This window comes from Peromyscus eremicus, chromosome 1 (assembly GCF_949786415.1).
Source record: "Peromyscus eremicus chromosome 1, PerEre_H2_v1, whole genome shotgun sequence".
Lineage (NCBI taxonomy): Eukaryota > Metazoa > Chordata > Mammalia > Rodentia > Cricetidae > Peromyscus > Peromyscus eremicus.
In genome coordinates, this window is record NC_081416.1 from 27,424,569 (window position 1) to 27,568,747 (window position 144,179).

A 144,179-nucleotide genomic window follows, 5' to 3' on the forward strand; every position below is an offset into this window, starting at 1 on the left:
CATATCTCGTGTAGATGGTAGAAAGAAGTGATGCTGTTCATTGTCTATCATAAGGGTCACAGATAACACACCCATAGTGGAAGGCAGGTGGAGAAGAGAAAAGCATTATACATTTTTTATTCAATGTATTATTTGACACTGGAGCCCAGTGACCCACAGAAAACCATTGTTATGCTTTGATTTAAAGAACAAACAGCCAATGTAGCAATGTGGTTGTACAGAAACACATGACCTTATGCAATAGACTGGAAGGAGGCATCAGAAGAAGGCATCTTAAGGGCGCCTGCTAGCTTCCCTTTGCCCTGTGCGTCATTCCTTCTTCCCGGTGCCCAGGATCCTTTCTGGAATGTGGGACTCGTGACCTACGAGTCAGACAAATTAGCTCAGAGAATTTATTTGCAACAGGGAAGTGGGGGAGGTTCGGACAACAGCTGTAGGTTTCATGACAATCCAGTTCTGGTTTCTATATTTGTCTAAGAGGAGAGAGAAGCAGGAGAAAAACAAGGGTTTCTGGTATTTTGTTGAAGATTTTTGTTTCTGTTGTTCTTCAAGGATATTGGTCTGTAATTTTTTTCTATTGTTTTTCTGATCTGTTTCATTTCTTTCTTCTCTAAACTTTACTGTTCCCTTCTTTCTGTTAGTTTTGGACTCCTTTTGCCTTTTTTTCCCTTGAGCTGTAAAGTTAGGGTTTTTTTATATTTTAGTATAGACACTTATTACTATAAAATTCCCTCTCAGAACTATTTCTGTCAGTCCTATCCATTATGGTCTGTTGTGTATTAATTTTTGTCTTTAGAATTTTTAAGTTTCTCTTCTAACTTGAATCACTCAGGAGTATATTACTTGCTTCCATATATTTGCAAATTTTTCACTTCCTCCCTGTTACTAAGTTCTGGGTATCTGCTTTTGTGACAGGAAAAGATGTTTGTAATATTTTCCTTTCCTTAAGTTGGTTAAAACTTGTTTTGCAATGTAACATATGATAGGTTCTGGAGGATATTCTGCGTGTGCCTGAGAAGAGTGTGCATTCTACTGGACAGACTGTTCCGTGTGTGTCTGTTAACTGTATACTGACTAAAGTACACTTCAAGTACTGTGGTTACTTTTAACACTTTTGTCTTTTGACTTTAGTGGTAGAGTCTAAAGAACTGCAGTATCAGGATACTGTGAACATTACTGCATCCTTACCTCTGTTCATGATTTTCATATTCTCGTGTGTTTTCCTACCACTAACTCATGTACTGTCATCTGAAAGGAGGGATCCCTTTAGTAGTTTTTGTAAGATGTGTCTAGCGATGATTAAAAAAAAAAAAAAAAAAAAAAAAAAAAAACTCAAACTTTGTCTAGGGAAGTTTTTAAACTTTCGTTTCTTGAGTGGTTTTTTATTTTTTTCAACTTTTTAATAAATTATCCTGCCCTGTGAAGTAGGAAATTATGATAGCAAGTAGAGGAGAAAACATGACCAACTCCTGGCAGGATCAAGCAGAGAAGGGGCAAGAGACAGGACAACACTTGAGCCCATTTCATCCTACAAGGCTGCAACTCTTAAGTCTGCATGACTTCCTGATAGTCCATTAAGTTATCAGCCCATAAATGGACCAAGCTGCTCGTGAGTTCCGAGCCATCATGATGTAGTAATCTCCAAAAGGCCTCTGTCTCTGATCATGGCTATGTTAGGGACTGGGCCTTCAATACACAAGCTGTGGGCGATATTTAAATGCAGCGAGATAAGATGGCGACTAACCATCAGGAAGTCCACCACTGTGACCAGAGCAGGGCACACCCACTCCTTCCCATCCTCCTGCAGAAAAGGACTGAACTCTGTCTTTTCTCAGTTGTGCAAGGCTGGTCTGGCTGTGAGGGGACGAAATGGCAACCTCTTTTCTCTGTCCCAGGAGACAGAGCACTCTTGATTATTCCAGGCTTATCATGAGGTAAAACAAACCAGTTCACAGAGACACCCTGAAATGTGCACAGTGAAACACCTTATAATTTCTTCCGTCCCCTGTGGAAGAGCGATGTTAGTTTTCTCGTTGTTCTCAATCTACAGTGACACCAGCTGTACAGGGCTCACTCTCCTCTTCCCTTTACTCCTAGCTGTCCCAGGGGACCAGGTTCTCCAGGCATTCAGGCAAGATAGAAGTTCATGCTGCAAAGCATACCGTGCATACCAAAACATACCATGCATACCAAAGCATGCATACCATGCTGCCATGTGCGCTCTGTAACCTCCCAGACCACCCAATAACTCACAAGAGTCACAGGCTGAGGTCATCGTCTCCATACAGAGCTAAGCCAGGTGGGAAAGTAATTAATGTTGGTAATATAAAACGTTCTTTTCCATAGCTGTTTCTGGTCTATACCTTTCTAGGGTGGCTCTACTTCTTAGCTGAATTCTGGATTCCTTTTCAAGGTATATTTGTGCTAATATCATTATTTGATTTTTTCATTTTTTGAGACAAGGTCTCACTCTGTTAAGTAGGATGGTCTGGTACCCAATATATGTACCCTATGTGGCCCAGACTGACTTTGAACTCATGGCAATCTTTCTGCCTTAGTCTTCTGAGTACTAGGAATACAGACATGAGCCACCAAACCTGGTATGATCCTTGTATTGTGGACAAATGAGAGGTTGGTCTTCCAACACTGCCATCTTACTGCCACAATAACAACAAGCACCAAATAATAATAATAATAATAATAACGAAAAAGGACTGGCCATTGTAAGTTGTCAATGTTGGCTCCCCCCACCCCACCCCCAAGTGGTTACCTGGGAATTGTCAGTGTCTGAAACACAAGGAAAATGTGACAAGTTGTAAAAAGCTTTGTCATGAATCCAGGGTGTCTAAAAGGAACTTTTGCTGAGTCTTTCAAAATATTAAGGGAAGAGGGAAACGGGCTTGATAAAAGAAGATAGCAATGGAGGGGCTATAAGATAATGCTTGAATGGCCTGGGAGGGGTAAGTAGGGGAGGGAGAGAGAGAGGGAGGGAGGGAGGAAGAAGAGAGAAGATGAGGAAGAGAGGGAAGGAGGGAAGGAAGGAGGGACCAAAAGAGGGAAAGACCAAGAGAAGAAGAGAGGAAGAATAATTAGGAGAATCCCATAGAATAAGAAATGGCAAGATTTTGATGGGTAAATAAGAATAATGACCAAAGTGGCATGTGGACTTTAGACCTACAAACACATCACACTGGTAGAAGTTTGACCTTAAGAATGCTGTTTTTGAAAGAAGGCTTGAGAGAGTAAGTGCCAGCATGTGTATGTGAGGGGGGAAGGGATGGTGTCTGTGCATTCACAGAGGCCAAAAGAAGGTGTCCAGTGTCCTGTCTATCACTCTCCACCTATTCCCACGAGGCAGGGTCTCTCCCTCCACCTGAGTCTGTGGTTTTTCAGGGATGCTAGAAGCTATCATGTCCCAGCAATCCTACTCTCTATGCCTCCCCTAGAGCTAGGGTTACAGGTATTCACAGGACCGTGTCTGCCTTGTTACCTGAGTGCTGGGCTCCGAACTCTGGTCCTCGTGATTGTACAGAAAGTGCTCTTAGCCACCAAGTCATCTTCCCAGCCCCAAAGAATGCCTTCTTAGGACAAATATTTACTGAGTTAATCATCCCAAAGTTGAGCAAAGGTGGGGTATTTTTATAGAAAAACAAACCCAACGTTTTTAACCAACCACATAAAAACACAGATTTAAAATAAGCAAAGGTGTAGTGGGTAGCTGTTCTAGATTTGACCTGGAAGTACTACCCCCATTGAGGCTTCCAGTAACTGTCACACCTACAAGGTGGAGCTGAGAGAGGAGTCCTTAAGACCCAAGATCCAGATGTACCTCTCTCTTGGTTCCTGGATCCTGGACACTGGAGGTAGACTGAGCAGAGTTCTCCAGAGAACACCGCTGGACTAAGCTACACCTCTCCAGGACCCTGTAACCTATTCCTTTACTTGTAAGTTACCCCACAAAATAAACCTCCCTTTTAACTACATGGAGTTGCCTTAATACTTCCACCAATACAAAGGAATTATCTGCTGATAAATGTTAGAAAAGAAATTTAAAAGAAAACATGGTTTTGTGTAAAAGAACAAAAATTATGAGCTGGTCCAGTGCTCACACAACTATTTTTAAGCTGTAGGCAGTAAAATTCTAATACAAAGTAAATCTAAACAAATAGTAGACATAATTGCCTCCACACAAAAGTTAGCTCACTGTAATTGGACTTTTTCTTTGGACTGTAAGCTCCCCAATAAGGACATGGAGACTTATTATTAATTATGAAATCTTTGTCAATAGCTTAGGCTTATTTCTAACTAGCTCTTATAACTTAAATTAACCCATATCTTTTAATCTACGTTCTTTTGCCTGGCTCAGTTATCTTTACTCTGTACTGCCCATGTTGCTTCCTCTCCATCTGGCTGGCAATTTCACCTTGAAGAAGAAGTTCCCAGGGTCCTCTGTGCCTGGAAATCATGCCTATCTATTTGCCATTCACCTTTTTATTAAACCAATCAGAATAACACATCTTCACAGTGTACAAAAAGTTTATTCCATAACAACTTACCTACCAAGTTCAGAGGTGTTTGTACAATTGTTTCTTAGTAACCAACCCCCTTCAAACTGTGTAGTATATTGTTCCACTTACAATAAGCACTCAAAAAATGTGTGTCAAGCAAATAAATGAAGATACTTAACACTTCCATTTTGTCCTTCTTAAATATCACAAATAATTTATTTCTTCTCTTTTAAGCTTTTTCTGATGCAAAAGAGGAAAGACATTGTGATTAACCACAGACTTTATGATTTATCACTTTGACTCACAGATCACCTTGCAAAGAAGAAATTTTAGAAATCACCAATTGTAGTTGTTTCCAAACAGTGCTACAGTCTTCAGTTTTGGTACAGGGAGTGATATGCTCAGGGTCAATAAGAGTAACAGTTCTGTTTTGTTGTTTATCATGTGTATGTGTGTGTGGTGTATGTGCATGTATGTTCATATGTGTAAGCATGTTTGTGCAGGTCCACATGTAGAGTCAGAGGTTGACATCAGGTACCTTCTTGATCACTCTCTACCTTATATATTGAGATAGGGTCTCTTACTTGAACCCAGAGCTTACCAATCCACCTAGTCTAGCTGGCCAGCTTGCTTCAGGATCCCATCTCTGCCTCCCAGGCCCTGGAATTCCAGGTGGGCCACCAACTCACCCAGCATTTCCTGGGTGCTGGGGATCCAAGGTCCAATGCTTATGCTTAGGAGACAAGTACTCTGCCCACTGAGCAATCTCCTCAGTCTGAAGAACAGTTCTTGCTTGTTTTACATATTGAGCTTTCATTTCAGAAATAAGGAGACAGTACCTAAGAGAGACAAGGCAGGATGAAAGATGAAACAGCTCTTCTGACATTTTCCCCAAAGATCTTCCCAATACATCAATCAGCTCCTGTTGGGATAATGTTTTTGTACACTGTGTGAAAATGTGTCTGTTTAACCTCACATGTCTAAGCCCACCTTTTGATTGGTTTAATAAATAGCTGAACAGCCAATAGTGAGGCAGGATAGGATGGGTGGAACTTCCAAGGAGAGACAGGAACTCTGGGGAAAAAATCAGGGGCACAGGGTATTAGCCAGCCAGATATGGAGGAAGTCAGACATATGGTACTGAGGAGGGGTAACAAGCCATGAGGCAAAATGCAAATTAATATAAACAGGTTCAATTAAGTTTTAAAACCTAAGCTAAGGCCAAGCTTTCATAATTAATAAAAAGTCTCTGTGTCATTATTCAGGAGCTTGCAGTCCAAAGAAAGACTGGTTCAAAGCTCTTAATATGGGGTATGGTTTTTTTTTCAATCACTCCCATGTGCATTTTCCAGTTAAAAACACTGACTGAATGTCCAGTTGAATTTCAGTTTCAGATAAGCAATGAAAAATGATTATACGTATCTCATGTGCTTGTTCAGTTATCTAAATAGCTGGTTCTATAAAGCCTCCTAGAATTTGCTGTGCCTACAATTTCCATGTCTGATTCTAAGAGAGCAAGCCTTGAATGCTAGAGTGAACTTAACAGGCCAGCCCATAAATCATATTCTGCAGCAAGCTGTCCTAGGTTGATCCAAACTTGGACAGCCATTGTCATAACAACCCTAAGCATGCAGTAGGGTACAATGAGGACTTCTTTCTGAAGGAGACAGACCTGCCAGTGTTCCTTCACACATAAGTCCCTGCATATATTGACAATTTAGTAGACTAAGGAGATATGCCCATTTAGAGCTGATGAGATTACACATCTCTTAGGGAGTAATAACATTTGTGCTATCAACACTTGGGGCCAATTGGATAGTCAAAGCATTAATCAATCTTCCTTGACTTGGGCATCAAATTGCTTTACTTTCAAGAAAAACTCTTTATTTCCATTTCTATTCAGTAATGAGCTGTTACAAATTTCATTTACAAAGCATAGTTCTGTACATAGAGATGCACAAAACAAAACTCCCTTCCTGAAATACCCACATTCAGAAAGGAAAGTATGAAATACATAAGCTCTTTTGGCCTTCTCTAAGTATGTCAGCACCATCCCCTTGGTCACTCGTGGGGCTAGCATCTCATAGAGCCCCAGGGGATACATTTCTATATTTTATTCCAGAGAGATCCCACCTTTTCCTTCATGGCTTTTCAAGGTGACATCATATGCTGACTTTCTCCCTCTCCCATTGAGAAACTTAGTTTTCCCCAGTTCTCTGAGCAGTCCATGAATTTGGTGAAATACTCCTGAGGTGGACCAGGGAGCAGCTATTATCCTAACTATTCTGTTCATTGGATAGAAAATACCACTCTGCTTAATCAAAATATGAAAATCTGTCTGTGTGCCATGGCCCATGCCCATAATCCCAGTACTCAGGGAGCTGAGGTATGAGGGTCTCAAATTAGAAGCCAACCTAGATGACTTAGCAAGACCCTGTCTCAAAATGAAAATTTTAAAAGGGCTGGAGATATAGCTCACTGGTGGAACCCTTGCCCCAGGACTGAGTTTGATCTTTCATGCTGAACTCTTAATCTTTTTTTGAACTGAGCCTCTCTTGTCAACACTTCACTACCTGTTGTCAGGTATGTCACTTGTTTTTACTCCATTGTCTGTGCATTTGGCAACAGCAGTGATCTGTGAGCCTTGACTTGTCCACCATGAAGAATCCCAGGCTGTGTCAAGTACAGTTTGAATGGGACAGCTTGAACTTTCAAGTGCAATTCTGTTAAAACAACAGCAAAAATTCTCCCTATAAATAGGGTGAAATGTCAAAATGTACATTTTGGCCCAGGAGTGTCAATAGGGCAGAAGCATTTGGCAGATGGTCTCGTATTTGCAATCAGGCGTTTAAATCATGCTTTTTAGGAATAGCAACAACAGTAAACAAGGATCTTCAGCCTCTAAGGTCTAAGCATAATGTAAAGCCTGAGAGGCATGCTTAGCTGGAGAGGCCAGCACAGAAATTCAACATTACAAACACATTCACAGTCTGTATGCCACAGCAGTAACTCTCCAATGATGGACTCACTAGGAATTCATTTATCCCCAAACAACAAGACTAATTAACAGTGGCTTTCTTGCTTCACAAGTTCAGACCTAGACAGTCTCTCGCTGCTCAGAGTGCTCACAAAGAAGTGACCCCTGTACTTCCTGCCTGTCCTTTCTGCAATCCTTAGTTACAGTGGCCTTTGTCCCCACAATTGTCACCTCAGGGACAATGATGGCTACTGCACCTCCAAGGTTCGTGTTCCCAGGGGGATGGGGCAGGACAGGGAGGCAAGGTAGAAAAGGTTCTGCTGTGAAAGCTTTGCCATTTTATACGATGATTTGTTTTTCACCCACATAGTGTTAGCCATCTCTCCCTGCAAAAGGGGGCAGGCCTGGGGTTTGTGGCTTTTACTTTTATGCTAGAGTTAGGCAAGAGAGACGGGAAATTGCCTATCACAATCAGGTACTTCAGATCAAAACTGACCCACATTATTAGCCCTGTATGCTTCTTATATTTGTAAGGAAAAGTCATTTACTTGTACTAATGCTGGATGCTAACTTCAGAATTCTTGACGTGATTGTATTTCCAAATTTTCCATCAAATAATACATGAACAATATTATTTTTTATTCTTATATGCTCTATTTCATTAAAATTAGCTAAAAAGAAACTTGATTGTTTCTAGATTCGAGTCCAGGTAATTGGGTAAAACTTACTTTAGCCACACTATTTTAAAAATTAATTCCTGGAATAGTCCTCAGTAGTGAAAAAAATTACCCTGGGTGGAAAGAAACAATATTGAAGATAATCTCACCTGCCTTCCCATATTTTTGCCCTATTTGGTATGTTACATAAATTAGAATTGGTACAGATGGAGAGTCAGAAAACAAGGGCTGGAGAAACTATTCCAATATAAAACGTGCTTTGTCTCCATCTGGTGGATGATGCTAATATTACAATGACAACCAACAGCTTGCTCCTCCCAGGCCCACTCAATGAGGAAGGCTAAGACAGAACCCATGGCTAGATTGTCTATATTTTTATTCCTTCCGTCCTTTCTTTTTTCTGTTTCTTTTCCCTCTCTTTCTCTCTCTCTCTAAGATTCACCAATGGGGTAGAAGAAACTCAGTCATTTAGGAACTCTTAAGTATCAACTCCCCCTGTGAAATAACCACAAGGTAGAAAGTGGTCTGATGTAGATAACTTACACAATCTTCTAGAGGCCCCGTTATATCCAGAGTTAAAATCATCAAGCTGTGGCTAGCAACACAAGAAGTCTGATCCGTTGTGCCTTCGATGAGGCAACACAAAGATGCAAATACACAGTCAGACTTGCCCATGAGCAAAAGTCTCAAGCAGTTTCAATTTGATTTTGTTTCTCACATGCGCACAAACAACTGATAATATTTTTCACAGACATCTTAGGCTCTTGTCAAGGTGAGTGTTCTTTCTTTCTGTAAGTGCCCACATTCTCTTAGGTATGAAGCCCTGGAGTTGTACACATGCCATTCAGACCCTGCTTTTCCCTCTATCCTGTAGTTTATTAAAACCTGCTTTCTGGGGTCAACAAGAGGGCTCAATGAATAAAAATCCCGCTGCAGAAGCTTGACAAGGTGGGTTTTATATCCAGATCCCACAGGGAAGGGAAAGCATCAACTCCCAGAAGTCTCTCTGACCCGTGTACTCACACACATACGTACACAGTAATAAAACAGTTCTTATACTCGGTTTATGTAACCTGCTTCTTCCTCACCCTGCTTTTTGCCAGTTGATATATTTTATATTGGTGTGTCAGACACACAGATGATAAAAATACACCCAAGATACATAAACCAATATTGTTTATGTAGTGTGAGCATTAATCCTATTCTTTTTTATATTCTAGAAGATGTTTCAAATGAAGCTACATTCAAACTAGTCACTATCATCAAAACAATTTTGATCAATAATGACTATCTTCATCATGACATATGCATTACTGATATAAAGTTTATATGTAACCATATATATGATTTTATATTTTAAAAAGGTAACAAAGTTTTACTTCTGGCATTATTACATAGTTCTGAATCCTCTGAGGACCTGAAAAAAATTCAACATATACCATTAAATTAGATCTGATTTGTATTTACAACATCCGTAAATGCTAGAGAACTCATATCCAGAATGCAGGGAAACAGGAGATACAAATGGATTGTAAGGGGGCTGGAGAGATGGCTCAGCAGGTAAGGGCACTGGCTCCTCTTCCAGAGGACCAGGGTTTGATTCCCAGCACACAGATGACAGTTAACAGCCGTCTGTAACTCTATTCCCAGAGGATCAGACAATCTCTTCTAGCCCCTAAAGGCACTGCACACATGTGGTAACACAGACAGACATACAGGAAAAATATCCAGACACATAACAATAAATACTAATTTTTTTAAGCTAGTAAGAGTTTCCAAAGGCTGGCTGTCATGAGGCTGGCAAGATGGGTCAGTGTGCAAGAGCACTTGCCAGGCAAGCCTGGCACCCTAACCATATAAACATGGAAAGAGAAAACTGACTCCACAAAATCATCCTTTCACCTCCACATGTGTGCCATGGCACACGTGCCTCTCTCTCACACACACACATTAATTAAATGCCATCAGTTGTATCAGTAATCAAAGCACTGTAAATCAAAACCACAATGTAGGGGGCTGGAGAGATGGCTCAGAGGTTAAGAGCACTGGCTGCTCTTCCAAAGGTTCTGAGTTCAATTCCCAGCACCCACATGGTGGCGCACGACCATCTATAATGAGATCTGGTGCCCTCTTCTGGCCTGCAGGCACACATGCAGGCAGAACACTGTATACATAATAAATAAATAAATAAATAAATAAATAAATAAATAAATCTTTAAATAAATTTAAACACACACACACACCACAATGTATACACTCAAAACATCTTCCAGCATATCTAAAACCAAAAGGACAATACTAACTCATGCTGAGCAAATGCCATTCCCATATGTTGTTTTTTTGTTTTGGTTTGTTTTTTTTTTTTTTGTTTTTTTTTTTAGTTTGGATTTTTATTGCTGTGAAGAGACACCATGACCATGGCAAGTCTTATAAAGAAAACATTAAATTGAGATGGCTTGCTTATACTTTCAGAGGTTCTGTCCATTATCTTCATGGTGGTATGCAGGCAGACATGGTGCTGGAGCTGAGAGTGCTACATTTTGCAGGCAAAAGGAAGTCAACTGACAGTCACATTGAGGGAAGCTTGAACCAAAGAGACCTCAAAGTCCACCCCCACAGTGACACACTTCCTCCAACAAGGCCATACCTCCTTATAGTGCAACATGTTCTCTTAAGGGGCCATTTTCTTTCAGACCACCACAAGATTCTATTAATTACCTAGGATATAAAATAGGTTTACAAGAAAATTCAACCACAGAAAGTACAAATCAGGAGAGATCAATTATAAACTCTTTTTTTTTTATTTTGCAATACAATTCAGTTCTACATATCAGCCACAGATTCCCTTGTTCTCCCCCCTCCACACACACACACCCGCCGCCCCCGCCCCCCCCCCCATTCCCACCTCCTCCAGGGCAAAGCCTCCCCCGCAGACTGAGATCAACCTGGTAGACTCAGTCCAGGCAGGTCCAGTCCCCTCCTCCCAGGCCGAGCCAAGCGATCCTGCATAGGCCCCAGGCTTCAAACAGCCAACTCATGCAATGAGCACAGGACCCGGTCCCACTGCCTGGATGCCTCCCAAACAGATCAAGCCAATCAACTGTCTCACCCATTCAGAGGGCCTGATCCAGTTGGGGGCCCCTCAGCCATTGGTTCATAGTTCATGTGCTTCCATTCGTTTGGCTATTTGTTCTTATGCTTTATCCAACCTTGGTCTCAGCAATTCTCGCTCATATAAACCCTCCTCATTCTCGCTAATTGGACTCCCAGAGATCCACCCGGGGCCTAGCCATGGACCTCTGCATCCAGATCCCTCAGTAGTTAGATGGGGCTTCTAGCACAACAATTAAGGTGTTTGGCCATCCCATCACCAGAATAGGTCAGTTCGGGCTGTCTCTCCACCATTGCCAGCAGTCTGTTGTGGGGGTATCTTTGTGGATTTCTGTGGGCCTCTCTAGCACTTTGCCTCTTCCTATTCTCATGTGGTCTTCATCTACGATACCACCTTACGCCTGTCAGAATGGCTAAGATCAAAAACACTGAAGACACCTTATGCTAGAGAGGATGTGGAGCTAGGGGAACTCTCCTCCACTGCTGGTGGGAATGCAAGCTTGTACAACCACTACACCACTCTTGGGCATATACCCAAGGAATGCTCAATCACACCACAAGACCACTTGTTCAGCTATGTTCATATCAGCATTGTTTGTAATAGCCAGAACATGGAAACAACCTAGATGCCCTTCAACTGAAGAATGGATAAATAAAATGTGGTAAATATTCACAATGGAATACTACTCAGCAGAGAAAAACAATGACATCATGAGGTTTGCAGACAAATGGATGGATCTAGAAAAAATTGTCCTGAGTGAGGTAACCCAGACTCAGAAAGACAAACATGGTATGTACTCACTCATAGGAGGATACTAGATGTGGAACAAGGATGACTGGACTGCTACTCACATCACCAGGGAGGCTACCTGGAAAACAGGTCCCCAAGAAGGACACGGGGATCGCCCAATGACGGAGAAATGGAGGAGATCTACATGGACAGCCCGGACATGAGTGGGGGTGATGAGGGGCGAGGGGTGAGGGAGGGAGAGCTTGGGGGAGCGGGAGATCCCAGCTGGATCAACAACAGAGAGGGAGGGCGGGGAATAGGAGACCATGGAAGATGAAGACCATATGTTGTTTTTAACAAAACCTCAATTGTTCGTTTTTTTTTTTTTCAATAAAGACTCAGGAGCCAGATGCTGGGGTCAAAGCCTGCTAGCTCAGAGAGAAAGAGAAACCACCAAGCTGATCTTCCTCCTCAGCCTTCATCCCAGAAGTCCCTTTTCCCATGCTGTCTCTAACAACCAAAAAAAAAAAAAAAAAAAAACTTAATGTCCCTCCCTTCTTCCTGTGCTTCTCTCTATCCATCCTCCTGACTCCCTCTTACTCTCTATGATTTTTTTCTTAATAATCCTATGTTCACTTCCTGTCAACTGGTTGCTTGCTCCACCTCTTGACCTATGGTTGACTTTATTTAATCCTGTTTACAATAGTCAAGCAGAAAGCTCTTGGATTAAAGGTGTGTGCTAAATCTGAGCCACACCAAAACTAGAAACAGGTTTTCTAGTAAATAACACAATCTTGGGTTTCACAGTGTGATCAAAAATCCTGCAACACTTATATTCCACTGGTGAATATGAAATTTGGTACAATCAGCCTGGGAAAATATTTAGTGGTATTTTTTAAATTTGAGCAATGTTATGACTTAGCAATTTCAACTTTTATAGATATGTAGAGTGTTTATTTGACAGCACTGTTTATAAATAGTCAAAAACTGGATACCTAAATGCCTATTCATGGTAAGATGGATAAATCATGCTATAAGTTCATATGATACAATACTTTAATGAAACAACAAAAGGTATAGCTTGTCAGAACAGTAGTAAACCTCACAAATGTAGTTTTACATAAAGTCTGACAGTGAATGCAAACCATTGTAGGCGTTCATGGTATCAGAAATCAAGATAGTTTTTATCTTTAGAAGAGAGGAGAGAGGGAAGGAGGGAGGGAAGGACAGAGGGAGGGAAGAGGTGGGCAGGAGCAAGAAATTTGTATTTTTGTAATTTTGTACATTTTACTTTTTAAACCAATGTTGATACTCAGAGAGATTTATAATAAAAAATAGTATTCTTCACATTTTCACCTTATGTAGGGCAGCTTTAATCCTTGAGCTATGCACCTCCAAACTGTACCTGTCACTCACTGAAGGATCTAGTTAGGAAGCAGATTTTTATCAAGTAGTCTAAGAGAAGATACACAATTCTGTATTTCTTGAAAACTCCAAGATGGGCCATTGAGATGGCTCAGCCAGAAGAGCCACTTGGTCCCAATCCTGATGACATGACTCTCAGCTCTATATCCTACACGGAGAGAAGCTACAAGCAACTCCCCAGTGTAGCTGGAGTTATCTCCAGTCCCACCCGGGTCCACAGCCAATCAGACCCAAATAAACACATAGACGCTTATATTATTTAAACTGTTGGGCCTAATGGCTCAAGCTTCTTGATATCTAGTTCTTGTATCTTAAATTAACCCATTTCTATTAATCTGTAAGTTACCATGTGGCTTGTGGCTTACTAGTACCTTATATCTTACTTTTCATGGCAGCGGCAGCTGGCAGCATCTCCTGACTCAGCCTTCCACTTCTCAGAATTCTTCTCTCTCTTTGTCCTGCCTATACTTCCTGCCTGGCTACTGGCCAATCAGCATTTTATTTATCAATCAATCATAGTAACACATTCACAGCATACAGATATCCACAGCACCCTAGAGCTGTCCTCAGAGAGGACATGTACATTTACACTCACACACATGCCAGATGCACGCATGTGAACATACACACACACACACACAAAAAAAAAAAAAAAATACTGCAAGGTGATGCTGATGCTGGTCCATCACCATAATTTGAGTACCAAAGCCCTAGGGCAGAGCTTTTCAACTATGTTTTATGAAAAGTAAGGTTTTGCAAATTACCAAGTATTAGTAATGGCCATTAAAATTTCAATATTTTAGTTTAAAAAATACTGTTGGGCCCTTTCCCTTGCTTTGTGAGAATTTGCTCTTAAATATAAGTACCAAACACTTATGTTAAATAAAATAAATAGTAAATATACAGTATACAAGTTATATATCATGGGCACAGTCAACACTACTTAATTCAGAAGGCGATGTCAAAACATGGCAAGAAAGACTGCTTGGTAATGAACACAAGATGTTTGGCACTGTCCTGGATAAGCAGCACTTAGCAACTGGCATCTCTGCTGGATTGTCAATTGCAAGGGCTGGCAACCTTTCTCCATAGGGCCAGATGGCAAATATTTTAAGCCTTGCAGACCATAGGGTTTCTATCATCACTACTCAGTTCTGCCAGTACAACACAAAAGCTACTACAGACAGCATGTAAATGACTGGGCCTAGAAGGGGGCCTAATAGGTCACCTAGTCTCCTATATATCATCAGTTAACAACATGTAATTTGTCTGAAATTTTCCATGTAGTTTTAAGAAACTGTCCTAGCCAGGTATAGTGATACAAGTCTATAATTACATCCTTTGGGAAGCTGAGACAGGACAGGCAGGAGGATGGCGTATTCCAATCTATGATGGCTGGGCTACATAGTGAGATGCTGCCTCAAGAAGAGGAAAGGAGAGGAGAGGAGAGTGGGGGAGAGCAGAGCTGAGTGGAAAGGGGGCATCGCAGGAACAGGGATGAAGAAAAATGAGATTAAGTTGTACCTCAACAATGACTTTTTTGATGTCTTCATGGTTATTCACTGTCAAGTACTTTCATAAATGACTTTTTTGGTGTCTTCATGGTTATTCACTTTCAAATAATTTCATAAATGGTGATCAATGGATGAGAATTCTAAAATAAATGATATATGAAGTGACAACACAGGGAGCATCTGAGTGTATAATTTGTATTCTTTAGCCACATACTACTGGGATGCTGGCCTGTCTGCCCTATCATTTCACAGGATTAGCAACCATCAATCATCATATTGCCAAACTAGCACAGAAATTATGTACATGAATTTAAATTCCACATAGAGTTTAATCATGCTGAATCTGTGCCACAAAATGCATTTATTTTACAGGGATTTATATTTTTGATATGCATAGAAAGTATGACCAAAACCTGCCAATGTGGTTTAGAATTAAAAAATAAAACATAGCCAGGTGTAATGGTGCATGCCTTTAGTCTCAGCAGGAGGCAGAGGCTGGTGGATCTCTGAGTTGGGGGCCAGCCTGGTCTACATAGTGAGTTCAAGGACAGACAGGTCTATGTAGAGAGACTCTGTCTCAAAAAATAAAGATAAAGATAAAGATAAAACTTCAGCTATAACCCAAAAGCAACCCATTTATTGGTTATATTACTTTATTATACATACAAAATTAGCTCTGCTAGCTTAGCCTCAGGTTCAGAAACCCACAATGAAAGCTCACACTCATGAAAGCTTAACTTACCTGACTATCTAAATTTCTTTAATGAGATGTATATTTTGAAAAACTAGAGATTTTAGTATGTGTGAAACACTAACATGGAGTTTAGATTTGTTCAAAAGTGTTGGTCACCTATGCTTTTAGAAATAATAGTTATACAATAAAAGGCTTGGGAAAAATCAAATTAACTAGTAAGAAAAATTCCACTCTAATGGCCAGGATGATCACTCCTTGGGATTTGATCAAGAAAATACATTGCAACCTCCATATCTACTAAGAGAAGGGAACCAGGAACTTCCAAGACAAAGTGCCTCAGTGACAAATGTGGTCCACAAGCCCGATGGACCAAACACAGAAAGTTTGGTCACTATGCCCAACATAGGATCTATTACTTCTTTTTTGGAGTTAGTACCTTAAGCTATTGAAGGGAGGACTGATTTCTAGCTTGTCTTCTCCATTTTGGTCAAATTGCAAACAGCAGCTGTGTTTTATTTTTTTGTTGGTGGTGGGTTTTTTGGTTGTTGTTGTTGTTGTTGTTGTTGTTGTTTAAATTGAAGAGATTCTTCTCTCATACAATACAACCCGACTACATTTCCCCTCCCTCCACTTCTCCTAACTTCTCCCTCCCCCCAGATCCCCTACCCCTCTGTTTCCCTTCAGAAAAGAGACCTCCAAGAGACAAAAAACAAACATGAAAAAATAAGATATGATAAAACAAGGCGAAAACTCTCATATCCAGGCTGGACAAGGCAACCCAATTGGAGGAAAGGAGTCTCAAGAGCAGGCAAGGAGTCAACGACACACCCGATCCCACTGTTAGGAGTCCCACAAAAGCACCAAGGGAAACAACCACAGCATATATGCAGAGGACCTGGTACAGGCCCATGCAGACCCTGTGCTGGCTGATTCTGTCTCTGTGAGCCCATATGTGGCCTGCTTAGTTGATTCAGTGGGGTGTGTTCTCTGGCCATCCTCCATCCTCTCTGATTCCTACAGTCTTTCCTTCCTGTCTTCCCCTCGGTCCTGAAGAGAGGGACTCAATGGAGTGTTCTTAAAAGAACAGAATTGATCGGCTCTATCTTCTTTCCATTTTCTTGATATATAACTTTTTCTTCTCTTGTACTTTAAAATGTTAACTTCCAGGCATGATGGCTTATGCCTGTAATCCAGGAATTTCAGCATGTTTCATGTCAGTCCATTTACATAGCAACTTCCAGGCCCGTCTGGGGTACATAGCAAGACTGTCTCAAAAGAAAAAAGAAAGTTTTTGAGAGTCTCATTATATTGTCCAGGCTGGCCTCAAAATCACAACCCACCTGTTTCAGCCTCCTAAGTAGCTATAATTATAGGTATGTGTCCCTATGTCTATCTTACTAGGTTGATATAAGTGTTTACTAAATGTTCTATCATCATAAGCAGGTGTAAATTTTTTTTTAGATCATCCATAGAATTTCATTGTTATTTATTTCGAAACAGGGTCTCACTATTTAGCACTAGCTGACCTGGAATTCCCTACGTAGACCAGGCTGGCCTCCAACTACAGAGATCCTCCTACCTCCCAATGCTGGGACTAAAGGGATGTACCACACCACACCAGTCCTCATCCATAAAACTTTAAACTGCCTCAAAAATCTGCTCCTATCAACCAGTTCATCAAGTAGAATAAATAGTTGCACTTAAGCTAAGTTTTAACTGGACGTGGTAGCAGCTATTCAGAAGGCTGAGGCAGAAACATAACAACACTTCCAGGAGTTCAAGACCTACATGGGCAACATACAAATAAATTCATGTCCATTATAAAAATAATAAAGTAGGGAGGGGGATGGAAAGATGGCTCAGTAGTTAAGAGCACTGGCTGCTCTTCCAGAACCCCCACAGAGACTTAACAACTGTCTTTAATTCTGGTGCCAGGGGATCAGATGCCATCTTCTAGCCTCCTTGGGCACTAGGGACACGTGGTGTGTCATATACACATGCAGGCAAAACCCCCATACACATAAAATAATAAAACATAAAAATATAATAAAGTGTTTTAATCAAATGCTTCAAATTCTATTGTACTAATTCAGTGTACCTTACAGGAACATCAAAAGATGCCTCTCAAAATGTGTTTGATGTAAATCACATCACACACAGATTCAAACAGAAAAAAGAATTTCATCTGAAATACGAAGAGCTGCATGGAATCATGGAATCACCATTTCCTCTCAAAGTATGGAGCTAAATGAGTTATGCACTTACGCACTTTCAAACGTGTTTTACCCAGTTCCCTCACTGCTGAGTGTTGACTGCTTCCACAGAATAGAGAAGAGGGAAAGTGTTATCGGTGGCAGTGGAGAAACTGTAAACATTGCCTTGACCAGGTGGCACAACTTATAACACATAATCCTGTAATGAATGCTATGGGAGGAAAACATTACAACATTTGCCTGCCATTGTTCCTTACAGTCTATAATCCCTAGCCAAACCCCAAATGAAAGACATCATCTAAATGGCCTTCCTGGCGCCCAGAAAAAGAAAAAAAAAAAAACTGTCACATCAGGAGAAATAAAGAAATCTGAGAAACTCTCACAAACCAGAGACAACAAAAGCAACAGCATGACTAGTTACAACACGGTATCCTGGATGGAGGCTGAAACAGAGGAAGAAGGCAAGTGGAAGTTAATGAAATCCTAAAATACCAATGTGGGACTTTTAGGTATCTCAGATGGACCTCAGTAGTGCAAGATGTTACAAGAAGGGAAACCGAGAAAGGGTTAAAGAGGAACTATGTTTCCAACTTATCTGAAAACTGAAAAGTAACGTTTAAAACTTAGTTTTCACTTAATTACATTTTAGCTGTTCCAACAAAAAGATACCTATATTTTTTTTTCACAAAATGTTACAATCAAGTGGGTACACTTAGGTAGAAAGGAAGAAAAAGAATGCATTAACACACACTAAATGCTATAAGCTTTCACATGGTATTGTCAGTTGTAATTTTAGCTGTTTTGATCTCATGATCTGCTTGTGTGTGTGTGCCTGTGTGTGTGTGTGTGTGTGTGTGTGTGTGTGTGTCCATGTGCACACACTTGCAATGCAATAACTTTTTCCAGCTTTCTAAGGTAAATTTATACAATTCATGTTGACAATTCTTTCCAATTGCATACAGAATATACAATAATCAGGATAGAGAACATCTTCCTATTTTCTTCAAGTCCATCAACCCCATTTCCAACTCCCATCCTCCAATAGTTCTCAACCTGTGGATCTGACTCCTTCGGAAGTCAAAGGAGCCTTGCACAAAGGAGTCACCTAAGACCATTGGAAAACAGACATTTACATTATGATTAATAACAGTAGCAAAATTAGTTATGAAATACCAACAAAAATAACTTTATGGTTGGGGGTTACCACAACATGAGGAACGGTTTAAAGGGTTGCAGCATGAGGATGGTTGAGAACCACACTGCTCTAAACCATCGACATTTTCCGTCTTACCTCTCCTTACTTTACTTCTCCCTATGACATTGCTTTCCATGATAATGACCTTGATTATCTTCTCATAAAACCTCACCACTGCATCGAATGACAAGCATCACCTAATGGTGCATTTCTCTGAATGGATTCAGTCAAAGGGCACGACTTACAAGTCCTTTGTCTAATTAATGCATTGTAAATAAGTACTTCCAGTTAGCATCTGAGATGCAATATGTTCTTTTTCTTGGGCTGCTAAATGTATTAGATTCTTTATCTCATTTATTTTACCTTTCTGTTTTCAAATTCACAAGAGTACTTGTTCAACCTCAGCTCCAAGCATGGAGTGACTTTCTGGCCACTCTGCTCTTTTCTAAAAATGACAAGTGTGCAGTATTCATTTAGGATACACAACTAGGCCTTATCAAGTAAGCAGATTTGCAAGCCTGGAGTCTGTGAATAAGGAGAAGCAACCATCTTTTTCTAGAAAGAAGAATGAACATACTTTAATGCTAACAGCATTTAGGCTTTGAATATAACTATTTTGATAGACATCATCCCTAAAGATAGTATTTCTCCTAAATAGAACACCAAAAATATGTTTTCTTACTGGCATGGTTAAAACAATCAATTAAGCAACGCTAAAAAACAAAGAAATCTTTAAGATCTCAGATGTTTAAATGTAGTTTTACATTTAAAAAGCCCCAGTAAGCAACAATTTTTGAGGTTTCCGTGCATTTATATAGCTTTAGCTTAATACACATTAGCTACATCACAAGGAAACGTGACAGATTTTCATTTTTTCATTTGTAAAATGAAGAAAATGTTATTTCCAGGTCCAAATTTTAAAAAAGCAAGTTTGGACTTCTGAGATGTTCTCTTACAATTTCCTACTTCTAATATTTTCTATTTCAAGAAAAAAAATCCAATTCTTACATTATAAGAAACATAAAGCTACTCTAATTCAAGTCCAAGGATCTTTTCTAAACAACGTGAGCACACAATTCAGCAAATAAAGCATCTGTGCATGCCTACTTCCCAAATCCTAGCTACAGGTGAAGCAAACATGTAAAATTAGTAGTACCTCACAACACAGTAAAAATGATAAAAGGCTAGGGCTAAATAGGTGGCTCAGAGGTTAAGAGCATTTGCTACTCTTCTAGAGGACCTGGGTTCAATTCCCAGAACCCACATGGTGTCTCACATCTCCAGTTCCAGAGAATTTGATACCACTTTTTTGGCCTCTAAGGGCACACACATGGTACAGACATGTATGCAGGCAAAACATCTACACACATTTTTGTTTGTTTGTTTTTTGAGACAGAGTTTCCTTGTGTAACAGCCCTAGCTGTCCTGGACTAGCTCTGTAGATCAGGCTGGACTCAAACTCACAGAGATCCACCTGTCTCTGCCTCCCAAGTGCTGGGATTAAAGGCATGCACCACCACAGCCCAGCTCATAAATTTTTTTAATGTGGATTTTTAAATTCACGTTATAAATAACTAAATACATGTATAGAAAAAAGAAGAGTAGCTAATTTTCTTCTTTTTTTCCCTTTGTGTCCATGTGTGTGTATTTGCTAAGGATAGAACAGAGCCTTGTACATAAAAGTATTATACTTCTGAGAAACAAACACCCTCAACTACTAATTCTAGTTTTTCATTTAAAAAACTTTCTAATACAATAAATTTTGATCATACTGTTTTGCCTCCCCAACTCCTCCCAGATCCTCCCCATCTCTCTACCTACCAAACTAAAAAAACACAATTTAAGACAAAAAAAAATTGCACACACAAAGAAAAAAAAGAAAAAAATATGAAATTCACATTTTTCATGGGGGAGTTCATGGGGCCTGCCCTAGAGTGTAGTTGAAATTGATTTTCCATTTCCCAGCAGGTATTAATTGCACAGCTTCCCGGTTAGGGGTGGGACTTTATGTCCACCTCCCCTTCTCAGTGCTGGGGTTTTGTCTGGTTTGAACCTGTGCAGGTCCTGTGCATGCTGTTGGTCTCTATCATTCCTGCTGTGTCTGAAAGCTGCTTTCTTTGAAGTCATCCACATGGGTCCTTGAGCCTGGAGGGGAGGGATTTCATAAAGACATCCCATTACGGCTGAGTGCTCCAAAGTTTCTCACACACATTGTTCAGTTGTGGATCTGTGTCAATTACCACCTACTGCAAGAAAAAACTTCTCTGCCTAATTATGTCTAATATTCTTTCACAGGATTATTATTTTTTTTTGTCCTCTGTATGTCATGGTATTCTAAATTTCTTTATGTAAGTCTACAAGTTTATATCAAATAGCACTCACAATATGCTCCTCACCCCAGGCCCCATCTCTGCATCCTGCTTGTGGATCAGGATTTAAGTTCTCAGCTACTGCTCCAGCGCCATGCCTGTCTGCTGCCATGCTCCCAACCGTGACAATCAGGGACTAACACTCAGAAACTGAAAGCCAGTCTGCATTTAAATACTTCCATTTATGAGTTGCCTTCTTCGTCATTTCTCTTCCAGCAATACAAAAGTAAGACATGTAAAAATGACTTAAGAACACTTCTCTTGCTATTGTTAGAAAATGCTATATGTATATTTCTAATTGTACTGTTCATTTAACAATGTAATGCAATTTTCTGATACTTGAATGTTCTTATTACCAACTATTAGGATATAAAGAAATGAAAGTTAGTAGTTAGACATTATAATAGAACTTGTAGTTATATTAGGTATGTTTTCAAGATTGAGTAGATATATTTTAGACAGACAGGTTATCTTCAAACCCTTCAGAGATCTACAGAATATGGCATTTAAAATGTTTTAATAACTTAGAAAATTTTTCTTTTTTGTTATGACTATGAGACATGGTACAATCTACTTCGGAGAAAATATGGGCATTGAAAAAAACTGCAATTGGAGTTAACTTTCATTGTGGCAAAAGTTAGCCACTGGACAACAAAGTATCCTCGAATCAACTGCTGACAAACAGGAGAGGACACGAAACAAAGGACTACTGATTCTTGTCAAAACAAGTGTGGTTATGGCTTTATCAAAAGGCATCTTCTGAGGCCAGGACAATATGGCATCATCCCTGAAGTGGCCTTCGCAATCCGGGAAAGGTACAGTGCCCTTTTCTTCGAAGGCAGCTTAACAGGCAGTGGGCCGATGGCTTCTGATGTGCAATGGGAAGGTAGTTGAAACAGTTACTCTTGAAGAGTAATTAAGCTCACACCTCTCAACAGTAGAATGGCATTTAATAGAGGGATGTGGAGAAGAACGGGATGTTGAAATGAAGCCACATACACACATAGCCAAGAAGAATGGACAGCTGAATTCAAAAAACATCAACAATTTCCAGAATTTAAAATCCTGAATCATGACATGACACTAGTAGAATTCAGGTGTTTCTGGTATATAGACTGCTCTCACCCAATGTGAGGTTGAACTGTTGACCTTGTGTACATCCTACTTCACAAATGAGTCTGTCAGATACACTAAGCCTATAGGCTGAAGATGATGCCCCAACACTGCGGAGAAACCTCAGATGATTGTCCAGGCAGCTGGCTGTTTCTGTGAACTCACAATTTTTTGGAAGTTGCTTGCATATACTTCCTGTTTTTATTTTTTTGTTAGCTAATATTATTTCCTTCTTGGGTCTCTGAGGGAACTGAAGATTAGTTAGTTATAGTTGAAGATTAATTAGGATAGAAAGTGAATTAGATACAATAGAATAGATAATGGAATTATTTTCTCTGAATTTGTCAAATACAAATGAACTAGACATTGTTTAGGTATTTATTACTTGTATATATTGTATATAGTTATTGTACTTTTGTATATAGTTTTTCTTATGTTAGTTATAAGCTTTTTCTTTTTTTCCTTTTTATTAAAATAGAAAAGGGGAAATACGGTGATATTTTATTTGTATTAAAATGTTATTTGTATGTTAATAAATAAATAAAGTTGCCCGGAGATCAGAGCTATTAGCAAGCCATCAGAAAGCAAGGCAGTGGTAATCCCAGCACTTGGTAGGCAGAGCTAGGTAGATCTCTGTGTGTTCAAGGATACAGCCAGTATTGGATATACATGCCTTTAATCTCAATACCAATCATGGAAAACCTGGAGTCCTATACAGACAGGCCGTGATGAGGCGGTCATGTGGTTGGGTTTACAACCAATGAGAAGGCAGAACAGGAACTCTATATAAAGACTTTAACACAGGGGTAGCTCTGGTTCAGAAAGGTAGGACCACTGCAGGAGGAAGGGTAAGGTTTTAGCTCTTAGCTCTGACCTCTTGGCTTTCTTCTTTGCATTGGTTCTGTGTTTCTTATTTAATAAGAAGGTTGGTTACATCTACAATTTCAAATTTTCAGTTACTCATCTGAGACTGACTAGTCTCAGCTCTGATTCCATCCTGTACCCTGGTTCATCTGCCCTCTACTTTGGTTTGCCTTGGGCACCCTTCCTAATGCCAGTGGCAACATTCTTAGAAGCAGCACTGCTCAACTTGAATTTAAAGGGGAATGCTGCTTTTGTTTGCTTCAGAATGTTTGTTATTTTCCTGAATCAAAAAGTATAATCAGATTCCTTTCTGGCACCGAGTGGCTGCTATGGTCGCTGCTTCTTACTAGGCTCTTCCAGTTCCCATTTCTCTGCTATGCCTGGAGTCCACAGCCAAACGCTAGTAGAGGACTCAGTTGTGGGGCACACCCTGACCTGCTGGTCATGACGGGGGAGGGTATGCCTCAGAGTCTGCCCAGTCTGCTGTCTAGCAGGCTCCTATCTGCCTCACCTCACACCCGACAGATGGGGCAGGCCCTGCTCCTATGACATTAAGCAGGCTCTGTCACTCAGAGAGACCTGTCCCTGTACAGGTGCTTCATCGAGGCCCTGAAGCAATGCAAATACAACCATGAGCAGGGGCCCTGCCCTGAAGAGTTCTAGGCCGAGGCTTTGCTCTTACGTCAACCCCTCACTGACAGCCAGACATGAAGAGAGTACCTGGCACAGGGAGTAAGGAGAGGACCTCTCACCCTACACATTAACATGACATAAACATCTAATTAAAGAGATTATCTTAGACCAGTGTGTGTGTCTCTGTGTGTGTGTGTGTGTGTGTGTGTGTGTGTGTGTGTGTGTGTGTTTGTATTCCACCTGCCACCAAGTGGAACTCAATGCCCAGGACCCACAGGGCAGGAGAGAATCAACTTCTATCTAGATTCTAGATCCTACTAGTTGCCCTCTGACCTCTACATGTGTGCTGTGGCAAGCACACAAGCCAAGCAAGCACACACACAATAAAGAAAAATTTAAGAGCCTTATAAAGTACACAAGTGTACTGTTGATATATTTATTGAGTTACAATTACATATAAAACACCAATCTATACAGAGGCATTTGATGCATAATATATACAATTAACTTTTAAAATTTACAATTTACAATGATTGTGAATATAAAATTGACATTGAAACAGTTTCCCAAAGTGATTTATTTGGCTGTTCTTGTTCGAAGCCGTCGTTTGAGAATCTGATGATCACTTTCTTTTACTTTCTGTTCCATTAAAATCTGAAATTAAAAGTTTTTCAAATATAGTTAAAAATAATGTCCTTATGAATGATGTGCTTTTTGCTTAATCACTGACTATAGTATGTGCATTAGAATTTCATTTTTCATCTTCTGAACAAGTACTTGTGAAAGAACATAGATTTTGTAAAGATTCATTCAACATTACCTAATTCAAGAATTAAAATCTATAGTCTACTGAATCCAAGGCAGACCTAAGCTTGAAATAATTACTAAAATATTTGGACACAAAATGCCTCAAAGCAATTTAGGAAATCACCATTCACAGCAATGAGGGTCTAACATGATGGGGAAGCACACTATGCTCTAACTCAGCAAAAACTATCTGTAGATGTAGGTATCTTTCTTCAGCCAAGAGGAGAAATCGTGCACTATCAGATAGTAAAATGTGACTAATAGAACAGTACACGAAATAGCATGTTCTAACTGACCCGAATTCTTTCCAGCTGCCTTTGATAACATATTTGTTAGCTACTATTACAAAACCAGTCTCTCTTATTTTTCTTGGCCACTTCCTGTCGAAATCCTTTAATTATGTTTCTATTTACACGTTCATCCACTGAGCCAATGAGAACTTCCTGTAACAGCTCTCATGAGAACAATGAATCAGAGTGATAACAACCTCTTTTTCTTAAAAAGGCCCAAAGGAAGCCAGGCGTGTGAGCACACACCAATAAGCCCAGCAACAAGGAGGCTGAGGCAGAAGGAACACTACAAGTTTGAAGCCATCACGGACTGCATAGTGAGAATCTTTCTCTAAAGCACAAACAGGACTAGAGAGCCGGCTCAGTGGTTAAGAACAGGAGCTGCTCTTGCAGACTTCGGTTCAGTTTCTAACACCACATGGTGACTCACTATCCTCCAATTCCAGGGGTTCCAGTACTCTCTTCTGGTATCCAAGGGTACTGTAGACATGGTACATATTTATACAGACAGACAAAATACTCATACACATAAAATAAATTTTAAATAAGAAGAAAACAAAGACCTGGAAGGCTTATAGAGGAAAGGTGAGAGAAAAATGGTGAAATATCAATTTTTTTATTTCTCATAGGTCCATGGACCCAGATTTATACAACTCTTGTAATAATGATAACACAAGGAAGAATAGCTCATAGAAATAAATGAATTATTAACTGTGGTAGATCTATTGATAGAAATATATTACTCTGTTGAAACTTCAAATGCCACTGCATGATATGTGTGTGTATATTATTGTAATATTTATATTAAGTTAATTTAAGACTAATATATACCTGAGATCAAAAGTATACATCTGTCTTAAGAGAGCTAAAGAAAACAAATTAAAATCCTAAGAGAGTTGGATGGCACAGCCATGTCTAATGGGAATGGCAAAAGTCATGAAGCCAGCACAGCTGCTTGACAAAGACTCAGAAAAGCTGAACCACATGATGACCAGCATGCCACTTTTGATAACCTGTTGCACACTTGAAGGACTTTCAATATTTGTACAATTGGGGGGATACTGGATTGATGGAAATTTTTTTATGAATCATTTATTGCTGCTTCTAAACTTCCCCAGGACAGTCCTGAGCATAATACCCCTCCCACTTTTAGGAAGATATCCTCATCTACTTGAAGGTCTTTCTTATACCTTGGAGGTTGTGACACATAAAGAAGCCAGAGGTCTCTTTATGAGGCTGTGAGACAATCTTGAAACATATGTCCTTGTACTTACTCAGGAACAAGATAACCAAAATAAACTTTAAAAGGTCAACAAGATTTGGTAGGCTAGAGGAGTTGGCCACAGATCAGATTGCAAGCCTCTTCCCACTATATACTCAGGCATTCATGTGGCATATATAGAGAGCAACAAAGTTAGATTAGCTGAAGTTACCACTGCCCTACACAGAGACTTATACTGATGGACAAAGAATGATGATAAAAGAATGAGATGTTGGGACCTCCCTTTCTTAGAAAAGTTAGCTCATGCAGAGCCACTGTGATGTCATATGACCAAAGAACAACAGAATGCCAGGATTGGACATAAATTCTATAAAGCTATAAAATGTAAGCACTGTATTATGCCAGAATTTGAATACTAATTGCAGCAGCATTGGCCTGAGGATTATTCTTGGGTACTCTGGCCATTAAGTGTTAATAATATATTGCTTGGGACATTGCAATCTGCGTGGGCTGGCTTGGGGATTTTTGTTTTGGTCTAGCATCCTTGTAGCCACAAAAGCTACTAGCCTGAGAACAGGCTGTCATATGCCTCTAGATTCTTAAAAATCAGGTTATGGGGTTAATGAATGAAAGTAGTTATAAAAAGATAACTGTATATCAAGATAACTCTGCCACAGTTTATCAATAATGACTAAAATAGATGCAAGAGGAAGTGAAACACATGTGCAAAAACAAAAATGATATGATCCATGTTTTGGAGCATCATGAATCTATCCTTGCTTACTGAATTCTGTGTAAAGAAACAGTCTGGCTGCTAGTCAAGTCAGTCAGGCAGCAAGATTCTCCCGACCACCTTGCCTGACTCACTTCTTCCCTTGCCAAAACCTTACATCCTCTCGGAACCTGCCCACCGCTGGGGCTGGCTCCTGGCAGTTGGAAAGATGGCTCAGAGGTGAAAAGCACTTGTTGCTCTTTCACAGGACCTGGGTTCAATTCCCAGCACCCGCACAGCAGCTCACAAACATCTGTAACTCCAGTTTCACAGGATCCAATACCCTCTTATGACTTCCACAGGTACCAGGCATGCATATGGTGCATAGATATACTATAACCAAAACATCCATACATGTTAAAAATAAAATGATTTTTAAAAAGAAATTAAAATCATAAAATTCAAATTGTTACAAATATTTCACAAGTAAATAGAAAATTATAGTTTTACACTGGTGAAAACTAAAATATTAGCTTACCACTTGGCCAGATATGTTGATGGGAGATGAAATTTCATTTCTGTATAATTTTCGTTTGGCTTTTTTTGGCTGAGATACATTTTCTTTACTTACTTCTACAGTTGAGAACTTTGGAGAACTCATTGTTTCAATTATCTTTTTTGCTGTAAAGTAAAAAAAAAAAAAAAAAGTTCTTGTGTTAATTTTCTAACTGCAAAGGTTTGAAATTCTTTTTTTTTTTTTTTTTTTTTTAGAGACCAGTGTGATATATCCTTTATTTAGCAAAATAATGGTAGTAGGCTCACCCTAGAGCCTATGGATTTAAGATAATATATTTTGACCATATTAACACCTCCCTACATTACATTCTCCTAAATCCATTCCTTTTCCCCTAACAGCCCAACTTTGTGTCCTCTTTTTTTTTTTTTTTTTTTTTTATTCACCAGGCAGGCTACCTGGAAAACAGGACCCCAAGAAAGACACAGGGATCGCCCAACGACAGAGAAATGGAATGAGATCTACATGAACAGCCTGGACAGGAGTGGGGGTAGTGAAGGGCGAGGGTCGAGGGAAAGAGAGCTTGGGTGAGTGGGAGATCCCAGCTGGATCAAAAACAGAGAGGGAGAACAAGGAATAGGAGACCATGGTAAATGAAGACCACATGAGAATAGGAAGAAACAAAGTGCTAGAGAGGCCCACAGAAATCCACAAAGATACCCCCACAACAGACTGCTGGCAATGGTCGAGAGACAATCCGAACTGACCTACTCTGGTGATGGGATGGCCAAACACCCTAATTGTCGTGCTAGAAACCTCATCCAACTACTGATGGATCTGGAGGCAGAGATCCATGACTAGGCCCCAGGTGGATCTCTGGGAGTCCAATTAGCGAGAATGAGGAGGGTTTATATGAGAGAGAATTGTTGAGACCAAGGTCGGATAAAGCACAGAGACAAATAGCCAAACAAACGGAAACACATGAAATATGAACCAATGGCTGAGGGGTCACCAACTGGATCAGGCCCTCTGAGTGGGTGAGACAGTTGATTGGCCTGATCTGTTTGGGAGGCATCCAGGCAGTGGGACCGGGTCCTGTGCTCATTGCATGAGTTGGCTGTTTGAAACCTGGGGCCTATGCAGGGTCCCTTGGCTCAGCATGGGAGGAGGGGACTGGACCTACCTGGACTGAGTCCACCAGGTTGATCTCAGTCTGTGGGGAAGGCTTTGCCCTGGAGGAGATTGGAATGGGGGGCGGGCTGGGGGGAAGGTGAGGGGGGCGGGAGGGGGGAGAACAAGGGAATCTGTGGCTGATATGTAGAACTGAATGGTTTGAAATTCTTAATGAGTTTCAGGCTAGCCTGTGCTATATGGGAAGACACTGTCTCAATATGGGAAGACACTGTCTCAAATACCCAAAACACTAAATAAACCAAATAAGTGAATAGAGAAATGTAATGGTAGATTTACTTTGATATGCATATATCAGGGTGCCATAATGAATATTCAATAACAATGTAAACAACCCTTTATATGTGCACATGCACGTGCGTGCACACACAAATTGTTAACAGTGGACAGATTCTAATTAGTAGACCAGACATTTTAAATCTCCTGCTCAAACACTGACAACCTGCAGACAGCCTTCACAAAGCCCTTTCTGTTTCGATTCAACTCTAACTCTAGCCTTTCCTTCCCCATGCCCCCCACTTCACTGCTCCCACTCAGATAATCCCACAAAACCTCTTCACACACTCTCCTTACCTCAAATTACATGTACATTTTATACTGTTCTATAGTCTACCAGCATTGAGACCATTCCCTGCAGTGAATATGCACATATGTATGTATACAGATATACAGAATATATATTTGAACAAAGATGTATTATAGAACATGTCCACATTATAGGTCACTGTTCCTCTATGGTCTCTGCATGAGTTCCTGCCCTAATATCCTTCAATGATGGACTGTGATGTGAAATTTTAAGTCAATAAACCCTTTCCTCCCCCAAGTTGGTATGGTATATATATATATGGATAGTTAATATTTACAGATATGTAAGACAAAAATAAAACCATTGCAAAGACACACAATACTAGCAGTGATTACCTCCAATAGGTCAAAGAGCACAATCCCACATTTCTATGCCCACATCCCATTTCCTTCCTAAAGTTTCCCAAATTTCCCTCATTATTATGATTGGCTTTCTCTCTCCCCCAATAGTATCCAACCACTTTATTTTACATCTACTATATTAAACAGCCTACTCTATCTAAATAATCACTTAAATGCGAGCCCTTCTAGTCCAATACATAGTGAACATCTAGGAACATCATCTTTTCATCTGATTTTTCCCACAGTACCCTAGATAGTATCTAGGACAAGACAAAGTCTGCCCACTCCAGGCATTAGATTTACTAAACTGTTAAATGTATATGCAACTAGGCAATAGAAAGCACTCTACATGTATTAAAAAAAAAAAAAAAAAAAGTCATTTAACTTTTCCACAAACCTTTTGATTGAAGAATTGTTGGAGAATGGTGCAAGAAGTCTCCAAATTTCTGTAGTGTTCCCTCTCTTTTTTTAGAGGTTATGTTTGCACTAGCTGTAGATGCCTGGCTCCGTAAAGAGTATGTTTTCTTAGATGATGGACATAAGGAAACCTAAGAAACAAACACTTTCTGTCACGTATAATGAAAATGTTACATGGAAATAATGGAAATAGTTATGGCCACAGTTAATTGAAGGAAGTTGGAATTAAGTTTGTGTATTAAGATCACAGGACTAAACAAGGCATACTGAGTGTGACAGCTAGTATAAGGAGGAGTGACCACATGAAGAAATGCCTGCTAATGGGCAAATGCTAAAGGTATATTCAAATATGAACTACATGTGTAGGAATGGAGGATAAATTGAATTTTAATTGGACATGACTGAATTTTAGAAAACTACTACTCAAAATTTGATATCTTACATCTAAGCTGCCACTTTATCATGTAAACTACAGAAACAGTCATCTAGAGCAAGGACAAACCTTTTGATCCTTTTTGACAGAGGAATCTCTATGTTCCAAAGCAGGGAACTGCACATTATTTCTGGGTGTAGAATTCTTCTTATTTTCACATTTCACCAAGTCCTAGAAGTAATAAATTATAGCACTGGTTACTTTCTTGATGATAATTTCTTTAGACTCAAAAAGAATATCTGTAAATGCTAAGAACAACTATCCTAATTAGTAAACAAAGACAGTTTGAGATAAAAAAAAAAAAAATCAATAGCAATGTTGAATATATTTGATTGCTTTTGCTAGAGATATAAAAGCCCAAACTATAAATCACAAGGCCTCATGACAATGAGGCCTCCAGCTTGGAACACAGTTGTGCTGAGGTTGAGAAACCATAGGTCAAAGTGCGAACTTAGCAATGGGATGGTCTGAGCTCAAAGGAGAACCTACAAGAACATGTTTCACCTGAACTTTACCTAAGTGCAGTCCTACATAATCATTTCCCATCTCCAAAAACATATATGCCTAAGATCTATCATTAAAATCTGGCAGCATCAAAAGAAAAATAAAACATCACGAAGGTAAAATGGAGAAATAAGAAATGGTACAATCCCAGTTAATCTCAGCAGTTAAGAACAATGGGATCAGGGGCTGTCCCTAACACTTTGGCTAGCTTTTGGGAAGCTATCCCTCATACTGGACTGCCTTGCCCAGCTTAAATACAAGGAAACATGCTTTATTGATAACCATGAGAGACCTGCTCCTTTCTGAACAGAAACAGAGGAGGGGAAACTGTTGCCAGGATACAAAACAAACAAATAAAAATATTTAAAAAAAGAAATGGCCCTAATTGTTCTATAGCTGAGTGTGGTGCACACACCTTTAATTCTAGCACTTAGAAGGCAGAGGCAGGCAGATCTCTGTAAGATCAAGGCTAGCCTGACCTACACAGTGAATTCCAACAGCCAAGGATATGTAAAGAGAGCCCTGTCACAAAAACAAACAAACAAACAAAAAAACAACAAAAATAAACAACACTAGGTACTTTTGCAAAGGACTCAGGTTCAATTCCTAGCACCCACATGGCAGCTCATTACTGTCTATAGTTTCAGGAGATCCAATACCCTCTTCTCGCCTCCCTAGGTACTAAATGCATGTGGTGCACAAACATGCAGGCAAAACACCCATCCACATAAAATGAGAATAAATAGATCTTTTTTAAAAGAAAAAAAAAAAGAAATCTTACAATATTTCATCTTTCCTAAATGTGCATAGCATCTTACTTTTCACTTTTCCACATAACCTTACAGAGGATGAAGCCTTTTGTGGGGTGTATTTACTGAATTTAACTATTAGAATCTTAGCTGTAAACAAAAGAATACAAGTATGCTAGAAGTGAGCAAAGTACAAGTAGAGAAGCACAGGAGACATCGCAGCCCAGAAGAGAAGGCCCAGGGTCACAAGCGGACTGCATGAAAAGCTAAGTCAGTTAAAGAGTAATCAAGGGAAGCAAATGAAAAAAGACGGCAAGGCTGAACCAGCTCATTTGGAGTGCTCAACCAAGAGCTTCTGGGTGTATTTACTGGAACAGAATAGAGCACTGTATAGCACTGCTGAACAGATTTTCACAAGTACCAAAGGGCTGATTTATTACAACAATGGAGATGTGACAAAATCAGATAAAATTTTACATTTCAACTTTATAAAACTACAACAATCAGAAAATCTTTTCTGAGATGCATATGAAGAAAACATACCAGGAAAATAAATTGTATTTCAACTTTTCCTTCTTAATACTAGGGGGGAAATGTAACAAGGAAAAAAATGAATGTAGCTTAGAAGATGATGAAATTCAAATATTTTAGTCATATTTAAAATGTGCCTATAAATAAATAAATGCTTCTGAAGATCTAACCACTAAGATTCAAGGCATTGCACGGACCACAGAGAAGCTATGCTCACTAATGCCTACTCGGGGAATGTATTACCTGACAACCAGGTACGGTGACTACTATTTTTGTTCTTCCACCAGCTTGAAAATACACTACTCTTTAAAGAAGTAAAGGGAAGTTGGAGAACTTTCTTTTGCCAAACATTTTAGGCTTCAAACAAGTAATTTTAAAAGCAAATATTATCAACTATTACATACCTCCCACAGAAAGAGAAAAACTTTAATATACTACTTCAGAGAGAACTAAGGATCAGAAGGCTACTACGTATGACTCACCAATCAATGTGGCTCAGGTGCAGTACAAAGTCCAGCAGCCCTACCACCAAGAAGCTGCACTACCAAGTGATAAAAGCTTCTACCCACCACTACATGGAAGGTCCAAGTCCTAATATTGGCTGACGGAAAAAGAATTTATTTTCCAAAACTTCCCATGATCATAGAGACTTAAGATTTTAGTTAAATGACAAAGACACTGATCAAGTATGTTTGCCATTTCAATTTCTCCGATTCCTTTATCAAACATTTCCCATCCCACTGGGGGTGACGGAACTGGGATACTAAAATAAGTGTCTAGTAAAATTCACCTTTATCTGACCTACTACAGATGAAATGAAGTAACGAATGAACTTCAATAAGCACAGCTTTCTGAGGACTATGAAGCTCCTGTATCATTCCATAAGTTGTGATAATGGGTCTCTAGAATGAGTTCTTCTGAACAGAGCAGTGCAGCATACTTAACTAAACTACAACTGAGCCTAATAACAGTATCTACTTGCTAAGTTTACTCATCAGGTAACTATACCTCCTCCATTTCATTACTCTTCCTCTTCCGTGCCTTGGGAATCTTAATTGTGACCGGGGTAGCACAACCAGGGTGCTTCACTGCCATTTTGTTTGGCTGCAAAGGTGTAAACTGAATCTCTAATTCAGGTTTTGGAAATCGGGTGCTTTGCACATTTTCTGTTGACACTTCACAAGAGTCCAGAACTACAGATCCATCCTACAACAAAAATAAAAATGGAAGAAAGGGTCATTCATTTTTGTAACATAGATTTATAAATGACAAAGAATTAATTTTCTCAAATGATGTTCAAGACAATGACTTAAGAAAGATAAAGGACTGAGCTGGACATCAGCAACGACAGAAGACTGACATATCTACACTCTCCAGGTTATACATGGTGTATTAAAACAGGGAAAAATAGGGTCAAGGTATAGACCAAGGACCTGGGTTCACTCCCTAGTACCAACAAATAGGATGGAGGCAACTTAATAGATCAGTATGACCCAGATTTTTATGATCCTAAGAGCTTTACATTTAAAGGATGACTGGACCCCATCACAAAACCTGCCAAGTCGGAAACCTCCAAGGAAGAATTTGATATTTTAAACAAGCACCACAATTACAACAGATTTAACTCTACCAACAGCTTCTTCGTGACACTTTCCCTTTAGGAAAGGAGTCTTTCACCTCCTGCCCTTTGATGGTTGCCATGGCTACTAGAGGTGACAGGAGAACACCAGTGTCCTCAAGTGCAATCACAGGAAACACTGCCACTGACATCCTGCCCCCTTCCCCCTTGGGAAGCTTTCAGGGCACTTTCCCTATTGAAAATGTCCCAAACCCAAAACCAGCCACTACACTGTGAGAAGTTCAGGCCACAGGCAGAGGTCACTATGCAAAATGAGTCACCCGGCCTTTCAGCCTCATTGATGATGTAGATTTCACACAAACAGTAAAAATACACCAAAAAGAAAGCCAAATTTGATTCCTCCAAAACCATGAAATAGACAATAACTACTAGAATTGTCAATAGGAACAGGAACCAAGAGATTTTAGGACAAAGTATATAAATTTATGGGGAAAGTAACATTCTATCATGCATGACCAGAAAAAGATCAGGAAGAAGGGAAGAAAGTTGTAAGGGAGGGTGAGTAAGAACAAAGTATAATGATGTCTGTATAGAAATGCCACCACAAAAACAAGTTTAAAAAAAAAAAAACGAAAACTTTCTGTATGGGGCTGGATAGGTAGCTCAGCGGTTAAGGGCACTTGTTCTTTCAGGGGGCTCGGGTTTGATCTCCAGCACCCACATGGTGCCTCACAACTCTAACTACCATGCCAGGAGATCTTCTAACCTCTGTGGGTACCAGGCATGCACATGGTACACAGATATATGTGCAGACAAAACAGTCATACACATAAAATAAAAAAACTTTCTGTATGGATCAAGTTTAAACTGTTAGACAAACTATTATTTGTATTAGTCACTAAAATCAAGACTAGAATACAAAAGAAAAACAGCTCATGTATTTTTCCTAGAATTAAAATGCCTTTCTCTCCCATTCTTTACTTACTAAGTTTCTGTTCACCTGTAAGCACAGCATGATATCATAATCATTAATCCACCACTACAACACCCCAGGCAAAACACAATGTATCTTGGGGTTCCTTCTAAGGCTCCCCTCATGAGTAACATTACTCTATAATAGGGACTTGTCTCCAACATTCCTAACTCCATGAAGATGGCAATCATGTCTCATTATGTTTGTGCCCTCAGTGTTTTGCAAAATTCCCAATGCTATGTAACCACAATAAATGTTTAAAAAAAGAAATTTCAAAATAATTAAAATATTTAAGTATTGAGTAATCCTATCTGAGGAATTCTGTCTTAAACACAAAACCCTAAACCCAATACAAATGTAGTGAGCTCATGTGGCTACTAGAGGTTGGTGGTAGTTATTATAATAGATACAAATTCAAAAGAAAGTAACGAAAACAAATATTGACCTTTATTTTATCTTTTATGGGATATTCTATTTGTGACTATCAATAACACTTTAAAGAGGAAGTAGAAGCCAGTGAGATGATCTGAGCTTGGTCACCATGGCCTATATAAAGGTGGAAGAAGAGAATCAACTTCACCAAGCTGTTCTCTGACCTCCACGTGTGCTGTGTGGCGAGCATACTGCCCACCCAAAAACAGACTTTAAGAAACTAAACCAAAAATAATTAAGTAACTAAGATAAATGAAATTTGGGGGTCTAATTTCTCAAGTCTCTAAATTCCCTTCACATATCTGAGTATACATAGCTAATTATGTAGCAAGGCCCTGTAAAACTCGATTACATCATACATACCTCTGCTGTATCCCTAGAAATTTCAAAACTTGTTGACTGAGGTTCAGTTTCAACTCCACCAACATCAAGTGAACCACTATGTTCAGGCTTGAGATTCATGGTTTGGTTTTCCTGAAATAAGAAAATCATTTGTAATCTGAAAATAAACATTTAACATAGAATTTTAAAAATTAAGACTTGCACAGACTAATTATTAGAAATGCAGACTTTAATAAACCACTTTTCAGTCCCTCATCATTTTCATCTTTAGACTAGGAAAATGCTGGGCAACTTACCAAATTCTTCTGAATCAGACACAGATGAGATCTGAAAGTCTGAACCCACTTGCCACTTTGTTATAGTTGTCTAGTTGAGTGTGAAAGAATCACTTTTAGCTGGGCATAGTGGTGAATGGTTATTATCAGCTTTCAGGAGGCTGGGGCAGGAGGACCACTGGTAGGGTGGTTCAGCAGGTAAAAACTACTGCATCTCAAGTCGCACAGCCTGAATTCAATCTTTGGAAGGCATGATGGAAGGAAAGACCTGAGACCCCAAGGATATCTTCTGACCTGTGCAGTGAGTGTGGACACGGCTGCATGTCCTCTATTTTCTAAACAGAGTGACACATCTAGCTATGTTAAATGGCAGAGTCAGAGCTTAGCTAAAACTTGAATCTCAATTTTGATAAAATAATTCTTGAAAGATTATAGGTGGGTTAGCAGGATGGCTTAGCTAGTGAAGACTCATGCCACCAAGCCACGGCAGACTGACACTGAGTTGGATCCCATAACCTACACGGTCGAGGGCAAATGACCACCATTCCCTATGGTTATCCTCTGACCTCCACAATCATGCTGTGGTCTTGTATGTACACCCACACACACACAAAATAAATAAATATAAAACAAGAAAAAGTAAGAAACCTACAGGCTGCTCAGTAATGCAAACACGGCCTTAAGAATTGAAAGAGAAAATAGTAACTAAATCATTCTTACAACCTACTCTTCATGCTATTTTCCTTTAAGATAGGACATGTTCCCAAACCTTATTTATGTGACTCAAAGAAATATTACATGTTTTAACTTAAATTCCAACGTTTATCTGAGCACAGCCATCACCAAAACGTACCCATGTCACCTCTTTAGCACTGGTAAGTCACAGACTCTACTGCATTCATAATGGGGAAAGCGGCTTGCAGCATTGGCTTTCCCTGGGCTAAGAACTAACCTTATGATGCTAAGAAGACAGTGTTCCCTATTTTATTTATTTTGAGACACAGTATCACTATGCAGCCCCACCAGGCCTGGAACTTGCTATGTAGACCAGGCCAGCCTCAAACTCACACAAAGTCCCCTCTCCCTATCCCCCATGCTCCAGGATGAAATACATGTTCACCATACCTGGCATGTTACCTATTTTAGATAGTTTAGAAATGCTCAGTATTTCCCACAAGGATCCTGCAATCATAGTGACAGCAGTCAATACCTAGTTTTTCTAACTTCCTGTTCTTTGTTATTTATACAGCATACAGTATACAGTCTCTATAGGAAGGTGTTCTTACCTAAGAGCAGTAAGTGTTCTGATGTGTGACACACATAAACACACTCCGCATGCACGGAATCTGATTCTATAACCAGGCCAGCCTTGCTCTTGCAATCCTTCCACCTCAGTTTCTAAAATGCTGAGGACTGACTCTAGCTATGCATGTCCATGCCTGACCAGAGCAGCACATTTGTATGGTTTGTGCTACTATGGACTGAATCCAGAACTTTGCACATACCAGTCAAGCCTTCCACCACTGAGCTACCCATCCCCCAGCCTTAGAGCAATCAACTTTTAAGTATAGACTGATTATTCATTCCAGAAAGTTTAGCTTCAAATATGCCCTGACTCTGTTTATCAGGATGTCGCTATCCACAAAAAATAAGCTCCCCATTTAGGATTTTCAATCCAACTCATGATGCCTCTCCATCACTATACTTACTTTAAAAATATTTTGTATCTTCACATACTAAAATTAAGGGTAGACTAGAATGGGTGCATTGGTGGTGCATGCCTTTAATCCCAGCAGGGACAGGTATATCTCTATGAGTTCCAGGACAAGTAGAGCTAAAATGAGACCACCTCAAATTTTTTTAATCAATTAATTAAATTTAATTAAGGGTGGATCCAATTATTCAAGTGCCACCAAAACCTCAAGCTAAAACACATTTTTACAATTCCAAGATAGATTAAGATAATCCTAAATTGTAGACTTTCTAATTACTTTAATCTGGGAAGTATGAACAAGCTACTAAGAAGAAGTGTTACGTTTGGCCATTGACGAATCAACTATAATAGTAAACACTGAAAATTCAAAAACCATGAAAATATGGAAAATGTTCAAGCTTTTGCTTCTTCTCTGATGTCCTGAGTAACTGCAGTTGGGAAGTAATTTGGAAGCAGTCCGTGCTCAACAGGAAGGTAGAGGAAGTGAGAGTGCACTGACCTGTCCCGCGCTTTCTTCTACAGCCCTTCTCAGTTGCAGGATTTCCTTCTCCTTCTGCTGGATGCTGGAGAGCAGCGCCTTCATCTGCACCTCTAAAGCTGTCACCAGCTGGTCCCGCTCCTCTCTCCACTTTTGAAGGTCAGCAGTTTTCTCTGCCAGCTGTGCTGTTAGTGTTTCCTAGTCAACAAGCACCAAAGTCACCGAAGCATAATGACACAAGTATAAATATGCCAAAATGGAACCCATCACCTTGTTTCCTAACTTAAAAAAATTAATTTAAAAATTTAACATAAATCATTATAATGAACCTAAGAATGTTTTTAAATTTTTATTAAATATAACATGGTGAATATAATACAGAACATACTATTCATTCATGTGTGGATAAAATGCTTATAAAATACAAAAACCACATTTTATATATTAAATACTCATGCCAGGAGTGGTGGCCCACACCTTTAATCCTAACACTGAGGAAGCATAAGCAGGTGGATCTCTGTGAATCCCTGGCCAGCCTGGTCTATATAGTGAGTTCTAGGCTAGCCAAGGCTACATGAGATCCTGACTCAAAATAAATGAATATCCACATATCTTATTTGTCCTTAGTCCACCTTCAAAAGAACCAGATTACTGGTAATTTCTTTCAATAAAATAATTATAGCTATAGCATTTTATATAACATTATTTCCAACAATATTCAAATAATAAAAGAATAAAATTACAGTACAACAAATGACACACCTCGTAGTTACTGAACATAGAAAAATGATGTAAGGGAGCTGACAGCTCAGCAGTTAAGAGCACTGGGTGCTCTTCTACAGGACATGGGTTCAATTTCCAGCACTCACAGGGTAATTCTAGTTCCAGGGGATCCAACATATTCTCTGGCCTCTGCAGGTACCAGATGCACACACACACACACACACACACACACACACACACACACACACAGTATACAGACATACAAGAAGAACACCCATAAAATGAAAATAACAAAAAAAATCTAAATATAAGAAAAATGAATATTTAAGTCATTTGTAGTGGGTTCAAACAAGCGTGAAATACTGTGTCAAATTAAAGAAAACATAGAAAATTTAAACATGGAAACTGCTAGCACCTCCAAGGACGAACCTGAAAACAGTGGAAACAGCTACCATTAGGAGGTGAGTTAACACTGAAGGTTTCTAGTTTCAATTGCAGAGGAAGTAGAAATCTTTGCAGAACAGAACAAGGGCCAGAGCCCATTACAAGGTCTTTCCTTCCAATGAGAGGGAATGAAGGCAGAGGGCCAGAGTCCCAGCTTAAAACAGCCTCGAAAACTTTGCACTGTACTTTCTGTGGCAGGCACTTCACAGAACAGAAAAAGGAGTCAAAGTCTTGTGAAGTACATCAGTGAAATCGGCAAAGGAAAGGAAGCAGTGGTGAACTTTTTCCTCTTGGCACACCACCAAAGCAATAACAAAAAAAAACAGTTTTAAAAGCCCCGTGAAAGTGCACAGCTTGGCCACTCTAGGCCCTCTCTAAACTACATTCTGGGAACCCAGAGCAAGTGTCAAAAGCTACGCACTGAACATGGCTTACAAGTATACCGTTAGCCAGAAGAAAAGAAACTTTAAACCAAAAATAAATAAATTAAAAAAAAAGAAACTTTAAATCAGAAAAACACAATATTCAGCAAGATAGAAATGCCGTCTGAACCATCATCTGCCCTTGAATACAGACAGTGGTCCAGGGGACTCCAACCATCAAGGACCACTTGGGAGTGTGACCAGTATCAACCAACACTACCATTGAAGGGCTTATCCAAAGGTAGGAGGAGATTAGGAACTTGGCCAGTGAAGGATCATCAAGGAGGCTAATAGAAGATCACCTAGAGGCATGAACAGGATCTGCTGTAGTCTACGAAAGACAGCTCAGCAGTAAAACTGTCATCTGCAAGCCAGGGAAGGAATACCTGCAGTTCAGACTAGAATTAGTATCAGGCACTTGAGGAAATGCAAATTAAACTACTTTGAGACTTTATCTTATCCTAGTCAGAATGGCATATATAAGGTCCTATGGTCAATTACCAGCACAAAAACAAATAAATGAGAGAAATCTCAAAACTCAATGATACACCTTGAGGTCTTTGAAAACTAATGCCATGAGATGAATCAGCAGGTCTGCCAAGCTGAGTTCAAACTCCAGAATCTACATCATAGAAATAGGGAGCTGACACCCTCAAGATGTTCTGACTTCCATACAGGAGCTGTGGCATATGTATATGTGCATGTACACACACACACACATACACAGTGGATGTAAGTGCACATCTTCACTAAATAAATAAAATATAATTTAAAAATAAAAGAAGTCATTTGCTAGTTGGAAAGAAAGGTGGAGGGAAGGAGAGAGGGAGGGAAGGGAGGGGTGCCAAATCCAGCCTAAGTAGACAACATAAACAAGATTGACAAACCCTTAGCTAACTAACCAAAACAGAGGAAAAAACACAAATTCAAGAGAAAATTAAGATGAAAAGGTAGACAATACAATAGACATCAATGAAATAGAAAATATAAACAATTCAGATAAAATAAACATAAGAAATACATAATAAGAAATAAGAGTTAAGCAATAATAAAAGTTTCCCAACTGAAAACATCCTAAGCCCAGATGGATTCACAGCTGAATTCTACCAGACCTTTAAATGAGAACTTGCATTAAGGGACTGGAGAGGCGCTCAGTAAGACACTTGCAGATCTTGCAGAGGACCCAGATTTCATTCCCAGGACAGACATAGTGGTTCACTAGGGTTCACTCCTGTCATTGTGATTCTAGGGGACCTGTTTTGAGCACATATAGACATGCAGGTAAAACACACATACACACATACAAGAAAAATAAATATTTTTTTAATTACATGTATGTATGTGTACAGGTACATGAGGAGACATCAGAAGCATCAGATACCCTTGGAACGAGTTACAGGAGGGAATTTTGAGCTGCCATGTGGATACTGGGACTTGAACTCACATCCTCTGCAAGAGCACTATGTGCCCTAATTGCTAAGCCATCTCTCTAGCCTTCATAAACCTCTAAAGAAAACCTATAAAGAGAGACGGGCAGACAGACAGACCATATGTATGTACTAATGCTCCTTAAACTATCCATAGAACAGAAAGAAGAAGAATGCTGTCAAGCTCATTTACAAAGCCAGCATTTCATTCATACCAAACAAGGGCATGAAACAAAATTATAACACAACATCCCTGGTGAATACAGATGAAGAAATTCTAAGTAAATTATTTATAATCCAAATTCTACTACACATCAAAAAGATTGTTCACCATTACAAAATAGGATCAATTCCAGGGATATGAGTAGGTTATCATACAAAAATCAAAAAATGCAATAAATCACACTAACAAACTCACAGAGATCACATGACTATCTCAACAGATCCAGAAAAAAAAACTTCTGACAAAGTTCAACCCTTCATGTTAACAGCCAGGAACAAAAGGTTCAGACCTCAACATAACAAGTCACATGATTAACCTATAGCCAACACTATACTAAATGGAGGAAAGGAAGGCAAAACATTTCTGATACAACAAAGAAAGAGACAATGGTATCCACTTTTCCACTCTTATTCAATATAAGACTAGACATTGTAGTGCAATAAGTCAAGATAAATAAGATAAAAATAGGAAAGGAAGACGTCAAACTATTCCTATTAACAAACAACATGATTCTGTATATAGAAACTATACAGAAAAATCTTAGGACTGATCAACATCTTAAGCAAAGTAGCAGCATACAAAATGAACAGAATTCAGTAGCTTCTGCATACACCAATGATAAACATAATAAAAAGAGAAACCAGAAAAACAATTCCATTCCCAATGGCTTTAATGAAAAACAAAATACCTAAAAATAAACCAAAGCAAGAAGTGAAAGCCCTCTGCAATGAAAATTTTAAAACACCAATGAAACTGAAGAAGACACTAGAACACAAAGACTTCTGTGTTCAAGTATCGGCAGAATTAATATAGTAAAATGCCCACATCACCAAAAATAATCTACAGTTTCAAATTCTAATGGCAATCTTCACAAACAGGGGGAAAAAAAAATCAATCCAAAAATTCACTTTGAACTACAAAAGATTCGAGATAACCAAAGCAATCCTAAGCAAAAAGAACAATACTGGAATACTGGAGACATCACAATCTCAGGTCATACTTCAAAGCCACCATAACAAACCAGCATGACACTAGCGTAGCAACAGATGTGTTTCCACAGGGAACAGAGAAGACGACTCGAGCTAAAACTCGCACAGCTACAAACACCTTAATTTTTGCCAAAGACACCAAAACACAATGGACAAAGCCCCTTTAGCACGCGGTGCTGGCAAATCTGGACAGCGAAATGCAGAATAAAAATGCCAAGATCCTATCTCTCTCACCCTGCACAAAAATAAATTCAAAGTGGACCAAAAGGCTAGAAGCTCTGAAACTGTTGGAGGAAAACACTCTGAGACACAAGCATTGGCAAAGTCTTTCTTTATTAGCTCAGGAAGTAATCTCTAGAACTGACAAAAGGGATTACAAAAAAGTCAAAAGCTTCTACACGGTAAAGGAAATAATAAAGTGAAGACAGAACATATAGAATCTTTGCTAGCCATACATCTGACAAGAGGATTACTATCTAGATATTTAAAAAAAAAACAAAAACAAAAAAAAAAAAAACCCTCAAAATATTAAACACCAAAAAAATCAAACAAACCCAATTTGGGCTCACGAGAACACACAGTTCACTAAAGATGAAATACAGATGGGCAGTAAACATGACAATTGTTAAATATCCTTAACAATCAAGGAAATACAATCAGGTATTTTCCAAGTGTCTAAATGAAGTGAGAAAAGCTAGGAAAACACAAGACTGAATGTCATGGTAAGACAATGGGGAATTATCTTACAAAAAGACAACCTGCTCACAACAAGAATTGGAGTAACTTTAACAAAGCAAGAGGAAATATACTGAAGAACCGCTGCTACCAACCACTTCGTTCTGTAGCTTTAAACAGCGCTCCCTGTCTTCAGCGTATTTTTTCATCTCTCTGTTCCGTAGATTCTCAGCTTCTTTTGCTTGAGTGGTAAGGGCTGCTTTTTCCTCTAACCACTTTTTTCTATCAGCTTTATATTTCTCTTCAGATTCCTGAGCAGATGATAAAAGTTATTTTCACATGGCTAAGTAGTAAGTCTCAATAATATTTTCATGCAATTCATCCATTTTTACCTTTTCAAAAAACATCAAATAAATGTTTTTGTTAAATAACAGTATCAATTTATTTCAGATTTTAAACAAGAACATTAACTGGTTTGCATCGCTTAAAAACAATATTTTCCTATGAAGTTCCTTCATCAATGAGCTTAAGATAAACTAAACAATTGACATTTCTGTAAGTGTTACAGTGACTCCAATAAATATACCTAAAAGGGGGGGGGGGGGAGTTGCACTGACATCTGGTCTGTAACAGTCACTTGAAATTGTATTGCTCCAAAAATAAAAAAAATAAAACACAGAATGACAAATAACCTGTATAATTTATTAAAGAATCATTTAGGAGAAATGGTCAGAGAACAGAGATAAGTGATTTTCAAACTGAATTCCGGAGATCTTTGCACTCACAGCAATCTAATTTCAGACACTGAAAATCCAAAGAAAACTCTAAAACCAAAACAGCAGCACTCCATATCAGAAATAAAGTTTGCAAGACAGGAGATTACAGTATCTCGGAGAAATGCAAACACAGCAACAATCTTAATATGGCAGATGTATTACAGTTTGTCACAACCAATGGATCATTTGCTCTAGCTGCTTTTGCATTTTTTAAATGGAAAGGACACACTCTAAAATCTATAATTAGTCATTACAAAGAAAAAGTAATTTTCCCTGTTATTTTCAGTAAATAACTCAGGGCACATGCCTTTAATCCCAGCACTTAGAAGGCAGAGGCAGGTAAATCTCTATGAGTTCAAGGCCAGTCTGGTCTATATAGTTAGTTCCAGGAAAGCCAGGGCTACATAGTGAGAACGTTTCAAAGACAAAAAATAAAAAACAAAACAGAGAAAAAAAAATCAGATGCAGAACTAGGCATGGGGCACATACACTTCCATAATTCCGAAGCATCTTGGGGGTAGAGGCAGGAGGATCAAAGTTCAAGGTCACCTCAAATATATATTGAGTTTCATGCTAGTCTCTAGTAGGTGCTAAATCCAATGGAAAAAGCATTTATTTACTCCAATACTGTATTCTATATCTCCTACATATAATACATTAAACCTGAACAAGAATATATATAAATATAAAATAAGATTTCCTTTATGTAGCGTATGTTCATGTTTCAATGTTCAGATATACAACTCTATTCCAAACGATAATCAAACATGGAAAAAGTTACCAACAATCAAAATAAGTCTCTCAATGACTGTCTTCTCCAGAGCAATATTTGCTAGGTAAAAAATGGAGTAGAAAAATAGATACAAAGACAACAAAAGCAGTAATTTAAATATTACATATACATGGGTCAGGTGGGCTTAGCAGGTAAACGTACTGGCTGCAAAAGCCTGTCCCCTCAAAGCCAGACCTAGAACCCATGCTTTAAAATATACATGGTGGTGTACATCTGCAACACATATAAAACATAAAATTGAGGACACAATCACTGTGATTTCATTGGCTCATAATAAATTATGTCTTGGGAATTTTCCCCAGGATATTTTCAAACTGTGTTGAAAGTTTCTTCTCTATATTAATCACTATGCATTATTTCACCCACAAAACTAGCTATAAAATAGAAAATGCTGAGTTCTCTTCTCAGAAACCCAATGGACAGAAAGGAGGGAGAGAGAGAGAAATGATACCTGCAGCTCGTCCTGAAGATTAGTGAGCTTCTTCCTAAGTACGTCTGTGTCATCCACAGGTTCTTTATTTGACCGTTGATTACTTCTAGCTTCCAGATCTTTGAACTTTTCTTTCCATTTATCCAATTCTAATTTAAAGTACAAATAATGTTATGACATGTAGCAGTATGTAAGGCTGGCCATAAATAAATAAATAAATAAATAAATAAATAAATAAATAAATAAATAAATAAATAAATAAATAAATAAGGAAAGAAAGAAAGAAAGAAAGAAAGAAGGAAGGAAGGAAGGAAGGAAGGAAGGAAGGAAGGAAGGAAGGAAGGAAGGAAGGATTGAGAAGAAAAAAAGTAGCAGAGCCCAAAATATACACCAAAATGGTACTAAAATTATCCTAACAGCTGACCTTTAAGCACTCACCAAATTCTTTCAGATTACCTTATTTGTTTGTACGTATGTATGTACATGTTTGTATGTGTGTGTAATTTTTCTAACAGCTGGTTTTTAAGCAGTCTCAACAAATTCTTTCAGATCACCTTATTTGTTTGTACACATGAATGTATGTATGTGTATCACACATATGCCTGGTACACAAGGAAGTCAGAAGAGGGCATCAGATCCCCTGGACCTAGAGTTACTGATGGTTGTAAGCCACCACAGGGGTGTTGAGAACCAAACCCCGGTCCTCTACAAGGTCAAAAACTGCTCTTAATCTCTGAGACATCTCTTCAGCCGCCCTCACCAAATCCTAGTGAAAAGAAACTACAGGGACTTCTCATGTGCTCAAAGATAATCGTTCTAAGTATTGAGTAAAAATTTATTTTAATCTGAAATTACATGATACAATTATTGAAGTGCTCAAGAAAGGAAAAAGTCTATGAAAATAAGAACTTCATCCACCAATACACAGTTCAAGAGTTTACTGAGTACTCTCACATTATCATAATACTAATGTGCGATCAAAAATGTGCCACATGCCATAAGTCATCACCAAGCACACTTCACAGATGCAGATAATAGGCTAACACAGCAAATGTACAAAATTACATGTTAAAAAAGTCATAAAAATAAGTACATACAAAAAAAAAATAAGTACATACATTTCTTTCCTTTTGTATCAGACTATAAATAGCTTAATTAATAGTAAGTGTTGTAATTTTCTCTACATGCTAGAAAAATGGATGATGCTGACAGCAATGGAATCAGTACTTAATAAGATAAACAAATTAATGCTAAAAGCTTACAGATACAAATCAATCAAATTGCTTTTTCTTCATAGATTTCTTATTTTATGTGGATGAGTGTTTTGTCTACATATGTGCTCTGTGTACATGCCTGGCATCTGCTGAGATCAAAAGAGGTACTGGATCTCCTGGACTGAAGGTATACATGGTTGATTGTAAGCCACCATGTCGGTGTAGGGAACTGGACCAGATTCCCTGAAAGAGCTACAAGTGCTCTTAATCACTGAGTCTTCTCTCCAGCTCCATCATGGAGCATTCTTATTTCTTTATGATACACAACTTTACTCAGAAAACAATCATTTTTTTCACAGTGGAAAAGACAAGTGTCAAGGCAGTCAAAAATTATGAATTATTATAAACTTTATACCATTTTGAAAAGGAAAGTTAAAGCAAAAAAAGTAAGTTTTGAGATGCAGTTTCACTTTACCTCTGGCTAGCCAATCAGCTTCCTCTAGCTTGGCCTCAAGCACTTGGTCTTGTTCTACCTGAGTTTGTTCTTGCTCTTCTAGTGTCAATCTCATGTCTTCAATCACCTTCTCTTTAACACTTAGATCTAAATGTGTGAGAAAAACTGTTGTTAATAGTTCAATTCAAAATATACAAAGAACTCACATAATTTTAATAACAACCTGGACGTGAGTGGGGGTAATGAAGGGCAAGTTTCGAGGGAAAGAGAGCTTAGGGGAGCGGGAGATCCCAGCTGGATCAAGAACAGAGGGGGAGAATAAGGAATAAGAGACCATGATAAATAAAGACCACATGAGAATAGGAAGAAACAAAGTGCTAGAGAGGTCCACAGAAATCCACAAAGATACCTCCACAATAGACTACCGGCAATGGTTGAGAGAAAGCCCGAACTGACCTACTCTGGTGATAGGATGGCCAAACACCCTAATTGTCGTGCTAGAAATCTCATCCAATGACTGGGGGAATCAGATGCAGAGATCCACGGCTAAGCCCCAGGTGGAGCTCCAGGAGTCCAATTGACAAGAAAGAGGAGGATTTGTATGAGCGAGAATTGTTGAGACCAAGATTGGAAAAAGCACAGGGACAAATAGCCAAACGAATGGAAACACATAAACTATGAACAAATAGCTGAGGAGCCCCCAACTGGATCAGGCCCTCTGGATAAGTGAGACAGTTGATTAGCTTGAACTGTTTGGGAGGCATCCAGGCAGTGAAACCAGGACCTGTCCTCAGTGCATGAGCTGGCTGTTTGGAACCTGGGGCTTATGCAGGGACACATCGCTCAGCCTGGGAGGAGGGGACTGGACCTGCCTGGACTGAATCTACCAGGTTGAACTCAATCCCCAGGGAAGTCTTTGCCCTGGAGGAGATGGGAATGAGGGGTGGACTGGGGGGAAGGCGGGGGGGGGGGGGGGGAGGACAAAGGAATCAGTGGCTGATATGTAAAATTAAATTAAATTATAAAATAAAAAAAATTATAAAAAAAATTCAGAAAATATGTAACTGAAAATAATACAGAAATAACCACTGAAACTTAAGACCTAAATAAATACAAAGGTATATCCAGCATTAATGAAAGATTTTGTTGAACAGCAATCTTCCCAATTAGAACAGATTTAATACAATCACTACTATTAGAATTACACATGTCTTTTATGTAGAAGTGAACAGACTGGTCCTAAAATTCATGTGGCAATGCACAGCACCTAAAAAAGGCAAAACATTTTTACAAATGAAACAAAAATGGGTGTACTCACACTTCCCAATCTTAAAACACATCACAATGTTTCCATAATAGTGACATGCTAGCATGAAGACAAACAGATCAAAAATTAGAAATGAAAGAATAGAAAATAAATTATCACATTTATAGTTAATTTATTTTTCAACAAAGGGACAAAGATAATGTCGTAAGGTAAGAACAGGAAGCATACTGCACCTCCCCCAACTCCCCAAAAGCTCAGGGATCACTGCAGAAGCAGCAGAGTGACATTATGTAAAAGACCTGTACAAAACCAAGTCAGACCAAATCCCAGCGCAGAGAAGGAAACTGGGCACAGAGTCCCACCCACGGCTGACAAGCTATTGGCAACTGTTAACTGCTGGGAAAGGAAAGGTCAGGACAGCCCCTAGTAAGTGAGTATAGGCCCTGGTAAGTAGACCTTGCTGCAGTGGAAAGCCACACATCCAAACATAAAATGGTAGCACAAAATGGCCTTAGAAATAGAGACAGAGACAGAGACATACACAAAGTTGGGTCTGGTGATATATTGTATACCCCCAATAAAGCTTGCCTAGGGATCAGAAGACAAAGCCAGCCACTACATTAAACATAGAGGTCATGCAGTGGTAGCATATGCCTTTAATCCCAGCACTCAGGAGGCAGAGGCAAGCAGATCTCTGAGAGCTCAAGGCCAGCCTGGTCTACAGAGCAAGTTGAGTTCCAGGACAGGCTCCAAAGCTACACAGAGAAACCTTGTCTTGAAAAAAAAAAAGAAAGAAAAGAAAAGAAAAAAGGAGGATATAGATAGGTAGATTATTGAATCTACTCTGAAAAAAAAGATAGAGAAATAATGGATAAAGGGTAGATTATAGAATCTACTCTGAAAAGAAAAAAGGGATATAGATTATTGAATCTACTTTTAAAGGCAACTACTAGTTTTAAATATGTTACACTGGATTGGATTTTTGTATATTATATACAAATTATGTATATTGATACAAAGTTGAGATTGACTTTGTTAGAAAACACTGTACACATATTTCTAATCTTGTTCAAGGTATTGTACCTATACAGTGCATTTAACAATATAATGCACATTGCTAGTCCTTGAAAGTTATTATTACCAACTAATTAGGATATAAGAAATACAAGTAAATAGTTATTATAATCAAACTTGTAGTTATACCAGATATGTTTCTAAGGTTAAACAGAAATATATTTTAGATTGACAGGTCATCCTCAAACACTTCAGAGATCTATAGAATATGGCACTTACAATGTTTTAATAACACAGATTTTATTTCTTTTTTTTTTTTTTTTTTATGACTATCAGTTATGTCTGCTCCTGGCAGCACCAATCTACTTCAGAGAAGATAATGGGCACTGAAGAAACTCCATATGGAGTTTACTTTCTTTGTAGCAAAAGTTAGTAACTGGGCAAGAAAGTGCCCTTGCCTCAACTGCTGACAGTATGCTGTCCAAAATTGACAAGCAGGACACAAAAGAAAGGACTGCTGATCCTTGCCAAGACAAGGCAGGAAGGCTCTTTAAAAACTCCTGCTTCACAGATGAGTCTATCAGATATGCTAGGCCTGTAGGCTGAAGTTGGATGCCCCAACGTTACAGAGGAACCTTGGGTTAGGACTATCCAGGCAGCCAGCTGTTTCTATCAATTCTCATATTTTTTGGAAGTCTTGTTTGCATTTCTTCCTTACTCACTTAATATTATTTCATTCTTGGGTCTCTGAGGGAGTTGAAGATTAGATAGTTATAGTTTTCCTTGTTGACAAATTCAGAACAGAATCTCACTAAAGAGGCATAAAATGTATAAGTTTGAAAGACATCAAAAGATAAGTTTTTGGCTGATAATACAAGTTAAGATAGAAAGTGAATTAGATACATTTTGGACTCACCAAAATAGGATACATAATGAAGTATTTTTGCTGAATTTGTCAAATGCAAAAGGACTAGACATTATTGATATATTTATTGCCTGTATATATTGTATAGAGTTATTGTACTTATTGTATATAGTTTTTCTTGTATTAATTATAACCTTCTTTTATTATTTTAAATAAAAAAAAGGAAATATGTTGATATATTGTGTACCCCAGTTAAACACAGAGGTCAGGCAGTGGTAGCACAATCCTTTAATCCTAGCATTCAGGAGGCAGAGATCCATCCAGATCTCTGTGAGTTCAAGGCCACACTGGAAACAGAGCCAGGCATGGTGGCACAGGCCTTTAATCCCAGCACAAGGAAGTAAGTAAGATGGCGGGGAACAGAAAGGTATCTAAGGTGTGAGTAAACAGGATCTCTCTCAAGGCTGAAGATTTCATAGCGGTAAGAACGAGGTTGGCTTGTTCTCTTTCTCTGATGTTTCAGCTTTTACCCCAATACCTGGTTCCGTGTTTTCTATTAATAAGATCATTTAGCAATTTGTGTTACAGTTGGGAGGGACAGGAAAGGTAGGGTGGAGTGGATCTGAGAATTGGGAGAACAGTGAACACGATCAAAACATATGGTATGAAATTCTCAAAAAACCAGTAAAAATATTTTTAAAAGGTACTGGCCATCACCAAGAAATCAGTGTTGCACTGAATGAATATTACCTATTGCTTTTCTAATAATCAATTTTAAGTTTAAAAGTTATTTAGCAGAATTAATGCCTTTTATTTTTGATAACATATCTTTAGCTACCATCATTTCAACATTTTTAAAGAAAATGTTAACTGTTATTGCAACTATTTACCAGTCAATTTTATTCTAGAAAGAGGAACTTGGTTCTGACCTTTGCATACTCTCTCATACTGTTGTACAGCTTCTTCCATTTTGTGATTATTTAACTGCTCCTAAAAATTTAAAGAATACAATTAAAGGCACATGTAAACCAATACTTAATAGTTAATAGTGGGTGTTGGAACACGGTCCAGAAATGGAGTCCTGTGAGGAGAACGTCAAGTGCTTAAGAAAACCATCCAAGAAAACAAGACAAGATTCTTGAGACCTGTTTCTTCAAAACACAGAATTGTTCTTGGAATGTGTTTTTTTGCACCTTGCAGGTGGGTTTACTTCAGATTACTCATTATTGCCTTCTGTTGTTATTTAATTAAATGTTTAAATTATCCTTTATATATCTCTATGGAAAAAAAAACATGGTTTTGCCAAATGTGGCTTGTCCTTGTGATTATATTCAGCTTGAACTCATGAGAATTTTCTCATGTGACCTTTCTTAACCCTCAGAGTATAAACTGTCTGAGGCTCTGAATAAAGTTGACTAATGCATGAGACTTTGGTCCACCTCATTCACTGGCTCCATTCTTCCAGGAACCATAGCTTCTAGAGCAGTGAACAAGTAGGTATTAATAGGACCTAGGTGTGGTGGGACATGTATTTAATCTCTGTGAGTTCAAGGCCAGCCAGCCAAGGCCATATAGCGAGACATAGTGAAGCCCGGTCTGAGAAAACAAAACAAAACAAAACAAAAACCCATAAAACAAAACTAGTAAGATGGGTCAGTGAGTAGGGTGCTTGCCAAGCCCAGGGAGGCTGAGTTCTAGCCCTAGCACCCACAGAATGAAAGAAAAGTCTCACAAGCTGTCCTCTGACCTCCACATATGCAGTGGGGTATACAAGTGCCATGGCACATGTGCATCCATACATTTAGTCATATAAACACGTGCACACATACATAAATAAACAAGTGTAAATTGTTTTGATTAAATATAGAATGATTAAATATAGACAACAATAATCTTATACTTTTAGTATCAGTTATGATTGTTATAACTTTTAATATGTTATACCTACTGAGTATTTTAAAGAAATGTGTTCTCACATATCATAAGATGTAAAAACCAAGGGACAATGAAAGTATAATGTATACTAATTATAGAAAAAAAATGTTAAAGTCCCCATTATGAAACACAAAATGTAGAAAATATAAAAACTCTATCTAAAAAGCAGTTGTAAGGTCTGAGAACTATCAGGAGTCTTAAGGGAAAAAGCTCAATTACAATTCTAACTTTAACCTGTCAGGTCACCAAGACTACACTCTCCAATCTCCCATCAGCTCATCATAGTCTCTACAATCTATTTTAGGATTGATCATTACAGATCAGGCTAAACTGTCTGAACAAAACAAACAATCATATGGTAGTAGGGTCTGGTGGCTTGTGCCTATAATCCTGACACTTGAGAAGTGATGATGGAATAACTTGCGATGAGGTCATGGTCTATCCAGGTACAAAGTGACACCCTATCTCAAAGCAACAAAACAAGACAAAATGTTAGTACTGTAAAAAATAAATAAAGACACACATTTTACCAGGCAATAAAATCTACCAGCAGAATGGACTTCAAGCATCATTAACAACATAAATACTACCTTGAGCTGCTGGATGGTCCGCTGTTTCATCTCTATTTCCTGAGAATACTGGTTTTTCTTTTTCTCCAGCTCATTAATTTTAATCCTCAATAATTTCTCTTCATCACGCATTACAGATACCTACAAAGCAAAATTTATAAAGCAAATTGAACATTTTTCAACTTTTTGCAGTTGTTTAAAATTTATGGCCGTATCTTCAGGTAACATGCCCTTTAATCACAACAGAAAAGTACAGATACTACTAAAGGTAAATACATTACTAAGTGGCAAAAGTTCAGCACCTTTTTTTCTATTTCTAGTCTAAACATGCTTTCCCTAACACTTTGCTCTTCCTTACTGTTTCTTTAGAGTCCCTTGTACCCAGCAAGTGGCTTCCTCCTCCTTTCAGGCATAACTCAAGTAGTAGTATTTTTTTCCCCTCTTCTCTTCTCTAAAGCTAACTGTCAAGATGTACAGCTTGCCTGCTGAGGAAAGGAAAGGGAAGCATAAGGGAGGAGAAAGGAGGGGAGGGGAGAAGGTTCTTAAGATGTTTTCAATTTTCTTTTTCCTTTTTTTTTTTTTTTCAAAACAGTGTTCCTCTGTGCTGTCCTGGAACTCACTCTGCAGACCAGGCTGGCCTTGAACTCAGAGATCCACCCGCCTCTGTCTCCCAAGTGCTGGGATTAAAGGCATGTACGTGTCACCATACCCAGCAAAATATTTTCAATTTCCATAGGAAGATCCAGGGGGAAAAATACAGAGCAAAGGGAAATTAGACAACAAGAAGATAACTGGATACATGTACTACCTTCAAGGAAAATGGCTAGGAGAAATGGAATGGGTTTCTCCCTCCCTAATTATCTCTTTGTATGTTACACCTTTGAACTGGGTAACTAAATTCCCTGTTTTGAAATTATGTTAGTCTATTACCATAACACACTGAAGGTGCCAAATTCTATTTAAATTATAGTGAAAATTTGTTATGTTACTCTGTATACCCTAAATATTACGTACAAACAAAATTACTTTTTTTTTAGAGAAACATGAATTTTATGCTTTTTAAAGAAAAGATTCTATGCTTATATCTAAAGCATATATATTTTACACGCATGCACGCAAACCTTGGAGTGGAGAAAGGTTTATTACCTGCAGCAGGTGAGGATCATGTCCAAAGCCATGATATCCATATATTTTCTTCATATTAACCTTCAGTTTATTTGTTAGCTGCATTTTCTTTTGTAAATTAATGGCATTCATCATTTTAAGAAAAATTCAAGTTCACAGATTTCAGTTTAATCCTAAAATCTACACCTAAACTTGAAACCTAAGAGAAAAAAATCTCTACCACATCAAACTGCCCACAGGGCTTCCATATAACCTACCTCCTTCTGTACCTGATCAATCTGCTTTTTGGCATCAGTGAGTTTCTCTTTCAGCTCAGCATAATCTTCTTCCTTCCTCTGAAGAGCTGCTTGGAGATTCTGAGTAAGAATAGAGTTAGCAGCAAGCTCCTCTTTCAATCTGAAAAGAAAAATGGATCACAAAATATCTGTGTTGTGGCGCCACTGGCTGCTGAGGATCACTGTGTGAAATGGTAACAAGTGTTACAGAACTACATCTTTTCACAACATAGAATGTGTAAACTAGCAACGAGTGCTCCAGAGGGTGTCATGGGGGGGGGAGGGGGGAGGCGTAGATCTTAGGAGTATCATTTTTTACATACAATTTTTGTTTCTAAAGGTTTATGAAACTTTACTCATCATATATACCATACTCTACCAAACTAAATGATGTCCATCTAACTGTTCAAAAATTATGTAGAAAACTGAATGCTTGGAACCCACAAGATGACTTAGTGAATAGAGGCACTTACTGCCAAGCCTCATGACCTCAGCTCAATTTCTGGGGCCCACATGTTACAGGAAGGGACTATCTTCCACAGTTGTTCTTTGACCTCTGCAAACGTGCACATGCAACAGACACACACAAACACACAAACAATGTGAAGTATTTTACAAAGTTGAGATAGTTTAAATAAAACTTAGCTCACTTTTCTGTTTCTCGTCTGCTAGCTTCTCTTTCTTCTTCCTTTAACTGAAGTGACTGTTTCATATTATGCAAGTTATTTGCCAACTGTGAGATTTCTTCTTTCAACTTGGTTTCCTTTTCATTTAAATCTTTGGTGTTTTTGATGTGATCCTGGTGATTTGCTTCAAATTCCTTCAGACTTGCTTCTAGATTTAAGATGGCAGATTCCTTCTCTAAAACGACTTGCTCTAATTCGGCTAAGCGTCTACACTCATCCTTTTTGGTCTCTACCATCATTTCAAGTTCCTTTATTTTTGCCTTAGAGCACGCAACATCCCGGGTAAGCTCTGAAAGAGCTTGCTCTCTTTCGGCCACAAGCTGTACTTGAACCCCAAGACTAACACTCTTTTCTTGCAGTTCTTCTCTGAGTTGCTGTATAAGACTTTCTTTTTCTTTCAGTTGGTGATCTTGATGCTTACCCTCACTCTCCTTTGCTCGTAGCTCATTGTTCTCATCCCTGTAGCCTTTTACTTCCACCTGTAATTTTTCAATTTGCTCTTCCAGGCCCTGAATCTGATGAGACTTTTCAGAAGAGGTCTTCACAATCTCTTTACATACTCCCCAGATGGTTTCAATAACAGAGTGGAAGGACATTTCCCTATTGTGCTCTTGAATATGATATTCCTTAACCCATTTGCTTGACAAACCATTATCTGGAAGCTGTAGGGATGTGTTCAGCAAATTATCCCCTTTAGAACCATGTGACAGATCCTGGAGATTAAGTAAATCTATTTTTGAAATATGAGAAGGTGAATCAAGTGACCGCAGTTCATCTATTTTTGTTTGCATTAGTTTAATCTGTGAAACATTGCTTGTGATGCTTCTTGTAGCAGTTTCCAACTCCTGTGACAATTTCAGGATCCTCTCCTCCTGCTCTTGGTTCACAGCTTTCTGTGTATGTAACTCAGCAACTGCACTGTCATAACTGGCCTGGATTTGCTCCACCTTTGTCCTCAGAGACAAGTTCTTTTCTTCAGCAACACAAAGCTGCTGCTGCAAACTTACAAGCTGTTCATTTAATTCTGCTTTTTCCACCTTTTCACTTTTGAGTTCATTCTCGCCAATAATTAAAAGCCTTTTTAGTTCTTCATTCTTTTCTTGTAAAACTCTAATGCCTTCCCCACCTTCTGAAATAGATTGCTGCATTTCTTCACTTTTCTTTTGATCTTCAGTGATAGGTGGACTGATAAGCATAAGTCCTTTAAGAGAACATTGGTACTATTTTTATTAATCTAGCAAAACATAACAAAGCAACAGTTACAGATAAACCAGCATTTGCAACACTAGAAACATCAAACTTCTAAAGAAAAACTGAAAAGAACTTTTAAAAGAAAACATGCACAACTTAATCTATTTATATAAAAAGTGTAGCTCCAGGTCTGAGATGACAAAAGAGGTCTAACAAAATAATGGTTGTTACTTCTGAGTACTTACTTTATCACTTCCAGTATTATTTAACTTTATTCCACAGACCTTTATCTAACATTATGAGACAGGACAGAGGAGAGGGAATTAGTCACATTTTAGCAACCAACTATATCCTAAAGGACAGTTTCAAATTATCCATTAATATCAACAGAATAGTGTACAATTTTGATTTTTGAATGAGATTATAAGGACTTTGAACCATTTTACTTAAATTTTTTGATTTGTAACCTGTTTTTTTTTTTTTGTCTATGCATAAAATGTATGAGCTCTAGATACGGGTGTTCTTTGTACAATGTGACGCAAAATCTAATCAGTTTTCTTTATAAGTTTAATTTTATCACTTTTGGGGTATTTGTTGTTAATCTTTCCCAAAAAATTATTGTAAGCTCTTTGTCAAGGTTTACTTTTTGTCCATAATTTCTCAATGTCCTCCTTAGTTAAAGGTATGACAATTGTTGTTGGGTCAATTTTTGTCAATTGACGAAGTTTGAATTTTTTTTTTTTTTAAATCAAGTTAGATCTTTTTTACATAAGATTTTAACTTATTAGTCTGTTTATTTGGTAGAAATATCTATATTAATATATTTTTGTATTAAAATTTTTGTAGAAGAATGTCTAGAGGATAAGATAACCAAAGTATAATCGAGCTTTGGATTTACATGATCTACATGTCTTTTTTGTACTTTTTTTTTTTAACCAAGGCCAGTTTTTTGGGTTTTTTTTAGTTTTAGGTGATAATTTTTGTTGGACTATTTAAGTTTTTGTCACCTTTTAAGGTTTTGAACAAATTACTTAGTTTATCAATTTTTACCCCAACAACAGTTTGTAGATGGGAAATGTTTTTGAATAATCTTTGAAAGTCATTAAGAGACCGTAACTGATCTCTTTTAATTTGTACCTTTTGAGGTCTAATTTTTTGTAGACCTATTTTATATCCAAAATAATTAATAGAATCTCTTTTTTGTATCTTTTTAGGAGCAATTTGTAATCCCTGACAAGGCAAAATTTTTTTATCTTTTTAAATTTTTTTTAATATCTGTATTTGAGTTAACTAGTAAAATATTGTCCATGTAATGATAAATTATAGATTTAAGAAATGATTTTACTTCCAAAGACTGTTGTACAAAATATTTGCACAGGGTTGGGTTATTCAACATTCCCTGTGGGAGAACCCTCTATTAATATCTCTTAACCAGTTGAGAATTATTATAAGTAGGCACCTTGAATGCAAATCTTTTTTTGTCTTTTTTTTCCTAGGGTATTGAAAAGAAACAGTCTTTTAAATCGAAAACTATAAGAGGCCATCCTTTAGGTAACATAGTATGCAAAGGAATTTTAGATTGTAGAGAGCCCACTGGCTGAATTATTTTGTTTATTTTTCTTAGGTCTGTTACTACTTTTAATTTACTAGTTTTTTTAAATAACCAATACAGGAGAATTTTAAGGGCTGGTTGACTCTTTAATATGTTGAGTATTCAGTGTTCTTGTATCAGCTTTTTTAAAGCCTGTAGTTTTTCTGTTGTTAAAAACCATTGTTGAACCCATATAGGATTGTCTGTTAACCATTTTAAAGGTACAGCTATTGGTGTCTTTGGAAGGTCAGCAGTTGTTGTGCCCTGTTTTATCTGGATAGCTGGTGGTTGTTCTTTAGAATTGTATCTCCTAATATTTTTCTCAGAAACAAGTGTTAGTTTATGATTTGTTTTTGAAGTTAGAGGAATGTTAATCTGAGCATTTTATTGTTGTAATAGATCATGGCCCCATAAGTTTATAGTTATATTAGTCACATATGGCTTTAATTTTCCCCTCTGTCCTTCTGGACCTATACATTTGAGCCACCATGTATTCTGTTTCACTTGTGATAATGTTTTAATTCCTAACAGCTGAACATTTATTTCCTGAAGAGGCCAATTTGGATGTCAAAATTTTGATGCAATTATTGTCACATCTACATCTGTGTCCACTAAACCTTTCAAGAAAACATCATTTATTTGTATTTTTTAAAAGATTTATTTATTTATTATGTATACAATGTTCTGCCTGTATGTATGTCTGCACACCAGAAGAGGGCACCAGATCTCATTCTAGATGGTTGTGAGCCACCATGTGGTTGCTGGGAATTGAACTCAGGATCTCTGGAAGAATAGCCATTGCTCTTAACCTCTGAGCCCTTATTTGAATTTTTAATTTTGGTCTTTATTTATAGAAGTTTGTCCAAAAAAACTGTTTTATGGTTTTTCTTAAATTTTTGGTTTTCTGTTACAGCTGTTTTGTCATCCCAAGCAGCCTGGTTTATTTTAATAGGTATTTGGTTATTTAATTGTTCTGAGAAGTTTTTTTTATGATTACAGGAAAGGTCTGAACTGAATTTGCTGTGGGAGCCTGCATGAGGTCCTTTTGGGAGTTTTTTGAGGATAGAGGCAAAGGATTACCTTGTCTGTCCCTTGTTGATCTGCATTTGTTGGTCCAATGTTTACCCTAATCACACTTTTTGTAATCCAGAAGGGAGGAGCATTCTGTTGTCATTGTTCCTTGAATAAACTTTTTTTTTTTTTGTAGGAACACCATGCTCAACACTCTCTTTTTAATGACCTTGTTTGTCACAACCAAACATCTGACATTTTTTTCTCAAAGCTTTGGAAATTACCTTTTTTACCCATATAGCATCATGGTCATGAGACTTAATATTAATTGTGTCCCTGATCTAATCCTCTAAGGGTGCCAGTCTTGTCTTTAACAGCCTGATTATTTTTTTGTATGTTGTATTTGCATTTTTAAAAGCCAAAGATTTAATTATTATCTCTCTAGCTTTTGAATTAGGTATCATTTTATTTACTGGTGAAGACAGCCTTTGTAAGAAATCCGTAAAGGATTTTCTGGGGCCCTGTATAACTTTTGTGAATGATTTAATCTTTTTTTTTCCCCCAATTTTGTCCCATGCATTTATGGCTGCCATGTGTCATAGAATTAAGGTTAGATTATCATAGATTATCATATAAACATTGTCTTTGTATATCAGAGTATTTGCCTTCTCCAAAAAGTTGATCCTGGGAAATTTTTACATATCTAGTTCTACATTGTTTTTTTATTGTCTTAGTCTCTTTCTTAAGCCACTTTAATTTTGCTCCAGATTCTAGGACAGCTGCCACCAATTTTTTCAGTCCTGAGGAATAATCTTACTACAAGTTGACCACGAGTTTAACATTTGCTTTACAAATGGACAATGTATGTCATATGATACTATAGTTTTCTTAAATCTCCTTAAATCTAATATTTTCACTGGAATTCAATTAGCTTGTACACACCCTGAGCATGGAGTTCTTGTAAGGCTACCGGATAAATTAAGTTTGATTGTTTGAAAACAGGCTATCTCTCTGAAACCATTTAATTTAATCTTGAAATAATTTTACCTTTAAAATTTTGTTTGAATCTGAATATTTTGTTTGTTTGTTTGTTTGTTTTTTGTTTTGTTTTTTTAAGACAGGGTTTCTCTGTGTAGTTTTGGTGCCTTTTCTGGATCTCACCCTGTATACCAGGCTGGCCTCGAACTCACAGAGATCCACCTGGCTCTGCCTCCCGATGGCTGGGATTAAAGGCGTGCGCCACCACCACCGGCCTGGCTTGAATTTTTTTACAATTTATTTTAACAGGTTTTTAAAGCTTTTATCTTGGCACTTAAATTGACCAAATTTTTTAATACTAAAATAAGGATAATTAAACAAATAATATTTATAATTAATGTTATATATATCCCCATCAACATTAATTATCCTCTCATTTAATTGTTTTATTTTTAGACTGCCTAATGTGTTATTAAACGAAGACCAATATTTTTTTCATTTGAAAAATATTTTTCAGCCGGGCAGTGGTGGCGCACGCCTTTAATCCCAGCACTCGGGAGGCAGAGCCAGGCGGATCTCTGTGAGTTCGAGGCCAGCCTGGGCTACCAAGTGAGTTCCAGGAAAGGCGCAAAGCTACACAGAGAAACCCTGTCTCGAAAAACAAAAAAAAAAAAAAAAAAAAAAAAAAATTTCATTTTTTAATGTGGAAAAATTTTTCCTTTTAACTAGTTTCTCCCTTTACGATATCTGATATCTTAATTGACTTACCAAGTCTGTGTAGAACAGTAGAAGTTCAAAGGAATTGCAGCTACCTAGTGTGGTTGCAGTCTGAAATGGAAATGGAGGGGGGGGGGCAGGCCCCCTACTGGCCACCAGGAGAAAAAAAAGCTAAAGAAAGTCCAGCCATATAGGGCCTGAGCCAGAGGCTCTGTATCCCCACAAGCAGTCCTGCCACTTGCAGCTCCGGCCGAGTGAAGCTCTGGCCAAGTGCTCTGGCCGAACTGGAGGCCGCAAGGCCACAGCCAAGTGGCTTTTTTATGAATTCCTGCCCCACAGTTGGATGCCAAATGTAGCCAAATTTCTAAACAGTCTTATTAAATAAGAAACACAGAGCCAAATATAGGGGTGAAAGCCTTAGAGATCAGGGAAATAGTGATAGCCACCAACCTTACCTCTCCAGTTCTGCAGCTATCAAAAGGTGAGTTACTTTCTGTCTACCCGTGCCTTTATTGCCTTGCTGTTCTGCCCTCTCATTGGCTCTTAGCCCAGCTACCTCACTTCCTTGACACTGCCTGTCTGTACAGACCTCCAGGTCTCTATGTTTGGTACTGGAATTAAAGGTGTGTGTCACCAAGCTTGGCTGTTCCCTAGTGTCCTTGAATACACAGAGACCCTGCCTGCCACATGATCGGATTAAAGGCATGTGCTACCACAGCCTGACTTCTATGTTTACTTAAAAATGGCTAGCCTTTTTCCCCTTGATCTCCAGGCATGCTTTATTTATTAACATACAAATAAAGTATCACCACATTTCAGCACAAATAAAACATCACAACAAGTTACTATTAGTGATTTACAAATTGAGCAACTTATTAAATTTTTTCATAGATAAAAATAGGAGGGGGTTGAAATTCTCAGAAGTCACACAACACCATAAGTTAGGACATATGGCCTCACCTTTCACTAACTCATGAGTAAACTGCTAAATCCTGATTATTTCCTCAGATGGAAAAAGGAACCAGTGCTAATGGCTCCTGTGATGTAGGTATAAAGATCAGGGTAAGTATTGTGCTTTATAAAGATAAGACAGCTACTAATAGAATCTGGAAAAATGCAGAGGGCTCAACTAATTAAACATGAATGCAAGGTTTGTTTGCAGGCTCAATGTCTACATTTCTAGGGTAAGGATAACTCTGCTGGCCCTTACTCTAAGACTAGTATCTAACAAGCTCAAATGAGAGACTCAGTTGGTCAAGTGTTTGCCATGTAAGGAAGAGGGTCCAAGATCAATCCCTAGAACCAAGGGAAAAAGCTGGGCTTGATGGCACACACATGAAAACACAGCATCGGGGAAGGCTTAGAAAAGTGAGTATCTGGGGCTCACTGCTAGTTAGTCTACCCTAATCAATGATGTTGTAGAATAATCCTTCTGACATGCTACTCTCATTGTTGAAAAAAGCTGATTGGCGGATAGCTAGGCAGGATTTTCAGGGCAGAGAGAATGTTGAGAAGAAGGGCAGTCTGAGGAGTTTCGAGCTAGACACAGAAGAAGCAACATAGTTCATAGATAAGGTTCATGAGCCTAGGGGCAGCACATAGATTAATAGAAATGGGTAAATTTAAGTTGTAAGAGCTAGTTAGTAGCAAGCCTAAGCTATTGGCTAAGCATTTATAAATATTACGTCTCTATGCGGTTATTTGGGAGCCGGCTAACAGAACAAAGCTGGATGGCAGTCCCAACTAAAAAGTCCACCTACACAATGAGCTACAGGGTCCAGTGAGAGATCTTGTATCAGTCAATATGTTAAAGAGCTAGAGAGGTAACTCAATCTACAAACTGCTTGTGTCAGGCAAGCATGAGGATCAGAGTTTGATCCAGAGCACTCACATAAAAAGTCAGGCCTGGCAGCTTGTTCTTGCAATCCCACCACTGGGAAGGCAAAAGAAAGAGTTCAATTTCAGGTATGATATTAAGGTTTTCTATTCATTTGGAGTTGCTTTTTGTGCAAGGTGAGAGATCTACCTTCATTCTATGCATGAACATAGACAATTTCCCCAATACCATTTGTTAATTAAGCTGTCTTTTCTCCAATGAATATTTTTATCATCTCTGTCAAAACTCTGGTGGCTGGAACTGTGTAGTTAGGCACTTGTCACAGCAGTAAGTAACTAATATGGGTCAATATGCTCTTATACCATTACAGTAGACCAAGATCTATTTCATTTAACATGGTCTAATTTAAAAGCTCATGGGACACAGTTTTCATTATTTATATAATCTCAAGTTTGTAATTTCTGGGGCTGGGTAAATGGTTCTACAGGGAGAGCCAGGTTCAGTTCCCAGCACCCAGATGGTGGTTCAAGACCACCTGTAACTGCAGTCTCAGGGGCCCCATTGCCCTCTTACCACTAAAGGCACCAGGCACACACATGAGACACATGCATACGTGCAGGAAGAATATCATAAAAATAAATAAATCTTAAAACTAATAATAATAAAGTAGAAATATTTATAACTTATATTCTCTTTCTAACTTAAAAGAGGTAAAATTTTGGTATTGCCTGCTGTACAGCCTCTCTGTATCTTTTTTATTTAGCTTTGCTGTTCTGCTGACAGTCTTGATATGTAGCCCAGGAAGGCCTCAAATTCACACACCTAGGCTTGAGCATCCCGGGTATAGTATCACAGCAACACACCACAATATCCAGCTGCTAATCCCACTTTCTTAAAAGTCACTGAACCTATTTTCAAAGTTTTTCCTGTGTTTGCAATTGATACTTTCTTAATTATTTCTCAGAGAATCAGTTTACTCTAAAGAACCCAGCAACCCTACAATCTTGGGATTTGTCCCCATACACTTTTTTTTTTTTTTTTTTTTTTTGGTTTTTCAAGACAGGGTTTCTCTGTGTAGCTTTGCGCCTTTCCTGGAACTCACTTGGTAGCCCAGGCTGGCCTCGAACTCACAGAGATCCACCTGGCTCTGCCTCCCGAGTGCTGGGATTAAAGGCGTGCGCCACCACCGCCCGGCCTTACACTTTTTTTTAAAACAAATTTGACCATTTTTAAGTATTTCAAAACAAAAAGGTTTCATTTACAATATTTTCAACAGACTTTCTTCTAGTGTTTTAAAATACAACTCAAGTACACTTCTGTTAGTAATATTTGGCTCAAAGTCTGTCAAGCATCTTCTTTTTGTCCAAATGAATAAAAATATGTAAAGGTGGTGGTGGCGCATGCCTTTAATCCCAGTACTTGGGAGGCAGAGGCAGGCAGATCTCTGTGAGTTTGAGGCCAGCCTGGTCTACAGAGTGAGATCCAGGACAGGCACCAAAACTACACAGAGAAACCTTGTCTTGAAAAAACAACAACAAAAAAAAAAAGTGAGGAAGAGTGAGTAAAGGTTTTTGGCAAAAACAACACAAACTTTTTATGACTGTGTCTTTTACCTAATTAACAGGACAGAATGAAATATCAGAGAATGATAAAAGCTCAGTATCTAAAACTTTATTGATTAAAGAAAAGACAATTTTATGTACACATATTCCCTGATAGATTAGTGTTATGGAATATTATTTTAAGATGTGTTACATTTGTTTATGCTGTAGAACATTTGTTTTAATGATGCAAAGATATGTTGCATTCTTTTATGTTGCATTTGTTTAACTCTGTGAAGTTGTGTTAATTCGCTTGTCTAAAACACCTGATTGGTCTAATAAAAGTTGAACAGGCAATAGCGAGATAGGAGAAAAGATAGGTGGGGCTGGCAGGCAGAGAGGATAAACAGGAGGAGAAACTAAGGATCAGGAAAAGGAGGAGAGGAGGACTCCAATGGCCAACCACCAGCTACACAGCAAGTCACAGAGTAAGAAGTAAAGAAAAGTATACAGAAATAGAGAAAGATAAAGCCTAAAAGCAAAATATAGACAGGATAATTTAAGAAAAGCTGGCTAAATAAGCCAGCTAAAGCTGGGCATTCGTAAATAAGAACAAGATTCTGTGTATTTATTTGAGAGCTGGTTGGTGGGCCCCAAAAAGAATAAAAGAGTAAAAAACAAACAGATTAGATCACAGTATCTAGGTTTTCCTAAAGCCTGTTCTTGTCAGGTCATTCCCTGCTTGTGAAGCACCCCTGCAGGGAGCTGAAGTGCCAATACCTTTCTTTGCTGGAGGTTCATCTTGCTGAAGAACATCTTCATTTAATCTTTTCCTTTCTGAATGTGTCTGGGTTCTATTGTTCTTGGGCATTGCAACTGTTTCATTACAAGTTGATTTATTGCTGGTTAAAGATGTATCAACCTAAAACAAAACAATTAAAATCAGTTCTAATGCAAAAGCTACAACAAACACCAGAACTACTCATATTACCTATCTTTTGTGTGTGTGTGTGTGTGTGTGTGTGTGTGTGTGTTTTCTGAGACAGGGTTTCTCTGTGTAACTTTGGAGCCTGTCCTGGAACTCACTCTGTAGCCCAGGCTGGCCTCAAACTCACAGAGATCTGCCTGCCTCTGCCTCCCAAGTGCTGGGATTAAAGGCGTGCGCCACCACCGCCCGGCTCATATTACCTCTCATCGGTCTATTCTCATCATTGGTCTGTTCTCAAACTTGATGAAACACTTTGCAAATTGTTTAAGTTTCACCCTAAAATAACTAAGGACTCTGCCAACAGAAAGCACTTAGAAATAAATACACTAAAGTCACACTCAAAACATTATGTGCTTCAGATGCAATGGGAAAAGCTTATATTGCCAGCTACTTAGGGGAAAGTAGGAAGACTGCTCCAGTACATAAGTTCAAGACCAGCTGGTCAACATAGTGAGACCTTGTCTTTAAATAAATAAATTAAACAAACACACAAAACCTAAAGAGCAAAGTGTGCTCTGAAATGAAATATTAACAGAATACTACACACATATACTTTTATTAATCTATTGCCAGTAACCTAGCATGGTAATTGGTAGATGGTAGTTTTTGCCTGAAAGAAATCAGTTTGGGTTTCTCATCCTTATGCTTCCACCTTATTAAACGGGGTTATTTCCCTCAGAACAGGCTCAAAAGTCAGAAAAACAGAGTAACATATTAAATACTTAAAGAATAGACAACTACAAGGTATAATACAGAGTGAGGCACCCTTGCCCATATATCAAAATATTAAAGGCCACACAGCCTGGAGTACGCCTCAGTGGTAGAATGTGTGCCTAACATGTGTGAGGTTCTGGGTTCCAGCCTTAAAAATAAAGTAACACCTCATGTTCAGATAATCCGGGGAATGGTGACAGGCACTGAATATACCTTTCTGTCAAGATACAAAGAAGTCTGACCAGTCACCTTGCAATGTCATTCTTGCATGTTATGATCATTGAAAACATATATGTATAGGTGTTTTGACTACATGTACATCTGTACATCACATGAGTGACTGATGCTGGCAAAGGTCAGCAGAAAGCATCAGATCTCCTGAAACTGGAGTTATGGATGGTTGTGAGCTGCCATGTGAGTGCGGGGCACCAAGCCAAAGCCCTCTGAGAGCAACAAGTACTCTATACCACTAAGCCAACTTTTCTGTCCCCTAGAAAATCATTTTAAAGAAACCAGACACTCTTGGCTATTAGTTTACTCTACATATTATGGTATTATCCTATATTAACACTCCTATAATAGAAAACAATTTAAAGAGGTTTTAATTAAAAAGTAAAAAAAAAATTAAAAAATTTAGGGCCAGCAAGATAGCTCAGCAAGCTCTTGCCACCAAGCCTAATAATCTGAGTTCGCTCTCTGGGACCATGGGTGGTGGAGTGGTAGAACTGACTACTCCTGCATGTTGTCCTCTGACCTCTGCATTTATACCTTAGCACACACAGGTGCACACAAGTATGTACACAGACACACAAGACAGGACTGTTGCTTATTGGCTTGCTCCTTGATAGCTTGCTCAGCTTGATTTCTTATACAACCTAGGACCACCTGCCAAGGGGTAGCATTACCTGCTAATGGGATGGGCCCTTCCACACTAATTATTAATCAAAGAAATGCCTCACAGGTTTGCTCACAGGCTAATCTGGTGGGGATATTTTCTCAACTGAGCTTCCTCTTCAGAAATAATTCTAATATATGTTAAGTTGCTAATTGATAATGCTGGTTGGTACTGAGTCACAGGAACAAAACATGAAATTAACCAGAATTAGTTTCTTTTCCTCAAGCACTTGCTTTTACTATGTATGTATTGCTATTGTTCATGTGTTTAATACAAGGATGTTTTCTTTCAGAAGTTATATACTATGATCTTTAGCATCTCTGAAGATTTTTAGCATCTCATAAATACAATTTCATATTCAGTTGGTTCAGGTAAAGATGATACATTTACTCTTTAATCCTTTGAAAATTGCACTGTGGGGGGCGGGGGTGGGGGGTGGGTTTATACACATAAAGGAAAGAGAATAAATACAGGAGATTAGTTAAGAGGAAACCAGAACATCCCCGCCAATCTTCCTGGGTTTAAATCTTTGCTCCTCCATCTTCAACTATGTTATTCTACACAAGTAATTTAGCTCTAGGGGAAAAAAAGACAGGCAGGCACACTGCAGAAACCAGTATTTCAGCACTTGGTAGGTGAAGGAAGGATGATATAATGTTCAAGTCCTGGGCTATATGGCAAATTAGAGGCCAGTCTGAGCTATGAGAGACCAGATCTCAAAAAAAAAAAAAAAAAAAAAAAAAAAAAAAAAAACCAATATATATATATATATATATATATATATATATATATATATATATATATGTATAAAGTTAAAAGAATGCCCGGAATACAGGGGCTTTATTTTCAATTTTATGTCAAGTAATATCATTTTAAACTATAACTATTTGAAAATAGTACTGAACTACTAGAAAAATAAAAAAGGAATTGTGTATACTCACTGTAATGTCTGCAAAGTATATTGTTTTGACTATTTCTTCAAATATGGTTATATCTAATCATATCTTAAAATATTTTGCTATTTAGAAGAATAATTTTAAGTTAAATCAAAAGACCTATGTCAAAGCCGGGTAGGAAAAGTAGCAAATCCTGAGATTAAGTTCACTTTAAGGTTCATACATACTTGCAATCTTGTCTGTAGACCTGTAAGTATCAAATCCACCTAAACCCAGGAGGGTTGACTATCTGATCTGGAGTTAACAGGGTTGGCCCATCCTACAGAAACAGCCTCTGGTCACAGACTGCACAATGCTCAGTCCACTCAACATTTTAAAACACACGGCAATTTAAGATAAACAATAAACACAGTTTATACATCAAATCAACATCATGCACTACTAAAAGAATATAACCTAGTATATGGTGACAGAATGAAATCCAAGATTGTCCAATAAGAACAAAAGACAAAATCCCATTTGTACAACATTTTAAAGAATGGAAGTTCTATTTATGCATAAATCTAGAAAACTTGATGCTTTTTATTGACCATCATTTAAAAAATGGTATACAGATGAAGTCACTGTTGATTTGCTTTTAAACATTTATTTTTATTGTACGTGTGTGCGTGTGTGCATGTGTGTGTATGTGTGTGCGTGTGCGCGTGCGCGTGTGCGTGTGCGTGTGTGTGTGTGTGTATGCTCATGCACATGCAGGTACCCTGAAGCCAGAGGCTTTGAGTTCTCTGGAACTTGAGCCGCAGGCAGTGGTGGGCCATCTGATGTGGGTGCTGGCAAATGAACATAATTCATTCTGAACTACTGGCCTCTCTCTCCAGCTCCGACATCTGCATTCTTTGCACCACCTTCATTTAAAATATTTTTTAAATAAGCAGATAGCCATAATTTATGCCCCTTCAATACTCATTAAATTCGTACCAAGACAAAGTAAAGCTTACATTACCTTACTTGATGTCTTGGGCACTTGAACCAAAGAGTCTGATTCTGTGAAGATAATAAAAAGAGCATTGAATGAAACATAGGCTATGAAATTACATTAAATTCAGGAAAAGAATTTTGACAGTGCTAATATTAAATTACAAGATCATGTTTCAGGAAGAGCCACTTTCAAACCTTCGAGCAAACTGATGGGTATAAGCTAAATCGTAGAAACACAGTAGTGTCATATACAATTAGGTAGTGCCTATCTGGTCCACTCTATAAGACACCACTGACTTGTTATTTTTAACCTCTGTTCTTTCACACAGTAAAGAGTAGAGCACTTCACCTCTCTTAAAACCTAGATGCTGCAAACTTGGGTGTGTGTTTTCCCCCTTAGAGATCAAATGAAATACTAGTTCCAAAGACTATTTTAAACCATTCCACAGACATTATCCCACTCCAACTATTATTGTACGTAAAGATTCCATGAAAATAAATAAAAAAACAAATTTAACTCCTTTACAATTGTCTTTAAGATTTCTTATAAAGTTAAGACTCTTAGTTCTGGGTTGATTTTCTGTTTGTTTGTTCTCATTTTGAAAAGTCTTCTGTAATATACTGACCTAAAAGCAAAGAAATGTTTAAAAACTATTTATTTAGTTGTTTTTATTTCATGTGTATGCGCACGCATGCACCCACATGCACATGTGGGCCGTGTACACCTGCATACCTGAAGAAGACAGAAGTCAGCCTCAAGTGTCCATCCGTAGTCATTGTCCACCTTGTTCTTTTTGACACAGTCTCTACCTGAGACTTGCGCTCAATTAAGCTAGGCTGGCTAGTCACAAGGTCCAAGGACCTGTCTCTGTCCACATCCCCAGCACTAGGATTACAAACACATGCCACCACACCAAGCTTGTTTGTACAGGGTCTGGGAATCAAACTCGGGTCTTTATGCTTACTACAAGGCACCAACTTTACCCAGCCATCTGCCAGCCCTAAAAAATATTTTTAGACCAGATGTGGTGATACACATCTTTAATCCCAAAACTCGGGAAGCAGAGACGGGCAGATCTCTGTGATTTTGAGGCTAGCCTGGTCTACAAAGTGAGTTCTAGGACAGCTAGGGCTGTTATACAGTGAAATCCTGTCTTGAAAAAAAAAACAAAACATACATGTGTGTATAAATACATATATATATATATACATACACATATATACATAAATATGTATTTTTTTGTAGTAAATCACAATACAAATGGTAAAAATGTTAAGATTTGTTACGTAGCTTAAAACATTTTCTAGTCGCTAAGGTAAAAAAGTTGCATAAATCTCTATACTCCAGTTTTTCTGTGTTTATGAAATCTAAATAAGGGTAAAATCATGCACTTACCACTCTCTCCATTTTTTAGCTCTTCTTGGGCTTTAATTAATTCTTCTTTAGTTTGAGCTAACTCCGCTTTAACTTGATTAAACTTTAGCTGCAAACAAGCAATAGCTTCCTGGGGATCAGCAAGAGATGTAATATATAAATGAGCAAGTTCAGCCTGTTTCTTAATATCAGTGACATCATCTTGAAGAGAATCAATAATATCTTCAACTCCTACATAATTACGAGCTCCCTAAAAATAGCAAAAACCACATGTCTAACATTAACAGTGGACTTCATTACATGTGGTAATATTTTAAACAGTTTACAAACAGCAAAAATTCACAACTTAATATTCTTTAAATTACATGAAACCTCCCAATTATACAAAATTTGTGTTTCAGTATTCAATTTCTAAAATATAAAACATGAAGGTTGTTTCCTCAGGAATATATCATAAATCTTATTAAGTTATTACAGAACAATTTTGATTACCTAGTTCAAGTCTACCTTGAATCACATTTGACTCTTATGTGGCATTTTACAGTGACCCAAGAAAGTAGCCTCCATTCTCACGCTGAAGTCCACATTAGAAACCATGCACATGTCACAACACGATAGGATGACAGTGAGAGCCTGGAGATCTTTCTCCCAGACCACTGAATCCAGTGGCTCAGAAACAAAGCACATACCCAAAGAAAGCCAAAACAATCCCTCCAGAAAGCCTCATCAACTTCAGTGGGAGCAGCAATCAATTTTCCTTGAGGTAAACAACAGTCCTTTATAACAAAGGCAAACCTTTTCATATAGAAATAAATCTTTCTGTTTTGATCAGAACAATTAAGTAAGTAACCCTTTAAGGGCTCCTTTACATTTTTAATTTTTCTTGATAAATTGTAAGACATTTCTGAAAATAGTATTCTGTAATCCAACAAACAAAAATGACTGCCTCTGCCTACAAGCAATACAACGACTCAAGAAAAACTGAAATGGAAACAAATGCCAAAAAAAAAAAAACCTTTTCCAAAACCAAAAGTCTCTTTTAAACTGTTTGTGTCTAACAAGGTGGCACACACTTGTCATCTCAGTACTCAGGAAGCCAAGGCAGGAAGATTGGAACTCCAAACCAGCTTGGACTAAATAGTGAGGCCCTGTCTCGGAAATACAACCCAAAAACACCACCTATTATCTATGAATTTCCAATAATACATGCCTCACTACAATAAAATCACGTAGCCAGGCGGTGGTGGCGCATGCCTTTAATCCCAGCACTCGGGAGGCAGAGCCAGGCAGATCTCTGTGAGTTCGAGGCCAGCCTGGTCTACCAAGTGAGTTCCAGGAAAGGCACAAAGCTACACAGAGAAACCCTGTCTCGAAAAACCAAAAAAAAAAAAAAAAAAATGTAGTACTGTTTTGATTTTAAACATTATTATTTCATAACATTAAAACTTCTCATAATTGATATGGATATTAAATCTTGGTACCAAAAACTTCACCGGCTATTTTTAATATTTTCATTAACATACTTCAGTTTCAACTTTCATGGCACAAATTCTATTTGTTGGTTCATCTTGGGTGTCACATTTTCCAACCAAATCTTTGAAGATTGCCAGGCGACGTTCAGCATTTTCTTCTAACGCCTCTCGTTCCTGAAGAAGTGTCTCCCTTTAAAACATAAATTAATTCTATTAAGAGAGCAATTTAAATAGTCATGTGTAATGTCTTTCTAAAGAAGTCATCACATTCAGAAGTCACATAATGTAACTTAAGAAATGGCTATAAAACAAACAAACAGACAAAAAGATAAATCTCAATTCCTACCAGGCCATGAAAAAGTAACTTACTTAAAATCGGCTTCCCGTTGAGTCCAATACTGAGTGAACTCCTGAGTAACTTCTTCTCGGATTTTAAATTCCAATGTTAACTTTTCCTTCTTTTCATTTATTAGTCTTTTTTTCAAGTCTTCTATTAAATCCAACAGTTTCTAAAATAAGCACACATACTTCATTGGAAAAAGTAAGGTCCAAGAGAAATAGAGACTGTTCAAAGATAGCTATTATAGTTTAGTCAATTATAAACTTGCCCTTTTTAATGGTGCTAATAGTCTTACTGAAAATTAAACAACTATAGAGATTCCTTAACTTGAAAAATCAAGTGTGCCTCTCCACCTTTTATAAACAAACCTATACAAAGAAAAAATCTTAAAGAGAGATCTGTCTAGTTAACTAAACATGTACTATAAAAATTTGAATATTTATTATCCACTAAAAACTGTTTATAGTAGAGTTATGTTTTATTTCATTTTATCTACACAACTCCATGAGCTTGATAGTACCACATTTCATAAGCAGGGAACATAAGGACCAATCTATAGGAAATGCTAAAGGCTGGGTTAGTGTCCTATCCACTGGGTATGGTAATAATCCATAACTTTAATCCTAGTACTCAAAAGGAAGCGATAGGCGGATCTCTGTAAATTCCAGGCCAGACTAGGATACAGTGAGACTGTATATAAAAGCAGAAGTGTCGTATTGGGGAAAGGGATATGACTCACCGTGGCACAAACTCACACTCACACATATTACAAACACACACACACACACACACACACACACACACACACACACACAGTCATAATGACACATACTCTACAGAGTGTTCTGTCAAAATCTGAATCCCTAATATGGTACAGAGCAGAGAAACTGCTACAAATGTCTACTTTCCAACATTTCTAAGACACATATTGAATAATTTTATCTTCTTAGACTTTTTACTATACATACATATATATATATACACACACATACATACATATGTGTGTACATGTATAGTAAAAAGATACAAAGATTGAAAACATATATGATAATATGATCTATTAGCAGTTAACTATTAACATGTCAGGTACAAATTCACAAGAAAATAAGTTACAGCATTAAGAAAAACACCCTGGTATTCTTAAAGGTTTGAGATTTATGTTCTCAACAACAAACTATTAAACTCTCAAAATTTATCGATTTTTCATTGTCTCAACTTTATATTTGAAAATGAATTCTATCAAGAACTAACTGTGAGAAAATATTTACCATAGCCCAGGTTTCTGGCTGGAAGAATGCTAATTACCTTGTATATTTTTGTGGCAGTAATAAGAAACTGTAAAAAACAAAAAGCCAATTCAAGGGATTGCATCAATTATGTTACTTTCATAGAACAAGCATCAAATAGTAACTAATGATGGAGAAATATTGTAGACATAGAATTCTGCATAAATGTAATACCTCTGAGAAGTGGGTTTATATGTATATACACTTGCATGTGAGCACAAGCATGTTGTGCATATGTATGTGTATGCATATGAACATGACTGGACAACACAGGTATCATTTCTGCTAAAATGTTATCCACTCTGCTTTGTGATACATGGTCTTTTCATTGGCCTGGAGCTCACTTATTAGGTTAAGCTGGCAACCCAACAAACCCAAAGATCCATCTGTCTTCTCCTCCCCAGAACTGGGATTACAAAATGTACCACCATGCTAGGCTCTTTCTTTTCGTTTTTAATGCCTTCTGGAGATGACTCAGCAGGTAAATTTGCTTGATGACCAGCCTGCAACCTGAGTTCATCCTCCAGAACCCACATGCTGGAAGAAGAGGGCTGACTGTCACGAGCTGTCTTCTGACTTACACATGTGGTGACACATACCCACTTTTCCAAGCCAACACGCAGGCATGCATGCACACACAAAAAATAAAAATCATTTTTAAAGAAATAGAACTCTCTAGTACAAGGTAGATGTTTTAAATACTAATACTTAAGATTGCAAACTAACTCTGGTAGAATATACTAAAATCATGTGATGAAAAGATATTAAGGAACAAGACACTTACATAGTTTAAAGATATGACCCCAGTAAATAATACATTTTTAGAATAAGAAGAGATCTAGAATACTATGCCTTAACCAAATGAGCAAGCCATTTCCAAAAATGGAGAAACTAGATATAACATACTTCCTCCAATGAAATCCATAACTTCACCTGTGAGATATACTTACCACAGGTTTAAACATGAGGAGAATCCAGATAAATCTAGAGTGGAGGTATTCTACAAGACAAGTTGCCTGTACTCCTTTGGAAGTCAATGCTGCAAAATGGTTATGTGATCACAAAAAAAAAAAATCTTTCCCTGTTCTTACAAACTACATGTTGAGCACATATAAAACCTTGAATTCATTCGCCAGCACTAGCTTAGAAAGAAAAACTGAGTGTGGCTGAGTGCACCTGTAACATCTTCACATGGGAGACAGAAGCAAGAGGATGATGGCAATTCTAAGGGCAGAGTGGTCAATCATGCATGCTCTAAGCCAGTCAGGGCGCCATAGCAAGACCCTATCTCAAAATCCAAATCAGAGGGGTTGACTGAAATACTTATTTGTAAAATATCATCATGTACTCATTTTGAATTAAAATCCCAGGCACCCAAATGAGAAGCCAAGCACAGCAGAGGTGGAAAGACAGGCAGATCCTTGGAAGTAAAGAATCTGGGCCACAACGTTGTTCTCTGACCACCCCCACACCACATCTGATATTGATCTCTGACCTCTGCATACACACACTCACACGCTCACTAACACACACAAAGAGGAGAGGGGCGAAGCCTAACTTCAGAAAACTAAGCCAAGCAAGCAGAGAGTCCTTAAGGCATACCTTGTTCTTGTGACTGCAGAAGACTCTACATTCCTCTAACGTTTTATCTATATCTTCATCAGTAAGTTCAGTTTCCATGTTTTGTGTTTCTTCGGTTTTTTCTAAATCCTCAACCAAATCTTCATTTTCAACCACATCTTCTAGACTATTTTCCCATGAAACAGTGGCTCTTTTTACATTTAGTATTTTACCATCCAAATTATTGTCTAATGATACATCTTGAGAAGATTTGATGGACCCAAAAGATTTCTCCTGAGAAGAACTTAAAGTATCTGGAACATACACCTGTCAAAATATCCAGTGTGGCTTTTACAAGGGGAAAGGCAAGAACTTTTTAACTGGAAGTAATTTTTTTGAGACAGGTTCTCACTGTGTAGCTCCAGCCTGCCTGGAACTCAGAGACCACCTGCCTCTGCCACCTAAGTGCTGGGGTCAAAGGTACCACCTCACAGAACCTAACAAAAACAACTTTGAAAATTAGTCAAATTGTAGCGTTTATCTAATTACCCCTTTATCAATAAAAACTTGGGAGTCAGATATTGGGGTAAGAACGTGAACACAGAAGCAGTAACCTCTCTTTCTATGCAAATAAACATTTAAAAAAAGAAATTAGCATTGCTAAATGCACTTTCCAGGAAGAAAAGTCTACTTTGCATGCAATCTACAGATCAACATGCCTTCTTGCATTCTTCATATCATCACTCACAAGCCAGATGAATAGCAGAGTGGACAATTCATTCCAAAATTACCATGAATCTATAATCTAAGTTTATACTTAATATTTAGCATTAAATATCATTTTACTCCTTTTGGTAACAACATTCAATTTTTTTCTATGTCATTCTAGTTAGTTAAACAATTACAATTTTATCTTCAAATATCTCCTAGGCTTAGAGTAGCAGACACAAAATATTACTTATTTCACAGAATCATTGCCCAGCACAAACTTATAGTTTCACACTGAAGAAGCAAAGGCAGGGGGATGCTGCAATCGCAAGGCCAGGCTAGACTACAGAGAGCCTATCTCAAAAAATAAAAGGCAAAGCAAACAAGACAAAACCCAAACATGTGTTCTTTCAAGGAAAAATGGTGAATATTCTCTGAGATATTCATAAATTTAGCAGCAATCCAAATACATTTACCTTTTGTGCAATGGTTGAGAACTTCAATACATTGAGTGTTTCGTCATAGGCAGAACGACACTGACTAATATTGATGATCATACATATTTTCCCTTTGCCATTGAAAAAACTTTGGAAATAGTGAGTCAGTTTACTTTCCCGGAAAGGCACATGCTGTTGAAACCTACAGGAAAATTTGAAAACACAGCAAGTTAAAATAAATTTCATGTAAGGTTAGGAATAAGGCTCAGTATTAGAGCTCTTGCCTAGAATGTGCCAGACCCCAAAACAGACTACCAGTACTAAAGAAACAAATACTTTAGTTGGGTTGCTAATAAAATTTGTTTAAATACTTTCCCTTGTAATAGTCTTTCTCTGTTTTAAGAAATACTGCTAAGGATAACACAATAATCTACTAGACACAATATTTTAAAAAAAAAAATCACATTTAACTGAACTGTATCCCCCATAATATAGTACTTCTAAGGCACATATCATAAAATACCTTAACTAAAGTTGTGAAGGCTAATTAATCTATCATTTAATCAGCTTAAAAAGGTAACAAATGCAGTAGACTGTCACATCTACAAGAATGCACATAATATATTACTAAAGAATAAAGTAGTTACAGGGCTAGGGTGTAGCTCAGCTGACAGAGTGGTTACCTAGCATACACACAAGTTCACTCTAAAGCATCACATGAAGAGGTGCATATCTGCAATCCCACTTGGGAAGAGGAAGCAGGAGGATCACATGTTCAGGGCCATCCTCAGTACACACTGAGTTCAAGGCTAGCCTGGGCTACGTGAGACCATGTCTCAAAAACACAGACACCAAGAAGTTTGAGACACTAAATCAGCATCACAGAGACATGCTTTCTAGAGCATCAGTTTACATCTGCTATGGAAAATAATCATACAGTCTTTGTGTAAGAGACAGGTTTTCAAAAAGTATTTTCTAAAGAAAACAAAGTTAAAAATTTAAAGATTTTCATATTTAATGACAAATAATGACTAATGACACTTACTTAGACTTCTCACTGTTCTTCAAAACATTGATACACTTTCCCAGAGTCAATAAAGAAGTGTTGATATTCCCAGCCTCTCTTAATCGTTCACCTTCATTTTGTGTCTTCATGCTTCGTTCTGAACCAGCAAGATCACATAAAGACAATCTAAATCAACCCCCCAACAAAAAAACGTTACTGTAAAATTTTTCAAAATATCTCAAAATAACTACAATTTAAAGAACGTTCAACTTACTCACTAACTCGAGTTACGCGAGGCATTTCAGAATCTTCTATCTGTAATATTCTAATAGTGAATATGCTGTGACTAAAAGAAAGAACAAGATCAAGTATATCACTCCATTTCAATGCATGCATTCTACAGAAGACAAGCAACTAAATGGACTTCTTTATACAATTTAATGTATCTTCTACCAGGGATACATTTTGCAACTAGCTGCCAGATATGCCAACCCCCTACTCCACTGTCACCTACACTTGCCCAACTGTCTAACGTCACCTTATTACTAGTCAAACCCCAAATCCCTTACACCTTCCCCTCTTAGCACTCCAATTTCTATTAATAAAAGCATGGTAATAAAGACTCAATATGCAGCTACTCATAAGGAGAAAGCAAAAAGATCTAAAGTTCAAGGCTAGCCTGTTTAAAAATAAAAAGTAAAAAGATGGCTGGAGATGGATGTAGGTCAGTAGTAGAGTGCCTGACTAGCATACATGAGACTCTGGGGTCAATCTCCAGGACTACGGAGGAAAATAAGAATTTCCATGCAGAGATCATACTATTAGTGAGAATGCTGTGGTGTACAGATACATTCTTTGAAAATATAAAAGCAAAGCATAATTCTGCCTATACATAGGCTGCTGTAGATCATATTACCCCCTCATGCCCATCTCACTGTAGATAGGGCTTTTCCTCAAGAGAAAGTATTTGAAGTATCTCCCTGCTAAAGCTTATTTTGTCTCCTCCCACATAATCCCACTCATCACAAACATTCTTCCTTAACCCTTTGAAAGTATGACCTGAATCATTTTTCAAATAGTATATACATATACATACAGAGAGAAAAGACTACCACTATAAGCAACTGGGAAAATAATCCAGGATGCTGACATAAAGGAAGAATAAAAATACCTCAAAAACATCCTGCAAATTAGGAAACGAAATGTCCAGACAAATAACTGTCTAGTACTTTATAGGTTAGAAGGCTATCATGTCTACAAATTCACAGTACATCTCAGAGAACCTACTGGTCACATCCATCTAAATTAGCTACTTCCATGTGCACAGAAGACTGTGGTTGTCTCAGGGATTGTACCCAGGGGTTCACTACTTACCTTCTACTAGAAGCATTGTTCAGTTTTGTAAAGGCAACACTCTGATGCTTCACTCCTAGCTTTAAAAGCCTGTATGCTTCTTTAGAATCAGATACCTGGATCCACTGCAGATCTTTAACAAATAAAGAAGATATGCACTAGTTTATAAAAATCTAACATCTGTGCTACAGTATAATCTTTGAAAAGTATTTTCCTTGTACCATATAAAATCTCTCCTAGATTGGTCACAAATCCTAGAGAGCCAACTAAGCTACTCCTTACTCCACCAGACATGTAAAGAAGAGGCTATAAAGACATTTAGTATTTAAGTTATGCAAGCTCACATGGAAGACTAGTAACAATTTACAGTTCCAACTACAAAGTAAAATAATAAGTATTGGAACACCCTGCATTTTATCACCAAGAATATAATTAACATTCAAGCAAACACAGTATCAAGCTAGAACCTCCTTATACTCAATTATATAAACATAACAAAAAAATATTTCCAAAGCATAAACTCATTTTCTTGATGCCAATAATGGATAAAAAATAGTAATTTAAAGAAACAAACTTCCTTTTTGTTACCTATAGCTATCACAAAATCTAGAAGTGAACTTTGAAACAATAAAATTAAAACAATGTTTGCTGATGTACCTTTTATAAAAGAATAACCCTTTACATCTTGGGAAAGGCGTAGCATCTTTCTCTTTTGGAACTTAGATGATACAGGAACAAACAAATCATAAATACTTTCATTGTAAATCTCAAAGAAAGAAACCCACACAGAATATTTTATATTATCCACATTCAGGCTAGACTGGTCACAATTGTTCATGGATTCTTCAAATTCTGGGATAGTCAAAGAGTTTGTTAAGCTTCCTATAACAAAAAAAAAAAAAAGCATAAAATTAAAACCTTGACTAAAAAAAATGAAACAAATATAGAACACGACTCTAAGAATCTTTAATCTCTTTACCATCTACATTAAAATATTTTAGGGAGCAAAAGAACAACTATTTGTGATAATCAAAGCTTAGTTTCTTTTAATTTTACTTCTTTTTGAAGAAGGAATCAAATACAAATTAATGCAAAAGACAAAGAAAAATAAAAACAATTCCCGAATTCAATATTAGAGTCAGAGAAAATACACCTGTGATAGTGAATCTAAATGAAACTTTACAGCTACTCACAGTTCATATAGCCTTGTAAAATTTTGTAGGAACTAAATCATCAAAAAACACTAGTAGTGATTTTGAAATTAAAACCTTTCAAATATATTTCATGATGAGCAAATTAACATAGGTGAGAAAAGAATCCTTACCACAAAGAATGTCATAACTGTCATTATGTATGGTAACCTAAAAAAGAAAGAGTAAAATTTAAAAACAGTTTTGTTAAATAACTAAGATATTAATTACCTATTCAACTAAGCCACCATCTAACTCATAATCTTTCAACTACTTAATTCAGTGATTCCTGCTTATAGCTTACTTCCTAGCTAAACAAAAGCATCTCATAAGTTTGGCAAAGTATCAAATATCTTGTTTTATATCTGCCAACCAGAAATAACTGCAAAAATATATAAATATGCCCACCTAATTATTTTTCCTACATTTAATTAATATTGTAAGTGCTTCTATGTATAAAGGTTACTCATACATAAAATAAAAAATAGAAGTCTTTAAAAAGATAGAGGTGAAGGATCTCACTGTTTTTCAGGCTGGCACCAAATACCTGGACTTAAGAAATCCACCTGCCTCAGGATCTGAAGAATCTTGGAACTACAGCACATGCTACCAGACCCAGCACATGACTACTCTTCTCAAAATCTTAAGGAAGGAAATCATTAATATTCTGAAAGTAATAATTAAAACAAATCAATAGCTTTTATATCTTTAACAGTAAAAATATCTGAAAACATAAAACCCAGAAAGACAAAAGATAAACTCATTTTAAAATTCTTTAAAACTAATAAGGTATTATCTTACATAACATATCATCCCTCCATAGCATACTCTGTGTTTTTCTATTTGTCAGTGTGTATTATGGTTTGAATGTTCCCACTATTATGTTGAAAAATAATCCCTATTGTGAATTAATAAGGGGTGACAGACCAGGCAGAATGGCTGACTCCTTTAATTTCAATACTGGCAGTTAGAGGCAGATCTTTGTGAGTTCAAGGCAATTCTGTCTGGTATACGCAGCAAGTTCCACGCCAGAGCTGTAGTGAGAACTCTGTCTCAATTTAGAGGGGGAAAAAAACGGGGTGATCAGAGCACAAGGGTTCTGACCTCACGGATTAATCTACTCATTAATCAGTGGATTAACAGGTTATCTCAGAAATTGGTGTGCTATATAAAAGCCTGTTTGGCTCTGTTCCTTGGATACACCCCTCCTGCCATGTGATGCCCTGGATCACCTTGAGACTCTGTACTAAGTCCCCATCAAGAAGTAGGCTCTTATAACTTCCTGTCTCCAGGGTGAGTGAAATGGTTCAGACAGTACAGGCACTTGCTGCTAAGTCTGGGGCCCTAACCTAGATCCTCACGACCCACATAGTGAAGAAAAGAGACTTAAGTTTTCCTACAACGTCGACAGACACACATACACAGACAGATACACACACACGTGCACACACGCCCACACATACACAAACATACACACACTCATATTTAACTTTTAAAAAAATTCCTAGATGCACTACTATGGACTATTGTAACTTTATAAACTACCAAGAACTATTTAGTTACAACAATTATAATAGTCTCCACAATGGCAATACCATATGACCTAAACATTTGAAGCATTGCTAGATCACATTGAATCAATAAAAATTTACATACTAAATGAATATTGAAAAACAAAGAAAGGCCAGCAAGATGGCTCAGCAGGTACAGCACTTACCACATAAACCAACAGCAGAAGGATATACTCAACTTTCCCAAGTTCTCCTCTGACCTCCACCCTTTTACCCTGGCACCTGTGTACCTGCATTCTCACATATGCATCAAACACATAAAAAAATGGTGTGTGTGTGTGTGTGTGTGTGTGTGTGTGTGTGTGTGTGTTATGTATTTAAAAAAAAAGAAAAATACACAAGAAAGTCAACAGCAGTTTGGGAAATTTATAAGCCATTAATAATGCATTTAGCTTATTTTGTGTTTTGCTTGATAGCTGTTTCATATATACTATGCTAGCATTCTACCATCACGCTAAATCTCCAGCCCTTATGACTTATTTTAACAAATGAGTTCTTAAAAATAAAAGGAACAAATCAAATGGCAAAGAACACCTGAAAATTCAAAGGAAAAATTTTAAGATTACCTAATCACCTATTTATAAAGAAACATAAGCTAAGGCTGAGTTGAGACCATTGTTCAAGTGACTACCTGCAGACTAGTAAATAGCTCTCCAGGCCAAGTGTTGGGGCACATGCTTGTAATTCCAGCAACACGAAGCTAAGGCAGGAAGACTGAGAGTTGAGGGCAAGCCAAGGCTACATAGTAAATTTGTGTCCACAGAAGGAAAAGAAAGTGCTCACTGTTAAACTCAGTTTGGAGAAGCAAAGGAAATATATTTGAAATAGAATATCCCCTTGCTGAAGTTCATCAATATGAAATTAGTATTTTTAAGCTGATTTTTCTAAAGGAAGTTAAGTTAAACACACGAACCTGACTGCTAATAGACACCAATTATTTAGAGCATTAAGACTGTGGAATATTCCTTTACACTGTGTGAATATATGTCGCTGTGATTGGTTTAATAAAGAAGCTGGCTGACCAATAGCTTAACAGGATAAGGTTAGGTAAGAGAGCTAAATTGAGAATGTTGGGAAGAGGGAATCTGAAGAGTAGCAGCAGACTCAGAGAAAATCAAGATGGACATGCTGCTGTACTGAGAAAAGATACCAAACCACATGGCAAAGAACAGATAAAAATATGGGTTAATAGAAAAATGTAAGAGTTAGCTAGTAACAAGCCTGAGCTATTGGCCGGGCATTTATAATTAATATTAAGCCTTCACGTCTGTTATTTGGGAACTGGAGGGAGGGAAAGAAAAGTCCTCCTACAAATGGTGCCCAACGTCCAGGGCCACATAGATCCACATAAAGCCTGAGAAAGCTTCAAAAAGGTTCTAAATGCACAGAAACAGAGTCAAATTTGGTTTCCTAGTCTAGTGTGTCTCATGCCAGGCTGCAGTACCAAGACGCATCTCCCAGCAGCTGCCTGCAGAAGAGCCAGCTGCCAACCACCAGGCACTACTGCCATGCACTAAGCCAAGCTACACCTACGGCAGCTGACATAGCAGTTTGAGATTTGTCTCATGCAATCAAAAAGCATTTACAGATACACAGTAAAGACAGACTCAGATGGACAAAAACTCTAAACAGGTTACAGTGTGTTTAAAAATGTACAAAGGCATAGGAGAGAAAAGAAAAAGGATAGAGTCAGTCATAGATTAAGAAATAGTTTAAAAATACGCCAGGCGGTGGTGGCGCACGCCTTTAATCCCAGCACTCGGGAGGCAGAGCCAGGCGGATCTCTGTGAGTTCGAGGCCAGCCTGGGCTACCAAGTGAGTTCCAGGAAAGGCGCAAAGCTACACAGAGAAACCCTGTCTCGAAAAACCAAAAAAAAAAAAAAAAAAAAGAAAGAAAGAAATAGTTTAAAAATAATAAAACTCTTAAAAAAGCAATAGATAAAAAATACATACAATGAGCTACGTAAATTTGAGAAATACACAGAAAGTATGGATCCTGTATGTTATTATGTTGTCTTTAAATTTCTTAACTGCTAATGAATGAGATATAACGGCTAAAAAACATTGGCTAATGAAAACTGATAGATTAAACCAACTATCTTGACTTCAAAATCAAAGTCAAAAGGTATGTTGCTCTGGGACAGAGGTTATGCTTTTATTTCCACAGGAAATGAGAGGCTGTGGATTCATTCCAGGTTAAAGATGATCAGGTTTGTTCAGGGAAGACCCCCCTGAAATCCTGGCCAAAGACGTAAAAGAAATTAAACCTAAAAAAACAAGACACATAACGTATATTGTACAGGCTCAAACATAAAACAAAAGAAATCATCTTTAACTGACTTGTACACACCTCGTATTCCATACCTGTAATGTATGTTACCTTTATAAGTTTACGTATTTTCAGTCAATGAAAACTGACGGCCCAGATCACCCAACATTTTTGCCTCTGTTAGTATCCTCAAAACTCTGCATCCAAAACAACTTCAAGGACGCTGGCTGAGATGGTCCAATCTCACAGCCTACTTCAGCCAGGACTTCATTTTCCCAATTTTCTCAGGGTTCCCCCCAAAATACCAACACCACAGACATCAGGAAGTAGCCTAGAAAACTACCCCACATTTCCAAAATATTGGTTAGGGATGTTTGTTATCATTTAGGGGAAACTGGTTACAAGTTGTTATCGATCATAGTCAGAAAAAAAGATAAACAAGAGTTAAATTCAAGCCGGGCAGTGGTAGCGCGCACCTTTAATCTCAGCATTTGGGAAGCAGAGGCAGGTGGATCTCTGTGAGATTGAGCCCAGCCTGGTCTACAGAGCAAGTTCCAGGACAGGCTCCAACACTACACAGAGAAACCTTGTCTTGAAAAACCAAAAAAAAGGTAATTATTGAATCAACTTTAATCTAAAAAACAACTATTAATCTCAAAATATTTTATATTGGTATTGATTTTAGTTTACTGATACAAATTAAGAGTTATTTCTGTTATACTCTATGTATGTTTCTACCCTTGCTTGGTTTTTGTGCTTATATAGCTCATTTAAAAATGTATTGTATAGGGTCTAGAGATGACTCAGTGGTTAAGAGCACTGACTCCTCTTTCAGAAGACCAGAGTTCAATTCCCAGCACTCACATGGCAGCTCACAAATGTCTGTAATTCCAGTTCCAGGGGACCTGACACCCATAGAAAAACACTAATACACAAAAATAAACAATTAAAATTAAAAAATGCAATATATAATGTATAATTAAGTATAACTAAGAAATACAGGTAAATAGTTATCTATAATAGTCGAACTTATGTTAGGTATGCTTTCAAGGTCACACACAGATATATTTTGATAGATAGATGGTCTTCAAACATTTCAAAGACCTACAGAATATGGCATTTAAAATGTTTAATAAACTAAGGCTTTTCTTGACAGTGAGACACATCTGCTGCTGACAGCACCAATTTACTTCAAAAGGTGATGGGAAATGGGGAAGAATCTCCATAAGTTTATTTTCTTTATGGCAAAAGCTAGTCATTTGGGCAAAGAAACTGCCCTTGCCTCAATTGCTGACAGTATACTGTCCAAACTGGACTAGCAGTATGCAAAAAAGCAACTGCCAAACTTTGCCAAGACAAGGTAAGACAGCCCTTCAAAATTCTCTGCTTCTAAGGAATATCTGTCAGATATACTAGGCCTGTAGGCCGGATGCCCTGTTACAGAAGAACCTAGAGTGATTGTCCAAGCAGCCAGATGTTCTTGTCTTTAGGTAACATTTCACCCTTCTGAGGTCTTTGACAGAGTTGAAGACTAGAGAGTCATAGTTAAAACTTTCCTTAGTTATGATACAAGGTAAGTTAGGTATAAAACTTTAGAGTCACAAAGACAAACAATATTTTCTCTAAATTTGCCAAATACAAACGGACTGGATATAGTAACTGTAATTCTTACTTGGTAACTGTTTTGTTGTATATAATTTTACTATGTTAAAGTTAAAAACCTTCCTTTTCAATAAGACACTGTGAATATATGTTGCTGGGATTGTTTTAATAAATCTGACTGGCCAATAGTTGAACAGGATAAGGTTATGTGAGAGAGCCAAACTGAGAATGCTGGGAGGAAGAATGGGGAGTCTGAGGGGTAGTGAGCTGACACTTTACTCCTAATGTTCACTTATGAGTGAGTACATACCATGTTTGTCTTTCTAGGTCTGGGTTACCTCACTCAGAATGATTTTTTTTCTAGTTTCATCCATTTGCCTGCTAATTTCACAAGGTCATTGTTTTTTTACAACTGAGTAATACTCCATTGCGTAAATGTACATTTGCCTTATCCATTCTTCAGTTGAGGGGCATCTAGGTTTGTTCCAGGTTCTGATTATTATTAATAATGCTGCTATGAACATAATTGAGTATGTGTTCTTGTGGTATGATTGAGCATCCTTTGAATATATGCCCAAGGTTGGTACAGCTGGGTCTTGAGGTAGACTGAGTCTCAGTTTCCTGAGAAACAGCTGTATTAATTTCAAAAGTGGCTGTACAAGTTTGTACTCCCACCTGCAATGGAGGAGTGTTCCCCTTTCTCCACATCCTCTCTAATATAAGCTGTCATCAGTGTCATTCTGACACGTCTAAAATGATATCTCAGAGTCGTTTTGATTTGCATTTCCTGATGACAGAGAATGTTGAACAATTCTTTTCCTTTAAGTGTATTCAGCCATTTGAGATTCTTCCATTGAAAATTGTTTAGATCTGTACCCCATTTTTAATTGGATTAATTGGTATTGTGATGTCTAGTGAGAAACTAGGTTATTTTAAAAAGAATAAGATATCACTACTGTTTAAAAGAAAAAACTGTATTCTACATATAACAAAGAGGGAGCGAGAATGTAGCTCAATGTTAAGAGTGCTTACCTAGCACACATGAGGCCCTGGATCTAACTAGTTATCAGAAAATGAAATGCAAAAGTACCTGCATATGACTGTACATATCCATTCAGAGACAGAAAGCTCTCTGCATGAGGCAGGTATGTGGTGCAACAAGTCAGTAGGAGGCAAAGGCAGGAGAACTGCAAAGCTGAGGTCAGCTCAGCTAAACAGGGAACCTCTCAAGAAATGAAACTGTCCAAATAGTCACTTTCGCTTCCTACATTCTTTTGAATTTTTTGTTTTTATTATTTTCAAATATTTCATAAATATTTTAAAAGTATCATACTAATTCTATAACAAAAAAGACCAGCATTATTTACATTTCTGTTTAGTATTGCCATTTGCTGCCTTAAATATTTTTTTTCAAAAACAGAACACCACCATGACCAAAAACAGATTAAAATACAGGCTAAAATTATCATGAAAGTTTTCAAAAAATTTCCATGATTTTGATATTTTATGTACTAAACAACTAGCATACCTCTTTAATTTGCCGCAATAATGCACTTTTGTTAGCACCTTCTTCTTTCTCTTGGTCAGATGATAACCGTAAGTATTCTCTACATCTATGTGGTTTGAAGTTCATCTTCGTATATAGTCTTTCCTGAAGACTATCAAACAGTACATTCAGTGTTCTAGGCAGAATGCCAATATTTTCTTCTGTGCCTATAAAAGAATAGGAAAAAGGCAATGTTTTTGGGTTAACAAAGCTCCTTTTATACTACCAATAAGCTAGAGTTTAAAAAAGGAAAAATGCAAGAAGTTTAAGGAATTATTCCATTTTCTATCATTTTAGTATTTACTGTATTGTCAACATATTTTGATTCAACAGTATGAAATTTTATATTCAGATCTTGCCCTAATATTATGATTTCCTATCATCCATAATTACAAAATGAAATAATGTTTCTTCTTTATTCCATGCTTAATTCTTTAAAGCATATCTTAATTCTTTATGGTATTTTCCTCTCTATCATTTATAAAGTAATTTTACATATATATATATATATATATATATATATATATATATATATATATATATAAAAAATATCAGCGCTGGGTGGTGGAGGCACAGCCTTTAATCCCAGCACTTGGAAGGCAGAGGCAGGCAGATCTCTGTGAATTTGAGGCCAGCCTGGGCTACAGAGTGAGTTCCAAGAAAGGCTCCAAAACTATACACAGAGAAACCTTGTCTCAAAAAAACAATATATATCAAGCAATATACATGACATGTTTTAAAAAGTTGAGGGGATATCCAGGTAACATGACTAGACAGAAGTTTTCTCTGTGCGATCAAGTTGAGGAGGAGAGTTAGGACAAGGAAAGAATATAATACAGCTTGGAGAGGTAGCACAATTTGTAAAGGGCTTGCCTGGCAACAAAGTGAACAGACCTGGATATCAGTGTGTGTATTCCCTCTCAAATGCAAAATCTAGATTTAAATTGAGAAAGAGAGAGAGAGAATATCACTAAAGTAGGAAAGGAACTATGAGCGGGGAGAAAAATGTTAAGGGAAGAGAAGGCAAAAAGAGCAGGCTATGAAATATGTATGTGTGTTATATATATATATATATATATATATATATATATATATATATATATATGTTAGAGAGATAGACAGACAGACGTAACAAGCAAGAAGGAAAGACTATTTAAAGAGGAAGAAGGGGACCAGAAGAGGAAGGCATGGTGGACTGTGGGAATGAAACAGAGGAAAATAAAAAGAACAAATTATGACATATATGTACGAGCATGTCATAATGAAACCAATACTTGGATTTTGTTTTGTTTTCTGAGATTAGGTGTTATTATGTAGCTCTGGGAATTCACTATGTAGACCAGACTGTCCTGGAACTCAAAGAGCACCCTGCCTCTGCCTCCTAAATGCTGGGACTAAAGGACTACACTTAACATCTCCAGCTCTAATACTTTTTAATATTAATTTTTTAAAAGCCTTAAAAACATATACAAGCAATAATTAACAGACTCAGCAGGTTGTTTATGTATTTATTCACTTATATATAACAATAATAAAGAAAAGGAGGTTATGAATTCGAGAAGGAACAGTGGAGGTGATATAAAAGGAGATGGAAGAGGAAGAAATGATATGGTTTTATTTTTTTATGGAAAAAAACAGTAAAAATAAAAAATATGGACTAGATGATGGAAGTATAACTTCATGTAATTATGAAAATACTGAATGAATACTAACGGTTCTTTTTCTTTTCTAGTCAAAATAAACACTATTTACCTTGAAATGTATATGTTTTTCCAGAATTGGTCAGCCCGTATGTAAAGATCAGCCGACTGTGTCCTTTCAAGAGGTCTTTTACTGGCTGCATAATGCAACCCAGAAAGAAGTCTTTCTGTGAAGTTTCAGGTCCAAAAACCTAAGAGAGCATTTTCAAGATACAACTTTTAAGAAAATTCATGTTCCAAAATTATTAAACATTTACTTTTAAATATTTATTCAAAACAGGTATCATATCTCTACCACCAAAAGTACACTGACAGGTATTTATAAATTTTTAGGACAGAACCTTCAAGGCTGGCAAGATGGCTCAGTGGGTAGAAGTATCTGAGTTAACTCCCTGAGCAGCACAGGGTGGAAGGAGAGTAGAGTCCTGCAAGGTCCTCCATATGCACATCATGGCAGACACACACCAATAGTAAAATCTAACTAAAAAATGACTAAGAAATTTGACACACCCAGCCAATCAATTTTTCATGAGTTTTAAAAAATATTTTTAATTAGAATAAAAAGGTCAATGCAGCGACTTACTTCAAATTATAAATTTATAGACCTCAGTCTTAGTTTCAGAAATACACACACACATACACACACACACACACACCAGCACCAAAGACTGAAGTTCTATGAGCACAAAGTATGCGCTTCACTGGCTTCACTGTACACAATTACACAACAATTGAGCCCAAGTCAAGTCTTGCCCTACTAAAAAAAAGAAAAAAGAAAAAAGAAGCTATGACTTTGAAACAGAGCACGGAGGGGGAGTTGGAGTGTACTTTAAGGACAGAGTATGTGCTTTACATGTGCAAGGCTCTCATTCAATCCACTACACAGCTCCCTCACACCACCCACACCCACACCCACACCCACACACAGGTGCACACACGTGTGCGCACACACACGTTCACACATCCCTGTGTCCTGGGGTTCTTACTCACCTTAGAAAAGCTGAATTTCTGTGCTATCTGTCCAGAGCTCTTCTCACTTAGCTGGCCAAGGATGCTTTGGGGATCTTTCAACAGAACGGTCTGAGAATCCAGAACTTGTACACAGCCCTAGAAAACAGGCCCACAATAATAAGAGTAGCATTCATTGAATAAAAACAAAACATTAAGATCTAATTAAATTCAACACAAACCTCAGCCTCATGTTCTTTTTCTAACTGTGTGAATGGTCTTATTCGAAGACAAACTTGGAGGTAATTTTTAGATCCCAAATTATTTGCCTAAAAAAAAAAAAAAAAATTAAAATTAAAAAAATACAGAATATGGCTTTTCAGAGATTAACTGACTTCATATGGTTGATTATTTATATAACTGTCTACAGAATTTTTATTCAGTCACTAACCTATATTGAATTTGTTTCTTAGTGTTTCTACAACTAAGGCCTTGCTACATAGCTGAAGTTAGCCAAAGATTAACAATTTTTCTTGTTGTTGGTTTTTTGTTTTGTTTGTTTTGTTTGGGGAGGGAGGAACATGCTGTGGCTAACATGTGATGTTCAGAGGACAACTTTCAAGTGTTGGTCCTCTCCTTAATCCTTAGGGATTAAGAGTGTGTAATGCAAAGGGCGGTGGTGGCGCACGCCTTTGATCCCAGCACTTAGGAGGCAGAGCCAGGTGGATCTCTGTGAGTTCAAGGACAACCTGGTACAAAGCGAGTTCCAGGATAGGAACCAAAAACTACACAGAGAAATCCTATTACGAGAGGGGAAAAAAAAAGAGTGTATAGTGCTCTTATAGAGGACCTGAGATCAATTTCCAGTATCCACATCAGACAGCTCACTACCATCTGTAACTCTAGTTACAGGATATGACCTCCTAGGGCACCAGACAAACATAGTGTACATACATACATTCAGGCAAAATGCCCATATACATGAAATAAATAAGTCTTAAAAAAAGGAATTCTTGGTGGTCCAGGTATGGTGTTACACACCTAAAATTCCAGTTACTCTGAAGGCAGGAAGATCTGGACAACTTAAAAGAGCTTAGGGATATAGTTCACTGGTAGAGGGATTGCCTGGCATATATAGGCCATGGATTTTATCAAGACAATTTGGATTTTTTTAAAAAAACATAAATAGGGAAGTTTTTATCTCTATAGGTAGGGGAAGGGAGGGGGAAATTCAGATGTTATAACTCAGGTCTGTAATTTTAGAAGGTTCAGGAATTCAAGGTCATTCTCAGCCACACACAAGTTCCAGACCAGCCTAGGCTAAGAGATACACCCTGTCTCAAAAACAACAAAACAAGTCCAGGGTTGAATTGCATGCCTACAATCCTAGGACTCCAGAGATCCAGACTAGAGGGTCTGTCTAGTCTGATCTACTGATGCTACAACACACTGCTGAGAGAAATAACAGAACCAGTGCTAATGAAGACACAGCTTGCTCACTATTTGGATGAATGTTTCCCAAGCTGACACACAGATTCAATGCATTCTCAATTCAGCATTTTCTTCCAGGAAGCTTTTATGAAGAAATTAACAAACTGATTTTGTTTGCTTGTTTGTTTGTTCATTTCTTTGTTTTTCAAGACAGAGTTTCTCTGTAGCTTTGTGCCTTTCCTGGAACTCATTCTGTAGACCAGACTGGCCTGGAACTCACAGAGATCCGCCTGCCTCTGCCTCCCAAGTGCTGGGATTAAAGGTGTGCACCACCACCACCCTGCTGACAAACTGATTTTAAAATTCATATAGAAGGGTAAAGTATAAATTACATGGAACTGTTAAACAACTCTGAAAAGTTGGAGAACTGACACTACCTGACTTCAACATTTATTGTTCATGTTTCACAAACTCAAAGTTCCTACTGTCAGAAAGATCTACTGGTGGTACAGCTGAAGATTTCTATGACCCTGTTTTTCTATGATCATATCAGCTATTTACTTAATTGGAAACATTTTGGAACATTTGCATGACAATGGATGTTGTAGGAATTTAGCAGAGTCATTGTAAGCAGGGTGGACATTAGAAATGAATAGCTAGCTGGACAGTGGTGGTGCACGCCTTTGATCACAGCACTCGGGAGGCAGAGCCAGGTGGATCTCTGTGAATTGGAGGCCAGCCTGGTCTACAGAGTAAGATCCAGGAGAGGCACCAAAACTACACAGAGAAACCCTGTCTCAAAAAAAAAAAAAACAAACAGGAAAAAAAAAAAAAAAAAAAACGGAGAAATGAATAGCTGTTTTTTTAGAAGTACATTGCCTTTGAAGAATCCTTGTGGATAACAGTGACTGTTTTCCATGATTTTTAGAATTGTTTTGTTGAAGGTGCATTGCAGCCATCCCATGACTTTAGTCACAGGAAACCTCAGACACACCAGAGGTGCTTGTATTATTGTGTATTGCAAACGATACATAATAAAAGACTAGAGTCATGGATGGGGGCATGTGATTTTTAAGAACCAACCAGATGTGCCCAGCAGTGGTACCTCATGCCTTTAATCCCTATACTTGAAAGTCTGAGGCCAGCCTTGTCTATAGAGTGAGTTCCATGGCAGCCAATGCTACACAGAGAAACCCTGTCTCAAAAAACAAAAACAAAACAAAACAAATCTACCAGATGTGAGTCCGTTCTCTCCTCCCACCTTGTGGGTCCCAGGGATCAAACTCAGGTGGTCATACTTGGTGGCAAGCACCTTTCTTAAGCCACTGAGCCTCTAACTGCCATGTATAAATAGATAATTTCTGCTGCTGGTAAAGAACTGCCAAGGCTAAACTAAACATAGCTGGCAGTCTTCTAGCTAGTGCTTCTCAACTCAAAAACATGAGATGGGAAGCAGCTACGGTAAAGCATGATCTCTTCAATAGCCTCACAGATTTAGTTCTAAACAAAGGATAACAAAAGGAAAAATCACCGATTTAAAACTAAATACAAATGAAAGAACATAACTATAGTTCTGTATCAGCCGGGACAAGATCAACACTATCACATTCATCAACTTGTCTGTAGACACCAACTCTACAAGCTGTCATTCCTTCCCAGTCTAGGCCAGATCCCCTGAGAACTGGAGTTAGGGATGGCTGTGAGCATCCATGTGGGTGTTGGGAACCACTCCGGGTCCTCTACAAGAGCAGCAAGTGCTTTTAACCACTGTACCATTTCTTTAGCACCAGGTTCACTGGTTTTTGTTTTGTTTTTCTGAGACACAGTTTTGCTCTGGAGCCCAGGTTGGCCTGGAATTCTATGTAGCTTAGTTAAGCCTCAAATTCACCCCAACTATCTTGCCTCATGCTTAGATTTCAAGTGTAAGCCACCATGTCAAGCTGAGACCCTGGGTCTGATCACCAACACCATCAAAAAAAAAAAATTTAGGATGGTGATAATGATAAACTACCATTCAGTCAAGGAGCCCTTTCTTTGTGGTACCCACTATACAATAGGCATTATGGCAATGGGACAAAAGCAGTGAGCCAACCTTAGTCTGAAGCTATTGGGTTCAATCTTCAGGATAAACGAGATAAGAGGGATCTCACCAAGCACACCCTGGGGGACTGATGAATTTATAAGGCTTGCCCACAGAGCTTACCTGGGAGAATTCAGGACTGACCAACAGGAGCATCCTGAGAGCTGCTGTATTGGAAAGTCTACATAGTATTGATGATGGCTTCCCATAACCATGTAGCTGGAGCCCCCTTTTCCTAACCTCGATAGCCTATATTGCCACGGTCCAGCCGCAGAACTGGGTTCAGGTCCTGAGATGGGGAAGGAGTGCCATCTCAAAGAAACAAAGTGTCTGACCACCAGATGAGTTTTACAGGAGTGGATGGCCCGGAAGAGCTCCAGCCATCTTTATACATCAAAAACAAGCATGTTTTCCCATCCTCCAACATTAACCTCCACTAAAAACAAGTATGTCAAACACAGGTTTCTCCCCCCAATTTTTACATCAAAACATCTTTAAACCCAAAACAACACTTACCATTTTGTCAGCCTGGCCAAATACCTAGCCAGGTACATTCTGTCTTTACAAAACTAAAGGTGATAAACATAGGCACACATTTTCAGAACACTATCATTTGAAACATATTTACAGAAATAGGGGTGATCTGCCTCCAATCCTGTCAGCATTGAATTAGAACAGCTCCCAGGGTCTGAAGTGACAGCTGGCATCTCCAGACAAGAAACCTGAGAAGCATCAGCTCCCAAAGAATTTTAGGGGAAGATATTCTACAGCAGGCAGGTAAGACATGTAGATGAGATTAGGGACCTTGGTATGAGGAAACACTTTGCATAACAATAAATATGCCTTTGCAAGGTTGTCCATCAGAGAGGCTAGACTTCCTACTGTCACATAGGCCTTAAAATTTCATCTTGGGATGCCTTCTTTCTTCAACCGACCTGCGCTACATGGTGCACCCCAACAATGGAGATATTGCAGGTTCAGTTCCAGAACAGCACAATGAAGTAAATATCACAACAAAGCAGTCCACATGAATATTCCACCAGTTAGCTTAACTACCAAAGAATAAAACCTGAAAATTTTTTAATTTTTTTCCGACGGCTATCAGGCTTACACACATGCTAAGTTGTTTAGGCCCATTGTTTGAAAATGAACTGTTATGTATTTCTTTTGGCCCAGGGCTCCACTGAAAAGCCAGGATAAAAGTCTGCTTTAAATCTAGAAAGTTTATGGAAACTGTTTGTGACCTGAGTAAGTTTTCCCTGGAACACAATAACCAGCATAGTGTTTTTCTTACATTGTACTTACCCCAGGGTTTGCAGCAACTAAGGAAAACTCATGAGAGAGATCAAGCTTAATGCCATCAAAATTTATTTCCGAAGGCCTTGCAATTGGGTCAGCACTAAAAACATAAGATGGTCTGGGCAATCCATCTTGATTCAAATGAGATTCCATTCTGCAAAGAAAAGCAGTAACCTCTTTAGACAACTGTAATAAATCAGCATATAAACCACCTACAATTTGAAGTCTACACTCCAAGAAACTTGAATATAGTTCAGTTAGACTACTTGCTAGCATGAACAAAGCCCTGGGTTCCATCCCAGGCATAAACAGGGTATAGTAGCATGGGCCTATTATCCCAGAACTAGAGAGGTGGAGCAGGAAATCAGAAGTTCAGGTCATCTTAGCTTCAAAGGGGATCCAAGGCCAGTATAGGCTATGCCAAAGACCTTTTCTCAAAGAACAAAAAATAAATAAATATAGTTTGGACATGATGGTATAAGTCCAGTTCCCTACCCCCTCCAAGGAAAAAGCAGGTGGATCTTTGAGTGTGAAGCCAGCCTGATGCATAGAGTGAGGCCCTGTCTCAAATTAACTGATTAATTAATATAAAAAAAACCTATAGTTTAATCTACTACTTCCCACCAACAACAACAAAAAAAAAATGGATTTCAGAGAAAGAAAACATTAGACTGCTTCATTTATAGTACAACAACCTATGAAAAGACAAAAGGCCAAATTATATTTACAGATTCTGAATATACTAACATTGAACACTACCTACAACTATTCATATGATCCAATTCTTAGGGAGATTCATCCAAAGGCATGCCATGAACAAATGCAATTAGTAAAAGAAGGGAATATGAAACGTTCACTCGCCTGAAAGCCTCATCTCAGAAATCAAATAGCAAAGAGACCATGGGGTGAAGCAAGATCTTGTGTTATTTTCATTACTTAGTATCTTCTGAAAAATGTTCCAAATCAAATTTTAACACTTAGGACTGAAACTCAGTTATTTGCAAAATGTCTTTCAATTTGATTCTTGCAACTTTAAGTAAAATGTGAAATAATGCATATAAACTTTACATTTAAAAGAGAGGATTGGGTCCTAATTAGCAGAGCAATTCTGGGTACCTGAAGGTCTTGGAGTCAATGGCCAGGACAACCCACTCCCAAAATAAACTACAGAAAAAAAAAAAAAAAAATCAGTAACTGACAGACACAAGTCTTAAACTGAATATGGAATAAAGCCATCACTGAACTATTAAATCTGAAATCTGAATTGAGCATCATTACAAGGCAAACCTGACAAATACATATATATAAAGAATCAACTAGATGCCCCAGGCAGTGGTGCCTCACGCCTTTAATCCCAACACTTGAGAGACTGAGGCCAGCTTGGTCTACAGAGCAAGTTCCAGGGCAGCCAAGGCTACAGAGAAACCCTATCTCAAAAAACAAAACAAAACAAAAATCTACCAGATGCACAATACCAGAGGGGAAGAGGACGCCTGGATGCCTCTCTCCTGTTTCGTTTTGTTTTTCAAAGAGACAAATTAACAACCTAAAACATTTACACGGAGATTCCCAATTTACGTAAACAAATGTCATCCATCTACATTTGTTTACTGTACAGTAGGCTCAAACTACATGCCAACATGCCCAACTAAAACTGGTCCGCTTCCACTTTCTTTATATACACATAAAACCCAAATAAGCATATTTTCTAGCCACAAAGTGGTGTGACATAAAACACTGGCCTCTGCCCAGAAAGAGACTTTGTCACGTGCCGGAACTGCTCCCCTCCAGGATTCAGGCAGCCAGATGTGGCAAAAGTCTTTAAATCAAGCTTGCACCCCCTTTAACAGATCAGGAAACCAAGGCCCAGAGGGATTAAAGTCTTGCGTGTCTCAACTACCTACAAGTGGCGGCTCAGCCCCACCTCCAGCAGCCCCGCTCCTCGACTACGGGCGTCACGAGCCCCGTCGACGCTGACACTGCCGCGGGGTCGCAGCAGCCTCGGGAGCTCTGTGCAAGCAGCCACCCTCCGCACCCTCAGAAGCGTCAGCTCCTTACCTGCAGCACCGCCGGTGCCGGCCTCTCCGTTTTCAAATTCAAACAATGGCGGCCCGCACCGCACTGAACCCTGGGAGTGGGCGGGGCTTCCGGAGAGCCCTAGGAGCTAGGCAAGCGCGCGGGGGACTTTTGCCAGCGGTTCCGGGGGGAAGCGGGGGAGAGAAGTCATTCAAATCTGGGGGCGGGACTTGGTGCTCTGGACGACCAATGGGCAGTGGCAGGCTCGCGGGCCGCCTGGCTCGGTGCTCTTCTCTGGGTTTCTCCCAGCCACCGGAGGTGTGATCGGTCATTCCAGACGCAGGTCGCAGATTCTGTCCTTAAAACCAAGGAGATGACGGCTCCGAGGTGAGGTCCCTGCCGCCACGCTTAGTCCCGCGAAGCTCCCAGGCGTCCCAGGCGGGGAGGAAGGACGGCGGACTAGTCATCTCAGAGTCCTGTCATTCCTGGGCCAGAAAGGACTTGCGACCTGGGACCAGGGTCACTTCCCTCGCTGAGTGATCCTACCTGCTGTCGACAGCGGCCCTCGTGGATGAGACAGATTTTTCCTCAAAATACATTTTAGAAGCACTTCCTTCATCTTTTTTTCTCTTCTTTTTTTCTTTTTCCGTTTGGCTTCTCTGAAAGTATAAACCAGCTACCGCCGCGAGGCGTTGTGCTTTGACAGTTTTGTCTTAGGCAAGGTGTGTGCAGTTTCTCTGCTTCTCTAAAGTTATCCTTTTCTGAGTGAGGTAATTAGTTTACTAAAACATCCCTATGACCGGGATTTACTACTGGGGCTAGACTTCACTTTGAATAAAAACAATGCTGACGTAAATTGAGCATATGCCTCCACTGGCTTAACTAAGTTTATAGAATGGATTGTCTGACTGGTCCAGAGAACAACCCTTTAAGGTAGGTATTGCTATCATCCCATTTTATACATTCTAAAATAAGTAATGGGCACAAAGACAAATGAAACCGAAGTTTAAATTTAGCTGAAGAGTTTTGTGACCCTGCTTCCCTCTGATCATATTTTCAGCTATTTACTTGCTTTTAAGCATTTTTGGTACACTTGTTTGACAAAACTTAGTGTTTTCCACCCTTAATACAATATTTGCATCTCCCACTGACTTCTCGCTGTCTCATTCAGTTTGCCCACCCCTGCAAAAAATAAAATTTAAGAGGAACTAGTTTGGAATAGAGAAGTGGATTCAAGGCCAGAAGGAAAAATGAACAAAGAAGTGTAAAAGGAGGAAAGATCAAAATAGAAACTTTTCCTTGCCAGGCTGGAATTTAAGTCTTTTGTTTATTTTTGGTTTTTGAGACAGGGTTTCTCTGTTTAGTTTTGGTGCCTGTCCTGGATCTCGCTCTGTAGACCAGGCTGGCCTCCAATTTACAGAGATCCGCCTGGCTCTGCCTCCTGAGTGCTGGAATTAAAGGCGTGTGCCACCACCGCCCAGATTTTTTTGTTTGTTTGTTTTTTGTTTTGTTTTGGGTTTTTTTTGGGGGGGTGTTTGTTTGTTTGTTTGGAGACAGGATTTCTCCGTGTAACAGCTCTGACTGTCCTGGAACTCTCCCTGTAGACCAGGGTGGCCTCAAACACAGAGATCCACCTGCCTCTGCCTCCCAAGTGCTGTAATTAAAAGTGTGTGCCACCACCACCCAGCTCTTTTTTTTTAAAAAAAACAAAAAGTCTTATGTAGCTCTGACTGGCCTCAAACTTCTTTCTACCTCAGCTTCTTTCCAATGCTGAAATTAGAGAAGCTTACCAGTACGTTCGCCCAGCTGAAGGTCAGTCTTTAATGGACTTTGCTAATTTCCATTGCTCCTTCAGATGAGCCTATCCTCTGGGTCCAAGTTTTCTACCATAGCTCACAGTTGCTTTTGCTTGTTATTGATAATTTCCAGCCTTCCATGTGGCACCTTTATGTATTGGTTTGGCAAACATTTGTTGAAAAATTGCAATATGCTGGGGTTGAGGGTGGCAGAGACAGTAGGTGAGACAGGTGAGCACAAAGACAATGACTCCTAAGGACAAATTCTGATGCGGCAACAATCAAGCCAAAAAATAAATAAATTACAACTGTACTGAGTGGTTTAAAGGGAATTGTCTTAGAGCTATAAGATTGTGATGGGAAAATCAGAGCAAATATTTGATCTGTATCATCAAGGATCTTTGGGAATTAACTAGTTAAGAGATATAAACATTTCAAGCAAAGAAAACATGATACCAGACACAAGAGGCAGGGAGAAAACAAAATCCAATGAATCTCCTTTTATTTGATTCTTATTCCCAGCAGTATTTCCCAGCTGACTATAAATGTTTTACACTTGAAACATTCTTTCCTGGGCTACTGGGTCAGCACTCTCTCTTTCACTCAAGCTTTAAATTAAAGGAACATTGAGTCCTGAGACACACTACTTTCTCTCCCGTCTAGTTTTCTACTTGACAAGTTCATCAACTTAATAACAAAGTATTTAGCCAGGCAGTAGTGGCACATGCCTTTAGTCCCAGCACTCGGGCGGTGGGGGGGAGGCAGGCAGATCTCTGTGAGTGGAAAGAAAGGGGGGGGGGGGAGAAGAAAGGAAGGAAGGAAGGAAGGAAGGAAGGAAGGAAGGAAGGAAGGAAGGAAGAAAGAAAGAAAGAAAGAAAGAAAGAAAGAAAGAAAGAAAGAAAGAAAGAAAGAAAGAAATTTATACAGCTGGTAAATTCTCTCTTCTCCTCAGACCTCACATCAGGGATCTAACTACATGGAAATAGTCTACTATCCACTTAATAAAAGGCGACCGATTCCTACATAACATGATCAGTGTGAGACTGTGGATTTTTCACTATGGAATCCTAATCCTTTTCCTCCTTGGTTTCTTCTGTCTTGTAAATGACTCCAGTGAAAACCAGGGAGTCATCATTGTATCCTTTCCCTCAGCATTCACCCAGCACAAAACAATTCTACTTTGTGGCATGTTGTTCTGTTTTGTTTTTTGAGAAAATATCTCACTCTGTAATGCAAACTAGCCTGGATCCCAACAGTCCTGCCTCATCCTCTCCACTGCTGGTATTACAGGGATGAGCCACCAAGACTGACCACCTTGAAGTGGTTTTTAATTTTAAGAGTTTTGTTTGTTTATGTGTATGAGTGTTGGCCTTCATGTATGTATGTGCACCAAATGCATGCCCGGTGCCAGTGGAGGCCAAAAAGAGGGCCCCAGACTCTCTGGAACTGGAGTTACAGATAATTGTGAGACCTCATGGGTGCTGAGAACCAAACCTGCATCCTCTGCAAGAGCAACAAGTGCCCTTAATTGCTGAGCCATCTCTCCAGTCCACCAACTTTTAAGTGAAATAAATATCCCTTTCCCCTTTTTCGTTTCTTTTATTTTATTTAATTGTGTATGTGTGTCTATGTGTAGGTATGTACACATAAATACAGGTACCCACAGAGGCCTAAAGGTGTCATCCCTTGGAGCTGGACTTACAAGTGGATGTGAGCTGCCTGAAGTGAACACTAGGGAACTGAACTCAAATCTGGAGAGCAGTACAGCTCATACCACTGAGTCATCTCTCCAGCCCTCCCTTCTCTCTTTTTTTTGCCCAGGGTATCAAGACCCCTTGTTGGTCTCCCTGTCTTTCTCCACATTATTCATCATAGATAGAGCTACCAAACTAAGCCTGAAATATGAATGATGTTACTTTGTAAGATACAGTCATCCTACTTATCAAGTTTCATTTTTCAAACTTTGAATTATCCAGGGTCATATCCTTTTTGTGGAATTGTATTTTCACAAGTTATCCATGCACTAGTCATGCCTATGCACTGAAGTCTCCACAAGTTCCTAAAAGGGTAGGGGTCGTGACCTAAAATGCCATATAAGGAAGCATGCAGAACGGTGAACATGAACCCATCCACATTCTAGAAGGGTAGCGTATCTACATAAGGACAGACGCAAAAGAGCTTAGGAAGCCCTCCAGATCTCAATCCATGTGGCTACTTACTTGTATCCTTAGAAATATCCTTGATAAGTTAGAAAATATTAGTATTTCTTTTAATGCAGCCTGAGAGACCAGCTCCCAGGACTGCCCCAGGGTTGTAGAAAAGAAGCTGGCTGTTTGGAGCCTGGGGCCTATGCAGGGACACTTTGCTCAGCCTGGGTGAAGGGAGAAGGGGACTGGACCTGCCTCGACTGAATCTACCAGGCTGAGCTGAATCCCCAGGGGAGTCTTTGCCCTGGAGGAGATGGGAATGGGAGGGGTGGGCTGGGGGGGGGGCAGCGGTGGCGGCGGGAGGATATGTAAAATTAAATTATAAAATAAAATTAAATTAAAAAATTTAAAAAAAAAAGAATGCTTTTCAGAGTAGTGGGACTTAAGAAAATTTCTTATTGATCTAAAGGAATAAGACTCAGGCACATAATGACCAGACCATTTGCTTTATTTTCTTTCAAGTTTTTTTTTCTCTTCTCCTTCTTTCTTTGTTCTATCTTCCCTTAAATCCATCCCATGGAAAGTAAAAACAGTTACACCTGAGGGAGTGAGTAACCATGGCAATGCCCAGCTGCAAAGTTGAGGCTGTAACCTGAGGCAGAGGGCACAGTGTCAAGTGAGACAAGCTGCTGAGGAATTTTTGTAGGGAGTAGGTCTGTATCAGCCAGACTTAGCAAGCAGGGAGCTAGCACCAAAGTTGCTCTGTGTCTGACCTTGGTTCCACAAACAGACACCTGGGAATCTGTCCTTGAGCATTTCATTTGCAGGGGCAACTAGTCCGTTTTGAATTTGTTTTGAGGTCTAAAATCAGCCAAATGTGTAAAAGGCTGCCTTTGTAGCTGAGAACACTGTTATATTCCTATGACAGTCTGAGCTATGAAAAACATCCCAGTATTATTTCTACTCAATCAAAATTATACAGCTTAGGCAGAAATCATCTTCATGACCATCCACAGCTGTATGTGTGCCCAGTAGATAGAATATATTCAGGAGATAAATACACAAGCCGTGGGGAAAATACCCTTAACTGTTTTTAGGGAAGAAACATGGTGGCACATGAGAAAAATTACAGACAGAAGCAACTGGTTTTCAGAGTCTGTGGTCCCATAAGCCTTGCTTGACAGGGTTCCTCATTATTCATCTGATGGGTCGACACCTGAGCTATCAATTGCCATCCGCTGTATGTTCTTGCGACCTCTGGTAAAGCCCCCAGCTCTCAGCATTCCTTGAATTCTTTGAGTAGCACTAGTAATCAGTCAAACCTGAAGGAGTTTTAAGAGCCCAGTGGTAGCTGATCTGTGAGAAGTCTGGAGATCCCACTTGCAGCTAGATTGGGGCAGACTTGTGGGATTGAGAGAGCAACTTGAAGGATATTATGCTATCTCCAGGAATGCAGTTTGGAATTTAATTAAAGGATGACCCATGGCTAGAAAAAAGGCTCAGCACTGGCTGCTTTTACAGAGGACCCTGTTCAGTTCCCTGCAACCATATGACTGCTCACAACTGTTCAAGACTACAGTTCCGAGGCATCCAGTGCCCTCTCCTTGCCTCCTCAGGCACCAGGCATGCACATAGCAAACATACACACATGCAGTCAAAACACTCTACATAAAATAAATAAATAATTTTTTAAGGTGACCCAGAAAAGTCCACTGATAGTAAGGAGGGAAAAAAAAATCCCCACATATTTTAGGATCACAGAAGTGATCTGTGTTGTGAGCACATAGTAGGAGAAATGGGCTAAGTTTTGGTTTGGTTTTTTTAAGAAATTGGCTGAAAGTTTGCTAAGGAGCAATACATTATCTCAAAGAATCACTCTACATATATTTCATAATTGTAAGGGAGAAGTTGATTTAAGATGAAAAGAGTTATTAACCATATCTTAACCAAGTAAAAATACTTGTACTAAAAATGTATGACATGAACCCAATTCAAAGGAAGTAAGCTAGAGGGAATTAATTAATTAATTAATTAATTAATTAAAGTGGAGCATCCTGTAACACTCATCAGTCCTTCAAAATTGTCACTGTCAAACAGGAAAACAGAACAAGTGGAAGGTTCTGTAATCAAGAGGAAGAACAAAACATAAAACTTAGAAGACCTAATTTGTTTACAGATTTTTTTAAAAAAATATTTTTTTATTCTTTTGAGAATTACATTCATTGTATTCTGATCATATTTTTTTAAAGATCTATTTATTTATTTATTATATATACAGTGTTCTGCCTGCATGTATGCCTGCAGACCAGAAGAGGGCACCAGATCTCATTATGGATGGCTGTGAGCCACCATATGGGTGCTGGGAATTGAACTCAGGACCTCTGGAAGAACAGCCAGTGCTCTTAACTGATGAGCCATCTCTTCAGCCCCTGTATTCTGATCATATTAATCTCCCTCCTGAACCTCTTCCTCAGATTCCCCCACCCCAATTATCTACCCACCCAACATTGTGTTCTCATTCTTTCTTTCTTTTTTAAACCCATAGCATCCAATTAGTGCTGTCTATATACTTGAGTATGTGACCACCCACTGGACCATGTTAGCACTACCAAGGGCCACACCCTTAAAGAAAACTAATTTTCCTTTTCAAATAAAGCAATTTCAAACAACACTTCATAAACATATGAGAAATTTTAAATATGGAGTGTCTATTAGGTGACATTGAATCAGTTTTATTATTTTTTATTTATTTTATTTGGTAAGCATTTTTTTTCATTTATTTTACATACTGGCCACAATTTCCCCTCCCTTCTCTTCTCCAATTCTCTCCCCACACACTCCCATCTACCCCCTCCCCATCTTCTCCTCCCTCTCCATTCAGAAAGGGGCAGGCGTCCCATGGGCTTGAACAAAGCATGGCACATCAAGTTGAGGTAGGACCAAGCTCCTCCCCCTGTATCAAGGTTGGGCAAAGTAATCCAGCATGGGAAACAGGTTCCCAAAAGCCAGCTAAGCACCAGAGACAGGTCCTGATCTCACTGCTAGGAGCCTTACAAACAGACCAAGCTACACAACTGTCACACTCATGCAGAGGGCCTCGGTCTGTCCCATGCAGGCTCCCTAACTGTTGGTCCAGAGTGCATGTGTTCCCACAAGCTCAGGTCAGCTGTCTCTGTAGGTTTAATACCCCTGGTGCATACAATTCCTCCTCCCTGTCTTCCAGAGCTCCCTGAGCTCAGCTGGTGGTTGGCCGTAGATCTCTGGATCTGCTTCCATCAGTTACTGGATGAAGGCCCTATGACAGTTAGGTTATTCACTAATCTGATTATAGTAGATACCCAGTTCAGGCACCCTCTACACTATTGCTAGGAATCTTATCTTGGTTCATCCTTGTGGATTCCTCGGAGTTTCCCTGGCACCAGATTTCACCCTCACCCTGAAATGCCCCCCATCAAAAAAAAAGTCTCTTTCATTACTTTCTCCCTCTGTCCCGCCCCCCAACCTGCCTCCCACGGGCAGCCTGCCCAACCAGCCCCCTCAAGTTCCCATCCCCCTATCCTCCCCAACCCCACTCCCAGTTTATCCAGGAGATCTCTTCTATTTCCCCTTCCCAGGGAAATCCATCCATCCATGAATCCCTCTTTGGGCCCTCTTTGTTTTCTAGCCTCTCTGAGGCTGTGAATTGTAGATTGGTTATCCTTTGCTTTACTCTTAATATTCCCTTATGAGTGAGTACATACCATGTTTGTCTTTGAGTCTGAGTTACCTCACTCAGGATGATATTTTCTAGTTCCATCCATTTTCTGCCTTGTTTTCTTGAGACGGGGTCCCTAGCTGAAACAGGAGTCAGGCTAACAGCCACCAAACCCCAGTGATCCTCCTGTCTTTGCCTTACCCCCAAAAGTAGTGTGTGACCACACTTAACTTTTTAAATGAATTCTGGGGATTTGAACTCATGATATCATGCTTGCACAGAAAATGCCCTTACCTGCTGAGCCATCTTCCCAGGTCCTAGAGTCAATTTTCTTAAGCCCTGCCATTGTTTTGTGACTTTAAGCTTATGAATTTGCATTAGAATATGAATTATAATTCCTCTGTTATCATTTCAACAATATTTATAGCATCTTTACCATGAATAGATCTCAAGAAGCCACTTGTTTTACTCATTTATTTTTTTTAAGATTTATTTATTCATGCATTTTATGTATACACCAGAATAAGGAATCTGATCCTATTACAGATGGTTGTGAGCCACCATGTGGTTGCTGGGAATTGAACTCAGGACCTCTGGAAGAGCAGTCAAGTGCTCTTAACCACTAGGCCATCTCTCCAGCCCCCAATTTACTCATTTATAAGAAACAACTTATCCTCAAGTTTTGTCATCCAATTGTGGCAATTTAGTCACAGTCTCAGGTCATAACTAATTGTCACAACTAATCATAGTTCTTTTGGTATTTCCACATTTATAGTTACTTCTTCTACTGGAATCTTGAACCCTCACAGTCATCCATGAGGATTTCTAAACTGTTTGTAAACTCCTTTTGAATCCCATGAATCACAGATCTCCTTAATGACATACAGAATGTTGAGCCCTTTACAGAACGTTTTAAGTTTACTTTGCCCAAATCCATCAGAGAAGTGGAAATATGGTTGATACATTCTTATGAAATACATTCCTTAAATAATATGACTTGAGTCGTGAAATTTCACCTTGATCCATGAACTGTAAAAGGTACAGTATATTACCAGACTTGAAAACATTAACTTATCTCTACCAGAGGTCGTAGGCAACCAGGTACATTATCAATGGAAAGTCATGGCTAAAAAATGAATCTCCTGTTCCTCTCCTATAAAGAAATATTTTTGCCAGGTATGGTGGTACAGGCATTTAATTCCAGCACTTAGATGAAACTCTATGAATTCAAGGCCATCCTGGTCTACATCAGGAGTTCTAGCCAGCCAGAGATACACAGTGTGACCCTGTCTCAAAAAACAAACTTTATATGTTTTGGTTTGAGATTTTTTTATTGTTGTTGTTGTTTGTTTGTTTTCTCCCTAAAGAGCTTAAAACATCCAGTAAATCATGTTATAAACAGAGGTACTGTCATCCAGGATCTGTTGCACAGCCCTCACAGAGGACATGTAGTCTGCTTCTTAAGAGAACTAGTGTTTTCAGAACCTTAAGGGAACTAGTGTTTTCAGAACGGTGAAGGAGCTTTCACTTCAACTTGAAGCTACCAGCGTCCTTAGCACTTCACAAGAGAACCAACCTGTCCTTCTCAGCTTTGAAGCCAGGAATTGACTTCTTTGTAGCATCTCTGAACATCCTAAATGGCATTTTCTTCCTAGACAGGGATATTTTGATCACAATGAGAATCTGTTGTTTACTGCAGCTACCTCCATCAGGGCCCCTGTCGAGCTCTGGGTACCTAGACAGGGTCTCTGCAGCTGTGCTTGCTGCTTCACCTTACACTGTTGTTGCAGCAGAGGTGGGTTCTCTTGATCCATATTCTAGCTTCAAACTGTTCTTTCACAGCTTCCTTGCTTCTCCTAGCCTTCAAAGAATCAGAATGAGAACCTTAATAGAGATTAGGCTTTGGTTTTAGGGAGTGTTAGAGTTGATTTATTCTCTCCAGATCACTAAAATTTCTCTTAAATAAGGCTATTCTCGTTCTTGTCATTTGGGTGCTCACTATGTAGCCCAGGGGAGCCTCACATTCAGCATCCTTCTGTCTCAGACTCCCAAGAGCTGAGATTATGGGAATATCCTACAACATTCAACTAGAGTATCACTTTAAATTTTTTTTTAAGAACTTCTACTGAATGAACCTAGACACCAAGTTTAGGTGACATAATGACCTGACAGTGGTGATAGCAGCACTGGTGGCCCCTCTCCCCTAAAGTGTCATACTTACATAAATTGTAAAAAATGGCTTGATGCTTCAGTACTAGCCAGGAACCATGTCTGCACAAGGTCCTCTGTCCTACCCTACCAGTTTTCCAAAATTAATGGTCTGAATATTAATGATTTCTTTGCCTTTTTATCAATGATAAAAAAAAAGTCTCAGTTCACAAGTCAGTGAAGATTAATCTGATTATGAAGCTGGAGACAAAAAAGGAAACACAGCACTAACATTTCAAGACCTTCCCTCACTGCTCATAATCTGGCAAATACATGAAACCATATCACCCAATGGAAAGTTCTATTTGAAATTACCAAAATGCAACTGCTTAAAATCCAAGTGGTAATGTTGACAGAGATCATGTGTTGTGTTGTGTTGGAAACAGCACAATGTGGTGCTAATAGACTTCACATAGTATCGTTGACCAACTATCACAGACCTACCTGGTGGTGAACTCTAACTTCCTCTGGAGACAGCAAGATCTGATCTATGCCTGCATGATCCTTTTTTTGTTGTTGTTGTTGTTTTTTGTTTTTTGTTTTTCGAGACAGGGTTTCTCTGTGTAGCTTTGTGCCTTTCCTAGAACTTGCTTTGGAGACCAGGCGGCCTCAAACTCACAGAGATCTGCCTGGCTCTGCCTCCCGAGTGCTGGGATCAAACACATGCGCCACCACCGCCCGGCCTGCATGACCCTTTTAACTTAGAAAATGTTTTATTATATGCTTTTGATATTTCAGTTACCTAAGGAAAAGATATCACAGGTAGCTTATTATTAATTAAGAAAAACCATGGAATTAATATAATTAATTGCTGAATAAGCAGTATTAAAGCAGGCGCAGTAGTTCTCATCTTTAGTCCCAGCACTTGAGAGGCAAAGGCAGGGGGATTTCTGTGTGTTCGAGGCTAGCCTAGTCTACATGGCGAGTTCCAGAATAGCCAGAGTTATAAAGTAAGACCCTGACTCAAAACAAAACAAACAAACAAAAGCAGACTAATTTCAGTAAATATCTCAAAAGATATAGTTTTTGACATATGCAAATAAGGCCTTTATAGGCTTTTTTTTTTTTTTTTTTTTTTTCCCAGATAGGGTATCACAGTGTGTGTCTGGCTGGCTTGGAACTTTCTATGTAGGCCAGGCTGGCCTCTTTTTGTGGTGTAATGTCCCAAGGAGTAAAAATCTGGCTGTTCAACATAGGAGCAATATAAACAATCAGTTTAGGGCTACTCTCTGAAACAATTAACCAAACCATAGAAACAACCTCTACCATTTTCCTGTACCTTTCTGTTCAGGGTGAAGTGCAGCTTTAGAAATAAGGCATTGTTGAAATAGTCTGCATGTGTTCACACTTCACCACAGAGATGTGATTTCTTCTGGTCTTGCTGCATTTTACACATTTTCTATATTTATTTTCTGGATTTTTCACACTTCTAGAAGCATCAAAATGGACTTAACTCTTTATCACCCTTCCAACCCAAAATCCTGCCCTTGCACCTAAAGAAAAAGTAGTCAAAGACTTGAGAGCAAATAAACCATCTTCAGGCTTTAGTAATATTAGCATTTGATAAAGATCCAAAAAAAAATGAAGATAATAGAAATGAGGAAGAAAAGTTGCTTTTCAGTAGAAATTCATAAGTAGTGCATGAAATAAGGACCAGACTACAAAAGATGAATTCTGTGAGTTCTTGAAGCATCTGGTTATTGAATGTCTATAATGTATTTCAGTTTCAGACTTGAAAACAATAACTATGAGTCACATTTGGGATGCACAATTTATGAAGCAGTTAAAAACTGATTGAATGACCATCATAGTAGTATACACTGTAATCTCAATATTTGGGAGGCAGAGGCAAGAGGATTGCCAGGAGTTTGAGGCCAGTCTGGACTATGTAGCAAATACCAAGCCAGCTAGAACTACACAATGAGACCATTTCTATTAAAAAACAAAACAAAAACAAAACAAAACAAACCCTGAGAGATCCACAGAGCGACCGAGATGTGATCTTCCCTCTCTCCACTTCCCAGATTGAAAAGGACTGTGCAACCTTTAGGATTCTCTTCTTCCTCCTAAGTGTGTCCTTCTATCTCTGTGTGAGTCCACCAGGAAACTCTGTGGTCCACATGGCCAGCTGAATGTGGACTCCACTCTCTGAGTCAAAGATAAACTCTATTGGTGGTCTTGGAGCAATCAACACAAACAGATCTCCCCCAACAGTCTCCCCTTTTTGTCTAAATAAAAAGGGTTTTAACTCTAGTGTAGTAAAACTATATACAATAAGAACAATTATCACATATTGCTAAACGGAAAGGAAAGATATTAACTTTAACAAGTAATACTGTACACTGTGGTGATATTTTACTTGTGCTGACATGTAGTGATATTTTATTTGTATGTTAATAAATAAAGTTTGCCTGGAGATCAGAGAAAATAGCAAGCTGTAAACAAAAGTCACACAGTGGTAGCACATTCCCTTAGTCTGACACTTGGCAGACAGGGTCTCTGTGTGTTCAAGGACACACTAGGGAACAGCCAAGCATGGTGACACACGCCTTTAATCCCAGTACCAACCATAGAGACCTGGAGGTCTGTACAGACAGGCAGTAACAAGGAAGTGAGGTAGCTGGGCTAAGAGCCAATGAGAGGGCAGAAAAGCAAGGCAATAAAAGTACAGGTTAGACAGGAAGTAGTCACATTTTGGAGGCGACAGAGCTGGTGAGGTAAGGTGGTTGGTGGCTCTCACTATTTCCCTGATCTCTAAAGCTTTCACCCTATATTTGGCTCTGTGGTTTGTTTTTTTTTTAATTTAATAAGACCACATAGAAATTCGGCTACAGTATATAGTAAGAACAATTATCAAATAAGTATCTTTAATACAGGTCTGCTTTCCATTTTGCAACTGAAAAATAAGGCAAAAGTAGAAAAGAGTCTAAAACCCAAAAGTATTTAGTACACTTGGCAGCAGGACTATTGGGCAACAATGCTGTGGGCCACAGAAATATGAAGCAGGAATTCAGCTGACTATAGCAAAGGCTAATACCTGGAAGAAGCAGGGCTCTTCCAGAGGAAAAAGCCAAGCCTCAAGGAGTCTTGGTGATATTAGCTTTTTTATATATATTAGCTGGTTCCTGCAATGATTTTCTTGTGTGTTATGGCAGCTTTCCCAATTGATTCTTTTCCTAAGAACTTCTTTGTGTGTGTGTGTGTGCGTGTGCGTGTGTGTGTGTGTGTGTGTGTGTGTGTGTGTGTGTGTGTGTTTCGAGACAGGGTTCCTCTGTGTAGCTTTTGAAGCCTGTCCTAGAACTCACTTTGTAGACCAGACTGGCCTTGAACTCACCGAGATTAACCTGCCTCTGCCTCCTGAGTCCTGGGATTAAAGGCATGCGCCACCATCGCTAGGCTCCTAAGAACTTCTAAACAGTGTGGATTGATCATTCCTTGGGCATGTACAACTGAGATATTTGGATACAGACACACAGGCAAGGCTTCCTGCTTCCAAGCTTTCTGCTTCTTTTTAGCATTAGAATTCAGAAGTCTGCCTTCTGCAATTATCTCCTTTAGTAAGCACGCAAAGCCAGGGCCAGCTCCAGACAAAAGCATCCAAGGACAAAAGGCAGGCAGAATAAGCTCTCCAGGCCATTCACTAGGTAAATATCCATACAGAGATATTGCCTAGGCCAGGCAGACATTAGGTACATAGCTTTGCTTCTTGTGCAAATTAAGCTCAGACCCCTCTTTCTCTCACAGCCCAAGTGGCACCCTGGAGCAACTTACTTAGAACAAAAGGGTTTTTACGTAACAGGTGCATCAAGCTATGAGGTTAAGTCCTAGCAGACTTACCCCACTGGACCAGAAAGTGGCAGGGCCAGAGTATTGCTGATGGTAGGTATATGGACACAGGTCACAGGGAGAGGAGAGGAAGGAATGAGGATAGAGATAGGAACAAAGACTAAGATGAGAATGGAATAGAAAGAACTTAGATAGAACTATGAGAGGACAGGAGGAGAAGGGACAGAGAGGAGCTAAGTATGAGAACAGAATTGAAGCTGTGGAGATAGAATTTTGTCTCAGAAGAATAAAGTAAATGGACCCAAGAGTTTTGTGTAAGTAGATTCATTTGATATCCCTCAGATTAGTAACCCACGCTGCTTGTAGCCTCTTCCCAAGGAAAAGGAGGCAGGCACCTGAGGGGAATTCGATACAACAAAACCTACAGTGAGCAAACACGAAGCCTCTGATTTCCCAGCTCTTATATCCATCCATCCATCCATCACATGGTCCTCTTTATTTGCTGAAATTTTGCAACATGAGGATTAATTGCATTGGAAAATGTCCAAAAGAGTTAAAGATGTGCCTTTGATAATGGTGAGAAGAAGAAGAGGAAGCATTTATCTTTATCAATAGCTCAGAAAGTAGAATTATTGCAGAAGCTTGATGCTGGTTTGACTGTGAGACATCTTACTGACAAGTACGGTGTGGGAACCACCACCACATATGACTTAAAGAAACAGAAAGACAAGTTGTTAAAATTGTACAGTGACAGTGATAACCAAGAACTAATGAAAAACAGAAAAACATTGAATAGAGCCAAAAATGAAGATCTGGATCATGTATTGATTGGATTCAACAAAGATAAAAAAGATATACCACTGACGGGCTTGTTGGTCATGAAAGAAGCTAGAGTATACCATGAATAACTAAAGATTGAAAGTGCATGTGAATTCTCAGAAGACTGGCTGCAAAAAAGCATCATAGAATCAAGTATCTTAAAATGTAGTAGGAAAGCGTCTACCCATCATGAATCTGTCAAAAATTACATTGATGAACTTGCTAAGATAACATCTGATGAAAACCTCAGCCCTGAACAAATTTATAATGCTAACAAAACAGCCGTTTATTGGTGGTGTGTTCCTAGAAAAGCCTTAACTATGGCCAACGAAAAGGCACCAGTGAATTTCAGGGATGCCATGCAAAAGCTGACTGTTCTTTGGTGTGCTAATGTTGCAGGCGTACACAAAATAAAACTAGCAGTGATTGGACGAAGTTCACATCCAAAATTATTTTAAAAATGTGGACAGTTTGCCACTGCACTGCTATGCAAATAAGAAAGTATCAGTAACAAGAAAAATCTTTTCTGACTGGTTCAATAAACATTTTGTGCCAGCAGCACAAACACTGCACACAGGCTGGACTGGAAGGCAACTGCAAAATTCTACTGTTACTAGGCAACTGTTCAACCCTCCTCCAGAACTTCTCATGGAAAGTAATGTTTTCAGCATTTACCTTCTGCCCAACATGACATCTATGATACAGGCTGTTGTGGAATATTATTTTAACTATGCAAACATGTGTTACATTTGCTTAAGCAGCAGAATACTACTTTAACTGTGTAAATATGTGTTGCATTTGTTTATGCTGCATTTGTTTAACGCTATAAGGATGTGTATTTAATTATGTAAAGATGTGTTGCTGATTTACCTTGCCTGCCTAAGGCACCTGATTGGTCTATTAAAGAGCTGAACAGACAATAGCTCAGCAGAAAAAGGATAGGTGGGGGCTAGCAGGCAGAGAGAATAAATAGGAGGAGAAATCTAGGCACAAGAATGAGGGATGAGAAAAGAAGGAGGAGAGAACGAGTGAGATGCCCTGGGCAAAAAGCCAGGCAGCCACAGCCAGCCAGTCAAACATGAGAAGCAGTGAAAGTAAGATATACAGAAGGAAAGAAAAGTAAAAAGCCTTGAGGCAACTGTCGCAAAATTTCTTACCTGTCTACTCCCTGCCTTTCTTTGTCACTTAAGATCCTCATTCACGATGAGCATAGCAGCACATGCCTGCAACTCCATCAATTGAGAGGCTGAGAAGCAGAATCAACACACTTAAGGCCAGTCTGGACTATGTACTGAGATCCAGCTTCAAAAACTAATCTGGGGGTCAGGAGATGGCACAACAGGTAAAGGCAGTTGACATCAAGCTTGGTGACCTGTGCTTGATCTGTAGAACTCAGTTTGGTAGAAGAAGAGAGATGACTCCCATAAGTTATTCTCTGACCTCCACTGGTGCACCATGATGGCTCACAGCCTCTTCCCTCCCCCATCAAATAGCTAAATAAATACAATAAAATAAATGTAAAAAACAAAGCTGGTTATGGAGACACGACCCCATCACTTGGGGGTGGGGTGAAGGCAGAAGGATCAGGGGTCTAAGGTCATCCTCAAGATCAGACTGGACTGCATAAGATCCAGTTGCAAATGGCAGAAACAAAATTCATCAACGTGCTGAAACAAGAGATGATCTATTCCAGATCCCTCCTTAGCAGCCCAGGGGTGACTTTAGTCCATCCACTCTCAGAGTCTCGAGAAAAGGATTGCTTTCTTACTGCTCTGAATGCTATCACTACTGCATTTAACCCGGATACAGGTCTCATTAATGCAACACTTTCCCATCACAGTCCTAAAGCTGTGGAGATTCCATTTCCCTTCATTTATAAGGTATTTGTGGGAATTAACCAATCTTGGCTCATCTGGATTACCTTCATTTAATGCTTTTATTTCGAAAATATTGCACTGTCTTCAAAGCCTTCATACTTTGTTAAGTAATCTGATTTTGTTTTCCTTTGTTCTAAAAGTATGACTTTTTTCCTTTTATCTTCACTTTTTGAAATTTTGCCAGTAAGTGCCCAGGTGTAACTTTGGGTTTTAAATTTTGTTTTCCTACTCATTTTAAGTAGCAGTCACAGGCCCTTCCACTGATGTTCCTGTCTGTCATTTTCTTTGAGAAATTTTGCTCTATTTTTTCTTTGAATATTTATTCCTCATTATTTTCACTAAGCTGTTCTTCCAGAACTCTTCCAATTTTCAGGAAGTATTTGGTGAGTTATGGTTTTGTCCTTGTGTTTGCACTTTCACTTAGCTGCTGAGCTTCCTGTCTGTGTGTGAGTGTGCATCTCTGTCACCTTCTACATCCTTCTGATGGACACAGGGGAGAGAGAGGAGGGTCTCCTAGGTGGATGGAGCCAGTGGCACATTTGGGCATGGGATCTCTTTCTTCTTTAGGGGATACAGCACTCCTAGGGTACTACACTGCTTCTGGTGCCCAAGTGTTACTGTTCTGGAATTGTTTTCCTGCTTGGTATACCAAACAATGAAAGGACAGAGAGAATTGCTTGGTTGTCCCTGCTGCTGCTGCTGCTGCTGATGATGATGATGATGATGTTGCAAGAATCATCTTGACTGTTTGATCCGGGAGTGCTTCACAGTCCCAAGATTCGTTTTCCCCAAACTTGGAGCAAGACTGAAGCCTTTTACAATTTACAGATGCTGCCACCTTCACAAGTTTAGGGCCGTGATTCCTTCCTGCAATGTCATTCCAGTTCCATTTTCTGTTTTCCACAATACTGAGCCCTTTAGAGCCATCTGTCTTATAAATCAGCATGGTGTGTGTGTGTGTGTGTGTGTGTGTGTGTGTGTGTGTGTGTGTGTGTGTGTGTGAGAGAGAGAGAGAGAGAGAGAGAGAGAGAGAGAGAGAGAGAGAGAGAGAGAGAGATCTCCATGTAAGTGATAGGAATTGGATCATGAGAGGAATTATTATGGGTGTTTATATTGTTATATTTTTGTCTGGTTTTTGTTTGAGGCATGTTCTCACTATGCAGCTCTGGTGGTTCTGGAACTTACTATGTAGACCAGATTAGCCTCGAATTTACAGAGATCTGCCTGCCTCTGCCTCCTGAGTGCTTTGGTTCTGCAGAAGTTTTCAAACCCTTTTAGTACAAATACTACTCTTAAAACAAAGTGTATAGAGAGGGTCACTACAGTAAATAAATAAAAGCAACATGATCGGGCTGGAGCAAAAGAGACAACAGCCTTCTTTAATCGTGAACTACTCTATGTCTTCCTTGTCTACCACTACTGAAGCCCTTCATGGACTCTTAGAACTCTGAAGATTCGTTTAGAAATCACTGGAGTTATTTATAGTTCAGGTATATCTGGTGCTACTAGCCCCTCCATTCCCTCCCCTCTCTCTCCTGTGTGTGTGTGTGTGTGTGTGTGTGTGTGTGTGTGTAGTTTGAACCCAGGATCTTGCCTATGCTGGTAAAACACAACCACTGAGCTATATCCCCAGAAATTAATAGATTATTTTTAAAAAAATTCCTTCTTTCATGTGTATGAGTGTTTTGTCTGCATATATATCTGTGTACACACAGTGATCAAAGAGCATGCTGGATCTCCCAAAAGTGGAGTCATGGAACAAGCCACCGTGTGAACGCTGGAACTGAACACTGGTCCTCTGTAAGATCAATGAGTGCTCTTAGCCACTTAGCTGTCTCTCCACACAAGACAGTTACAACTTATAAATAATTAGTAACTAGCATTATTATTATTATTATTATTATTATTATTATTATTATTATTATTAAAACACTATCTCTTAACCTTAGGCTCGCCTAGGTACTAAGACTAGCTTCTGTCATTTTTTGGCAATTCCATATTAGAGAAAATCTTTTCAAACATTAAGAATAGGGCTGGCAAGATGGCTTAGCTTTTTCAGCAGGTGAAAGCACTCTCCACTGAAACCTAAACAGAAATCCATGTAAAGATTGAGCTCTAGTTGTTTCAGGGCAGGTGCTCCTAGACTGGGAAGAGCAGCAGCTGCAGACTCTAACTAGATGCCCTGTGGCCACGCTGATTGAGATCACAAGTGGGTGAGCCCAGAGACTTATCTGGGTTTGTAATCCAAACCCAGACCAGTCTCCCTTCCAGCAAGACATCCCATTATTATACACTAGGCAAATGCCATGTATCCCAATAACAGATTGTGAATTATTTTTATCTTGAAATGTCCACATGACTTAAGCTTGTGGGAAGTTGTGCTTGCCAGAAATAGAATGACAACTTTATTAAGGAACACTTAACTGGAACAAATCTGGATTCCTTCTCATATTGAAATCAATATATTGTGTAATAAAGATGTAAAATGGAGTGACTTTCATGTAGATTTATTTTTCATGAATTTAAAAATTATATTCATTCAAGCAATGATTTCATATATCCACTTAGAAGACTTTTAATCCCATTTTAAATTTTTTATTGGGGCTGGAGTGGTGTCCTAGTGGTTAAGAGAACTTTCTGCTCTTGCAGAGTACCTGGGTTCAGTTCCCAGCACCCACACGGTGGCTTACAGACATCTGTAACTCCAGCTCCAGGAGATCTGGCAGCAGCTTCTGACCTCTGCAGGCACTGGGCATGCATGTGGTGCACACACAGACATATATGCATGCAAAACATTCATACACGCCGGGCGGTGGTGGCGCACGCCTTTAATCCCAGCACTCAGGAGGCAGAGCCAGGCGGATCTCTGTGAGTTCGAGGCCAGCCTGGGCTACCAAGTGAGTTCCAGGAAAGGCGCAAAGCTACACAGAGAAACCCTGTCTCAAAAAACCAAAAAAAAAAAAAAACAAAACAAAACAAAAACAAAAACAAAAAACAAAAAAAAAAACATTCGTACACATAAAATGAACACAATAAATCTTTTTAAATTTAAAAAAAATTATTACTTGTGTGTATGTATGTTAGGAATGAATTCTCTCTTCCACTGTGGCTTACAGGGATCGAAGTCAGGTCATCAGGGTTGTGAGCAAGTGCTTTTACCTGTTGAGCGATCTTGCCATCCTTCTTCAATCTGATATCAAAGAGCCAAAAGCTTCTCTTTGTTCTAGATTAATTTATCTTTTTACAACACCAGTATGAATTTGATCACTTAAAAATACAATCTTAAATAAAGAATTAAGCTACAGAAAAAAAAAAACCAAACCACTTAGCTTCATGTTTATAGTAGTATTTTTATATTGACCTCAACTGTTAAAAACACATTGAAACTTTTAAGAAGCTAAACTAGTGGAGGTGGAGTGAGTCCTCTAAATAGGCAAAATAAAGAATTATAAAATTCAAGGTTTCATAAGTGAAGACTTTCAGATCAGCAGTATGTTGTTTACTCAGTTTAATTTTCTATTAGCAAATACTTTAGACATATTTAATATGAAGAAAAAATAAGAGTCTAAAGGAAAATCATTCTGAAGATCCATCACCAAAAGACTCCTAGACTCTCACTGTTAACATTTGACCTACATAGTTTTTTCATTCCTACACATAGATATGTAAGTGGATGTCCAAATTTCCTCTTTGTTATCGTTACCTATCTGTCTTATAGTCAGAGTCAGACAATGTTTACATGATATTTCTCATACTTAGTATTGTAAAATAAGTGGGTCCTTCATTTTAAAAATAAACTGCAGCCTGGTGACAACAAAGACCTGTAATCCCAGCACTCTGGAGGATGAGGCAGAAGGATTTCCCTGAGTTTGAAAGGCCGGCCCAAGCTACAAATGGACTGCAGAAGGAGTGTTGGTATAGTGTGTTTAGTGTCTTAAGCCACTGAGATTTGAAAGTCATTTTCATGCAACCAACACTTCTATCATAAATAAAACCATGAATGAGACCTTGAAATAGAGTGCTACTGAAACAAAAATGTAAACTAGGTGACACTGACTACCAGTTATAGGGAGAGAGAAAATTGATGTTAGAGGCAGAAAAGTTGGCAATCTATGATCTGCAATAGCAAAGCACTTGGCAAAAATCCTTGTAATAATAACTTAGAAGGCAAGCCATATGCTCACTGATCTGTCAAGTCCAAGAGAAGCAGCTTCAGGGAGCCAAACTGTCCATGTGTATTGACTACCGTTGGCTAGCAAGTCCTGGCAATTTGCAAAAAGGAAAATGAGAAATGATGTAAGGGATCTTAAACTAAACTACTTGTAGGTCTCAAATTATAGGAAATCATATTGAGAAAACCAGTAGCAACAAAAGCCTGTTACTTTACTATTTTATGGCAAAGAGCACACTAGACATGTAGCCTTTGTATCAATCCTCACTGTGTCACAGGGCTGGACATGAAGCTGCAGCATTCAAGAGAGGATGAATCAAACAAAATAAAGGCCATGAAGACTGAGAGTATATCAAGAGAGTATATAAGGCCATAGAACTGCAGAGGAAAGCATTGTAAAGTCTTACATTTCTGAAGAAAATTGTGTTTCCAGAGAAAGCAAAACTCTGGGATAAAAACTAGTAAAGGAATAAAACAGCTCTTAGATCCCTGCAAGAAGGGAATGGACTCCAAAATCTATATACCTCCAAGAAAGCCCACTCCCATTTGCCAACTTTAAAATCACCATGTAAGATAGTACACAACAAAGGGGATTCCCAAGGAACAAAATCAAATTTTAGTATAGACAGATGATTGAAACCATTTTCTCAGGTGCCGTAGACACGCAATGGAGTTTTATGCCACCATAAAGATGAAATTATGACATTGACAGGAAAATAGAAATAACTGGAAATCAGCATAACAAGTGAAATAAGCCAGACCCCCCATCCTATTATCATGTGTTTTCTCTCACATGTAGAACACACACAAATACACACACTCAAAATTAATAGAAAGTAAAAGTATTTTGAAAGAAGAGGGAGAACAGTGGGAGAGAGAAAGGGGAAAGAAGGGTTAATTGGAGAGAATATGTTCAAATTACATACAGATGAACAAAAATGTAGTTTTGAAACTTACTATTTTGTGTAACGAATATGCATTAATATTTTTTTTTACATTTGTTTATTTGGGAGTGGGAGGACTCATGCTATGGTAGGTGTATGGAGGTCAGAACTCACAGAAATCAGTTCTCCTATTATACTTTGTGACTCCCAGAGATCAAAGTAAGGTTGTCTGGCTTGATAACAAGTGCTTCTAACCATTGAGCCATCTCACCAGCTGCTCCCCACTGCTGTTGTTTTGAAAAACAACTTCCCCTATGCATTCTGACCTAGGAAACAATCTTTTACCTTCTTTAGGTCAGTGACAGTTTATGTCTTCCAAGTTGGACATTGAAGTTGTCTCTCCATACTGCTGTGTATTTGGAGATGAGGAAAGCAAAGGAAGTAGAAAGCTGCTTTTAAAATCACTCAGCCAAAAGAATTGTATCTGTGTTACGTGAGCTGGTTAGACGTTAGCCTCACCAGGGGTTTTAGTTGAATACAGTGTCTGAGTAATTTACTGAGAGTCATGGTGGGAAAAGGCATTCTACGTATGGGAAGGAGGAAATGGAAAATTATTGACTGAAAAGAAAAAATGGCCAAGAATGGCTTGGGCTTTCCAAATTCATTTATTTTTCCTCAAAGGTACTAAGTTAAACATCTTTTACCTATGCTACAAATAGCTGAGGGTGAAGTGCCTGGTGGTTTAGTTCTGGCCAATTAAACCTGGGCAAAGTTGTCATATGGTAGTTCAAATATTCTGATCGTTTGAATGATAATGACTCCACAGGCTCATATGTTTGAATGTTTGATACCCAGTTAGTGTAACTGTTTGGGAAGGATTAGGAGGTGTGGTCTTGATGGAGTACATGTGGCCTTGTTGGAGGAGGTGTGTCACTGGAAGTGAGCTTTGGGGCTTCAAAAGCCCATAATAGGCAGAGTCTCTCTCTGTGTCTCTGTCTCTGTCTCTGCCTCCTGCTTGTGGATCAGAGATAAGCTCTCAGCTCCTGCTCCACCTATGCTTACTGCCAGGCTTTCCACCATAATAGTTATGGACTTACCCTCTGATACTGTAAGCAAGCTACTAATTGAGTTGCCTTGGTCATAGTGTCTCTTCATAGCAATAGAACATAACCACGACAGATATAATCCTGAAAACATTCCATACCATCTTTGATGCTCCGTTTTTTATTTTTTATTTTTTGGTTTTTCAAGACAAGGTTTCTCTGTGTAGTTTTGGTTCCTGTCCTGGATCTCGCTCTGTAGACCAGGCTGGCCTCGAACTCACAGAGATCTGCCTAGCTATGACTCCCAAGTGCTGGGATTAAAGTTGTGCGCCACCACTGCCCGGCCTTGATGCTCTTTTACCCATCCATCATCTACTCATTGGGTGAAACACTCAAGAGTTCTAAAATGATTCAGTTAGCAAAACCCCCATTTGACCACACTAAACAACAAAAAGACTCTTCTTGAATAAAGCCACTGAGATTTTGGAAATATTAAAAGAAGTTAGGTGACAAGGTGAGTCACCTGAACCCACATGGTGGCAGGAGAGAGCCAACTTCCACAGGTTGTCCACTGACTTCCACACTTGTGCCCTGACACATTCACACACATACATATGCACACACAGATAGATAGATAGATAGATAGATAGATAGATAGATAGATAGATAGATAGACAGATAGACAGACAGAAAGAGAGATAGAGAGATATTTAATAAAAGAAGCTGGTGTGTGCTTTGAGTGTGGAGGGTTTTAATTTGGGTTTGAGATATGGTCTCTCTAAATACCATAGACTGTCCTGCCTTGCCCAGCATGCTTTGGTCCTAAAAACCTAACTCGGGCTGTGAGGGAATTAAGAAAGGACAGATACACACAGGTACACAGACACACAGACAAGCTAGACTGTGCACACGCTGACAGAGTGCACCAACTACACAGCAACCTAGGACCTCATCTGTTTATTATGTACAACACGGGGTGGGTATCTAGTCATAAATGGTACAGACATGATTGGTTGCCTTTGTCAGTGAGTATAAGATCATGGATGTTTTTCTATGGCGCTATACAGCATTTGTAATGATTACATTAGAGACCATATGGCATTCTCTCTAATCATCCTATTCCTTCATCTGCTCAGGCCTGCTCAGCCAAAAGCCTGGGCTACACCTAGATTTCTTCTCCTACTGCCCTCTTGCCTAGATGGCTGCAAATATTTCCTATCTGGTACCCTGGTTAATGATGGTCATCTATCAATCTGTCATATAGCACATAGGAGTCAGGCCTCAAACGTGCTTCTTCAAGGATTTTCAATCAACTCTCCTTCGAGATCAAACCACAGCTAATTACCCACACAGACCTTCAGATGTGGGCAGCCTTAATATTAACTCCAAAGACAGGTACTTTAAAGGAAGATCTATATTAATGCACATTCAGAAATGCTACTGGGGTCTGGCGATGTAGCTCAGTGTTTGCCCAGCTTTCACAAAACCCTGGATTTGAACGTCAACACCAAATAAAATTAGATGTGGGCCACACCTGTATGTAATCCCAGCAATCATTTTCAAAGTGTAGTCAGGAAAACAAGGAGTTCAAGGCCAGCCTGGACTACATGAGACTCTGCCTCAAAAACAAAGCAAAGCAGGGGCTAGAGTAATAGTATAGTCAATTAAGTGCTTGCCAAATAAGCTTGAGAATTAGAGTTCAACCTCCAGGGTCCACATAAGCTGGACGTAGTGGTACACGCTTATAATCCAAGTGCTGGGTAGGAAGAAACAGGCAGATTTCTGGGGCTTGCTGGCCAGCCAGCCTAGTCTAATTGGCTAACCCTGGATCCCAATGAGAGACCCTGTCTCAGATTAAGCAAAGTGGACAGCTTTGAGGAAAGACACCAGAGTTTGACCTATGCCCCTCACATACACGTATATCACTGTACATACATGCACACATGCAAGCACACAAAGTGTCAGGAGACATAGTGAGTGGCTCATGCGTATAATCCTAGCACTTGGAGGCTGAGGCAGGAGAATTGCCACATGTTCAGGGTGAGCCTTAGCTACATATGATACATTCTCTAAAAAAAAGCAATGTCCTGGGGCTGGATGGTGGACTCAGCAGTTAAGAGCACTGGCTGCTTTCCAGAGGATCCAGGTCTGTTTCCCAGCACCCACAGGGTGGCTCACAACCATCTGGGGATCTGATGCTCTCTTCTGACCTCTGTGGGCACTAGGCACACACATGATACATATACATTTATGCAGGAAAAATACTCATACACTTAAAATATAGTACATCTGAAAAACATTTTTAAAGTATCCTTTCTGTTATATTGTCTCAGGGTTTCTATTGCTGTGAAGAGATACCATGGCATGGCAGCTCTTATAAGGAAGATATTTAATTGGGTGACTTACATTTTCAGAGTATAGCCCATTATCATGATGGTGGGACATGATGACATGCAGGCAGACATGGTCCTGAAGAAGGAGCTGAGCATGGAGAAGGAGCTATGTCTTGATTCTGAAGGCAACAGGAAGTGGTCTGAAACACTGGGTATAGCTTGAGCATATATGAGACCTTAAAGCCCACCTCCACAATAACATACTTCCTCCAACAGGACCACACCTACTCCAACAGAGCCATACCTTTTAATAGTGCCACTCCCTGTGAGCTTATGGGGGTAAATTACATTCAAACTACCACATACATTCTGTTAAAACTATGGTACAACCAAAGTTTGCCTATAGGCATTTCTATCTACCAATTAATCTTTTAAATATGCTCCATAGTTTGACCTATGCATGCCCCAAAATATGCCTATTTTCTTTTTCATATTTAAGCCAATTGCATTATTCTATATGTATAGGCTCCTGAAATACAATACACATGCCTCCTTTGTTGCAGGGTCCATTGCTTTAGAAAAAACTCTGATTCTCTCTTTAGGAAATAATTCCCATCACCATCTGCCACAGAAACAAACATGGTTCACTCTCTATTATCTTTGCAGTGCTTGTTTAGGATTTATACTCATCTTAACACAAACACACTGTACATTATATTCAGTTACATCAGTATCCTCCCCACCCTGCCACACTGTGTTTTCTGTGTTTCCTGAAAAGCATAGAGTGTGTGTGTGTGTGTGTGTCCATCCAGAATAACTTTCCTTCTTTTTTCCACATATGTGGCAAATATCTACTCGCTTTTTTTATTACATATACAGTGTTCTGTATGCAGAAATGCCTGCATGCCAGAAGAGGGCACCAGATCTCACTGTAGATGGTTGTGAGCCACCATGTGGTTGCTGTGGATTGAACTCAGGACCTCTGCAAGAGCAGGCAGTTTGTTGGGAGTTGAACTCAGGACCTCTGAAAGATCAGACGGTGCTCTTAACCCCTGAGCCATCTCTCCAGCCCCTTTACTTACTCTTTTAACTCTTGGTATTAAATATCACCTCCTTTAGGGAGTATCTCTTGCCCTCCTCATAAGAAGGGAATGCTCCAAGCTCTACAGTCCTAGATGAATGTGAATTTCTCCTCATTCTACTTCTACTTCCTCATATATTTTATTCCTATCATTCTTACCACAGTCAAAATCATGTTCTCTTTAAGTTATTATTTCTAGCAGTCCAACATCTGTCATCAGTAGGTTCCAATAAATACTTGTTCAATCAATAATTGTAACTACTGCTAATTTGGCACTATTTTCTAGGCACTGTTCAAAATGCTTTTTACATATCATCACAATCTTTTAATTGCTGTGGGATGTTCTGTATGGCAAATGTGTTGCTCTGATTGGTCAATAAATAAAACACTGATTGGCCAGTGGCTAGGCAGGAAGTATAGGCGGGACAAGGAGGAGAATAAAGCTGGGAAGTGGAAGGCTGAGTGAGAGACACTGCCAGCCGCCATGATGAGAAACAGCATGTGAAGATGCCGGTAAGCCACGAGCCACGGGGCAAGGTATAGATTTATAGAAATGGATTGATTTAAGCTGTAAGAAAGTTAGCAAGAAGCCTGCCACGGCCATACAGTTTGTAACCAATATAAGTCTCTGTGTTTACTTGGTTGGGTCTGAGCGGCTGTGGGACTGGTAGGTGAGAGAGATTTGTCCTGACTGTGGGCCAGGCAGGAAAACTCTAGCTACATTTAATGGTTCTGTAAGATAGGTATTAACAATGTTGTCATCACCATTTTAAAGTTGAGAAAAATGAATCAGAAAGCAGTTAGACAACTTGCCTCAAATCATCTCACAGCTCATCAGTTGAGAGCAAGGCAAAGATTTGAACTAAATGCCATTTCTATAATCTCTACCCATCCCTCACATATTCCTTCCATGTAGGATACATATATTACCACCCCTCCCCTCCTTTCTTTTAAAGTTAGCTCAAGTTAAACACCCACAAAAATTTAAAGACACATTATAAGATAAAGATTTTTTTCTGGATTTTTTCAACTTCACAATGTGTTGCTTGTGCCAAGGAGATGAAAGTTTGAAGGGCATCCAGCAGCCCTGGCAGATATGGAGTAATCATGCAGGTCAGGTCAAGTACACTGAGTATTCTTTCAATGTCATGCAGCTGGAGATCAATGAGCTTCAGCCAGTTGGCCCAGCTTCATAATATATATTTTAATATATATTTTTCTTTTATTAAAAATAGCTTTTATTCTCACATAATATATTCTGATTACAGTTTCCTTTCCCTCTACTCTTCCCAGTTCCTCCCCACCTCCCTTCCCTTCCAGATCCACTCCCTTTCTCTCTCTCATTAGAAAACAAACAGACATCTAAGGAATAATAATAAAATAAAAATTGGTGATGGTACATGTCTTTAATCCCAGCACTTGAGAGGCAGAGGCAGGCAGATCTCTGAGTTTGAGGCCAGCCTACAGCACCTCTATGGAATGCAGTTGATAAATATCTTTTCCTGTACTGCAGGCTGCTGCTTTATCCAAGTGACAATGGGGCTGGCTTACCGTTTCAGGGGTTCAGTCCATTATCATCATGGTGGGACATGGTGGCATGTAGGCAGACATAGTACTGGAGAGGTAGCTAAGAGTTATTCATCTTGTATGGGTAACAGGAAGTAAACTGATGTACTGAGTGTCCCTCATATGAAGCCTCAAAGCCTGCCGCCACAGTGACAAGACAATACCCACTCCAACAAAGCCACACCTAATAGTGCCACTCCCTTTGGGGGCCATTTTCTTTCAAACCACCACATTCTACTCCCTGGCCCCATAGGCTTGTAGCCATATCATAATGCAAAAAAAGCATTCAGTCCAACTTCAGAAGTCTCCATTGTCTACCACAGACCTTTGGTGTTTTGATTATATGTGCTAGGGGTAGTTTCTTTTCTGGTCCAGTCCATTTGGTGTTCTATATACTTCTTGTACCTTGATATGCATCTCCTTCTTTAGATTAGGGAAATTTTCTTCTATGATTTTGTTGAAAATATTTTCTGTGCCTTTGACCTGGGTTTGCTGTGTGTGTGTGTGTGTGTGTGTCTTTCTATATGCTGTGAATATGTGTTGTTCCCATTGGTTTATACATGGACTGCTTTGGGCTATAGCAAGGCAGCTTAGAGGCAGGTGGGAAATCCAGGACAGAGACGGTGAAAGTAATATAGAAGTTAAGCCATGTAAAGATGGAAATCACGCATAGTCTGGATTATACTATCTTTGGGATTTTTAACTGCAGAAAGGCATTTGATCATTTTAACTGCAGAAAGGCTGCTGGTATCTTGACTTCAAAATTTATGTCTAAGAATATGTTGCTTTGGAAAAGAGGTTTGCTTTTGCTTCCACAGAAGATGAGAACCTGTGGATTGCTTCCAGGCTAATTTAGTTTGATCAGCCAAGACCCCCTGAAAGGTATTCAATGACACCATGGCCCAGACGGTCCAACATCCAAAATCAGCTTCACAGCAACTAGCTCAGACAATGCAGCATCACAAACTACTCCAGTCAGGACTTGACCATAATCCTAAAATTTTCTTTGTGTCCCCATAAGACTACCACTGCCCACAATCAGCAGGAAGTAGCCTAGAAAACTATGCCCACATCCCCAAAAATTGGATTATGGATGTTTCTCTTTGTTAGAGATTGGTTACAAATTGTTATTGTTCATAGTCAATATCTTTCTAAAAGAAAAACAAGGGATATGATATAGATTGAATCTACTTTTAAAGAGCAACAACTTGTTTAAAATTGCTATAGGTTTTAGTTTATTACAAATTTAAAGTTAATTTTGTTACACTGTATGTATATTTCTACTCTTGTTTATGGTATTATGTTTGTACAGCTCATTTAAAATTGTAATGTATAATTAAGAAATGCAGATTAATAATTAGTCAAATATGATAATCACTTACAGTCATGTTAGTTAAGTTTTCTAGGTATACATAAATACATTTCAATTAGGTAGGTGATCTTCAAACACTTCAGAGACCTACAGAATATGGCATTTAAAATGTTTTAAAAACTTAGACTTTTCTGGACAGTCAGACACATCTGCTCCTGGCATCACCCATTTACTTCAAAGAGGAAGATGGGCATCAAAAACACTCTATATCTTCTTCTTAGCACATAATGGTCATTTGAGCAACAAACTGCTCTTGCCTGGACTGCTTGACAGGATGTTCTATAAACTGGACATGCAGGACCCATAGAAAGGTGACCACTGAACTTTCCAAGGCGAGATGGTCCTTCAGGTTCCTGCTATGTGGAAGAAACTGCCAGACATTCTACAGGACACAGAGAGAAGTGACTGAGAGACTCTAGGCCTATAGGCTGAAGAGGGATGCCTCAACATTGCAGAGGAACTTTGGGTGACTGTCCAGGCAGCCAGCTATCTCTGTCATTCTAGATTTTTGGAAGTTGCTTACAATGTTCTTCCTGTTTATTTAGGTAATATTATATCCTTCTGGGGTCTTTGATATAGTTGAAGACTAGATAGTTATAATTGTAATTTTCCTTAGTAATGATAAAAGATAAATTAGATATGAAACTTTAGACTCACAAATACAAGATAGATAGAATATTTTCTTTAAATTTGCCAAATATAAATAGACTAGATATTGTAACTGTAATTCTTGCTTGATAACTGTTCTGTTATATGTAATTTTACTATGTTAAAGTTAAAACCTTCCCTTTTGATTAGACAGAAAAGGGGGCCGGGCAGTGGTGGCGCACGCCTTTAATCCCAGCACTTGGGAGGCAGAGCCAGGTGGATCTCTGTGAGTTCGAGGCCAGCCTGGGCTACCAAGTGAGTTCCAGGAAAAGGCGCAAAGCTACACAGAGAAACCCTGTCTCGAAAAAAAAAAAAAAAAAAAAAAAAGAAAGAAAAGGGGAAGTGCTGGAGTGTAGATGAATTTCTAAATGGTCTTATTAAATAAAAAATGCAGAGCCAAATATAGGGGTGAAAGCCTCAGAGAAAGATCAGAGGAATAGGACAAACCACGAGCTAACCTTACCTCACCAACTCAGCAGCTTCCAAAGAGAGCTTCTTCCTGTATACTCATGTTTATATGCCTTTTCTGTTCTGTTCTCTCATTGGCTCTCTTATCTCAGCTACCTCACTTTCTCTTCCTACACAGCTCTGTCACTTCCTGGCTGTACAGGCTTCCAGAACTCTATGGTTGGTACTGGGATTAAAGGCATGTGTCACCACGCTTGGCTCTGTTCCCTAGTGTGGCCTTGAACACACAGAGATCCTGCCTGCTAAGTGATAGGATTAAGGGCATGTGCTACCACTGCCTGACTTCTTTGTTTACTTAAAATGATTTGCTATTTCCTCTGATTTCCAGGCAAACTTTATTTATTAAAGCACGAATAAAATATCACCACACTGGGGATGTCTTTCTGTATGCTGTGAATATGTGCAGTTCCCATTGGTTAATAAGTGGACTGCTTTGGCCTATGGCAAGGCAGCTTATAGGCAGGTGGGAAATCCAGGACAGAAACAGGAAAAGGAGAGGCACAGGCAGAGAAGAGACACCAGCTGCAGCCAGGAGAAACAAGATGTAAAAGTACCGGTAACCCACGGTCACATGGCAATTTATGGATTAATAGAAATGGGCTAAGTTATAGGAGCTAGCTAGTGAGAAGCCTGAGCTATTAGGCCATACAGTTTGTAAGTAATATATGCCTCTGTGTGTTTACTTGTCTAAGCGGCTCCAGGAAAGGTGGGACACAGGAAAACTTCTGACTACATGGGTTTCTTCTCCTTCCTCTATTCCTATTATTCTTAGATTTGGTCTTCTCATAGTATCCCAGATTTCCTGGATGTTTTGTGCCCATTTTTTTTTCTTTTTGATTTAACATTTTCTTTGACCAAGGTATGCATTTCTTCTATCATGTCTTCAATGCCCAAGATTCTCTCTTCTATCTCTTATACTCTGTTAATGAGGCTTGCCTCGGAGGTTCCTGTTTAAATTCCTAATTTTTCATTTCCAGATTTCCCTCAGTTTGGGTTTTCCTTATTAAGTATATTTCTACTTTTGGGTTATGGTGGTTGAATTGAATGGCCAACTTAGGCTCTTATATTTGAATGCTTAGTCACCTGGGAATAGAACTCTTTGATACGATTAGAAAGATTAGGAGGTATTGGATTATGGTAAGAAGTGTGTCACTGGTAGTAGGCTTTGAGGTTTCAAAAGCCAATGCCAGGTCCAGACTCTGTCTTCCTGCTGCCTGTGGGTCAGAGTGTAGAACTCTCATCTACTTCTCCAGCACCATACATGTCACCATGCTTCCCCACCATGATGATAATGGACTAAACCTCTGAAACTGTAAGCAAGCCCCCAGTTAAATGCTTTCTTTTATAAGAGTTGCCTTGGTCATGGTGTCTCTGCACAGCAATGGAACAGTGACTTGAACTATTTTATTCATTTTTTTCCACTGTTTGTGTTTTTATAGGTTTCTTTAAGGGATTTATTCATTTCCTCTTTAAGAATCTCTCTCATACTCATAAATGCTATTATAAGATCTTTATCTGGTGCTTCAGCTATGCTGGAATTCTCAGTGCCTACTGTAGTAGGGTTACTGTGCTTCAGTTGAAAGATGTTGCCTGGGCTATTGTTGATTATGTTTTTATGTTGCTGTCTGGGCATCTGAGTTTAGGAAGATTGTAATTCTAGATACTGATATCTGGTCTTGTCTTTGTTGAGTGGGTGTTTTGTTCCTTGGTTTCTGTTGCCTTCTCTGGTTCTTATGAGGTTGTGGAAGGGGTATGTTGCCTAGTAGGGAATTCTTCTGGGATCCTGATAGGTGTGGCCACTGGGAAAATGTGTTTCTAGGTATTGGGAGCTGACACTTAGGAATGGGAATGGGCAGAGGTTTTGGGAGAACTGAGGGAATTCACAGGAGGGAGGAAAGCAGGGTACTCCACCAGGATCTGCCTTGTCCCTTGAGAATGGGGACAGAGAGTGAGGAGAGGTCATAATAGGTAGTCTGCTACAGAGCTAGGAATGAGACTAGGGGGTTGGATATGAAGGAGAGGTATAGGAAGACTTTTCTTTCCCACCCTAGTTCCCAAATAACCGACATGGATACATAATATTAATTATAAATGTTCAGCTGATAGCTTAGGCTTATTACTACCTAGCTCTTACAACTTAAATTAACCCATTTCTGTTAATCTATGTGATGCCCCGAGGCTCGTGGCATTTACCTCTCTGGCATGTCTTGCTTACTCTTTGTCTGTCTATCTGGCAACTCCTCTGACTCTGCCCTTCTCTCCAGAGTCCTCTCTGTCTGTCTGTCCCACCTATACTTCCTGTCTAGCTACTGGCCAGTCAGCTTTTTGTTAAACCAATCTGAGTGACAAATATTCACAATATACAAAAGGATTATTCCGCAGCAGAGAGGAGGGAGAGTGAAGATCTGAAGCTCCCCTACCTACTTCACTGGCCTACTTACTTCTCTGGCAGGTTTGGCTGGCGAGTTCTCAGGGAATACCCGCTGGAGTTAGGAGCTGGGATGGTAGGGTAAGTGGGGAGGAAGATCCACTGGAGATGGGAGCAGAGAGGAGGAGAAGGCAGCAGCAGGTGGCCTGCCACAGAGCTGGGGATGAGTGTAGAGGATTGGATTTGAAGGAGAAGAGGGGGAGGTAAAGACCTGTTGTATACCTACCTGCTTCCCTGGCTGGAGTGGCCTCTGGGTTCTCAGGGAGTGCCTGTTTGGAGTTGGAGGCTGGGATAATGGGATGAGTTGGGGGGAGGAAGTTTGGAGGGGAAGATCTGTGTGATCCACTGGAGGTGGAGGCAGAAAGGAAGTGGGAGGCTGCAGCAGGTTTCCTGTTACAGAGCTGTGGATGAGACTGGGGAGACTGGATCTGGATGATCAAGTTTATTTCACACAGACCTGAAAGCTTCAAGTCAGCAAACTACCAGTATGATCATGCTGTGCTGAACACCCTCCTAAGAGCTGCACAGCCCCAACTTTTCACTGTTTTCATGTGATGGCAATAAGGCTCTCTTTTGGGTCTCTTATGATGGTATTCATCTTATTAGTGAAAGTTTCCATTCTTATGATCTAATTGACTTCTAAAGGCCCTATCATAATGGCAAGTAGGACATTACAACTGTAACAACTTTGTGTTCCCCACTGAGCCAGACCCACCATTTGTAGCCATTTCAGCCATCCCAATCACCATGGAACTGAGTCTGAGCTGTTCTTCCTGAGTCCTTTTCAAATTCCAGATCCCCCCCCCAATAGCAAAATAAATGTTTATCACTCAAAAATAGGAGGTTAAAAAATATAATATTTCCTGCCATGGAGTCCCACCCAAAAGATATTTAAATGAGCAACACCTGTTGAAAATAAGTTCAAATACTATTGCTAAATAAAAATGACAGTGGACCGTTATTCCAAACTGAGTAGTCCTACACTGGGTCCTAACACCCCAGGATGAAAATCAGAATCGATATGAACTTCCACGTCACCAAGGGAGAGACTAAGCTGTTTATCTTACTTATAAGAAATGAGGATTTGAAAGATAACATCCAATTTTTTCATTTACCCAATTGGCTTGATAATGATGTTCATTCTGACTTAATCCTTACATAGAAATAGCTAACCAGAAGTAACCCAATAATGATAACCCATGGGTTATTTTTATGTTGTCCAATCTCCCTGACCCAGCATTTAAAAAAAAAAAAAGTAACTTTGAAGTGACCAAATTGGGCATGCTGGCACATGCTTGTAATCCCAGCAGACAGGAGGATCATGAATTTGAGGCCATCCTGGTATACACATTGAGTCCTAGGCCAGCATGGGCTACTGACAGACATCCTGGCCAAGCTTTGGTTTTGTGTTTGATTGTTTTTCTGTTTTCTTCATCTATTTTCTGACCTTACAACCAACTTCTGCTAACCACATTGGAGTACATTTTCTCTTTAATGTAGTATTGTCCAATTCTGTAATTAAAATAAAGCCAACAAAAACTATCAAGCTGAGTTGCTGTGATTTTGTCCTCTGACACTACTCTAGCTGAACTGGCCCCTGTGTCATCTGTTCATATTTCCTAATGTTAAAAGGCAGCTGGTCATTACTGGCAGACTTTGATCTGAAGTCACGAGTGTGGGGCAGCAGCAGGGGATTGCTGCTGAAAGCTGGTCTTTGAAGGGTCTGGCCCTGAAGTTCATTCCGGGAGTGAATGATCTGTGAAAGCTGGTCTTCAGCTGCCAGGAAGCTCTGTAGCCACTCTGCAGTCTCTAGCCACTACCTCAGCCTATCTTGTGTGTAGGGATATGGCTTTCAGTGTGGTTTAGCATGGGTTCAAACACCTCCTCTGTTTTGCCACATAAGCTGGTTGCATGACTGTGGGCAACTTGGTGAACTTGGGCACACTGAATATTTTCTTCTTTTGAGGAAAGTCTCACTTTGTGGTCTTGGCTGGCCTGGACCTCAATAGGTACAGCAGGCTGACCTCAAACTCATGATAGGCCTCTTACCTCTGCCCCTGAAGCAGTTGGATTGGAGGTGTATACCACTGTGCCTAGATTTTTTTTTTATTTTACATTTTCTGTTTTGCTTTATTTCTTTTGCAGTTATGGATAAGGTGTCACCCTTGCTCATGTTATAGCCCAGGCTGTCCTCAAAATCATGGCAATTATCTTGTCCTCACCTCCCAAGTTTACCACAAGCATGAGCCATCATGCTGAGGAAAATTTTTAACTAGTTTTTGTTGAGACAGGGTTTCCTGTATCTTAGGTTGGTCTTGAACTCACTGTAGCCAAGGTAGATCTTCTTGTCCTCCTGTATCTTCCTCCCACAAGCTCAGATTACAGGTCTGCTCAACTGTGCACAGTGTTTCTGTGGTGCTAGGGATGAGCCCAGGGCTTCACCCATGCGAGTCAAGCACTCTACCAACTGAGTACATCTCTAGCTCATCTGTTCTTATCTTTAAAGAGGATAGGACTAGTGATGCAACTCAATTTAGAACACATACATGGTAAACACAAGACCACACTGTTCCATTCCCAGCACCACAGAAAAATAAAAATGGGGATCAAGAGCACTTACCTTTGTAGACACCTAGCAGTAATATCTTCAAATATTAAATGATATTTTTTTCCTGGCATTTAACAATGAGGTCAAGCTGGAGATGACTGGGCATCTTACAGATGGCATTACATTCCTCTCACTGTCCTCAAGTGGTCGCTCAATACTCACTTGCAAAATTAATGTGATATCCCATTGTTTCATGTATGTCAGCCTTCCTCAAGCCTTCATCTCCCTTTGCCCTCATTTTATAAGCTAGTGATCTAACCTTATATTTCACTAATAAGAGAGAAAGAAGTCTATCTTCCCATCACTAAATCTAAACATAGGGTCTGGAAAAGCTAAAAAAAAAAAAAGTTCCCAGTAGGCTTAGCACCCACAGTGTATAGAGGCACAGCTCTTTTAAGAGACCCTGCTACCAAGCACTTGAATGGGGGTAAAAACTCCTACCGTATGGACCCAGAAACTTCATAGAGCTGGCTGGATAAACCAGCTCCAGGCAGGGTTCCATAGGAATGAGGCTCTACTCTCACAGACCTGAAGTGGGGTGAAGCCAGCTGCCAGGCCATGTGCTAAGCTGAACTGCACACAGAGGACCTAGCTTCCACTTAGCAGTTTAAGGTTTGTCTCCTGTGGTCAGAGAACACTGTAAGTGCATGGACATGCAAAAAGTCAGGTCCAGGCTGAGAAAACCTCTGAACAGGTTACAATGTGCTTAAAAATGTGCTTAGATGCTAAAGAAAGAAAAGAAAATGGGTATAGACAGTCATAAAAATAAAGAAATAGTTTAAAATAATAAATCTTTAAAGAGAGAGTAAAGTCATATAAAAGAAGAAAACCACAAAATGATGAAAAATATACATGGTGTCTGGATCCTGTATGGCGCTTTGTTGACTTTGAATTTTTTAAATGCTAATGAATAAAAACCAACAGACCTATTCAGGGATCTCTGATGGGTAAAGAAATTAAGTTTGTAGGGTAAAGACAATGCAAAAGAAACAAAAGCTGCAGTCGTACAAAAATTCCAGCTCTTGACTGCCAGACCCTCAAGTCTGACCATGCCTGAAAGTAGCAGGCAGAAGCCATGCAAGGATCACCATAATCAAACAGGACAGAAAGTTTTGGTAGCTCTTCCTTGATTGGTTACAATTTTCATCTTATTTGCATACCCTTAGTCAGCCAATCAGGGTCCAGTTGGTGCTTTATAATTTCTAAAACTTCAGGCTGCAGAGACAAAAAATTCTGAAAGCTCAATAGAAAATGAGGAGAAAGAAGAGTACTGGAGATACGCTCTTCTGAATATCAAAGCCCCTAGTTCTAGGTAGGGAGCCTACTTGAAGAAGGCCTCAATGGGGGCTTACCACACTTAAGTTTCTGCAGTGGACAGAGAACTCACTTGAGCCAGCCTCCAGGACCCAACCATTTGCTTCAAGCAAGGAGACTCGATCTTGCCCCAGTCTCCAAAACTCAGATTTTTGGCTTCAAGACTTGTCATAGATGAGATACACATCACCCCTGTTCCTCCTGTCAATGACCTGTTTTCTCCAAGCTTCCTCTTCAAAGGGCTGCTCTTGGTTGACATCCCAAAACCCTCAAAGAGCTTCCAGAGTTGTAACAGTTCTTAGAGCTGCATGGCTCTGGGATAGCATCTTGCTGCTACAAAAGTTCAAACCTGTTCTGTTTCAGTTCTCAAATCCTACATGCAATCTGTTTATCTAATCCATATGACATTGTTAGTAATAAAGTAAGTAATAAAGCACCTTCATTTTAAACATTACTTGATGCCTGCCTACTTCTTTATTGGAGGGAGGGAAGGAGTGAGAGAGGACTTGAACCTGGTCAGAGGCAGGAGACCATCTCTACCAGCCACTTCACTGGGGCATGCCTATAATCCAACACTGGGGAGGGTGACAGAAAGATAGTGAGTTTAAGGCCAAGATAGGCTACATAGGGATTACCTACCAGGTCAGCTCTGTCTAAAAACATCAAATAGATAAGCAAAAATTTTAGGTTTAGTTTGGGTTTTGGTGGAGGGAAGTTGGTTGAGACAGGGGCTTGCTATTTATCAATCTTCCTGCTGAAGTCTTCTAAGTACCTGAATTACACTCAACTACAATGTTGTTTTAATTCTACTATTTGTTGTTTATTTACTTAGAGTTTAGAGATAGGGTTTCCGCACTGCAGCCCAAGATACTCTCAAACTCATGATAATTCTCCTTCAGCCTTCTGTGCCACCATGCCTGGATCACCTATTCTTCATTTAGGCAAATTTTTTTTTTCATTTATGTATATGAACCAAGCCAAACACAGGCCTGTAATGCATGTGTGGAGGTCAAAAGAAAACCTTCAGAAATCAGTTCTCTCCACAATGTGGGTTCTGGGGATTGAACTTAAGTTATCAGTCTTGGTGGTAAATACCTTGTGTTGGTTTTGAATAAGAATAGCCCCCATAGGCTCATATTTTAGAATGCTCAACAGGGTGTGGCACTACTGGAAAAGGATTAGGAAGTGTGGCCTTCTTAGAGGAAGTGTTACTGGTGGTGGGCTTTGAGGTTTCAAAAGCCCATGCCAGGCTCCGACTCTCTCTCCTGGCTGTCAGTGGATCAAAGTGTAGAACTCTCAGCTACTTCTCCAGTGCCATGTCTGCTTGTGTGCTGCCATGTTCCTGCCATGATGGTAATGGAATAAACCTCTGAAACTGTAAGCCAGACCTGAATTGAATGCTTTCTTTTATAAGAGTTGCTGTGGCCATGGTGTCTCCAACAGAACACTGACTAAGACACACTGCTCCCCACTGAGCCATCTTGTCAGTCATAGCTGAAATAATTTTGTAAGGTGGCAGGATGACTGTGACAAGTATGAGGGCTTTGTGACCTCTACATCAAGTCTCAGACTAGCCAGGGGTCCATAGTGAGACTATGTCTCAAAGGGAAAAAAATCCTTTTTTTTAATAAAGAGAAGTTATAAAAATCAACTGTATGAAGCAACAATGTCTTCCATTATTATTAAACTATCTATCAGGGACAGGCCATAAAGGAAAGGCAAATGTTTTATATATCCCTTGGTCTACCACTATCCAAAATAAAGAATCTACTAATCAAAATTCGCTAATAATAATCAGTTCAAAGGCAGTAATTTTGGCCTAGGGATGTAGCTCAGTGACAATGTTTGTAATGAATGCATGCAATCCAGTCTTCTGTTTAACCCCCAGCACTATGCAAAAGACAGGACGACTATTATAATCAAGCCACATGAGTCTATTTAATGGGTAATAAGGATTTATTAAGGTATAAATTGAGGAAATACACTCATGAATACAGAATGAAGTAGACAGCTGAAGTCATCCCCTGATCTGACTGGCAGTGAATCCTTGCTCACAGGAGCAGGGAGAAGGGGCATATGACCCTTCTCCCTCCCTTTTTAAGAGGTCACGTAAAATGGTAGGAAGCACTACCTCTTTGGGCCCTTGTAGCCCAAGGTCATGGGCGGAGCAAATACCACTACAGATGAGCTTGCAGATCTCAACATATTTTATATGTTTTGATACATTGCCAAATACTTTTGCTCTAATTTGTCCCATTGTTGGCCATTGGCAGCAACCTCAGATTGGTTTTTGGTTAGTTCCTTTTGTATTCATTACTTCTGTGTTGCTGTGTGTCCTGGTCAGGGTTTCTTTTTTTTTTTTTTTTTTTTTTTTTTTTGGTTTTTTTTGGTTTTTCGAGACAGGGTTTCTCTGTGTAGCTTTGCGCCTTTCCTGGAACTCACTTTGGAGACCAGGCTGGCCTCGAACTCACAGAGATCCGCCTGGCTCTGCCTCCCGAGTGCTGGGATTAAAGGCGTGCGCCACCACCGCCCGGCCTGGTCAGGGTTTCTATAGCTGTGAAGAGACACCATGACCACAGCAACTCTTATAAAGGAAAACATTTAATCCGGATGGGCTTACAGTTTCAGAGATTTAGTCCATTATCATCATGCAAGAAATATGGTAGCAATTGGGCAGATGTGGTGCTGGAGAAGGATCTGAGAGTTCTACATCTTGATCTGCATGCAGCAGAAGGAGACTATGAGCCATACTGAGCTGTAGCTAGAGTTTTCCTGCCTGGCCCACAGTCAGGACAAATCTCTCTCACTTGCCAGTCCCACAGCTGCTCAGACCTGACCAAGTAAACACAGAGACTTACATTGGTTACAAACTGTATGGCCGTGGCAGGCTTCTTGCTAACTGTTCTTATAGTTTAAATTAATCCATTTCTATAAATCTATACCTTGCCACATGGCTCGTGGCTTACCGGCATCTTCACATGCTGTTTCTCATCATGGCAGCTGGCAGTGTCTCTCTGACTCAGCCTTCCACTTCCCAGCTTTATTCTCCTCCTTGTCCCGCCTACACTTCCTGCCTAGCCAATGGCCAATCAGTGTTTTATTTATTGACTAATTAGCAACACATTTGCCATACAGAACATCCCACAGCACTGAGCATAGCTTGAACATATGAGATCTCAAAGCTTGCCTTCACAGTGACACACTTCCTCCAATAAAGCCACACCTCCTACTAGTGCCACTCCCTATGGGCCAAGCAATCAAACACATGCTATGGGATCCATTCCTATTCAAACCACCATGCTGTGATAGAATAATTGACAGAAGCAGCTTCAGAGAGTGAGGATTTATGTTGCTCATGGTTTTAAAGGATTACGCCTATATGTGTTTGTCATGTAACTGGGCAGAAAACCATGGTAGAAGGAGCTGTGGCAGTGGAGAGCTAATAACATCGTGGAGAACAGAAAGCAGTTATGTGTTTGTCATGTAACTGGGCAGAAAACCATGGTGGAAGGAGCTGTGGCAGTGGAGAGCTAATAACATCGTGGAGAACAGAAAGCAGAAAGACAGATGGGAAGGGATCAGGGACAAGATACACTCCCCACACATACACACATGTATAGGACTCACCCTTAGTGACTTAATTCTTCCAGCTAGGCCCTATCTTTTAAAGTTTCCAGAACCTCTGACATTAGTATCACCAGCTGGAGATCAAATGTTCAACATATAAGCTTATGGGATGACATGTCATATTTAAACCATATCAAAATATTGCTTTTACCAGAACAAAAATATTTTTTGAGACATGGTCTTGCTATATAGCCCTAGGTGGCCTGAAACTCACTATGTAAATTAAGCTAGCGGTGAACTTGAGGTCATCTTCCTACCTCTTTCTCATGAGTGCTGGGGTTACAGGTCTGTACTACCATGCCTCAGTTCTAAAATACCTCTAGACTAATTTACATTTCTTTGACTACAGTTGTATCAAATGTCTACTGTGGGCTGAGAGATGGGAATGGATGGAGTTATGTCATTCACTTTCTAAAATCATTTAATGAATGTCTTGCAGAATAAAAAAAGTACATTTCCTTCCCCAACTCCTCTGCCATATCTTGACTCATGCATCTCTTTATCTGCCTGTTCATCTGTATCCTTACAATATCCTCTACAGTCACTGGAGTTCTCTGAGCTACTCTAGCCAATAATCAAACCTAGGGAACAAGTCATAAGACCCCTGATCAGAAATAGAGGTCACAACCTGGCCCTTGCACTTAACATTGGTTGATAGTAGAGGTCCTGTGAGACTGACATCTTGACCTGTGGAATCTGAAAAGTGGCAGAACTGAATTGAATTGCAGGTTGATGATACTGCTGGGTATTTACTTGGTGTATGTATGATGGGTAGGAAATTCCCATACATCTTGGTCATTGGAGTGTTGTGGACTGTGTTAAATATGAAACACAGAAAATCTGGTAGCTTCATTTGCAGCTAGCTGATAAGCTTCACTATTTGTAGATATCTTTGCCTGGAAAATAAGGCAGGTAAGACAAATCCAAAAGTCCAGAAGAGCCTATCATGTAAGGACCTCCCTTCTTTTCCATTATTCTTGAGGACATGTGCACATACTCTCTTCACCAGCATTCCCAGTGTAGTGATTTGAATGAGAATGGCCTCCATAGGCTCACATGTTTGAACATTTGGTCCACAGTTGGGAAGGATTGAGAGGTGTGGCCTTGTTGGAGGAGATGTGTCACTAGGAGTGAGCTGTGAGGTCTCAAAAACCCAAGCATTCCTAGTTAGCTCTCCCTTCGCCTTGTGCTTGAGATATGCTGTACACTCTCAGCTACTGCTCCAGATCTAGGCCTGGCTGCCTGCTGACATGATGGTCACAATACCTAGAATCATGGAACTTTGATTCTGGAGAGATGGCATACATGCACAAGCAAGCACACACACACACACACACACGTATTCATTTCCTTTCTTCCATTGCTTTACATGACAGGTCACACCTCAACCTTCAGTTACTAACATAATGTGATTTATTACTCCCTTAAAAACAGACCCCCTCTTCCACTTACGGTGTTTTATACTACTTTAATTGTGTCTCTTAACAACCTGTATTCATTTATTGACTTACATATTTGCTATCTTCTCCTCCCTTCCAACCCAAGAAGAACGTGTAATCTGTAATGGGAGGAGACTCCCCTCTCTCAGTTATCAATGTAATCTAGTACTTGACAGGATTTTTTTCTTCAACAGTTAGGTTTGATCTCATTGTAGGCAAGTGTTCTACCACTGAGCTAAATCCCCAGCTCTTTAACTCAGTACTTGTAGCAGTGGCCATCGGTTAAAATGTTTGTGTAAATATCTTGTGTGACTGTATGAGCACTCACTGGCTTGCTCTTTCAGAGGACCTGGACTCAGTTCCTTGTACCCATGCCAGGTAGTTTATAACTGCATGTAAATCTAGCCACAGTGGGAGTGGGGACATCTCTGGCTTCTGAGGGCACCTGCAGTCACGTGAAGAGACACACGGTTAAGAAGAAAATAGATCCTTAAACTATTTTACATGTAAATGTACATACAAAATAAGAGACCATGGCTAGAATTTTGTGGTTTATTATTATTGTTGTTGTTGCTGGGGATTGAATTTGAAATTTTTACTTTTTTAATTAAAAAAAATATTGTTTGTGTGTGCATGCACAAGTACCCTGGCAGAGGTCACCTGACAACTTTGTGGCGTCTGGACCTTTACAAGGATTCCAAGGATCAAACTAACATTGCCAGGCTTGCACGCCAAGTTCCTTTACCAGATGAGCCATCTCATCAACTCTTTAATTTGCCTTTTTGAGGTAGGGTCTCATTGTGTAGCCTAGGCTGGCCCCAAACTCCCAGTCCTCGTGTTTGCCTCCTGAATGGTGGGCTCATGGGTCCAGCCACCATGCCCAGCTTAGGAGATTCTTTTAAGGAGAAAAAGGCTCTTTTGCAAACAAGAATGTAAGATGCTAGACTGCAAATCCCAGTGAGAAGCAAAGCAGTCCAGTTACTGTAAGGAACTCAACGTGGTGCGGGGCGGTAGATGTTAACACAGGTCATGGCATCAGGTCTCCAGGGAAGGGGAGAAGCAGTTTCTCCGGCAGAGTTAGGAAGTGTGTGGGAGTAGAGAAAAGCAACTGTTCTCTGTCCTCCCACAGTGACAAAAACAGCACAGAAGGCTTCTGTAACCAGATGTGGGGGTGGGTGCCCTACACCTCGGTTCTAACTCTATCCACCTGCAGGTGACTTAACACAGATGAAGTAAGGACTTGGCGCCAGCAGACAGCCTCGATCTCAGGCACTAACTGCAAGCCCCAGCTATGTGACCTGTGTGCTGACTGGCTCCATCCTTGGTATCCCATGAATTTCCTCCTTGGGTTCAAAATTGGTTAGTGTGAACTCAGGTTCCAAAGGAAGGAAAATAGGAGACAGTTGTATATTGAAGATTGGACATGGCCAAATGACTACATTTCATGACTGTGGAAAGTTAAAATGCTGTAGGCCAAAGCTAAATTATCTTGGGCTATTTTTAGTTCCTCTGAAAGCCACTCCTTGCCCACTTCTATGACCAGCCTAACATGCTGTGCCTATCAAAAAACCTTCTAAGATGTATTTTTAGCAAGCCACTCACTTCTACCAATCTAAAAGCTAAGAATATCACTATAACATGAGATCTGTAACAGATTTTCGTGCTTCGTCCTAACCCACCTACCTGATGTTTCTAGCAATGTATTTTGAAAGTGTCTTGATTTGTGACTTTCTTTTTTTCTCTTACTATAAAAGATTCATGAAGGTGGGCATGATGACTCATGTCTTTAATCCCAAAACTCGGAAGGCAGAGGCAGGTGGATCTCTCTCAGTTCCAGGCCAGACTAGTCTACATAGCAAGTTCCAGGACAGCCAGAGTTTACATAATAGAGAGACCTTGTTTCAAATAAAACAAACAAACAAACAAACAAACAAAAACCCGCATGAAATTGTTACCACATTGGAACATGGGATTTGAGGTCATCTGAATCTGATGGTTACCCATATTGGGCTCCACAGTAAATGATCCTTTATTCCTTACGATGTTGTAGCTGGTTTTTGTAGTTGTTGAGATAGGACACAACTCATAGAAATACTTTACTTAGGTTTACCCACTTATCATAAGGAATTCAGATGAACAGTTAGATGAAAGGGTACATTGGCAAGGTATGGGGGCAGGACTATCTCTAAAAACCTACACCGGAGTGCTGGGCTTGGTGGTGCAGTATTGCAATCTTAGTACTTGGGAAGAAGAAATGGGAGGATCAGTAGTTCAAGGCCATCTTGCCTACATAGCCAATTTGATGACACCCTGGGCTATACGAGATGACCCTGTCTCAAAAAGAAAACAAAAATTAGAACGACATGGAAGTTCATTAAATTTTCTTTTTTATTGAAAATATATTTTTCTTTGATACAATATGTCCAGACCACAGTTTCCCCTCAGTCCATTCTTCCCAGCTCCCCACACACCTCACCTAGAGCCCCCCCCACACACACACACTGCTTCCTCTTCAGAAAAGAGTGGGCCTACAAGAGAGACACCCAGACACAACAAAACAAGACAAGGCAAAAGCCCTCATATCCAGGCTGGATAAGGCAACCCAACAGGAGGAAAAGAGTCCTAAGAACAGACAAAGAGTCAGAGCTATACCCACTCCCACTGTTAGGAGTCCCACAAAAACACCAAGCTAACAGCCATAATATATACACAAGGATCTGGTGCAGACCCATGCAGGCTCTGTGCACGCTGCTTCAGTCTCTGTTAGCCCATGGAGTTTAGTCCCTAGCTACCTAAAGCTTCTTGAAGGTTGTTGGATGGGACTGAAAATTCAACCCTCAACCTTTTGTGATGATTCATGTCTATCATCCCATCGTGGAGAAACTGAAGAGTTCAAGGCTAGTCAGGGCTGCATAGTAAGTGCCAGGCCAGTCTGGTTTAAAGTAAGACCCTTCCTCCACCATTCCCTGCTCTCCCTCTAAGAAAGGCAAAGTTTCAGCTCTCTGATTTTCTGATCACTTGTTAACTTTCTGGTGCTGAGCCTTATGTGGGGCCTGTCTCTGGCTCGACCCTGAGCTACCTAATGAGAATAAAATCAGTTATAATTAAAAAAGGGGGTGTGTTATATAAAAGATACTCTTAACCCTCAATAAATGCCAAGGGTTTTAGGAACTTGGTGACATGCTCTTGAGACTGCAGGGTATGAAATCAAGGACAGGGTAAGTGAACTAAAAAATGTAAACTAAGCCAGCCTGGTGGCCTGTGCCTGTAATTGTAGCATTTGAGGGGCTGAGGAAGGAGGATCATGAGTTTAAGGCTGCATAGTGAGATCCTGTCTCAAAGCCAAAACCAGAACAAACGGGAAGAACCTCTGACTTCCAGGCCTAACAGACTCCCCTCTCCAGGGTGTCTGTGCAGCAGATGAGCTGGTGGATGTTGACATGGGCTCAGGACCTGGTCGCCTTCTGTCCTCTTTGATGGTGCAGGGAAAGCTCTCCTGTTACATCCCTTGGGTTGACAGCTTAGGTTTAACAATGAGTCTCCAGCGTGTCTGCTCTCAGAGCTCATGCGCCAGCAGATGGGTTGGATGCAGATAAGCACCAGGATGGGGGTGGGGGTGGGGGTGGGGGTGGGGGTGGGGGTGGGGGGAGGTCTTTTTCTTTTTGTGTTTGTTTTTCTTCTTATTTTGCCAAGCTGGGCATGGAGCCCTGGTTTTTTTTTTTTTTTTTGTTTGTTTGTTTGTTTTTGTTTTTTTTTTCACCAGCTTAAGCTTGGGCATATTTGACTTTGTTACCATATTCCCAAGTAACTAAAATGTCTACAATAATTGTGTATAATTATGGCACGGTGGATGGGTTCTATCTACATTTTTTTTTTCCCCAGAAATTAACAGCAAATTGTAAAAAGAACCAGCGAAAGGGAGCAGGGTATGAGAGGGGAGAACAAACAGGAAAAAGTATAATACTAAAAATCTTGTATGCTAAACTAAAATTAATTTACAAAGAATAAGTTGCAAGTCCCATATAGAACCATCACATTAAACTCTGTCTCAAAAACTAGCATAATGGTGGGTGTGATGTCATCACATCTCTACACCTTTAATCCCAGCACTTGGGAGCCAGCTTGTCTACACAGCAAGTTCCAGGCTAGCTGGGCTACATCAAGTTACAATCCCAAGGATTAGGGCATGAAGTTAGCAGGTAGCGATAGGACGACCGCCTCAAATTAAAGGGAGCCAGCAGGTCTGCATAGCGAGTTCTAGGCCAGCCAAGCTTACACAAGGGGATGGAGCCACAAATCAAGCAAACAAAAATAAAACCAGGTTACAAGGCAAAGGTCATAGTTCAGTGATTGAGCATCTGCCCTGGCAGGATTCCATTCCGAGCACCACAACCCCTAATTATTTATGCACACGTGCACACATATACACATAGAAAGGAAGCGAGGGAGGCAGGGAAGAAGAATGTGGGAAGGAAAGCTGGGGAAGGGCTGAAGAGAAGGTAAAGAGAGAAAAGATTAGAATGAAGTCAGGCAGGCTCATGCCTACAGTCCATGGTACTTGGGAGGCTGTGGCAGATCTCCCTCTTTCTCTCCGAGACAGGATCTCACTATGGAGCTCTTGTTGACCTTGCCCTTTTGGCAATATTCCTGCCTCAGCCTCCTGAGTGCTGGGATTACGGACATGAGCCACCACACCCATCTCCAACTCCAAGGCCCTCTTTTGAAAAAGAAAATTAAGGCTGGAGATATGGCTTGGCCGTTAAAGACAATGAAAAAATATAAAAAAGAAAATTAAAAAGCGTAAAAACTTTCTGCTGGGTGTTGTAGATGTAACCAACCGTCTTATTAAATAAGAAACACAGAACCAATGCAAAGAAGAAAGCTAAGAGATCAGAGCTAAGAGCTAAAACCTTGCCCTTCCTCCTGCGGTGGTCCTACCTCTCCCAAAGAGAGCTACTTCCTGTGTTAAAGTCTTTATAAAGACTTTCAGTTCTGCCTTCTCATTGGTTGTAAACCCAACCACATGACCGCCTCGTCACTGCCTGTCTGTACAGACCTCCAGGTCTTCTATGGTTGGTATTGAGATTAAAGGCATGTGTCTCCAATGCTGGCTGTATCCCTGAACACACAGAGATCTACCTAGCTCTGCCTACCAAGTGCTGGGATTACAAGCTTACGCCACCACCGCTCAGCTTTCCTATGGCTTGCTAATAGCTCTGACCCCCGGGCAACTTTATTTATTAACATACAAATAACATTTTAGCACAAAATAAAATATCACCATAGGGTGTAGTATCTGTAACCCCAGAACTTGGGAGGTAGAGATGGGAGAATCAAGATTACCAGGCTATCCTTGGCTACATGGTTATTTCAAGGACTAGCAGAACAGACAAAATGCTCAGAGTGGTATCCTATACCCTTAGTCCCAGGCAGAGGCACATAGAACTTTGAAAGTTCAAGGCCAGCCTGGTCTACAAATTGAGTCCCAGACTAGACAGCTAGGACTACACAGTGAGATACTTAAAAAACAAAACAAAACAGAAAAAGTAAAATTTCTCAGCTGGCTGGGAGGTGGTGGCACACGCCTTTAATCCCAGCACTGGGAAGGCAGAGGCAGATGTAGGTTTTTAGAGATAGCCCTGCTCCCATACCTTGCCAATGTACCCTTTCATCTAACTGTTCATCTGAACTCTTTATGATAAGTGGGTAAACCTAAGGAAAGTATTTCCATGAGTTGTGTCCTATCTCAACAACTACAAAAACCAGCTATAACATTGTAAGGAATAAAGGATCGTTTATTGTGGAGCCCAATATGGGTAACCATGTCCCAGGAACACAGATTCAGATGACCTCAAATCCCATGTTCCAATGTGGTAACAATTTCATGAGGGTTTTTATTTGTTTGTTTTTTTGTTTGTTTGTTTTATTTGAAACAAGGTCTCTCTGTTATGTAACTCTGGCCGTCTGGCTGTCCTGGAGTTTGAGGCCAACCTGGTCTACAGAGTGAGTTCCAGGATAGTAAGGAATAAATAGAGAAACCCTGTCTTGAAAAACCAAAACCAAAAAATCCACAAAAACCAAAACAACAACAACAAAATTCTCCACTGGATTTGTTGGTACAGACCTGTAATCCTATCTACTCAGAATCACAAATCCAAGGCCTGCTTGGCTACAGAGTGAGGTCAAGACCAGCTTTGGCAAATTAGTGAGATCCTGCCTCAAAATACTGAAAGAGAGTTGAGGCACTAATTGAGTGGTAAAGGGCTTGGCTGGCATATGCAAAGCCCTAGCCAATTCACGGAACAGAAGAAAAAGCGTGTAGACTCTGGATCATCTTATGGCACTGAGGTGAGACCACCAATGCTCTCTGTGTTTCTAGTAAACCTTCTGAGTGCAGCAAAGGTGTCATTTTGCCGTCATATCCCTAGAGTCTGTTTTAGGGTCTTCAGCAGATACGCACTTAATAAATGGTTGGCAAACCATGAATGAGCAGATGGAGAGAAGTAGCTTGTGAGCCTCCCCTTTCAGCACGCCCAAACATTATTTGTTCCAGCTCTCCTGGAGCATATGATGGCTCATGTTCACCACCTACACACACCCTTGAATAAACCTGTGGGATGTCACCTGGCTTCCCTCCGGCGGTAACCAGGGCACCAGCCTGAAAGGGAAGCAGGTGAGAGACGTTCTGTACCAGGACTTTTGCCCTGTCTGGGTCTGAGCCACTTGGCTTGGCCTCCCTCGCCATGCCTGGGAATCAAGCTGGAGGATGTGTCCTTGAAGTTACTTCGGTGCTAATCAACCCAGCTTGAGTCTGTGAGAATTCGAATATGGAGAAGTGGCAATGGGGGGCTTTTTAGCAAATTTACTGAATAAAGTGAGAACCCCCAAGACCAGAGTCACTTGTTCAGCCCCAAGTGATTATCCAGAGCTTCCTGGAGAAACAGTGATGAAGAGTCATCTGGCTTAATCAAGTGTACAGAGTAAAGGGGGAAATAGTGATCAAATGAGATGTAACTGCATCATTTCAACCACACACATTTCTATTCATTCATTTCATCTTTGTAGCAATGCAGTGATAACCCAATATTGTGGCCACTGAAAACTAAGGGAACATATGCATTTTATTTTAACAGTACTGGGAACCGAACCTAGAACCTTGGGCATGCTATGCTAGCCAAATGCTCTATCATGGAGCTATACCTCTCTAGCTATCTTACTTTGATTTTGAGACAGGGTTCCATTAAGTTTTGAAAACCGGCCTGAACAGACTAAGCAGCGAAGGCAGGCCTTGAACTTGAGGTCTTCCTGGCTTAGCCTCCTGAGTAGCTGGGATTCCAGGCCTGTGTTACTAGGTAGGCTACATGTACTTTACAGGCAGAATAAGGAGGTGTGGACAGGTATAGGGGTAGGGAGAGATTATAGCCCGAAGGAGCAAGTTGTCAAGGAACGGAACTGAAAGCCGCAGATGGGCAGGGGCTGGATTACCCAAGGCAACTTCTCAGAGTCATTAAATATTATATATGAACTCACAGAAGCAGAGAGGATAGTGGCTTAGGTTGAATTCTAGCTTTGTTCTTTTTTTTTTAAAAAACAAACAAACTATTTATTTGTATTTTATGTATATTGGTGTTTTTGCTTGCATGTATGTCTTGTGTGAGGGTGTTGGATCCCCTGGAACAGGAGTTATAGACAGTTCTAAGCTGCCATGTGGGAACCCAGGTCCTCTGGAAGAGCAGCCAGTGTTCTTAATCACTGAGCCATCTCTCCAGCACCCCACTCCCCACCCCTCCACCCCCCACCCCCCACCCTTCAGCTTTGTCTTAAGCTCAGTTATTTCTCTGCACCTCAGTTTGCTTGCCTGAAAATACAAGTGGAAAGAACAGAGTGGATTCACTGATTCTGTGGTTCTGGGAAGTGCTCTGCTG

General features: G+C 39.3%; 1 protein-coding gene across 1 annotated transcript; it reads right to left on the minus strand.

Moving 5' to 3' along the window:
- Positions 1 to 24,445: 24,445 nt before the first annotated feature.
- Kif20b (kinesin family member 20B) lies at positions 24,446 to 95,079 on the minus strand. The gene is made up of 32 exons (XM_059258815.1): positions 94,988 to 95,079; positions 92,936 to 93,083; positions 88,362 to 88,448; positions 88,162 to 88,278; positions 87,224 to 87,362; positions 85,454 to 85,638; positions 78,618 to 78,654; positions 77,951 to 78,175; positions 77,315 to 77,426; positions 76,215 to 76,286; positions 75,980 to 76,126; positions 74,974 to 75,136; positions 73,832 to 74,116; positions 70,973 to 71,112; positions 70,655 to 70,793; positions 69,153 to 69,381; positions 67,782 to 67,816; positions 64,066 to 64,207; positions 54,384 to 55,620; positions 53,716 to 53,854; positions 52,355 to 52,474; positions 50,759 to 50,819; positions 46,705 to 46,830; positions 45,037 to 45,164; positions 43,172 to 43,327; positions 38,135 to 38,311; positions 35,668 to 35,778; positions 33,329 to 33,526; positions 30,606 to 30,707; positions 30,084 to 30,234; positions 27,593 to 27,735; positions 24,446 to 24,677 (listed from the first exon to the last, which is right to left on the minus strand). The coding sequence occupies exons 2-32, from the start codon at positions 93,080 to 93,082 to the stop codon at positions 24,600 to 24,602; spliced, it is 5,328 nt and encodes a 1,775-aa protein (XP_059114798.1). The 5' UTR covers position 93,083; positions 94,988 to 95,079; the 3' UTR covers positions 24,446 to 24,599.
- Between the last annotated feature and the right edge of the window lie 49,100 nt (positions 95,080 to 144,179).

What these genes read in the sequence shown, in the direction of transcription:
- Kif20b (XM_059258815.1), bottom strand. Translation starts at nt 93,082, where the DNA reads ATGGAATCTCATTTGAATCAAGATGGATTGCCCAGACCATCTTATGTT. An exon ending in AAGAACAGTGAGAAGTCTAA is followed by an intron (nt 75,137 to 75,979) that starts GTAAGTGTCATT and finishes ATTTTCCTGTAG; the next exon opens with GTTTCAACAGCATGTGCCTT. An exon ending in TTGATCAGGTACAGAAGGAG is followed by an intron (nt 52,475 to 53,715) that starts GTAGGTTATATG and finishes TTTGCTTTGTAG; the next exon opens with GTATCTGTAATGCGTGATGA.